The 144179-nt window shown below is 40.2% G+C and overlaps 1 protein-coding gene and 1 long non-coding RNA gene across 3 annotated transcripts; one reads left to right on the top strand and one right to left on the bottom strand.

Annotated features, from left to right (window-relative positions):
* Positions 1 to 41523: 41523 nt before the first annotated feature.
* On the bottom strand, positions 41524 to 59519 carry INHBA (inhibin subunit beta A). Its single transcript, XM_025380774.1, has 3 exons — positions 59442 to 59519; positions 56402 to 56962; positions 41524 to 46973 (listed from the first exon to the last, which is right to left on the bottom strand). The coding sequence occupies exons 2-3, from the start codon at positions 56787 to 56789 to the stop codon at positions 46081 to 46083; spliced, it is 1281 nt and encodes a 426-aa protein (XP_025236559.1). The 5' UTR covers positions 56790 to 56962; positions 59442 to 59519; the 3' UTR covers positions 41524 to 46080.
* On the top strand, positions 50332 to 142689 carry LOC112621374. Of its 2 annotated transcripts, XR_003118715.1 has the most exons (4): positions 50332 to 50504; positions 67062 to 67245; positions 135955 to 136053; positions 140157 to 142689. It is a non-coding gene; the product is annotated as an uncharacterized LOC112621374 (long non-coding RNA). The 2 variants fall into 2 exon arrangements; XR_003118716.1 differs by lacking the exons at positions 135955 to 136053; positions 140157 to 142689 and adding an exon at positions 68128 to 69664 and having other exon boundaries at positions 50335 to 50504.
* Positions 142690 to 144179: the final 1490 nt, after the last annotated feature.

The following is a 144179-nucleotide window of genomic DNA, read 5'->3' as shown; positions in this document are numbered from 1 at the left end:
GTAAGTCACACAGCTTCCCAGTGGCTGACATGTAACCCCATCCCGTGTTCTGGTTGTGTTCTAAGAGCTTGCTATACTTTATCTCATTTAATCCTAATTCTAAAGAATAAGGCGATTATTTTGCATCACCTTTTATGGTCCAGAAAACTAACGTTCTGAGAGGTGAGGTGACTTAGCCATGAGTACCACAGCTGTAGTGCATGAAGCAATGATTTGGAATTTTTTGTGGGATTTTTGTGTGTGTCCCTGTAGTACAGAGATTTGAGCTCTTCTTACCATTTTGTGGTACACTAATTATCATTGCAGCAAGATCCCTCCTGTGTTTAAATTCATTTTTTACTCAGCATTTCCCCATCCACACTGCCATTCATCACTCCCATAAAGCTACTATTCTAGTGTAATTCAAATAGCTCTTCAGCTATGTTTCTGTGAAATTTTTTAAAATGTTTTCTCAATTCTTCTAAATGATATTATATTATAAATACAACTCTGTTTTTTAACCCCACACTGTTTTTGTGATCGATCTACAAGGCTGCAGCTGATTTGTGGCTCCTGATAGCTGTGTAGTATTCCACCATGCAGGTCCACTCCTCTTTACTAAATATTATTATGTTTATCCAAATCACTGCTGCCTCCAGGAAGCAATAAACAACCTCAAATATAACCCTTAATGGACCAAAGGTTTTTATTTTTATATCTTTTGTTTTATATATTTATTTATTTAGAGACAGGCTCTTGCTCTGTTGCCCAGGCTGGAGCGCTATGGCATGATCATGGCTCACTGCAGCCTCCACTTCCTGGGCTCAAGCAAATCCTCCTCCCTCAGTCTCCTAAGTAGCTGGGGCGACAGGCGCACCCTACCATGCCCAGCTAATTGTTTTTATTTTTGTAGAAACGGAGTCCTGCTATGTTGCCCAGGCTGGTCTTGAACTCCTAGCCTCAAGCCATCCTACCCCCTTGGCTTCATGTGTGAGGCCGTGCCCAGCTCTTAACTTTTTATTTGTATTAAACGTCTTCTCTTAGTCTGTTATCCATTGGTTATTTTTGTGTAAAATTCCTTCCTTGAAGAATAATCTTCACCTTTTTTTATTTTTGTTTTTTTGGAGATGGGGGTCTTACAAAGTTGAGTTGCCCAGGTTGGACTCAAATTCCTGAGCTCAAGCAGTCCTCCCATGTTAGCCTCTCAAGTAGCTGGGACTACAGGCACATGCCACCATGCCCAGCTAAGAATAATCATTACTTCAAATGTAGAGAAATGCATCAATTTTTCCTTTTTATGGTTTATGATTTTTGAATCTGAGTTACAAATTTTCATCCAAAAGTCACATTCTTTTGCATTTTCTTCTACTAAATTTTATATTTTGCCTTTCACATTTAGGATTTAATTCACTTCTATATATGATGAGTTTTATTTTTCTCCACATAGTGAGCCAATTTTCGTAAGAGTTTCTACTAAGCAAGTCATTTTTTATTCACTGATTTGTGGTATTACTTTTATACCAGTTCCCATACATGCCAGAATCTCTAGTCTATTGCATGGGTTCTGTTTATTATTATACCAATAGCACATTACTTTTAAAAATAATTTGGGGCCAGGCGCGGTGGCTCAAGCCTGTAATCCCAGCACTTTGGGAGGCCGAGACGGGTGGATCACCAGGTCAGGAGTTTGAGACCAGCCTGGCTAACACGGTGAAACCCCGTCTCTACTAAAAAATACAAAAAACTAGCCGGGCGAGGTGGCGGGCGCCTGTAGTCCCAGCTACTTGGGAGGCTCAGGCAGGAGAATGGCGTGAACCCGGGAGGCGGAGCTTGCAGTGAGCTGAGATCCGGCCACTGCACTCCAGCCTGGGCGACAGAGCGAGACTCCGTCTCAAAAAAAAAAAAAAAAAAAAAAAAAAATTTTGGTAGTTTTTCTAAATAACTTGTAGAACAAGTGTGCTGCTTACCCCGTCTTCAAATCCTGGGGTCATTTTATATTTTTTATTTTCCTTTCAAACTTTGCTTAACATAAGGGGCACATTTATCTTTTCATATCCACTTGGAATCACTTTTGGAAGTTTCAAAAAAAAATCTCTCCTTGAATTTTGCCTGAAATTGCATTTAATGTGTAGATTAATTTGGCAGGAATTGATATAAAAACAAAGTTAAGTTGCCTCATCCATGTACATGCTCTATACTTTCTATTTATTCCGGTCTTCTTTTGGGTCTTTTAATAGAGTTTCATATTTTCGTTTATTCTTAGAAAGTTCTCCTGTGCTTTTTAAATAGGTTTCTACCTACTTTATAGTTGCTGCTGTTTTAGGAAGTGGATCTTACTTTCTTTTTTTTTTTTTTTGAGACAGAATCTCCTCTGTCACCCAAGCTAGAGTGCAGTAGCGCGATCTCAGATCACTGAAACCTCCGCCTCCCGGGTTCAAGCGATTCTCCTGCCGTAGTCTCCCGAGTAGATGGGATTTCAGGCACCTGCCACCATCCCCAGCTCTCTCTCTCTCTCTCTCTCTCTCTTTCTCTCTCTCTCTCTCTCAGTCTCTCTCTCTCTTTCTCTTTCTGTGTGTGTGTGTGTGTGTGTGTGTGTGTGTGTGTGTGTGTGTGTTTGAGACGTAGTCTCACTCTGTCGCCCAGGCTGGAGTGCAGTGTCGCGATCTCGGCTCACTGCAAGCTCCGCCTCCCGGATTCACGCCATTCTCCTGCCTCAGCCTCCAGAGCAGCTGGGACTACAGGCACCCGCCACCGCGCCCCCCTATTTTTTTTTTTTTTTTTTTCAGTAGAGACGGGGTTTCACCGTGTTGGCCAGGATGGTCTCCATCTCCTGACCAGGTAATCCGCCCGCCTCAGCCTCTCAAATTGCTGGGATTACAGGCGTGAGCCACCGCACCCGGCTAGGTCTTACTTTCCAGTAAATTTTTCTGCTCAATTATTGTCAGTGTGAAAAGAGGCTATTGATTCTTATAAGTTGATCTTATTTGCAACTTAATTTATTTTTTACTAATAGCCAATAAATTTGTTAATTCTGCTGGGGTTGCCATATAGATGATTATGTTATCTGCAGATAAAATACTTCTGTCTTTTGCTTCTCAGTTCATAAAACTCCTCTTTTTCATGGGTTATCATTTTAGCCAGGACCTTCAGGGTTTATGCTAAGAACACCAGGGCGGCCCTCCTTGTCTTACTCCTTGTCTAAAAAGAATGTATATAATATTCATTATTAAAACTGGTGTTCACTGTAGCTTTTTAAAATAAATATTAGGTTGGTGCAAAAGTAATTGCAGTTTTTACCATTAAAAGTAATGATTGAATAAAGTTAGGAAAATAACCTTCTAGTCTTTCTAAAAACATTTATGTCATTCATAAACATTGAATTTTAAGTGTTTTTAATAATGATTGAGATAAAAATAAGATATTTTTCCATTAACCTATTTTTCCACCCTGGAGGGTAAATTGATAAATTTTACATTAAACAATATTTAAATTCTTGAATAAACCCTTCGGTCTTTTAAAATTAGTAAACTTTACTTTTTAGAGTAGTTTGAGGTTCAAACAAAATTGAGCAGAAAGTACAGAGAGTTTCCATAGCCTGCCTGTTCCCACAGGTACAGAGCATTCCCTGCTATCAGGCACACAGTGGTCCATTTGCAGTTGATGGACCTACACTGACACATCATTATCGCTCACCCTTCAGAGTTTATATCAGGGTTCACCATTGGTGCTGTGTATTCTGTGGGTTTGGACAAATGCGTAACGACATGCATTCATTACTGCAATGCCATACAGAGTAGTTTCACTGTGGGGGTGTATTTCAAGTGAGAAACCTAGAAAGTTACAGCCTAGGTCCACCTCCCTCCATTTCCCTTATCCCTAAGGGAACTTGCCCTCACATTTGCTTGAGAAAGATCAGCCTTTCTCTGCAGTAAGCACCTGGGGTGGAAGGAAGGCAAGACTGACCTTAATGTTGTCTGCTCACCCCAGTTGCCACAGCTTCTGTTTTGCACCCCTAGAGGTGGAATTCCCACCAATTTTCCTTCCCTCAGGTACTTGATCCACTTCTTCTACTGCCTGCTGTTTCTTTTCCTTTCCATATTTGTCTCTCCATGAATTTTCAGTTTTAAAGATCTGAGAGCAATCAACTCCTGTCCTGCTTTTGTTTCATCTCTAGAGTTGGTTTTGGCATCAAGAGGCAGCATCTTATATTAGTTCTCTTCTGTCAGCCAAAGGAGAGATTTAAACCTTAGTTTTTTGACTCCAAAACCCATGCTGTATGATGTAATAAATAAGGAGAAAACTGAGGGCATTAGAGCAACTAGAATTCCAGATGCTATCTTGAATTAAGAAGCAAGTAAGCAATTGACTTTACTAGAGAAATTCAAGGGCACATACTTTTTTTCTCTGACCCAGATGTAATAAAACTTCATTGCAGAAAATTTCAAAACAAGTTATTGTAAACTATAAATAACCATTATTTAAATTATGGTATATTTCCTTCCAGTTTATTTGAATAAATTTTTCAAGGCATAAGGAAAAGCAATTTACATTTCTCTTCTTAAAAAAAAAAAAAAACAGCATAAAGAAAAAAGAAAAATCCTAGGACAGTTCAAAGGGAATCTACTTCAACCTCAAATACAGAGCCATATCCCACTGAGATCTTGGCAAGGATAACCTCCAGCTCCTTAGAACAGTCCTATTTCATGCCCATGATTGAACAAGTCATTCAAGATCCATGACCTATGTCAGTGCATATAAATTTAAAAGAATCCAAAAAGTTTGGCTACTGTGAGAAGGACCTTCTGTTTTGCTCCAAAGTTCTTGGACTGTAGCAATTTCATATCCATAGTCCATTGCTTTGTATTTTGGTGGATGTCCCCAGGATCTTTCCCAGGATCTCCCCTCCTGAGACCAAATTTCTTAGTACAATTGTACCTCCCAGCGTTGTACTTGGTTGTTAAAAGGATAAACTATCCAAAAAAAAAAAAAATTAAAAGCTCAACAATGGCTTGAGGATCTTTTATCACTTTAGAAAAAACCTGGTTCAATATTTAGCCACTATTCCTTGCTGATCGTGACTTACATGGCAGTAACTAACTTAACAAAAACTCAAAGGAAAACTCAGGCCTTTACTGTATGCTAGAAGGTTCACTGACAACTTTAGTACATTTTAAAGTCCTCTAACTCCACCTTAACCTCCACTGTGGCTATGATCTAATATAAACAGACAACGAGGGAGAGGCATATAAGAAATAGGGCCCACTGATCAATGATTACATGTTAGTCTGACCTGTGTTTTTTGGCAGCTAAAATGACACATAATAAAGTGGCTTGACTGATGTAAAATTTGATGAGTTTTATTCTCATTTTTTCCATGGGAAAATGAGTTTCCAGGGAGCCCAAGGCAGAGGAAACCAACCCCCACTCCTTTCTTCACAGGCTTCAACTAATGGACTTATACATGATTAATGAATCTCTCAAAGTAGCTCCTTTTTTTTCTCTCCTTTTTTTAATGTTACAACTTTATTGAGATATAATTCACATCTCATACAATTCATCCACTCAAAATGTAAAATCCAATGGTTTTTAGTGTATTCACAGAGTTGTACAAGCCATCATTATAGTCCATGCTGAAACATTTTCATCATCCCCAAAAGAAATTCTGTGTCCATTAGCAGTCACTCCCCATTTTTCCCCAGCCTCCTTATCTCAAACTCAGGCAACTACTACTATACTTTGTCTTTATAGATTTGTCTATTATAGACAATTAATATAAAAGGGACTATATAATACATGGTCTTTGTGTCTGGCTTCTTTCATTTAGCGTAGTGTTTTTGAGGTTTATCTGCATTGTAGCATGTATCAATAGTATATTTCTTTTTATTGCCAAATAATATTCTATTGTCTAGAAATACCATATTGTATTTATCCCTTCATTAACTGTATCTACTTTTTAGCTATTATGAATAATACTGCTATGAACTTTCAGGTACAAGATTTTATGCAGGTGTGTGTTTTTATTTTTCTTGGGTACATACATAGGAGTGGAATTGCCAGGTCATATTGTAACTCAAAGTTAAACTTTAAAGGAACTGCCAGAGCTCCCATCTTTGATCTGGTTAATTCCTCTTCCTTCAAAAGACACTTATCCAGAAACGCCCCTACTCTTTATCTGCTCTAATTCCCCTATTTTCCCCTGTCATAACACACAGTACTTCACAGCAATTGGTAAATTTGTGATTCCATAGTTACCTGGATGTGGATTCAATGAACAATAGTTAGGTAGCTCATCACTGAATCTCAAGCCTGTAGCACAGTGTTTGATACCTAGTAGGCACTCAATAAATACCTATTGAAGGAGTAAAATGAGAGTCACTATTTTCTATAAGCCTACAAAGCTGACATACCAAGGTATTTTATGTATGAGTCACACATCTTTATCTTTATTTGAAATTCACCAGTCATGATATTTTTCCATTAAACTTGCTCAATAATTTTGTTTTATCCAGAAATCATCAAATACATTGGCTTAGAAAATCAGGATGCATAAGGAGGGTATCACAGAGGATGAAAGGTTTAGTCCCAGCTTACCCCTGCAATCGCAACCATTGACCCTATCACACTTGTGCCTTTTTCTGGGAAGCAAGAGAATATAAACCACCCCACACCATTAAGCTCTAAAGTGGCAAACCAAGATAACTAGACCCTATTGTCTTACAGGTTGGAGTTGTACATGGTAGATATGTGTTAAATATTGTTTGATGTAAATATAATTTATCCATGTTTCTATTTCTCTCTTTTCAAATATTGGAGTTCACTTCCTACTGGTTGTATAGATTGGTACCATTTTCCTGGAGGGCCATTTGATTAAAGATATACTTTCTTAAGTGTGCATATGTCTTGATTCACAAATCCACTTCTAGGATGTGATTTTGGAGAGATAAACCAAGGTGTGTGTTTGTATGTGTGTATGTAAAATTTAAAGATTTTTAATTAAAAAATCATATTACATTTTACTAAGAAATCTGCAGCCACAACATTCTTTGAGTAAGAGGACTTTAGGAAATGCCTGCCTTCATTAACAAAAGAAGTCACGTGAAAAATAAGCATGAATTTTCAATTATAACTGTATGTTGTTGCACAGACAGAGTGTTTGGTCTCAAAACTTTTCTTTCTGATTATATCAGCAAGATTTTTGAAATTTTGGGAGATGCTTCCCTGGGTGCTTAGAAAATTCATCTTTGATTCTGATGTTTTGTTTCCTGAAAAAAGTATTTTTGAATATTAAAATACAAGAATCAACACAAGTGTTACTGTTAAGAGTAGAATAAGGAATTTGTGTACTTTGATGATTTTTAAGTCTCTGAATCTTGAGCGTAAAGAATCCGAATGTGTTTTATTAAGTATTCAGTTGTGATTTTCTGGCTGGGTTGATAACTATGAGTTATGACAATGGAATAGGAATCAAATACTTCATTATGGCTCCACTTGCCCCACCACCTTCATTTTGCTCTCCAATGAGGTTGAAGTATAAGGATGTGATTAATATTGTCTACAAGAGATTCATGGTCATCTCTGACTCTCTGACTTTCAGACCCGTGGTCAGTTTTAGGAAGCAGAGGGAATATGTACCATCAAATTCTTAATCTTGAAAGCAGAAAATTGGTATGCAATAAGGCAATCCACCTTAAGACTGTTTCGATGAATAGTTAAAAAAAAAATGCATAATTAGGACCAGTCTGAGCTCTCAGCTCTCAGATCTATAGTACCTGGAAACCAAGGAAGCCATCTGAGTACCTCTGAAGTAGATTTGGTTGGAAAATGGAAACATACGCCTCGACAATAGCAAATAGCATTTGGGGACTCACTGATTTGAGATTAAGTTGCCATTTAAGTGGGGCCTTTACCCCTAAACTATCAGAACAGTGCAGCCAACAAATTTGTCTGTGAGGGGGAAGCAGAGGAAATGTATTGGGTCATTTGAAATAAAATCTCTCGCAGCTGACCCATGAGAGGTGCTGATGGCTTCCAGATGGAGCTTTGTCCAGTTCCCATTGGCCAGATGTCTGGGCCTGTCCAGCAGGATTGTTTTGTATGTAGAGTGGGGAACCATGGAAATAGCATCAGGATTGACCAAGGGCTTACCCCTGAAATAAGAAAATTCCAGTCAGAGGTGTGGTCTATAGCTTGAAGCTCATTCAGTGTACTGACTGGCTTTAAACTCCAGCTCCATTCCATCAGAGCTCTGTGCTTGGGCAAGTTATTTAAATTCTCTGAGAATTAGTTACTTCATCTGTAAGATGGGGGGAATAAGAAGGAACACAGGCTTGCAGAATTGTTTTGAGGAATACAAGAGGTGATCCATGTGACATACTGACTCAATAGCCCCTAATAAATGCTAGCCATTTATAATTATTAATTTCATTGTCATCACCTTTCTATTACACAAACAACGACTGAGCACCTGTGCTCTGCCTGGAGCTTTGCTGGGTCCTGCAATGCAAACATGAGTAGAACCAGGTCATGGTTTTCAGGAACATCAGTCAATTATAGGAGACTGAGAAATAAACTACAAATTGCCCAGAGTGGATGAGTGCTGACAGGGATGTGCACACAGTGTTTCAGAAGAGGGGAGAGGAAAGAGACACTTATACCCCCCCTCCCCACCATTGCCACACATTGGTGTCAGGCTTGACAATGCCATCTCAATAAGTTTAAGACAGTCCCATAAAATAGCCCTATTTTCCCACTTAACAGGTGAGAAAACTGAGGCAAAAGTACTTTGCTAAATTCACAAAGCTAGTATATGGCAAAGTTTGGTTTGTCTTGCCTTATCCTCTCTCTACTCAACCAGGCTGTCTTCTGAGCGCCAAGAACGCCTGGATGGCAGGTCAGAAAATGGTCCACAAATGAGGGAAAGTTTCTATTCTTGATAAATAAATAAAAGTTCTGCAAATGGCAAAGGGTAAGAAAACCCCATTCCCACCAGGCAATGGGAATAGTATGTTTAAAAGTATGAAATCATGAAGACAATGTAGACAGACAACTACAGTTGCTGCATTGGGTCTAGAAAATAGGCTCTGGATACGCAGGTGGAGTCTGTGAAGAGCCAGGGGAAATGAGGAATGAGACTAGAAAAGTCAGTGGGGACTAAAGCACAAAAGGACACTGTCGGTGATCAGAAAGTGTGAGTTTATTTGCTATGATATGTGCCTTTCATCTCGTCAGCCTCTCGGCTTAGCATGAGCCATGGGCGGACACTCATGAATTCCACTCCATAGCAGAATAGAGGGATGAGCTGGAATTAATGGGAATTAGGCACAGTTTGAAGATCTCTAACACCTCCAATTGCCTGGAGGCAAAGAAAAGTGCTCCAGTTCATGGATTTTAATGCAGTTCTCCCCTAAATGCAGTGAATTCCACAAATAGAAATTAAGTGCTTACTTTGTAGCATGCACAGCTTTAAGTATCAAAGGTCTACAGTCATGAACAGAAGAAATTCTTGTCTTCCTGGAGTTCACATCTTAGTTGAGAGACACAGAGACTAAATGTCACAACAAGTCAATCATACAGGATGGTGGTGTCACTGAAAATAATAGGGCAGAGGAAGGGGGTGCATAGGGCTAGACAGGAGCAGTGGTCACAATTTCAAATAGGATGGTCAGGGGAGGCCTCACCCACAAAGAGATATTGGAGCAAGATTTAAAGATGTGAGACAAAGAACCAGATCTTGGAAAAGATAATTCCAGCCAAGAGAACAACCTGGGCTAGGCCCGAGGCAGGCTCACACCCGATGCATTTGAGGACCAGAGTGGAGTCGTTCATGTCTGGGACAGAGTGCATGAAGGGGAGAGTGGAGAGCTTCTGGGTCAGAAGTGCCTGGGATTTCAAGGGGGAAGCCATTGGTGGGTTCTGAGCAAATTAGTAAACCTGGACCGACTTAGGTTTGAAAAGGTTCCCCTCTGTCCTTTGTGGTGAGAATAGACATAAATAAAAATTTAAACCAACAGTATCTAGATGCCTCACTAAATCAATGACTCTCAAACTTTCAGATTGTGATTCATGGGAAAGAACACATTCTACATGATGACTAGGATATATGCACACACATATATAACAACTACAGAATTCTGTAATGACACCAGTTGCTTGGTTACTCATGCTACATAGGATGAACTCTGATGTTTTCTATCCTATTCCACTTCCAAAATGTCTGTTTGTCACCCAATAAATTGACTTTATGAGTATATCAGTTATAATCTGCAGTTTTGAAAACATTTTAAAAGGGATCTTTGGCCATAATGCTGCATCATGTGTATATGGTGGTCCATAGCTGTCTTGGTACTGAATACCCTAGATAAGGCTGAGATCCTTTAGTTTGTAACATAATGGAAATAATATTAAGTCTGATATATTATTGTGGTAGAAGCTGATAACAATATTTACCTTCAGGCAAATCAGAGATATAGCTCCTTAAACTATGGATTAAGCTATCAGAGTAAGTAAACTAAGGCCAAATATTAAGTGGGAAGGAGATAAAATAGAATTGTAGTGCATGTTAGAAATCAGTGTGTATAAAATATGTTAAAAGTTGAATTGAAGAATGAAATGTTAAAGCAGGGTGCAGTGGTGTGCACCTGTAATCCCAGGTACACAGGAAGATCAATTGAGCCCCAGGAGTTAAAGACCAGCTTAGGCAACTTAGTAGACCCCAACTTGATAAAAAAGAAAGAAAGAAATGTTAGTTTATTCTATGACCAATATATACCATGACTAGGGATATATTCATACCTAACCGATTTACTGAATGCTGGTTTTTGTTTTCTAAAACGTTTTCTTTCACATAGAAGGAAAATTTTCAATTACAGATAGTATTTTTTGCAGCCATAGAGTATGCCTATTAAACTGGACACTACACCCAGCATAGTGCTACTGGAGACATCCAGGCTATAAGGAAAAGACTGTTAACATGGCTGGACCTGGAATCAGTCACTTTGTAATGTATTCTCAGAGTATGTTATTTATGTAAGGTTGAGTGACCCTTTTTCAGGCTCTTAGCCACCCTTTGAACCTTTGCCCATGTATATTATCAACCTTCAGTTGATATGCTGAAATATTTGGATGCCGAGTTTATAGCAGGGACTAAAGCAGGGGGTGTCAAAACACGACAAGAAAGGCTTTTTCTTGTTTGATTTCTGGCAGGGATCAGAGTGAAAGTGATGGAAGGCTTGGGAAAAAGCCCAATCGTGTCAGTTATTCTAGCCAACTTGGCAGACTCCATAGGTTTAGAGAGTTCAGATGAGCTTTGTGTCCATAAACCTTTGAATACTTATAGAGGAACTAATCTTCCTGTCTGAGATTTTCTGAGGTTCAACACATCTCATTGCTCTGAAGCCAAACTTCCAGCTACAATCAGATCCTTCTCTTTCCCAAAAACAGCAACACGAAAAGGCATTGAGCTCTGATCGCATGTGCCAAACCTAAACTCACAGAAAATGGCAAAAACGTTGATAGAATATGTGCTGTAGCTCACCTGGATAAAGATTCTTATTACTGTCTCAGCCTTGTAGTGTACACTCCCCAAACCATCCGGAGTGTTCCGTTTGTCTGTTTTTGTGTTTTTAAAGCTATGGGAGCTAACACAAACCTTTTAAATGTAAAAATTTCTACTTTGCCCGGAAGTTATAGACTAATTTTTAGTATTCTTTATAAGGGAGAAGATTATTTATTGATTTGTGTTTTATAAGTGAAAAGCGTGTGTGTATGTGTGTATAAAATAATTTATGATTTACATATACTCTAAAGCTACCTAGTAGTTAAAAATTTCGTGATTTGATTTTCTTATGTCTGTCATATAATTTGTTCTAGATAAGCCCTCAATAAAAATCAATATTTTCCAGAGAAACCACACTATCTGGCAGCCTGTAATACCGAGCAAAGAAGGAAAGGCTCTAATAAGGAATCTGAGCTTTTTACTGGATTCACTGTTTTTACGTTATACAGATCTCGGATATTCTTCCTAGGGTTTTGTAGAGGTCTGTGCAAGTCTCCATGTAGATCTAAATTATCTCCAATACACACATTTCCTTGAGAACATTCTTATTGAAACCACATTTTCAACCTTAAGTCCCTAGTGTTACTGTGCCTACGATGCTGGCTCAGAACCAGAAATATGTCTCACATATTACTGCCACATTTCCTGAGTGAATTCAGGGTTCCAGTTGCAGGCTGAATTTTGTCTGAACTATAGATACATTCAAGAAAGGCCATGTCTTATATAATAACCAGAGAATGCTGGCAGACACACTTCCAGGAGGCATGCTTTTTATGCCTAGTGCTGCCATAGAGTCCTCTGGGTGTGTGTATCTTCCAGCTTGGTCGGCAGGTCAGTTGGCATTCATTCTATAACACATCCCAAATGTATATGTAGGTCACCAGAAATGGCCCCTCATAGATAAAAGAACAGAGCATTCGCTGAGGGGAGAAAAGTTGGGAGGGAAGACAACTTATAGGTGTTTCTTCATTTCCTATATCCAGAGTCCCTCTCCCAATGTCTAACATTGATCTTCCCATTGCAAATATTGACAGTGTGAACACTCAGAAAGAATGTAATATGCTTCAAACACCTTACAGAAATCAAACCAAAGAATAAGAAATACACTCTCATGTCATAATTGTGCAAAGCTAGTTTTTACCACTGTATCATAGATTCAACAAAAAGAGAGCTCCATTATGCTTCAACCTCTCAGTATTTGTGTTTGTCTCTTTCTGTGTCAGCTTTGTCTTAGATAGTTTTCTAACATGTTTGTGGGGTTTGACAATACTTGAGACTGTATCAATGGGAATTAACATATTTTAATTTCAATTTAAAATGAAACTCACCATATGAAACAAAATTGCAAAACTGATTTTTCATATTGGAATCACCTCTGTAATTTTTAATGGATGTCAGTGTATTCCACTTGTGGATAATTATTAGAAGGCATTTAAGGGCTTTGCTTTTCAACCCCAGATTTCTGAGAGCCACTTATACAGAATCTCATGAACATTCTTATGATGGCCTCTGTACAAAGAAAAGAAATGAACTAATGCCCTACCTTGTAAGAGATGGTATTTTAAATTTTTTACTCAAATTGATAAAGATAAACTCAGAACTCTTACTAGAAAAAGATAATAAGCATTCTCCACATTTATAATTTAGGACACTTAAATATTTCCATTGTTCTTCGGTCTTACTGAACTGAACAATCCCAAGGGTACCTACATATCTACATTTTATTGTGGGGAGGGGATAATATGGACTGTGTTTAGACCAAAAGGCCTTCCAGACCCAAAGGAATTAATCTCTAATGGTGCCATTCCTGAAACTGGGGCAGGCAGTTGGGAGGAGATGGGGGTAGAGAAAAAGCCACAGTCTTCTCTGCCAGAGAACAGGCACATCTGTCCACTGGAAAGGTCAGCCGTGTCTGTTCTCTGGCAGAGAGGACTGTGGCTTTTTCTCTACCCCCATCCCCATTCTGTGGAACCAAAGCCAGCTCCTAGGAGCATACCAGGCACTTAATGAACAACTTCATTATTCTTTCAGGAGAGCACTAGCCACAAATCTAAGGAGTTTGGAGAAGAATTTTTCTTGGATCTATTTTAGTATTTTTTCTTCCAGGCTTAAATGTGGATAGATGAGATGGTTCCTCATTCAGTCAGAAGAATGCATGTCAGGCCACAGTAGAGCATCAGTGTTGCACATTCTTTCCTACTGGGGAACATAGGTTGGGAAGACAGAGCCGTGAATACGGAGACAGTCCTGCCCAAGGGAGGCTTGGCAAAGCACTCTGCCTTTCCCGCTAAAATCCTAGGGGTGACTAATTTCCCTACTCCTGGTACTTACTCAGCAGATCGCCAAATCATGTTGTATGATGAGGAAAAAGAAGCGCTATGGTAGTATAAATTCCACGGGTATGTCCATGTATAATGAAGGCAAGGCTACCCAGAAGGAAAACAATACAGAGATTGTCTACAAGTGTAAAGGGTGTGTTTTCTCCATCCGCAGAGGCTGCAGCAATAATGAGAGACAGCACCTTAATAACCCAGGGCTCAGTTCCCAATAAGACTTTGATAGTGATCTGGCTCAACGCACATCAGCATTCAATTGTGCTGAGCATAAAGAGCTTAGGTGCACACAGCAGAGTATACTAATGAAACATTCCCAGGCTCGCTGCCCTCGAGAAACACGCTTTCCGTAGAGACATAGTGGGCACACTTCTCTTCTATGATTTACTATTTTTAATTTGTTTTGCTGTTGTAAATAGTGACTGGAAGCAAAAGAGGTAGATGAAGGGGAACATTGAACATGCATATACCCATTATGACTTGCACCTATTTGGGTTTAGAATTCACACTATTACTTACTTTTATTTTATAAGGATTCTGATTTTGAAAAGACTGTGTATTACTTCAAAGTAGTAACACCCACTGGGTTTTCTGCATCAGATTCTATACCAGCTATTAGGAAGAGAGAAAGAGAATGACCAAGGGTGTGAGCAGGAAAACAATGAATTTAGAGGGAGAGGAAAAACTACCTTACGGAAGTGGATTAGAAAGCCTTCACACCATTCTCCTGCCTCAGCCTCCCGAGTAGCTGGGACTACAGGCACCCGCCACCTCGCCCGGCTAGTTTTTTGTATTTTTAGTAGAGACGGGGTTTCACCATGTTAGCCAGGATGGTCTCGATCTCCTGACCTTGTGATCCGCCCGTCTCGGCCTCCCAAAGTGCTGGGATTACAGGCTTGAGCCACCGCGCCCGGCAGGAGAATGGCGTAAACCCGGGAGGCGGAGCTTGCAGTGAGCTGAGATCCGGCCACTGCACTCCAGCCTGGGCAACAGAGCGAGACTCCGTCTCAAAAAAAAAAAAAAAAAAAAAAGAAAAAGAAAGCCTTCACAGTCAAGACCACAGAAATCTAGTTTTCCAGAGGAAAAACGAGACTAAAGAGGTGATAATGGACTATGGGCCAAGCTCTGATGACATGATTGTGGTATACAACACAATATGAAACTCCTTCTCCCAAGGATAAGACTTAGCTAACTTTAAAAGTCGAGTTATTATGATTACGTAATTTTGGGAAAAATGACACACCAAATTTTTAAAACAAAAGTGTAAGAAAGAGAGACAAAAAGAAAAAGGACGACGACATGACAGGAGAATGAAAGAGAAAAATAGGAGATAAAATCATTTCCTAAGCCTAAGGCAGTATTTCCCTTGATCTTCCTGATAGATGAGCAATTTTTCAAATCCAAACAATGTTTCATGGGGAGTTACAATTCTGCCTCTGGGGACCCCAGGGGAGGTGGAGCTGAGGTGAGGGAGAAATGAAATGAGTTTCCAGGTCCAGGCTCCACTGCTTCTCAAATAACAATTTCTACTGTAGATGTAACTGGTTCCCAGAAAATTATTTGGCGTCTGGGGCATAAGACAGTTTGAAAACCACCTTCTAAGTTATCATACCTTATGGTGCTATTTAGCATGATTTTTCAGATGATATTCATGATGGGGCCTCCTTGGCATTCCTTCAAGTCAAGTGAAAAAAATTAGAAGGCTTAATGCCTCAATCAACCTGTCTCTTTTATCCCCCGTTATACCCCATTGCAAGAGTATATTAACCTAGGCAACCGGCATAGTGTCAATTTCTTTGCTTCTCTTGGAGGGCCATAACTGTCAGTGGAAATTATTTTAGTTACGTCAGCTCTGCAGAGGAAAGTACAAAAACAAGGGAATCTAAGTCCTTGGAGTTCTATGTTTGTCTCAGTCTTCAACTTACTTCCTCAAGAGATGATATGTGGATTCTTTTCATATGCCAGGTTCCTAAAGAAACCCTGCCACCACCACTAATTTCCCATCTTTGCAGTTCTTTTGCCCAACCCCACAGAACGGCTACTTGTTGTCTAAATTACAAAAACAAGGAAATCTCATAGGTATCTTTCTTTTATACTTTCATGGTAAATTTCAGGCATTGCCACAGGGATTCAGTTGCTAAATCTAGTTTAAATGGAAACATTTTTCATTGAAACTCAAACTTAAAACCTTAAGACTTAGAGAACTTGTAAATGATAATATTGGCCATAATCAATTCATGTGATGGAGAAGGGAATACTCCAAATTTCCTTGTTATTTTGAACTAGACAGTTTGCTATCCCTTGTAGAACATTCCTAATCCACTATATTTAAGTGTGATTGAGATGTCTCAAAATCCTATGCATTCTGACATTTCTAATTCTTAATAAATTTATAACTCATTTCTGTGCTGTAATTAGAGTTTTATACTTCTAAATCAAAACCATTCATCAATTTTCATATCCTTGCACCAGAACGTCTACATATAATAGAATTGCATAGAAACCCCTAGAACTTTGCTAATCACATTAGTAAATTCTTCCTTGGTACCCTATCTTATTATGGCAACAACATGTGTTTCAAATTTCGGCCACTCACAAGTTATTTCTTACAGAAGAAGGAGTGCATTGCACATGTCTAAATGATGAGCATATGTTAGCACACAGACATACACATGAACATACTTTGAGTCAAAGTCTGCTATTGGGACTATAACCCGTCTGGCCAATGAAAGTTATAGATGTGCATTTGAGGACTGACTCTCCTAATTCACATAATTAATAAAGCTTGCTTAAAATGGAAGACTCATATTGCTATATTTATTTACAGTGTTGCCATCTTAACTAATAGACTCATTTATTATTCCTGAATTCAAGCTGTGGCTTTCTATCTCTTGGAATTTTTCAGTCCAAATCAATTACAGCTTGTGGTCACTATGCCCTTGTCTGTTGTAGTAATAATGTGCCCAGCTGAAATCTTTCTTTGAAGTATTAGAGACATCATACCAGAAAATACTTACCTTCAGTGAAGTTTCATAATTCCTTTGGATACCTGCTAAATCTGACAACCTGCTGTACATTGTTGAAATTTCAAGTGTTTTCTACTCTGAAAAAAATAGGAAATGCAGAAAGACAACTATATAAATCTAATCAAGACTGGGTATGATTCTTAAGTGAACAGTTTCTATTTAACATACTATATGCCCCTGGTTTATAATTTTACAAAAAAGAAGGGACATTTATGTTCAGCCAAGGATGGTTTAAAAGTAGATACTTAATGAAGAGCAGACTTATACCAATAGCTGCTCATCCTGGAACCCAGTGATGCCTGTTACCTCCCGAAATCCACATTGACAACATCACTTTTGATAACCAATAGCTTCTGTAGTAACAAAGATCTGGGAGCAGAGATCATCCACCCAGTAAGTGCTGTGAGTTGAACTGTGGCTTCTAAAAAGATATGTCCATGCCCTAAACCCTATAATCTATAAATGTGACCTCATTTGAAAAAATAATCTAAAAAAATCTAAGTAAGTTAAAAATCTTGAGGTAGGTTTATCTTAGATTATGTAATTGAATCCTACTCTAATGATAAATATCAGGAAAAGACAAAGGGAGATTAAAGGCAGACAGAAGAGAGAGGATGTGGACTACAGTAGAAGTCCCTGTGAAGACTGAGGCAGACTGGAGTGATGGGCCACAAATCAGGGAATGCTTGTAGCCACCGGAGCTGCAGGGGATAAGAAAAGATTCTCCCTTAGAGACTTTGGAGTCAGCATAACCCTGTAGACACCTTGATTTTGGACTTCTGGCCTCTAGAACTGTGAGAGAATTTTGTTTTGTTTTGTTTTAAGCTACCAAATTCATGATAAATTGTTATGGCAGCTGCAGGAAATTAATGTATCATGATTGCAAACCCTTCTGAAATAGATAAAAATATAGAATCATTGTGTGTCAATAAATGTTACCTTTCAGTTTAGAGAGGAAAAGCAAGCCTGAGCTATAGTGAAAGCCTAGAAAATGGAAAATGTTTTATGAATGGTACAGAATTGACAGTGGGGTAGGCTGTTCCATTTCAAGCTAGGAGGAAATGACATATAGACAACCAAAGAAGAAAGCAAAAGGCAGATTAACTGACCTGGAAGAAAGTTTAACATCATAAGTCAGACATACTGAATCATTAGGACAAAATATTTTTATAGATTGATTGAGCTATAACTAAAAACACTGCATAAAGAAAAATCTTATAAAACCTTCATATACAAGATGGAAAAATTAGCACATTTCCAATAACGTGTGAGAAGGAGTGAGGGGGTTCCCAGTGTGTCTTGATTTCGTCCTCTGAATCCATTTCAGGGTTTCCTGAAATGGATACACAGGCTCCTCATGGGCTAATCCAATGCATGCGTCTGCTCACAGACTGTACTCTGGGCGTTCTACAGATACAGGTACAAAACTCCAAAACTCACCATGCATTTTATTGTTTGTATTGTTCCCGTTCGTTTTTTTTAAATAACATTTTTCAGTTCAAACAGTTCTATTTTTGGTTCTGCACCATGGTTTCTCATTAATTGTGAACTAAGGCAAGTGTCTTTTTTTTTTTTTTTTTTTTTTGAGAAGGTGTTTTGCTCTTGTTGCCCAGGTTGGAGTGCAGTGGCACAATCTCGGCTCATTGCAACCTACGCCTCCCAGGATCAAGCGATTCTTCTGCCTCAGCCTCCCGAGTAGCTGGGATTACAGGTGGCCGCCACCAGGCCCGGCTAAGTTTTTGTATTTTTAGTAGAGATGGGGTTTCACCATGTTGGCCAGGATGGTCTCAAACTCCTGGCATCAGGTGATCCACCCGCCTCGGCCTCCCAAAGTGCTGGGATTACAGGCATGAACCACTGCGCCTGGCCACAAGTGTCTTCTTGATGGTATTGTCTATGAGGATTCACTGCCCATGGTACAAGAGTGTCAGCATTCATGCTGTTTGACTGTGGGAAATCCAGGATTGAGCTAGGGCTTCCCTCCCCATAAACGAGCTGCAGTTTCACTCTGTTGTCATTTTCATCTGAGGAGACATCTTGCCTTGAATAGGTTCTGTGGTCTTCTCATCAGAAGGTTGTGGCAGGTCACCCCTTGCCATTTTAGGCATGGTGTCTTTCAAGATGTTATTATTATTATTTTTTTCTACAATGCTTTACCTCAAGTTTGAACACAGGCCCTTGTCCCAATTCCCCAGAGTGATAGTGAAGACTGAGTTCTACCTTTAAGAGATTTTACTTGAATTTGGGTAAAAAAATTGAGAGAGAGAAACAACTTTGACTATGACTAGTTGTGTTTCCGGTCTTCCAAGCCAAGAAGGGTGACACCACAGCTTCACTCCCAGATTTCTATCATTTTGATAGGCTCCTCCTCCAAATAAGTATTTCTCCTGGCTGGGCACAGTGGCTTACGCCTGTAATCCCAGCACTTTGGGAAGCTGAGGCAGGTGGAACACCTGAGGTCAGGGGTTCAAGACTAGCATGGCCAACATGGTGAAACCCTGTCTCTATTAAAAATACAAAAATGAGCTGGGCATGGTGGTGGGTGCCTGTAATCCCAGCTACTCAGGAGGGTGAGGCAGGAGAATCGCTTTAACCCGGGAGGCAGAGGTTGCAGTGAGCCGGGATCACACCACTGACTCCAGCCAGGGTGACAGAGTGAGATTCCATCTCAAAAACAGCAAAAAAGAATTTCTCCTGAACCTCAAAAACCAGGCTTCAAAATAGAAAGCGGACTACCCTAATCAATCCTTACACTCCTCTCTATCCCAGCCTAACCTCCTTTGAACAAAAGAAAAAACATGTTGAAAGCAAAACGTTTAGCTAAAGTTCATCTCATCCTGGGCGACTCCTCCTTCTTTCCAGATAATCAAGCCAGTACTTCTACAGACATCTCTGAATTCTCCCTTTCTCTCATATTAGATGTGGGCTCTGTCAAATCTTGTTACTTCTAATTTCAATATATATCGAGAACCTGAACTCTTCTCAGACTCTCCCATTACCGTTTATTCCAAGCACCCATCACCTTTTGTCTGACTTAATGAAGTAGCCTCCTAATTTGCCACCTTGTCTAGACCTTGCTTTCCCTACCCCTAATGCTATGTTCTCCACCCAAGAGTTAAAAAGACACTTTTACTATTTAGGTCCACTTATTTTACAGCTCTGCTTGGGACCCTCCACTCCTTCCCTATTACCAGCCCTGGCTTGAGCCCCACATTTTTAAGCCTGACTCAGCCCCTCCTCTCACTAACAGTTGTCTTCAAGAGCCAAGAGACAGCGATCATACAGAGCCCCTTTCTCTTCTCTCTCCACCTGCTGCTGCAATATGAGGAGCTTGGACAGGAATTCTCTGACCAAATGATCCCAGATCACTTCTGTGAGAGCCTCTTCTCTGTCTATCCTCTCTAGGACAATCTGCATAAGATCTGTCCACACCTCTAAGCTTAATAAATGGCTAAGGGGCAAGGTCAAGGGTGTGGCTGTGGATCTCTATTTTCCCTCTTGCCCTGGCCCCAGAACTGTTAGAGACCGATCTGTGCTTCCCATGTCACCCAGAGAAAAGTCATAGCTTTTGAAGTCCTCCAAGGCTATATCATATTTGTCCCACCCCCCGTATCTCTCCAACCTCATCTGCTCCAAACTTCTGAGCCTCCTTGCTGTTCCCAGGATACTTAGACAGATTTGCATCTCTGGGCCTTCACACTAGCAATTCCCTCCGCCTGGAATTCTTCCTCCATCTCTTTTCCCTATATTGTTTTGCTTCCTAGCACATTATCATCTTGTAATATGCCATATTATATACTAATATAATATTGTATATAAATAAATATATAAACAGCATAATGCTGATGTGTATCTCATACAAATATAAAATAAAAATAAGTCGAAGATTTTATTTTGTTTATTAACTGAGTGAACAGTAAAATGTTAAAGCTGGTTCTTTGAGATTTATATTCTTTACTTGAGAAAATTAATATTCGTTGCTATGCCCAAGAAGCATTTGCTTTGCTATGGATAGGAAACTATGCATTATTATCAGTTTCTACAATTTAAATTCTGTCCCTACAGAGTTGTAAGATAGCCTAGTCAATCAAAAACAGTTCAATGTGAACACCTTATAGATTCCAATAAACTCTGGAGTAGATGAGGCATTCCCCTGAGAAGACAGCCGGTGATTCCTTTTACTCAGGCTCGTCTTGGACACATTAAGTTTTGTCAATAACTATATGCTCATATCCTATATTAATATACTAACTAGTATATATTACATATTAAAATATGGCTAACTTCCTATATTAGAATGCAAGTTCCTTAAAGGCAAACAATTTTAAACTTCCTTTAATTGCTATATCTCTCATGTCTCGAACACTGGCTAGGACGTCACAAGCATTTAGTAAATTCTTGTTGAATAAATGAATTAAAAACTTCACCAGTACGTGCAGTAGCTGGATAGAAATAAAGGCATCTAAATCTGCATAGAGGAAAACATGGTTATCCCAAAATATAGCATAGTCTTTGGACGTATGTCATATGAAATTTGCCATCACATTATGTTTTAAGTAGAATGCTTAAGTGCATACCTTTAGCTTTCTTCAACGCTCCAGTCAATCACCAAAACAGTAAGTGGATTCTCTTTTTTTTTTTGAGACGGAGTCTCGCTCTGTCGCCCAGGCTGGAGTGCAGTGGCCGGATCTCAGCTCACTGCAAGCTCCGCCTCCCAGGTTTACACCATTCTCCTGCCTCAGCCTCCCAAGTAGCTGGGACTACAGGCACCCGTCACCTCGCCTGGCTATTTTTTTGTATTTTTTTTTTTAAAGTAGAGATGGGATTTCACCGTGTTAGCCAGGATGGTCTCGATCTCCTGACCTTATGATCCACCCGTCTCAGCCTCCCAAAGTGAGTAAGTGGATTCTTACATTACATTACATAATAAACATACCCATAGTATTTTGTTTTTTTTTTTTTGAAAGCCCCCAAGGTAAATTCAATAGGTAGACTATTGATACTGGGGAAAAAAAAAAAAATGCTGGCTTGTTTTCCTCCCCACGTTTTCAAAAATCTTGGGATCTAGAAGGCCATGGGGCCTAATTACAAATGAGCTTTTTATATACTTCAGTGGACATTAAGGGACACAGGAAGTTTTCCATAAAGAAACTTATTATTTTTAATTTTTAGCTGAGCCCAGCTTACAAAATCTTTGTAAGAGAAAATGAAAGAAGAACAAGTCTAGTTTTGATACATTTTATGTATCAAATGTATCAAGGGCTTCGCAGTTCAATTACTTGGTTTCCAGGTCAGAATTTCAGTGGATCTCTTTTTCCTGTTCTTGGGTTGTCTCAGGGGTAGACCAACTGTCTTTACCAATCTCATTAGTAAGTATTTTTAAAAATAAAGCAACAAGCAAATAAGCAAAATCCCCTCTCCAAAAGTTCATCAATGCTCTTGCAACCTCAAAAACAAAATTTAAACACGTTCTTATAGGAAACGGTTACATCAAACTTTTTACTCAGCTAAATTGCTTGTGATTCATTGAATGAAAGAATTAAAGATCTGGCTAGTTAATTAGGGAAGTTGAAACTTTCTAAGCTTCTATCCAAACTGGAATTTGGTATAATAAGCCCCCAAAAAGATACTCTGAAGACAATATGTAGGAGGAAAGAAAACAAATGCATACGTTTATTGAGTGTTTATCATGTTCCTGATCTTGTGTTAGCAATTTTCAAACACTTTTCATTTAATTTTCATAATAATCCTAGGAGGTAGTTATCATCCTCCTCAACCTCATCACCATCTTTGTACAGCTGGTCCTCAAATAGTATCACTTCTTTCAACGTGATCTTGTTATAAGGTCACCACACTTTTTTTTGTTCTAACACTGATTGCGTGGGGTTCGCACATTCTCCCCATGTCTGTTGCAGGTTTTCTCCAGGCCCTCCAGTTTTCTCCCATATCCCAAAGATGTGCACGTTGGGTGAACTTGTATGTCTAAAGTGTCCTGGTGTGAATGTACCCTGAGATCGGAGGACGTCTTGTCCAGGGCTGGTTCCACCTTGTGCCCTGAGCTGTTGAGGTACGCTCCGGCCACCCAAGACCCTGAACTAAAAGAACTGAGTAAATATAATAATTATCTTACTTGTTTTAATTAATCTTTCCTAAATGTATATATTGCTCACATTTATTTCAATGTTTAATGTTTTGGTCTTTATCTAGAAGTTTGGTGATGTTTGTGTGACCAGAAATATGCCATAAGAACCTAAGTTTTGTTTATATCAATTTGCCTATGGGAAAAATTGGTTTTCTCATAGTTGATTCTCTTAAAGCTACAGTGTCCGAGAAATTATCAATGATGTTAAGTGAGGACATATTTTATATGAGGAAATTGACGCTCATGACATCAAATAACTTGGTCAATGTCACAGAGCTGGGGAGGAACCCAGGCAGGGTTCAGAACTAGGGGTCTGAGGCTCCTATCCTTTTGTTCATTACAACTGGAAAACTGCAACCCATATCATTTTATTCTCTTCTGTTTTATTCTGTGCTCTGTAAATTGGCGGTGAGGCTTGAAGTACTGCAGGAAGGAGAAATACAAATGGAAGAGATTTTAATCATATTCATCTTTAAAATATACATTTTCAAGATGTTACAACTGTCCATTGTCAATGTATGGAAACAGTATCCAGTGAACTTTGGATCAGGGCTACAAATACTGATTGATGGGTGCCACAATCAGTCTGACCTGGAAATTCTGACCTGGAAACCAAGTAATTGAACTGAGGAGTCCTTCTGGTCAAACATAAAATGTATCAAAATTAGACTTTTTCTTCTTTCACGTTCTCTTACAAGGATTTTGTAAGCTGGGCTCAACTAAAAATTAAAAATAATAAGTTTCTTTATGGAAAACTTCTTGCATCCCTAAAACCTTTGATGGATACCACCATCAAAGGTGGTATCCATCAGAGGTTTCTTGCCTGGAAATTTCTTAATTCCTCTTATTCGATTGAAAAGGGCTTTGCCAGTAGGATTTGTAATTTTATTGAATTACATAAAGAAGTACATGAAGAAGTTTCTTGACTGACTTCTAAACAAAATAGCAATGTGGCTGTGGACAATTCTTGCATGTATATCTCATTTTTTGCTGTGAGCATAATTCTTTTACCTGCCTTCACTGGACAGTTGAAAGAATACAATGAGGTAGAAGATCAGAAAATGTTTTCCAAAATCTAATTTTAAAAATTGTTGAATGATACCATTGTAAGACATGGTACAACCCAAAAATCCATGTTTTCAACTTGTCCTTCCCTGTCTTCAGTGAGATGTGTGCCACTGTCACCTATGGCTGAAGCTGTTCCTTCCTGCAATGACAGCAGCAGGGAGAAGAGAGCATAGACCTTCCACAGTGAATTCTCACAAAAACACTGAGAACTCAATATTGTTCCCATTTTATAAGTGAGAGAACTAAAGGTCAGAAATTCCAAATCACTGGTTCAAGTTCATTTAAGTGAAACTCAATCTTTTACCACTAAACTCTAGGCTGTATGTTCATTTTCCCATGCCATATCCTGTGATTCTGGAGCTTATACTCCAGAATCCACACATCTATCCATAAAAGTCCCTGCTGAAATGATGCAACTGCCTGATGGGTTCGTCTCCGCCACTTCCCAGATAGAGCTGATTTATTAAGACACGGTAATTGCAATGGACAAAGAGTTTAATATATGTAGAGATGGCTAAACAGGAGACTGCAGTTGTATTACTACTCAGATCAGCCTCTCTAGAAATGTGGAGGCTAGAGGTTTTTAAAGATAGTTTGGTGGGCAGGGGGCTAGAGAATGGGTGCTGCTGATTGGTAGGGGAGGCAATCATAGGGGTGTGAAAAATGGTTCCTGTATGCTGAGTCTGCTCCCAGGTAGGGGGTACAGGACTGGTTGTCATGAGTCATGGGTCTGAGTGGCGCCACCCAGTCATCAGAAATCCACAGTCTGAAAAGGCCAATCTTAGACTCTATTAGATTAGTGCAAAAGTAATCGGGGTTTTAGCCATTATGGCAAAAGTCATGATTACTTTTGCACCAACCTAATACAATAGTGATGTTATTTATAGGAGTACTTGAAGAAGTTAAAAAATCTCATGACCTCCATAACAATGGCTGATAATCCACCAACATCTTAGCAGAATTCAGGCCCCTCTCATCCTCGTCAACTTTTGGTCTTTTATTAGTTTTATAAAAGTAGTTTAGTTTGGGGAAGAACAATTGTCATTTAAACTATAAACTAAATTTCTCCCAAAGTTAGTTTGCCCCACACTCAGAAATGACCAAGGGCAGTTTGCAGGTTAAAGGCAAGATAGAGTTAGTTATGGCAGATCTCTTTCACGGTCATAATTTTCTCACTGTCATAATTTTTACAAAGGTGGTCTCAGTGACAGCGTTTGGACAGTGCTCCAGACTGGGAGACCCCCCAACCTGCAGCCAGGCCTCGGAGGTAGAGACGTCGAGGGTGCCTGGGAAGGCAGTCTCTTTCATTTGGAAGGTATAGCACGCTAAACTTCTGTCAGGCACTAGCTGCTTCACTTAAGTGAGTTTGTCCCATTATCTAGTTGTTTCCCACAGTTTCAAAGGAAAGATAATGTAACCATTAGTTTATAATCAGCAAGGACTTCAGAAAGGCCAGAATTTGGGATAAGCCCTAAACTTCCCCTAAAACTTTCTGTGAATTCAACAGCCTATGTTCACTCCTGAAGCTTATTAGTTTGTGATTGTGGTAGGCAAATTTCAAGGAAGATCTGTGGAGAAGAAAGGTTCTGCATTAGACACATAGCTGGAAATTGCTTAGCTTACACTTTGAAGAAAGTTTAAAAATTTGGTTTGGATGAAATGAATGTGCCTCCTGAGAGTCAAGTGCCTCTTTCTTTCATTTTACCAAATGAATCACATGACTTGACAAGGCAAAGATATCCCTAGTCTTATTGGATATGATGAAGTGTTATAAGACAAAAGAAAAGAGACCATGAGTTTAGAGAAAACCTTTTCCTTTCATTAAAAATATAAAAGAAACAAAGGGAGATGAATGCAAAACAGTTGTGGCCATTTGAAAATCTGGTTTTGTCTATAATGCCCATATGCAGAGATCTGTGTTTTAAAATAAATCTGAACATTTACCCGAGCCTCAATTTAGGTCCACTACTATTTGTTCTGCCTGTTTTTATCATGATTTAAACTTTGTGTTTTATTGTGCAGAAGGATGATGTGGCAGGCTAATGGTCTAAATACCTATGTCTCATTTTATAAATATTTATTGCCAACTGGTACGTTCGTATCTTTGAAGTCACAGGCATGGCCCATTGGGGGCCCACACCTCCCTCCTCTGGCCTGTGGAGAAAGACTTCCCCAGCACTCTTGTTTACATCAGGATAGCTTCAACGTGGAGTGATTTTTTAAAAAATCTACATCTTCTCACATCACTCATCTTTGCTTTGTTATATTTTTTCCCTCCTTCACCTTACATCTCTTGTAGTCAAGGCCAGAAGTAATAAACCAGACAACCTAATCTCTGCTGCCCTTGAATTAAAGCATTGGTTCAGGATGAACTAGCTGATCATTCATAACCTGCCTGGAGTCGCTGCAAAGGGCCGACAGGGTCTGGGGGAGAGAAACGAGCAAAACTCAGAAAAGAAACCCAGCACAAAAGATGTGATCATGGAGGGTCTTCAGCATCAAACTAAAACCCCTGGACATAATTCTACCGGTAATCAAGAGCCACTGGAAGTTTTGAAGCAGGAGAACCTCATTGAAAAACATTGCTTCAAGAAAATGAATCAGTGTACATGAAAGATAGCTGCAGACTGGAGGAGGAAGCATCAATTAGGAGGCAACTGTGATAACACAGATGAGAGGGGATGCAGAGCTGGACATGAGCACAGCTCTGTTAGTATTTAAGATCCAGAGGATGAGAGTGGAAATAGATAGGAAGATCCTGATGGGAGAGATGTCAATCATAGAGTTGATGACATTTGGAACTTTTGGGTATAGGCAAAGGTGAGTAACCATACAGGACAGAAAAAAAAGTGGAGCAATAGTGGATAGAAAAATGGGCCGGGTGCGGTGGCTCACTCCTGTAATCCCAGGACTTTGGGAGGCCGAGGTGGGTGATCACCTGAAGTCAGGAATTTGAAGCCAGCTTGGCCAACATGGTGAAACCCCACCTCTACTAAAAACACAAAACATTGGCTGGACATGGTGGCAAATGCCTGTAATCCCAGCTACTCACTGGGGAGGCTGAGGCAGGAGAATCGCTTGAACCTGAAAGGTGAAGGTTGCAGTGAGTCAAGATCGCACCATTGCACTCCAGTCTGGCAGTCTGGATGACAGAATGAGACTCTCTCTCAAAAAAAAAAAAAAGAAAAGAAAAAGAAATAAAAATGAAGGTCACATTAAGTTTCAAACATGCAAGAGGAGAATGTTTAGAACAGAAGATGATACAAATTACTGGAACTGGAATATGCTGAAACCCACAGAGGTAATGAGTGAGAAAGAAAAGGTGGGCACAGCTTAGTACTTAGCTGGCTAAGACATGGCAGGTGAGGTAAAGAAAGGCAGACAGGAATAGCTCCTGGTTTCCAGCTTGGATGGCCATGTGGTAATAATAACCAGAATAGAGTAAAAAGAGGAGGAGGGCTAAGGTGCTAAGGAGCAAGGAGTGAGCCCATACATTTATGCTTAATTTGAGCGTTTCATGGTCTGTCCAGGTGAAAACATTCGATAAGGCAAACTCACTTGCCAGAGTTCTTTGGACAGATCTAGTTGAGCAATATGGATTTGACAATGGTAACCAGAAATTTAAAATACTGTTCAGAGGAGCAGAATTCTACTTTTGGGTGGATGGAGTAGACTTACCTTTTCCTCTTCCTCCCACTAAGTAGAACTAAAAATCCTGGGCGTTATGTATAAACACAAGAAGACTTTGAAGGATGGAAAAAAGGGATGCAGAACTATTGGAATCTTACTACGAGAGGAACAGCATAATGGTGAGTTCTCTGGGTTTGTTTGTTTTTTTCCTTGATCTCAGACCCGAAGCTGAAGATGTTGGCAATCTGGAAACAAAAACACACACAGACAAAAAAGCCCAACAAAGCCTGTGTTTTCTAATCAAAGGACCAGGAAAGGGGTGGCCTAGCAAGCCACAAACCTTTAGGCAATGACTGTTCTACTCCATCCAGCAAAGCACCACAGGAAAAAACCAAAAAAAAAACTGTAGCTCCACCTTGACTCACACTACCTGAGGCCAAATGGACTCCCGAGCGGGTGCAGCTGGTCTCCACTGTGGGGTGTCCTCTCACTCTCAGGATATCAGAGTGAACCACAGTTAGTGACCAAGTGCAGGGAAAGGAAAATGGTCTTCCCCAAATCCTGTACCACTGACATCAGATACCTCTGCCCAAGTCTTGAGGAGCATTCATCCTATCCAGCTCACCCCAATAGTTCAAATGCACAACTAATTTTTTTTTTTACCACATTTTAGAGGCTGTGTTCCTTAAAATGACCAGTCTCTTGATCCTCAGCTCACAAGACTGAGCACAAGCATTTCTTTTTGGGCCTTCCACATCCTGTCCTCTGTTCTCTTCATTTAGCCTTTAATCTCTCAGTGCTGGAGTCACTGCCTGTTGTCTAAACTTACTTCATTTCTGCCTTCCAGTCAAAATGAGTGCTTCTAACTTCCTACCAAAACCTGTTATCTGTTTTTGGCTCAATTTTAACTTTATATCCCTGACTTGCCTTACTGCAAACCTGGAAGGCTCTGAGACTCTGGTTCAAATTTCCAGGAAGTTTTTGGTTGATCTTTCTACTGATGATAGACATGAAGACCTTTCTCCATATTTCCAATAAAAAGCTAATCCATACCCACACATATGACTCCTCTCCTCTTACCCCCACCATGCCACCAAGCTCCTCTCTTGTTCAAAAGTCTTCTAGCAGGTTATTTCCGCCATTCCTGTCAGAGTTGATATATGCAATATTTATTTTCTTCTCCATCTTGCCTTTTCTGGAAGCATGCAATTCCGCAGTACTCACTCCAGATAATGGACTTAGGATGCAGATAAGTCTGTTCTAGATTCGTATGTCTGCCACATATAAGCTGAGTGACTTTGGCAAGCTTAAGAAATATATTGATAATTAAAACATTTACAATGATAAGGTCAACTATGATTGTGGGTCTATATCTTGAACTTCAAATACTTTATATCTAAACTTTACAATAAGTCACAAGGAAGGTATTATTATCTAAAATTTACAAATAAGAAATGAGATTTAAAGGATTTGGGAGGAGGTTTCAGTTCCTCAGTTCAGGTGCCTCTCCACAAGTCCTCTCATAAGGCAGCATCTGGCTTTCCCCTGAAGGAGCACTTAGGGAGACAGAGAGAGAATGCAGAGAGAGGGAGAAAGAGGGAGACAGAAGCTGTTACAGGAAAGGGTTCCCAATCCAGACCCCAAGAGAGGGTTCTTGGATCTCGTGTAAGAAAGAATTCAGGGCAAGTCTGCAGTGCAAATCAAAAACGAGTTTATTAAGAAAGTAGGGATGAAAGAACAGCTACTCCATAGACAGAGTAGGGCGTTCCTGAAAGTTACAGGAGGAACGCATCTACCCTAGGTACAGTGCTTGTTTAAATGGGGAGATGTGCTCTGCTACAAGAGTTTGTGATAAAGGATCACTTGTTTTAATTACTATACTTTGTAAGATTTAATATTATTATCTTTAAAGCAAAATTAGGAATGTCTTTGTCATCCCGGGATCCGGATATCCGGACACTCCCAAGTCTGGATCTGTTTAGTAAACATTATTAATTTGTTCCCTCAACCATAAACATCTAGTCCAGGAATGCCTAACTTTCTGAGAATGCAGTACAGCAAGTCTCAGCCTCATTGCCCTAGCCCTCACTCAAAATGGAGTCGCTCTGGTTCCAATGCCTCTGACAAAGCCACAGGGTCTTTTCTAATCTAATCTCAGAACTGACTTGCCATCCTTTGTAGCATCTTAGTGGCCACACGTACCAATCTGATATGACATGAGATGTAGGAGGGGAGGACACATGGGTGTGATACAGGAAGCCAGGGTCTGTGGGGGCTGTGTTAGAGGCTGGCTGCCACAGCAAAATCAGGACTGGTAGATGCTCCTGTTTAATATGTTGATATTTATAAAAGTAAAATTTATACATCATTAAAAAACTCAGAAACAATAAGCACATAGTGAAAACAATAGCCTTTATATGTAGCCCCACCCTCCACTATCATAACCCTGCTTTCCAAAGACAAATACTTTTTTAACACTTTTAGCTTTTTTTGAATAGTTATTTTTAAGTGCTAAAGAATGTATATTTATATGATTTTTGATTCATTAACTTTAGACAATGTCTAAAGTCTAAATGACTTAGACATTGGGTAAGGACTTAACATTCTGACTCTTATATCCCAACAACCATCCCTCACCAACAAACAAACATGTAAACACACACACACACACACACACGCACACTTCCTACCTCACCCTTCCAGTATACCGTGAGTCTTCTTGTCTGATGTGAAGTTAGTTAGTTAATAGAAGTTAGTTAAAGAGGGTAATTATACAAAATGATATATACATTTAACATTAGGTTTTAACTTAAAATACATCATTGTATGTTCATTCATCAAGCTTTTGATTCATGACCAAGGCCTTTTCTTCGAGAGTAGATCTATTGATCAGAGTTTGCCATCATCTTTCTTGTATGAATCACATTTATAATGCATATTCTACAATGTCCAGTTTGGGATTCTTTAAGTAGACCACAAACTTAAAGATCCCTGCTAAAACCTATGTATGTAGAACCTTTCTATGTTTAGTGTTTTTTATTTTATATCTGTCTCTTCTATGGCCATTTTTGTTTTGTTTTGTTTTAATGACTTTCCTTGAACTCTTATAGAAAAAAATGTATTTGTTTGTTAACTTGAGTTTTGTTTTGCTTTTCTTAGATTTCTTAAATTTTTATGGGATACAGTCCCAAATACAACTGGCAGAAACAGGTTTGGGAACAAACATGCCTGACCCTTAAGAAGCATACAGTTCAGCTAGTGAGAGCAAAAATGCACAGGCATTGCACAGAGTGACTCACTAGTTACACATATTCAATCTTCTGAGAGCATCAGGCATGTGTTTTATGTGGAAATCAGAATCGTCCATCAATCACAAAGTAAATTAAGTGGGATCGATTAAGAGGTTTCCTACAATATTTACTCCCATAGCAAAGTAAAATTGGGAAGGAGATTGCTGTCTATCACAAGAACTTAAGTTGTTAGCATCACGATGACTGAAGAGACAAAGTATTTAGAAGAGTAGTCATGGAATTCAAAAAATATCCAGAAACTATTTAGTTTAAGAGCAAACAGACCTGCCTAATTAAATAGAAGTGACTGAGATTATACCTGAACAATTTCTGAATCATCATCCAAAAACTAAGGCAAAATTATGTTCGGTGTTGTCTATTTAAGGATGTAGAACATAGAACAGCACAAAGAGTTCCCTCAAGTATATTAAAATAAAATTCTGGCACTTGTGATGTTTGACTCTCTATCATTCACCCTATCCAGTCCCACATTATCTAGTAGCAAAGCAATTTAGGGAATTGACCCTATCTCTGGAAGTTGGTTCTGATTTGTCTTAGTCAATCATGGATTCCTGTCCTTGTGATTGGTCTGTGCCAACTTGGTCCAGAAAGTCACTAGGGAAGACTTACCAGTAACTTTTGTGAAATGTCTTCCTTGCGTTTAAAAGAATACCATGGGAAGTGTTTAAAGAAAAACTTCAGCCAAATTAAATTTAAAGGAGTTTAATTGAGCAATGAACTGTTTGCAAATCAGACAGCCTCCTGAGCCAGAGTAGGCTCTGGGACTCCAGTGCAGCCACGTGATGGACAAAGATTTATGGACAGAAAAAAGAAAGTGATGTACAGAAAACGGAAGTGAGGTACAGAGACAACTGGATTGGTTATGATTTGGCATTTACCTTATTTGAACACAGTTTGAACAATCGGTCACATTTGATTGGCCAAAACATAGTGATTGGCACAAGTGTAGGCTACCACCTGTTTACACATCTCCTTATAATACTTTACGACGTACGGAGAAACCTTTAGACTGAACTTAAAATATGTAAGGAGGCAGCTTTAGGCTAAATTTGATTTAACAGAAGCAATATATTCTGAATACAAGTGAAGATGAATAATGCCCAGGTTTTTCCTAAGGGTCTTTTGTGATCATATGCCTAATGACAAGTCAAAATACTGATGAATGGAGCCATCAGAGGACTATAAGGTCATAGAGCTGGTGCCATGATTAGACCATTCCTGAAAATTTGGTCTTCAACTACATGAACAACAAATGCCCTTATTATTTAAACCTGCTTAGTCAGATTTCTACTTCTTATAGCTGCACATACACTATTATTATTATTATTTTTTGAGACATAGTTTCGTTTTTTGTCACCTAGGCTGGAGTGCAGTGGTGCAATCTTGGCTCACTGCAACCTCTGCCTCCTGAGTTCAAGCAATTCTTCTGCCTCAGCCCCCGGAGTAGCTGGGATTACAGGCCGGCCACCATGCTCCACTAATTTTTGTATTTTCAGTAGAGACAGGGTTTCACCATGTTGGCCCGGCTGGTCTCTAACTCCTGACCTCAATTGATCCACCAACCTCGGCCTCCCAAAGTGCTGGGATTATAGGCATGAGCCACTGTGCCAGCCCACTATTTTTTTCAGTATTTAAAAGACCGTTCTTCAATTATATACAAAATAAGCATTCTTTACAAGAGACACTTCAGTTTCTTTCAATTCAAATAAATTAGCTGCTACTTTAATTTATACGTTAAACTGATAGAATTTGTTACCTCAAGAGGTAACCTAAGCTCAAATGAATATTTATAACAGGATTATTAAAGAAAGATGTTTGGGTCAAAAACAGCTCTATGATTTATTAACAACCACATCTGGGAGAGTAAACAACAGCCACATCTATTCCTAAAACATCCCATGGGGCCACTGTCAAAACTAGTGTCTTGGAATGCCTGGGCCCACGATATGATCGAGGGAGGTATTTCTGAACATTTTTAGAGGTTGGAGCCATAAAAATATAATTAAATATTTCTAGCAGGAATTGATGGTGAACTCACCATGTCAGACACTAAGCTCCACCATTTAGATGTCTTTCCACTTAAAATTTTTCAAATAGCTCTATCAAGAATATACATTTTTATTCCAAATGTAAAAAGAAGGAAAAATGGTTATTAAATTTAAATAACTTGTCCAATGCCCCAGAGCTGCTAAGCGGCTAACCTAAAATTTGTTATTATCTAACTAGGAAGTGATTCTCTTCATTATGTTGTACATTTGATTTTATTTACTTATTTTTAAATTCACTTGCTAAGAAAAAAAAAAATACATGGAAGCCAAACATTACAGCATGTAGAACTATAATGATCAGAAACATCTACCAACACTTTCCTCTCCTGACAGTTAACTCAGCTTCACTTGTTCTAATAGCATGTACTCTCTCAATGGGCCAAAGGGGCCCTTCTACCTTTTCAAGGAGAAAAGTTTTCTGTTGTAGGTCTCTGAGAAGTGACAGGTCTACAATAAGTGCATTTCCAATGACTTTACATTAGAGGGTCATGGTAAATATGTAGCATATGAATCCAAAGAGACTCTGAGATTGGCTCTACTTGAAAACAGTACAGAAAATATAGCACTCAAGGTTTAAAAATGTGCAATCAGAAATACAACTTAACCAAGGTTGTGTCACATGGTCACTATCATTCTTTAAGAACTACATTGAAAATAGTATATTTATCATACTTTGAAAACTATATATCAGACCTGGCATGGTGACCCACACCCGTAATCCCAGCACTTTGGGAGGCCAAGGTAGGTGGATCATTTGAGGTCAGGAGTTCAAGACCAATCTGGACAACATGGTAAAACCCCATCTCTACTAAAAATACAAAAATGAGCCCAGTGGGGGCCGGGCATGGTGGCTCATGCCTGTAATCCCAGCACTTTGGGAGGCCAAGGCAGGCAGATCATGAGGTCAGGAGATCAAAACCATCCTGGCTAACATGGTGAAATCTCATCCCTACTAAAAATATAAAAAAATAGCCAGGCGTGATGGCATGCGCCTATAGTCCCAGCTACTGAGGAGGCTCAGGCAGGAGAATGGTGTGAACCTGGGCGGTGGTGAAGGTTGCAGTGAGCCAAGATCGTACCACTGCACTCCAGCCTAGGTGAAAGAGCAAGACTCCGTCTCAAAAAAAAAAAAAAAAAAAGAAAGAAAAGAAATTACCCCAGTGATAGCGGCACGCACCTGTAATCCCTGCTTCCCTGCTACTTGGGAGGCTAAGGCAGGAGAATCACTTAAGCCTGAGAGGCAGAGGTTGCTGTGAGCTGAGATTGTGCCACTGCACTCCAGTCTGGGTGACAGAGTGAGACCCTGTCTCAAAACAAAAACAAAAACAAACAAACAAACAAAAATTACATATCAAACAGATTATGCTTCTTTATCATAAATTCATCTCTCAGTGGTTCAATGAGGTGATTTGGGTACAATATTCAACTATTGAATTAAAAAAGTAAAGATTAGAACCAAATCAATGGTCTGGAAAATTGTGTTTATGGATTAAAGAAATGAAAGGAGTATACTCATCACTATTCTGATTCTTAAATTGTTAAAGCGGTTTGACATGAGCTCACTCTAACAGCACCTCAGGGACATAAGCGAAATAGGTATAATTGGCTCCACCCTACAGAAGAATAAATCTAGAATCAAAGGATATAGTTCAAGGTTACATCGTTGAGTAAAAAGACAGCCTGGATGAAATACATTTAGTACTCACTCTAGGACTCAACACATCTCCTACTTCTTCATGCATACACAATTTCTAGTAATGTTAATTAATGCTCCATATTAATCATGCATATAAAACCAAGTTCACATTTCTCAAAGATAAAGTTATACAATTAATAAAATTATCTTTATCTTATATCTAAAGAAAAAACAGAGGTGGAAATATATCACTGAGCTCTAAACATACCATTTAAAACCCTATGCATCTCTAATTAGATCACAGCAGTCATTACACTATGTGCTCACACTTCTTATCCATGAACCTGGAAAAGACTATCTGAGCAGAGGAAATACCCAGATGTGAACAAATGTGGCTTTGGCCAGTTCATACTAACATTCCATTTATTTGCTTCCAAAGAAGAATTCAGGGTCACCAATACAGTATGGCATTTTTCAGTTTTTCTAGTTGGTCTACCTTTACCTTTTGGCAAAAACAAAAAACTACAACCTCATCTTCACAGAGGCCTCCTCTTCTATTTACTTGTTGAATAATTTTTAAAATGAAAGCACTAAGTCTGTACTCCAGAACTTCTACAAAAATGTAGATTGTCTGGTCCTATTCCTGATCTATTGTCTCAAAATTTCTGGTGGGTGAAGCATAGAATGTTTATTTTTAATACTTTTAATAAGGTTCCCAGATGACTGTGCACACTAAAGTTGGAGAATTTCTGGATTAAAGAATGAAGTCCCATCTGAAAGTTTCCCTGTCCAAGTAGTTTTACTCTTAATGACCTTCCTTTCTGGCTTTTAGGAGCCAAAGAAAGAATGTTCTCTAGAAACATGAAGAATGATAGAAAAGAAAAACATAGAAGCAGAAACTCTATCAAGAGAATGAAAGAGAAAAGAGATTAAAATCCAATGATGCGCAAAGCAAAACACAGACCCAGAAATATAGAAACGCAAGCAAAAGATAGCTGGACAACACACCCACTCAAAAATAGAAAGCTGTATCTGAACATATCTGTCTAATCATAACTAAGTGTGAAACACATTTCATGTATTCAAACCTCATCTCTTTGTTTTAATCTCTTTTTTAAAAGCAACATGGGTTATTCGGCAGTAATTTTTCTAGTCAACTTGGTTGAATCATCTTGACAATTGTTTTTGTCCTACAGCAAGTATTGAAGTCAAATATTTTACTGTTGTTGCTGTTATGACAAAAAGTACTTATTGGGACATCAAACACACAGTAACAATCCATTTAAAAATATGTCTGAAGATTAGGTAGGTCCTTGTGATAAGATCTGTTGTTACAAAGGGAGATGCAGAAGCTGTGTCCAAGAGATCCATGTCTTATCCATGTCTAGCTACTTTGCATTTTAGTGTCTTAAGGCTGAACCACGCTTGAGAGAGTCTCACTCTGCCTTTTCTATAGATGTGGACATTGAAACGAAAAATGTAAATGTAACAGTGACAGAGTTATTTGGTGACTGAGAAAGGATAAAGCTTGGATTTCCTGACTCGTGGTCCAGCATTCTTTCCTCCTCACTAGTGCCTCCTCTCTGTAGATCACCAGCTGGATAAGTAGTTGGCTGTATCAGCTGTAAATATGCAAATTATATATCGAAGTGGAAGGATGCAGTTGTGATATCAGCAGACTTATGGGGCAGCAGGAATCATGCTCTTGGTGGACTACAGTAGGACAAATGGCTGAAGGTCAATGGTTGGTAAAGGGGTTCCTAGGGTTTGAACCCCAGCTCTGTCACATCATAGGTGTTTGACTTTGAATAAGTTATTGCACTTCTCTTTGCCAAAAGAGTTTGTTTTTCTAACCTATGGAATGGTGGCTAAGATCCACCTTTGAAAAAGCCAGGGCAGAAGCTCTACCTCATAGAGTTTTTATAAGGCTTAAAACATTCAGAACAATGCCCAGCACATAATACCATCATAGGACTTTTTAAAATAAATATGTGGTATACTCATACACATTGTAGATAGTTTCTCTCAGCTACCCTAGTCAGAGAGGCACTGTTTCCAAGTCTGGATGCTAACTTTGTCTAACTCCTTCCTTCAGTAACTCATAGATATTATTTCCTGGGCTTCATTTCTTACACAAAATCTCCCTCAAATTGACTAAGGTTCATCACTCAAATCATCAAAAAATGAGTTGCTTGTAAAGATCTCCATTTATAAGACAAATTCTTTTGTAATTTTTTTTTTTTAATTTGGGTTCAACTAACATTCTTTAAGGACCTACCACACTTTTCTGTGTCACTGTGTGCGATTCTAGTGTAAATGGAGTTCCTTCCACTCTTACAAGTCTGTAAAAGCAGACAAGGTTATACTAAGTGAAATGGACCCAATTTCATTAGCTCTTGCCTCACCGCCTCAACAGACAGACTTTAGTCAGCTCCATACCCCATCTCTAAGCTTATGTCTGGGAACCCTCAGGCATCTCACGTGGGCCCCACTCTCATGGAGATCCATCACACCACCACTACTTCCAGGGGATACCTTGTGAATGCCAAAATCTGGGGAAGATCCATTCTCCCGGATCCCCCAAAGCTGTTTGCCTATTCTTCATGCAGCATCCATGATGCTGTTTTTGAAGCAAAATCAGAGAAAATGTTCCCCTCTCCCAAAGAGTATCACAATTTGTTACCTGGGGACCAATAGTGCCTCCTTTACATTGAGTTCTTGATGTAAAAGGATTCTTCCATTGCTGCCTGCAGCCCATCTCTCTACTAGTCTGGGCGTAAGTCCTTGAAGCCTGACTGGTGGAGGATGTGACTTTCCCTACCCTATTTTCTCCTGGCGCCTACTCCTTCAGGAATACAACAACACAAAACCTCAAGCAATTTGTTTTTTTGTTTGTTTTGTTTTGTTTTGTTTTTAGATGGAATCTTGCTCTGTCTCCAGGATGGAGTGCAGTGGTGCAATGGGCTCATGCAGTCTCCACCTCCCAGGTCCAAGCCATTCTCCTGCCTCAGCCTCCCGAGTAGCTGGGATTACAGGAGCCCGCCACCATGCCTGGCAAATTTTTGTATTTTTAGTAGACGGAGTTTCACCATGTTGGCTGGGCTGGTCTCAAACTCCTGACCTCAAGTGATCCGCCCACCTCAGCCTCCCAAAGTGCTAGGATTACAGGCCTGAGTCACCGCACCTGGCCGAAATCTCAAGCAATTTGATCCCCAAAGGCCAGCCCATGCCTTCATCAGACTATTCTTTGACACATCTAAGTTACAGTAGAGGATAGAGAAAGGCACTTGATCTTGGCCTCATGGCTCCTAGATTGCATCTATTATTTTCCCATATATGATCACCTGAATGGTGTTTATTACAGGGATTTTTTTTCTATAAAATTTACTTTCAGTGCTTAATCCATCTACTATCAATTCTGGGATTATTACTTTGAAAATCAGTCTTCTGGGTGATGGATGAATTGAGTCAGAATCATAAATGTGTGCTTGCTCAATACAATAATGGGTTAAGGTTACATTCCCTGGTTTGTAAAATGTTTAAAGCCCAAAGATAAAAGCTGTTCACCTATCACCTTTTCTCACTCACTGGTGATGCCTAATTGCAGGAGTAAGCTGGGGTGGTCAGGTGGTGGACTGGGAACTTGCTGTCTTAGGAAAAGGAAGGCAAGCTTGTCTTGTTTCTTTGAAGCTGCTGACACTTGGCTTGCTGGGGACATTGGTTGGACCAGCTAACATTTGCTGTCCATTCCTCTTTAAAGCAATCAAAAAGCCACCCTATCTGTTAACCTTGACCGTATTGAGCTTGTAGATCACTCTTAAGTCCTCTACCCTAGAAGGTTTTCATACAGTGGTTAAATTAATGATTCAACCAGCCCAATTAGCTAATTTTTAATTGTAATACATATCTTATTATCCAAAGCCCAAAAGGAAAGGACTATTTTCCTACTCCATGTTTTCAATCTGAGGCCATTAGTAACTTCATGGCAGTATGGGCTAGTCCATGATCTGATGGAGACTGGTTTAAATTCACTCTTTTGAGAACATAGAAGTTAGTTGACTTCAGAAGTGTGAACCCCATAATATTTGGTATATTAATAGTTACTAAATGTATGCCACTGAGAGAACCTAAGCATTTCATCTGGTTGGCAATTAGATCACATTTAGGATATGATTACTTAGATGGAAAATTAGCTTTATCTTTAAAAAATATCCTATGTACTGACAACTTAGAGTCTTTGAGGGATAAGTAGATCTGCCATGAAACACAAACATTTGTTGTCACATCAATGGCAAGAAGCCTTCTTGGTTTCATTTAGGAGGGTTTGATGGTTGTCTTCAAAGTGGTTGGAAGCTGTAACAATAAACACTTTGAAGCACAATGCTTTGTCATTCTCCTGCCTTAGGCCTGCCTGTTTCTGGCATAGATTAGCACGGTTTGTCTTTTTTTCCTTCTTTCTTTTTTCCTTTCTTCCTTTCACAATGGAAGAGTTTCCCCTTAATGACTGCCTTTATCCCATGTAAGCACCAAACTTTTTAAATGGTTTAGGCTGGGGAACTCAACTGTGTTGATAAAAACTTCTTTAATGAAAGGCGTATTCCATGGGAACTTTTGTTGCCACATTATAGTATTTGTGTTAGAACACTGGGTCCGCCACATAACAGTGATGCAGGCACCACCACCACCATGACAGCAAGAATTACAGTAGGAAATTAACTCTAGCCCTAGGTGGCTCATTGCTCTTTTCTGACAATGATGGGACCTTCTCTCAACACTTCCCCTGACGTCTTCCTGAAGAGAAGTTAGCTAAACCAAAAAACATTCTTCATCATTTTTATTCACTCAGTTGGCCTAATATTTCCCAAAACCACCTCCAGATTTCAACTGCCAAGCTTTCTGCAGGAAAAATGCTTCTCTGGTGTCTGTTGAGAGAATTTGAAGTCATGGTGGAACGCCCAGGATTATGGGCTCTTCTTGAAACTGGAGATCATCAAACGCGGCAATTGTTCATTTCTAAGAAGCCTGAAACAGCTCTGTGGTTCTTTGCTTGTGGACAGTTTGCCTTTCCTGTTTTTCTTACTGTAGGCACTAATTACAGAACAATTAACAAAAGCCTAAAAGGGTGTAATGGAGAATTTCTAATGAATCCTGACTTATTATGGCTGAAAGAAGACTTGATGTTGGATTAATGTAGAAACACTGGAATACTATTAAAGGAGCTGGCACTTGATTTGATAGAAAAAAAGAATTATTACACTGTTCTATTCCCTTTTTTCAATTTGTACAACTCCTCAGACAATTGTTTTCTAAGAAAGGATTAAACTCCTATATGGAATGGATTTTGATGTTAAATGATGACACATTCTCTTTCTCAGTCCCACATGTATGTGTACAGATATCATATATACACACACATATTCATATACTTCATGTATACGTATGTGTATATATATACATATATATGCACATTCAAAGTATTTTTCTATACTTCACTTTGTTTTCTTTCAGTAATTTTCACCTTGATTATGATAACATCTATATAAACTTCATTACAAGTTTACTCGTTTATAATTCAGTGAAGTTTTTACTTCGCCCCTAAAATGTATTCATTGTTAAACTTGGCAGGAAATAAAGGCTAATGCAAGTGCTCATGTGTGTACCCGCAGGCACACACACACATACACGCACACACAAATGTCCCACTGCCCACAAAGTAAAATAAAGTACTTTGGAATACCCCTAGCAAAATATGAGAATAGCAAGATAAGGCAAAGTAATAAATATAAAGCAAAACTAACAATTCCCATTTTCTAACTTAAAAATCGAAACTTTCCTGCTAAAGTAAAAAGGGTTTAGTATAAATTTACATGAAGTTGGCATTTCACTTCAAGATAAGTGCCAGTGAACTATCTGGTGGGTATGAAGTGTCTCTGTGTTAAAAAGTTAGAAGTGACTTCTACACTCAGTCCACTCACCCCTTTTTTTTCACTACATAAGAAAATTAACACAAAAATGCAATTATGGAAGAACAAAAAGAAAATTAACTTTAGATTTGAATATAGACCTGGGTTGGAATTTTAATTCCAATTAATGTTACTCAACCATGCCTCAGATTCATCTGTAAAAGCAGCAATAACACCTGTGCAGGGTGGTTAAAATGATGATATGTGAATATTAAATGAGGCGATACATGGGACATTCCTGGTCCAAATGAGCAGTTGTGGAGCTTACTTTCTCCATGTAAACTCTGAGATGGGCACAGATAATAGAGAAAAACTAGAGAAGAAAAAGTCGACCTATCAATTAATGTTTGACCTTACTTTTGTAATTCCAAATTCCAACTCTGTTGGTCCCAGTAATAAGACTAAGTACATTTTTTCCCCATGTATATAGTTCTCTAGCTCTAGTTGCTCCATGCATTTCCAGTTTTCTAACTGGAAAGAAAAGGAGGAAGAAGGAAAGAGGGAGGGAAGGAATTAATATCTCTTTATTTCCTGTGAGTAGTTGCCACTACACTTGAAGAAATGGGAAATCAACAAAAGAATAAAATATAAATATTGCTGATCCAAGCATCTGCAGCCCATTAACAGCCTCTGCCATGGCAATATCTATTCTTTTTCTACTTGAGCTCTCTCACTCCAGCTTTTGTTCTCTCCCACATTCAGTCTGTTTCTCATCCTCTTCTGGATAATTACAGTAAAAACAAAATTATCACCCAGCAAAGGATGTGTCAATATGTGTGCAAAGTTGATCATGGAAAATAAATAAGACATAAAATAAAAATAAAAATAAAAAATACATCCCAAACAGGTCTTTTTATTTAACATAAGGCCAAAGAAGCTATCAGGCGTTGCTGAATACTGTCCACTAACTGTACAAAATATTGACTGCATGCCTCGCAAACACCAAAATATCCGCTGGAATGCCATAGAAATAAATAACTTCTGCTATAAACACATGAAAACATATCAAACTGTTATCTCTTTAAACATATTGTAAATAAAAAAATTACCAGTACTTCTACACAATAAATATTAAGAAACCATTGACATAGTTGAAATGCACTCATATAAATTAACAACTTTAATTACATTAGCCAAACAGACATTGGTTAAAGAACTGCATGTAGTATGCAAAAAAAAACAAAACAAAACAAAAAAATAGAGTAAAAATCCAACAAAATAAAAACAAACAAACAAACAACATCAACCACAGAACATAAAAAGTTTTAAAATAAAACGGGCTTCAGATTATCTTGGCTTTCATAATTATATTTTTCTTTTAAAGAAAAATATCAACCCATTGTCAATGCACTGTTTTTCAAAGCATTTAAATAGAGGGTAAAACCCATTGGAAATTAATACAGAAGAAATGATTCACTTTATGCATAAAAAATAAATAATAATATAGCTGAGACATGTGGTTTGCTTCTGCTCTTGAAGATGTGAACAGCTTCTAAGCATTCGTTTTCTCTGACCCATACAACAGCTTCTCAGTGATACAGGGTTTAATTTAAACACATACGATGTCCACCCCCAAGCCTTCTCCCCACATCTACAAGTTTTATTTATTTTGTGGGTTTTCAGGGTGACTAAGTTTTTCTCCACCTTGAAAAGAGAAGTTGCCAAAAGGTGCACAGGAAATCATTTTTTTAAGTGAATATGATAATATAGGTCCATGCTTAATACAACTGAGACATATTTGTTCTCTGTTTTTTAGAGTCACCTCTTAAAAGTCCAATCCCACAATGGTGGAAAAATAAATAAATAAAAAGCATTTGTTCTACCTTTAAGGAGACTGCAGGGATTCTCCTTGAAAATGGAGTATGGAATCAATCTTAAATAAATATGAAATTGGTTGGTCTTCTGGGATAAGAAATTCCCAACTCAGTGTGCTGAAATTCACCTGATTTTTTTGGAAAAATAAAAATAGAAAATGTCAATTTGGTCCATAAAATACATATTACTATTAAAAGATATTTGAAGACAAATCCTTTTCAGAGCTTCTGAGATTGGTGTGGGCAGATTTTTAAGAGCCTAGAGTTTAGCCTTAGAGAAAGAGTGAGGAGATAGTAAGCTAAGATAGAGCCACCCTGGTTTCAAAAAAAAAACATACTACTAAGAATCCCATATGTTAGAATTTAAAGCCTTTACTTTTGGCCTCATGCTACTAGGTGAAAGGGTGATTGTTCACAGGGTTTGTATTTTCCAAGATTATTAAAGATGGTAAAATACTATCTTTCAATGTTATCAAAAAATGGTAGCAATTTATACTTCTATTTCAAAGCCATATAAATTTAACAAAATTAAAGTTTCTGGGTGTTTGATAACCCAATCATTCAATATCCAATTAAAATATGGAACAAGTTTCAAATAAAATATGGAATTACATTTCTCTGCTTCTGATAACTGTGGTCACTAATCAACCCCTATGTTATCCCCGATATGTCTAGGACTTAGCTTAAAAAGGTAGCAGATGTATTTGAGATGAATGGGAACTATACATGGGTATCAGCTTTCTTTGCAAATTTCTGCTTTTTCCATATCCTTGACCATCTCTGCTCCTGCGCAGTGAACCAGGACTTAATTTCTCACACTGTTTCTGCAGGTACCAGTACCAAAGAAGATGCAGTTCAAAATACTGCCAGTTTTCCATGAAATTTTGTAAAGTTGAACATGGCCATCTACTCTTGCCTTAACACTTTTCTCACCACACCCACCTTCCCACATGCGTGATATCCAAGGTCAATAGACCTTGATTAGAATCCACTCTCAAGCTTCTCATGCAGTGCATATTGTATTTGCTGCATAAGAAAGGGCGGCCTCTAGAACACAGTAAGTGTATTTGCCCTGTAGTGACATTGCCTACATATAGCCAAGTGTTACAGTATACCAACTGAGTATATTTTTCAAGGAGAGCTAAACCACCTTTTGTAATCTTTGGTTTCTCACTGATATCTTCCTTTCCTATAATTAATTTATTGTAATCTACAAATTGACATAGGGCTAAAAGCTTCAATATTTTACAAAATATTAATTAATGTAATTGTTCCCAATTATTAGAAACTTTTTTCCTTTTTTCAAAATATTTGCCAACTTCACACAAGTCTGTAAAAATAAGGCTCTGTATTTTCAAAAGCACATACATGAATAATTTATTAGCTATTCTAGGCAAGCTAAATACTAGAATAAACTAGATAAAAACTTGGCTTTAAGCATGTACTTTGATATTTATAAAACAAAGGTTGGTTGTTTTTTTTTTTCCCCCTCTCTGCATCTGAATCGATACAAATTTACACATGAAGAGTTCTGACTATAAATTAAAAATTTAGAGATTTTTTACTACTGCCCTCATCTCTGCCTCTTCTTAACTGTTCTCTTCCTTACTCTCCCTCTCTTAACACCTTCTCCCAAATTAATTATCTTTTAGTTAGTGGCGACATTATTTTTCCCAGCTGGTACAGGTAATATTTCTCACAACCAAGCCTTAATCATTTTTTAAAAATACACTTAACTCTAATTCTGACCTAAATATTATATTTTTCTGAAAAAGCTTCTGATTTAAGATTGATTCCAGTAGACACTAAGTTGGAAAAACTTCCGCCCAGAGTTTTATCATCCTGTTTTCCCCATAGGGGAAAACTTGTAGAAGTGGGAGGGGGCACAAAAAAGAGGAGGAAATTTGATCCCTGTACAACAAAAGAGGGCCTTGCTGAATATTCACTGGAATTTTCAGGCTTTTTCCCATCCGAATTTTTGAAATGTGCCCACCTAGTTCAGAGTAAAAGCAAAAACTATAGCCTATCCTTCTTAAAAATACTGTGTTTTGCACACAAACATTCATTGCTTTAAGAACATTAAAAAATGACAGCCTGAAGTGCTTAAAATGTGTATGGACATGGTACAATACATGTATATATACATACAGATATGCATATGCACAAGCAATGTATATATACACATACAAGCATGTAGTTCCATGAATTTGATTGAACTTGATATCCAACAGTGTACAACTACTGTACATCCAGTATGAAATGTCCTGTTTCATGGATGTAAAAGGAGTCAAAAACCAAACTTCTCGGGTCTTTTAAGCCTGAACACAATCCACACTACTCAACCTTGAATCCCAACCCCTGACTCATTGATGGTGAATGATACCAACCACAGACAGACTGTTTAAAGGCTCACACAAATGTCTTTGGTGTATGTGTCTATTTTTTAAGGTACAAAATAATAATAATAATTATAATTATAATAATAAAAATAGCTATTTTGTGTGCTGTAGCAGTTCTTTTATAGCTCACATTAAGTGCAGCTCTTAAACCCCACCCCCACCCCCACTCAAAGAAAATACTTGTTAAATAAGGATTAGACAGGTCAAACACCATTGTAGTGCAAATAGTAAACGATTAAAAAAAAACAACAACAACATTTACAAAATATAGAAATGTTTGGATCCAACAGATGGACAAACATATTCCTTTCAAGTATCTCTCCTTGAAGAAAATAAAAATTAATCAGATTACTTCCAATACAAAAAAGTCTCTCTTTTTGTTCTCTCTCAGGTAAACAGTTTCAAACCTATTAGGTTGCATAGTTCTAAGATCATAAGCACCTTAACGAAATGTAACTTGGTATTCTTTTTTCCTTGATCTTTCATTCTTTCCATACTTGTTCTCAATTTTTTAATGTTGTTTGTTTTGTTTTGTTTTGTTGCAAAAGTGGTACAGAAAAAGGAAGTGTGACCACCTGCACACGATTGTTCTTTTACCAGTATGTGTATATATGTAATGTGTGGGAATGCCTCTGTGTGTGTGTGTGTGTGTGTGTGTGTGTGTGTGTGTGTATGCTGATATACACAGAGATAAGTGTCACACAGACATACCTTATGACCTGGGTAATTGGGTAGGAAAGTGCCTGTGATGGGCCCTTTCAAACTCATGGCTTTCTAGATGCTATTTGGGTTGCTCTAGTCCGCACTACTGCAGACTAGATTAGTTGACTCAAGGCTCACAAGGGAACCACAAGGGGGGAAAGGACAATACCCCATTTAAACAACTGATGTCATCAGTGTGATTTCAGAAGAAATAAAGGGTACTCCATTCTCCCTTTGCCTCTCAATTCCTGTCTCTTTCACTGCTTCATCTCTGAGCCCTGGCTAAGGATTTTTTTCCACATCTTCCTTCATCTGTTTCATCAGGTTTTGTTTTTAATTTACTTTTGTTTTTTTTGTTTTTTTGTTTTTTTAATTTATATTTATCTGGTTAACTCAGAAACCTTAAAAATTTCTTCATTTTGCCACTGTCTTCTCTGGACAACTCTTGCTCCCTTTCCCCCTGGACTGGGCAACTCTATGAGCACCCACACTCCTCCACGATCATGTTCTGAATGTCCTTTTTGATGATGTTTTGACCATCATCATAGTACAACATGGACATGGGTCTCAGCTTGGTGGGCACACAGCACGATTTGAGGTTGGCAAAGGGGCTGTGGCCCCGCATGCGGTAGTGGTTGATGACTGTTGAGTGGAAGGACAGTGAGGACCCGGATGTGCCTGCTATATGGCTCGGGCACTCACCCTCGCAGTAGTTGGCATGATAGCCAGAGGGAGCAATGATCCAGTCATTCCAGCCGATGTCCTTGAAACTAACAAAGAACTGTTTCTTACAGCAGATGTTGACCTTGCCATCACACTCCAAGCCCCGCCGACGCCGGCGATGAGGGTGGTCTTCAGACTGCCGGGCCTGCAGCATGAGGAAAGGTCTGTGCGACTGCTCCTTCTCCTCATCTGCTCCTGCCCCACCTTCACCTCCACCCTTCTTTTTCCCATCCCCCTCCTCTTCTTTCTTCTTCTTCTTGCCCAGGAGCACCAGGCTGGCGCCACTCTCCTGGCACTGCTCACAGGCAATCCGAACGTCCAGGGAGCTTTTTCCCTGATCCAGCAACCGCTGGATGCTGCTGGAGACAGGGAAGACATGCCAGGTGCTCTTCCGAGCGTCTACCACTTTTTCAGAGAGCAACAGTTCACTCCTCTCCCCCTTTAAGCCCACTTCCTCGGCCTCTTCCCCTGTGTCCAAGCTGCCCTGCGGGTGCTTCTGCTGCTGGAAGAGGCGGATGGTGACTTTGGTCCTGGTCCTGTTGGCCTTGGGGACTTTTAGAAAGAGCCAGACTTCTGCACGCTCCACCACTGACAGGTCACTGCCTTCCTTGGAAATCTCAAAGTGCAGCGTCTTCCTGGTTGTTCCTGAAGACAAAAGACAGCATAAGAGAAAACAGTGACACCTGTTAATTCCAACATTTACATGCACTCACAAATTTCAGGCAAGCAAGAGTCTTCTGTGATAGATCCTCTCGAACAGGGGTCAGTGAATGACGGCCCATGGGCCGAAACTCTTTCTGTACTGCCTGCAAACTAAGAATGGTTTTTATACTTGTAAGTGGTTAAAGAAAAGTGGTATTTTGTGACATGTGAAAATTGTCTGAAATTTAAACGTTAGTGCCTGTAAATAAAGTTTTGTTGGAGCATGGTTATGCTCATTTCTGTACATGCTGCCTACAGCTGTTTTTGCACTAGAATAACCCAGAGCTGAGTAGCTACAACAGACTCTCTGGCTCACAAAGCGTAAATCATTTTCTCTCTGGCCCTTTATAGAAAAAAGGTTTTGGACCCTTGCTTTAGAATGAAGAGGGCCTGTGATTCTGTGTCTGTTGACTAATTGCTTAACCTCAGTTTCATCTTCTATAAAATAGGAATGACATAAGGACATGTGACCTGTTATCTCACAGGTTTAGGAAGATGAACTGAGATAACATAAACGAAAAGACACTGTAAGCTCTAGAGAGCTAAGGAAATATTATTCTCAGACAAAAATGCAGCCCCTGGCCTCGCCTCACTATGTAGGTCTGTGCAGTTGGGACACACTGAGTCAGCTTCCTCTTCCCCTGTCACAGCCTGATTCCTCCCCCATCACCTCTTTGCTGGGTCACTGCAGCAGCATGTTCTTTACTTTGCCTCTGCAACACTAAGGCAGGCCTCCTCTCCAGTCATTTCTCCATGAAGCAGCCAAAGGCATCTTTCTCACAGGTGGATCTGATCACATCACTTCTTGAAAGTCCTTTACTGAATTCCTATTGCTCTCAATATCCAACAGAAAGTGCCTGGGACTTTGGGCTCTGTACATGCTGTTCCTTCCTTGAATGCCAGCTCTTGCCCAGTCCTGGTCTCTGGGGTGTAAGGCCTTGAGAATTCCACCCCCTGTCTCACCCGCAGGCAGTGACACCTGCTGTTCCTTCTGCCTCAAGTGCTCCTGCCCCAACTCCAACACATCACCCTTAGTGCTGCCTTTAATAATGTTTCAATTTTCAGATTGTTTGGACAACACTTCCTCTAGGAGGCTTCCTTCACATCACTTCCACCGCCACCCTCCTGCCAGCCTGGTTTAGAATGCCCAGGGTCTAAGGTCACTATCATAGTCTAATGTTCAGCAGAAAGTAGGCAATGACTTGATTACTTATTAACAAATGGAGGCGTCCTTAGCATTGAGTTCTATTAAATTAAGAGAGCCACCTTGTACCTCTGAATCCCCAATGTTTGCCTCTGACCCATTAGAGTGCAGCCTAATGGGCACCAGAAACATATGTCAAATAGCAATCGCTGCTAATGGACAGGAAATCCCCACATTGTCAGGGCAGTTGAATTTAGCAACCACTCAGTTCTAGCCTACCTCTAAAATTAGAAAGTCACCTATTTCCTTCTCTTTTCGTAAGCACCTGTATGTTTAATGACGCAGCAACAATTACTATGAAAGCAGGTATCCAAACTAAAATTTTTTGATTAATCAAATATGTTCCCTCACTTCCTTTTTTCCCCCTTTGTGGCATATGGAAACATACCCTCTTTTCCCTGACCATGGACCTCCTTATAACTGTCCGCTGTACACGTATCGCATGCACAAATCTGTGAACAATCTCCAAGAAGTTCATCTTAGAACTCACAACTCCCTGGGAGGATCTCCCTGCCTGAATTTCTATAGTTAACGGAAATCCAGCCATACTTATCACTCGAGGCCCTGAGATGTTTACGGTACTATAAATTTTAGGCACAGTTTCAAGTTCTCTGCAGCAGAAGGCAGGCTTTTCTGTGCATTGCGTACTGTAGATTCTGTTCTTAATTTAACACACTCTGCACACTGTGATTATGATAGTGGTAAATTCACTGAGGCAAGGGCCAAGCAGGGCTGCAGATGGATATGAAAGGTTCTCTGGCATCTTTCTATAAACTTACGAGGATGCTGGCCATGATGATGGTGGTGGTGGTGGTAAGGGGAGTTCCTCTGACTCCGACCTCATGTCTTTGGCAGGAGTTGAAATGAATAATAAAGCTGGGTTTATGATTAGATAGAATACCAGAGCAGAGAGCAGTTAGAGGGAGAAGCTGTCTTATTTTAGGAAGCATGATGACTTATTTTTTCGAAATCTGAATTCTATATTCCCCTTTGCTAAGAATTGGTGGGGGTTTGTTGTTGTTGTTTGTTTCTTAACAAAGTAAAGAGAAGAAGATTCCCAGAAGCAGAGCTTAATCATTTACATCTTAAAAGGCAATCAGCAGTTGATTTTAGGGTGGCAGCGTCCTGCCAAGGCCTTAGGAGAAGACCGAGAGAAACCTCCCAAGCCTCGGATAACTGGCCTGGAGGGTGTGCAGGTTACCTCCAGCATGGGCACATCTGCCTTGCCCCATGGAGAATGTTAACAAGCTACCTGCTGTTTTCCCTTCTGCTTCTATGCGGGACAGCTTCTGAAATCCTAAACTGCACAGGGTGTCACTCCAAAAACAGAGAGATAGTAGCTGCTAAATTAGAGAACCCAGAGGGCACAAGGTTGGGTTTTGTTTTTCCAGGAAAGAGCGTGAAACTGGAGCATCTGACTAGTGCCCCACATAGGGAGGCTCACTGGGTTTTGGGTAACTCATCCCCATAGGATCTACTCTGCTCTCATCCACACCTGCCAGAAGGGGTCAGGGTGAAGGCCGATGGACAGCAGTGCTGACCCGCATGAACCGGACTTTCCATGAATAACATCCAGATGTTTGGGTGGGGGTGCCGAGGGAGGGTTAGTTGGCTGACTAGAATTAGGGACAGCCGCGTGCAAATTGCTTTTGTAGGGTTAGAGAGGCTGAGGCTGCTGGCTTCTAGTCACACAGCCTACAGGACAGCCCCTCATTTCACAAGAGCAGGTTTCTGATGCATGATCTAGCCCCACCCCTTCTTCACAGGCAGCTGTACTTGGAAGCAAATGATTTAGTGTTCCTGAGAGAGGATTGTACAAAGAGAGTACTCATTAGAGGGGGCTCAATCTGTCAGGTGCTGTTATATTAGGATCAGAGAGTCATCATAAAATGACTTTCATGCTGGTCTTGGCTGATAATTAACTGCATGGCATCGCCTGCGTATTATGGAGAGGCACGGGCGCTGATTTATGCATCCGTTTAATTATCTGAATTGAAAGACTCTGTTCCCTGTATTTGCATCCACTGCCTGCGTGCTTTCTCTCTCCCCCATATTTCTGACATTTGGATTTTCCCCCTACTAATTGACATGCCTGTCGCCTCCTTCTCCTGGTGTCCATTTCTGGAACTGCTATTTGTATATTGCATGATATTTTATCAGGAAAAAAAATAAAACAGATCTAATTTCATGAAAATGCTGTTGCCATAATGCTCAGGAGAACAGGGGGAAGAGAGAGATTCAAGTCTTCCTAATGTCTACCTTATATGCAGGTACATTTTACAAGTTCTATTGTATTCTGACTTATTAAGCAGTGCATATTTCTTTCTTTTACATTAGCTTTCATTGCAGAAGGGGGTGGGGAGATGAGACTGCTGGAAACTGACGTGGGATTGATGTTTATCAGGGCTGCAGGCTTCAGAAATATATTACAGCCTCGGAATGTCCTAGGTATGAAAAATATAATAAATAACAGGTCAATTTATTATATTCCCTTTATCTTTATATTACCTGAGAGAGATGGCTATACTGCAGTGACACTTTCAAGATGCCCCAATCCTCCAATCTCCTTGCATAACAATTTGGAAAAGGGAAGGTTGACTAAGGCTGGGATGTTCAGGATCAATTTCTAATCAGTTTTAGTTTTCACTTAAATATCTCATGCTGTAAAATCTTGAAATGAAAGCCTTCCCATAATGCGCCGTGAGCAGGTTCTGCATTAGTTTGTACAGGTGCGACCTAGGTTCCTGCACTATTACCTAGCTAGCCAGATATAGCTGGTCGCTTTGCTAACCTTTCATTACCTACTCTCTGATAATATTCTTTTCATCCTCTGTGCTATTTTTTCCCTCCCGAGGCTTGTGAGCAAGGCTGTATCACAGCCTGCTCTGCCTGAGTAATTCACTAAGAAAGTCCCACGCAAACCCATGTGGGTGATAATATTTCATCACTTAAACCTCTATGAGCTCGGTGGACACATACCAAAGAGAGAGAAAAAGAGGTGCAGAAAAATAGGCAAAGAGAAAATTTGTACCTCACAGGGAATACCTCTGAAATGCTGCCGGGTGGGAAGGATTGGACAGAGGAGAGACTGTGTAAGCTGGAAGGAAAGATACCTGGAAGGGTGTTTGCAGCACATTTTCCTTTGCTTTCAAAATGTTTTGAATAAGTCAATCATGAAGGCATGCCAAGGGTTAAGCAGCTAAGCCCCTTGTTGTTCCCTCCCCCTACACTAAGATGCAAAATGATGGACTCATCCAAAAGTCCAGCATCTCAGATTTGTGGGTGTATGAACATTTTCAGTTAAATAAGCAACACACACATGCAGTGTTTCGATTTGGTTTTGTTTTCCTCACCAGGGTCCTGCCTGAAATATGTTGCTCTTTTACATATGGGCAATAATTATGTCTCTAACGTGAATGTGGAAAGCCTCGTTGTTTACAGAACATATTTAAACTTACCATGGGGTGGGGGTTGGGGGAAGCCTCCCTGTAAAAAGCGTCTGTTCCTTTAATTTTCCATTCTTCATCAAGATTTCACTGTGCCTAGATATGGTATAGTCAACAGTAAGGGTATACACAACTACCATTTACAGGGTGCGTTCTCTGAAGCTCTGACTTTGCATTTGGACTGCTTCCAGGGGTTTCCGCAGAAAGCAGCAAGTGAGGTCTTAAGGTTATTCCTCCTTTGACCTACAGTAGAGGATCTTTCCTGCAGTAGAACTATAGGTTTGGCCATAAATTATCTTGATTAATTTTTTAGCTTTAATGTCCCTCCTTAGGGTCCGTTATTGATTTATAAATGCCCAGCCACAAACATCCATCATCCATGCCTCTTCCATTAAAATGGTGATGAAAAAGGTTAAATATTTCAGGAGAAAGGGGTTTTAGATTCCTACAAGTAGCAAAAATTCTTAAGGTTCAACCCACAAAATTTCAGAGACTTCTTCCAAAGTTCCTGAGAACTTTGGCACTTTTGATTTTGGACCTAGGAACCAGTCGAGTACGAAGAATTCTGAACTACAGCTAGGAGATCATGTGCAAGTATTTTTTAGCAGAAGAGGGGCCAAGACAAATATGTGTTTTCAAGAAAAGTGCCTGGGAAGGTATTACTGCAGTTCTTTAAATATTACAACAGACTTTCCACCCTGGCATCTCTGCCACCCCCAGCCCAGTCCATCCACTGCACAGGCCACAGACCACTATTAATCTCTTTCCCCATCTTTCCCCACCATTTCTCTCCACACCCTCAGTTCGGAAACAAACGCATCCTCTGAAGCTGAACACCATGTTCCCACAAGGCATTAAAGAAAGAACCTTTTTCCTCCCTGTTTGAAGTCACTTGTCATTTGTCGCTGGTGGAAACTGTTGATAAGGCAGGAAAACTAGGCAACAAAATCAGGGGAGACGGAAGATGTTTTTGTTACGATCCGGGAGACCGTATTAGGGAGAGACTTGTGAGCAAATCAGTATCGCTGATGATTCATGGTCACATTTCTCCCTGCTCTGCTTTGTTTGCTTCTGAAATTTATCACTCGTCTGCCTTCCATAGAGCTCCGGAATGTTCACATGTATCACTAGAATTTCCATTTCCTTTCCTTCTGTCTCATTTAATGTATTACAGGTAGTCATGCTTCTCCCATCTCATAAATTCCTAACTTTTTCTGCAGGATGAGAGGGAGCAGGAGGTAACTGATAATCACCAAGATTACTGGGCGCTACAGACGGGGTGCTTCCAGTAGGCGCAACTGCCTTTCCCTGGATAAACTGACAAGGAGCAAAAGTCTTTGGAACGCGCCCTCTTGTGGCCACTCTTCCCCATTATTCACAGAAGAGAACGTGTAACCCCTAAAGGCGTCCCTAAGGGATGGGTGATTCACAGAAAAGTTCGGACGATGGGCATGGAATGGTGGGAGTCAGCTCCATTTTGAGATGGCTTTCTTGGGGTGGGGAAAATGGTCATCCAAGCAAGGCTTCTTGGATCCCTGTCTGGGCGGTGTAAACTTCGAACTCAAATCTTCCACACATAGTATCCTCCAAGGGGTAGACTAAGGTGTTGCACTCAACAACACCTAGGCTACGTGAGCACATCCATTTCTTGGTGTTTCGTTTGTCTTTCTTTTCCTGTTCTTTCTACAACAGGTGCTATCAATTGCTAAGCTAATTACCAGAACCTATATCCAGGTTTGAAAGCATATGGAGACTCAGAGGTACATTATTACTATGCATTGATTGACCAGCTACTGTCATGAGTCAAAATAAAGTAAAAATAAGCTGTATCAGCCAAAAAGGCCACTGAATTTAGCTTCATTGACATTTATAGCGATAGCTTGGTTTTACCCATCCCTTCTGTCTTTCCTTGTGAGGAACTCTGTAGGCCTTAAGGTAAACATTGGGGGTTTTGTGCCAGCCATGCACAGAACACACTAACCTTGGTGAGAAATCTTGGGTGATGTGACATACATAAAAATAAAATCATTTTTGTTGGTTGGGACACATTTCAGAGAGCCTTAGAGTGATTCCCTGCTGTTTAGTCAATAACAACTCGCATCAGCTTTACAGAAATCGGGCACTTTCTACCTAAGCAGGATGGGACAAACTCAGTTAAAAGAGTCCCAGGCACTTCAGCTTTTGCAGGCTCTCTACTTCTGTAGCCATGCCTTGGCTTTATCCAACAATCAAGGAGAGAAAAGGCAAAAAGTAAACGTAGCCTCAAATTGAAGAATCTTAAGGTTGAAAGGGGCCGCGATGGGTCTGCATTTGTGGCATGCTCATGGGTGACAATGTCTGGATTCTATGCTGCACAAAATGGTTATAAGGGAAAGAAAAATACATGGCTTTTTCTATTCTCCAAAAACTCTTGACATTCCACATAGTTGGAATGTCATTAAAGTTGAATTATTCCAAAGGCAGCAAGACATATGTCTTTGCTATTCATGTTCATATATTTGCTACAATCATTCAGATGATAAATATCTTTTCCTTGATTAGCAAAATCAGCAGCAAAATGCTCACGTGGTTTTCTGCTTGAAGAGTAGACTGTCCATATAGCAATTATTAAATATGTGAAATTATATTAAATCAACTTGAAGTTGATGTGTGAAATTCCTCAGAGAAAAATAAGCAATTGTAACAAACGTTTTCTAAGAATTCAAAGTCAAGTTGTAAAGTCAACCAGGAGTTTCCCATTACAAATCTTAAACTTGACTCAACGTGAACGTCCAATGAATCGCTTTTTAAAAAGTCGCTTATTTTCTTTCAAACTAAACACCTAACCGAGAAGTAAAAAATGACAAAATCTCATACAACTGAGAGAAGATTGGCACTGAAAGGAAGACCACACATAAGCAAGAATGTAAATGGTCAAATTTTTTCACTGCCAAATCTCTAAATGCTAAGAGAGTGATGTGCTATACAAGTCCAGTAAGTCAGAAAGAGGGGCATATTGCTACTAACAGTCGTGCGGTTAAAACTGGTCAAAGGCATAGGCATACTTAGCCGTATGACATAGTTAAAGGCAACTGGATAGGAGCTGTCATTGAATCCATCATGTGTGGAGGTTGGTATATAAAGACACGACGCAACCCTCTAGACCACTGAAATCTGTTTCACACGCGCAGCCAAATATCATAAATATTTTCTTTTTTATCTTTTCCCACCTTGAAAAGTTGAGAAAAAATGGGTGTCAACTTGAAAAGTTCTAACCTAGCTTTCTTCCTCAAAAAGCTTCAGAAGATAAAGTCCTAATGATCATGGCTTTTGGGGCTGGGTTAAGAAAGGGCTTTAGGGAAAGAAAGTAGGACCTTCCCCAAGTGAAAGAGGCTTCTGGTGAGAGAGCCAAACTGGGAAGCTTGTAGGACACCAGTGCTTCTCCTGCAAGGGGAAGCCACAGCCAGCAGGCTATCTGCACCCCCAGAAGGATGCCCCGGTCTTTCATGGTTTTCTTGAAAACAGAACATCTGAGTCAACAGGTTTTCAGGATTGAAAATTCTGAGTGTTGCCTTAATTGTTTATACTGCTGCGGCAAACTTTTAAACAAAAATGCTGGGAGTCCCTGCACATACTTTACTGGCCATATGCTCTACCAAACAAAACAATGGCATTCCTTTCAAATGGAGTTGGCAAAGGATACAGTTCTTTAGCCTGGCATTACCATGAAAGTAACACGGTATTAACACATCTGTGTGCCTGACGTGCATGGGCTTGCAGGCATGCAAAGGATCTGTGTCACTTAACTATAAAAATAGCCTGGCTCCAAGTCCATGGGCCCATACTTTTGACAGGTATTGCTATTCAGCAACAGGTTAGTGTGGTCCTGGGCCAACGATTAGAACCTATTTATTAAAGTTCTTCCTCTTAAGGATTGAGTGAGTTCAGCATAGTATCTGAGAGTACTTTGTCAAGGTTGCGTTCCTTGGCAGAGAGCTCTTAGTAACTTTAGAAAGAACAAAACTGGTTGTTTTCTTCTTTTTTTTTTTTTTTTCCTTTCAGAGAGCAAAAGTCAGTGTCCCAAAAGTAACTGCTGGTTCAGTGACAACCGTCCCCCAAAGTAGCTCTTCCCTGTCTTGAATGTGGTGCCTGTGCACTTATAGACAGTTTCTAAAGGTAAAAATGACTGTCACTCATAAATATGCCCTGCTTCTCTAATGTGGCCCCAGATTGGACTTTTAAAGGGGAAGGTTTGTTTTAAGAGAGTGACTTCATCTGTGCCATTCCACTCCAATCCTGGCACACTCACCCCTCTACCCTCAATAAAAACTTGGATGGGGTCCGGAAGCCTCCTCTGCTCCCCAAGCACCCGAAAATGCCACGGCTTTCATCTGGCTGCTCAGATCTGGTTTCACAGGCAGGGCAAGGCAGCCCCTCACAGTCTGCCTTCCAGCTCAACATTGGCCCCGAGCTTCCTCTCTGTGTGACCGGCTGAGTTTAGCAAGTGTAAGCCAGTCATCTCCAGGCAGAGCTCGACCGAGAATTCCTTTTCTGTAAAGTCCTCTCCCCCTCCCCTGCCTGCCCTCCGTCCGCTAGTCCGCTACCATCACCTAATAACTAATAACCTTCCCAGGCAGTTTCCAGCTGGAGGGAAAAGAAGTTCCTCCTGGGACTGTCAAAGAAATATATTTTACCCTCCTACCCCCCACCCCTCCCCACCCCCTGCCAATGCCAGCACCAACCTGACTCGGCAAACGTGATGATCTCCGAGGTCTGCTCCATAAGTTCATTCATTTCTGCTCTCCTTCCAATGTCATCCTCTATCTCCACATACCCGTTCTCCCCGACTTTGCCCACATGAAGCTTTCTGATCGCGTTCAGAAGCGCCGCCTTGGGCACCGGCTGGGTGACATCGGGTCTCTTCTTCAAGTGCAGCATGTTTAAAATGTGCTTCTTGACGGCCTCCACCATCTCTGGCTGAGAGTTGGGTCCATCCTTTGGGAGGGCGGCCAGCGCACAGGACGGACAGTCGGGGGCCGCGCTGTGCCCCTCGGATCCTGGGGTGGGGGAACTCCTCACTATAATCCAGCAACTTGCCAACAGAAATCCTCTCAGCCAAAGCAAGGGCATCCTGGCAGCAAAAGTTGTTGTGATTGCCTTTTTAAAAGGCCCTGCTTTTCCTCCCCCCTCACGCACAGGTTTTTTTTTCTTTTTTTTTTTCTTTTTTTTTTTTTTTTGTTTGTTTTTTTTTTTTTTTTTTTTGGGTTTTTTTTTTTTTTTCCTTCTCCTCTTCAGCAAATTCTCTGGAACAAGAACAAAAAGTTTTCTGTGAAGTTTTGTTTGCAGGTTCCTCTCTGAATGCAGTCAGTGCTGTAGGTTTGTGGCTGTCAGGGAGGAGAGTTCTGACTGTCTCCGAGTAAGAGAGAAGGAAGGAGGGAGGGAGGGAGGGAGACAGGGAGGGAGGGAGGGAGAGACAGGGTGGGGGGGAGACAGACAGAGACAGAGAGAGGATGGGAGGGAGAGAGAGACAGGGAGAGAGGAGAGAGGGGGAGAGAAGAGAGAGAAAGAAGGGGGAGAGAGAGGGAGAGAGGGAGGGAAGGGAGGGGGAGAGGGAGAAAGGGAAAGGAAGAGAGAGAGAGAGAGAGAGAGAGAGAGAGAGAAAACGGATTGGCCCTAAGTAAGTGAGTGAATGGAGAGGGAGGGAGTTTGCTGTGAGTAGGGCTGTGATTAGGGAGGGAGGGACAGCCCGTTTTCTGACAGGCTGCTCTCCTTCTGCTCTTAGCTTCCTCACAGACACCTCTCTTCAAATATCACCAATTTCGGGGGTTCTACTTTCTCTTCTAAAATAAATTCTCCTAATTTTGTTCACTATTTTTTTTTTCTTTCTCTGCCCAGTCTCCTGGTTTCACCTTCTTCCTTTTTTGGAGGGGAGAAAAGAAACCCCAAACAAACACAGTGTCTCAATCAACAGGGATGACTTGATTGAAAAAGTCTGTTCCCACCGCTCCTCCACCCTGCCAAGCCACAGCCCTAGGTGGTAAAATGCCCTCCTGACCAGGGAGGTCCAGTGGACAGGTAGTGGAGGTCAGGGAAGAGTAGCTCAGGGGTAACAGAGGGTGCCCGGGCCAGTGGATTGTTCTGGTCTGATGGGATCCAGGGAGATGGTCGTTTCCCCCCATTCATTCATATTTAAATGTTCAGGTCATCAACACTGGCAGGCGATCTGAGGAGAGCGCAATGGAACTTTTGTTTGGGGTCATCTAATACACTCCACTCTTCCCAACTGTGAAATGCAGCAGGGCACTGAAGGACCAGAGGGCAGGCAGCCTGTCACAAGCCCAAGTCCCAGAAGCGCTCTCCCCATCGCCTTCAGCTGCCCCCTTCTGCTGGGGATCCACTCACTCTCACACATTACAGCCTACCTCCGCTCGCGGGACTTCACAGATAAAATGCAAAATTCTCTTGGCCTTTCCCACATCCTTTTATAAAAAGAGTGCACTCGTATGACTTGAATAACTGATCCTATGGGAAAAGACTCTCTAAAATATATTGGCGAATTATTTTTCTCTGTCATGTGGTAGTTTTTTCAGCTTGCCCCAAGCCTGTCCCGACCAGTGCATTCATAGACAGCCTCCTTGACTGCTTCTTGTTCCCTCAAAGGAACAGTGCAGATAAAATCATCATGGATTTTAGTGTGCACAGAAAAAGAAAAATGTGAATTTTTTAACAATGCCTTTCTAAGGCTTAAAAAAAATTCTTCCCCCTCCCCTTTTTTCATTTTCTGTCTTATTGCTTTTATCTTGCAGAAGAATCTTTAAGGGGTCCATCTGTTAAAGCGTTCCTTCCCTCTCGGTTTCTTTCCCACACATAAGCCCTCTTGGTTTCTGAAGATACACTCAGCTTATATCTGACACCTAGTGTGTTCATAGCATTATAGTCAAGCAATGCAGTTTAGGTGGAAAGAGTTAATAAATATCATTACTACAAGCATAAGATCTGAGTGCAAGGGGAAGAGGGCAAGAAAATTGTGACACTAAGTTAAAATTACAGTTTGCACAGGTTAACAATGCTCTCTGAATTGTATATACTGTCTCCTTTTCCAAAACAACTATTTGTAAGACTTTTTCTGTTACAAGTAACCTAACACCTTTGGGGTTTCAGCTCCAGAAACATCAATTACTCCACCATTATTGTTGAAACTTTGTCAACATTGCCTAAAAAGCCTCATATTTTTTACGGGGATGGTGAAAGAGAATGGGGGAGGCAGGGGACATTTGTGTTATAATGGTTTTATAAAACATCTTTGTACTATAATACTTAACATCATCCACCTATTTGGAGTCACATATACAGTATCCAAAACATTTTGTAGTCCAATTAAGTTTTACAAGAAAGTCTGAAATACAACCAAAAGTTTAATGACTCTAAACAACTCAAGAGTCCTAATAGCAGCATTTAGATAACTGCAAGTTATCAATATTTGGATTCTCTCTGCATCTGAGTACGTGTGTGTTCCCTGAATTTACTGTTTGCGAATGTAACTCTTAAAAATAGCTTTCTCTTTGGCATATGTACTTGTATATATGTGCTGAGTGGGTTGTATAAACATATAATCTATTTGCATGCTCTAGGACTATTAAAAGCTATATTAACCTGCCTGAATAATATAAAAAGTACACATCACAATGCACATTGGAAATGCCAATTAGTTGTAAAATTCCTCCTAGCTATCCTATCTTTGAATGTGTAAAGAGCTCAGAAGTAAGAGTTAAAAAGCATTACCTTTCTGGTCCCCACTCTTCCACCAGCCGGCTCTTGTATCATGTGGTAAGAGCTGTCTGAGCTCCTCTTCATGGTATTGGCACTGTGAAGTTTTATACTGTACTACTTATTTGTACACCACACATTGGTACCACTGAAACAGAGGAGGGCTGGGGCTTTGTTTGGGATTGGTTGGAATCAGCATGACATCAGCAGATGACTGGTTTTTCCAGTGTGAGACATTTCATAATTCATTATCTAATGGAAAGCCCTTCCTGGCTTCTGAGACACTACTGGGTGATGCACTGAGCCAGTGAAACCTCTGGCTAGGATTACTCTACCTTTTAGAAAAATATTGGAATCAAATAGATATGTCTCAATGAGTGTGTCCAACTTTCAACTTTTCTTTTACTACTCGCACACACGTCTCGTTATATTCAGGTTCAGTTTTATGTCTTTACATAAAACATCTGTTACTTCATGAAGTTGCTTCTATTTACAAAGTATTTTATTGTTTCTTTCAGGAAAGAAAATTGGTAGTGTTCTTTATATGGATTCTAATTTTATTTTTTTTAAATAAGCTATTTCATTGAGGAAAAAATTGGGAAAATCTGTATAATCATATGATGATGGTCTCCCCCCACCGCAACCAACTTACACTATTATTTTACATCTTGAAATTGAATGCCTGCTTCATAAATCAAGAACTTTGGAAATAGTCATTCTCTTTAAGTGAACTTCATAAGTATCCTTCCCAGGTCTTTAGAATCCATCCTAACTAACCAAACACACACACACACACACACACACAACAACAACAACAACAACAACAATCCTCATGCATCATTCTTTTTTACCAGAACTTCAACTCCTATAATTTCTAAATTGTTACAAATATAACAGGAGATTAATGAAAAGAAGTGAACACTCCTTGAAACAGGGGTAAAGCCCGTCAGGCTTTTTGGGGGCGGGGAGAGGTGTTGGCAAGTCTGGTAAATAACACAGGAGGAAGAAGTCCTCTGACAAGAATGGTGAAGGGTTGTTTGAAGGAGTATAGTTGAAGCATAAGCCCAGTTCTCATGACAAGTTGGATAAAATGTGCAAAATTGGGAGCTAATGAGAGCCATATGACCAGATATGTTGTTTTGTATGCAGGATTTAACATGCATAAAATAAACTTTTCACTGCGCCCACAAGCAAAATATAGAGGCTCTGGCCTCCTGATGTGTGGCTTAAGCAGGTTCCATTAGGACACCAGAAGTTTTCTGTGTAAGAGGGTCTCTCTTGGCTAGATACAGAGAAAGTGTGGGTGCTGAGCTGCATGGGGGTGGGGGGAAGGAGTATTCTAAGAACTGCATATGCAGAAATGAAGTAGGAAAAAAATCATTAAGTTGTAGAGGAAGAGAGTGAATCTGAGTGGCAAAGACAGAAATAGGATTAATGATGGTGAACTCCAAACCTGCCCCTCAGTTTAGCACTAGGTGAACAGAAACCCTTTATAAGAAAGGAACTTCTCCACCCTTCATGCTGAGAATTAGTGGAGTCAATGACCTTCAGGGCATCTAAACTCACCTCTGCCCCACACATGAACCCTAGTGTCCTGATAACATCCCCTCCCCACACACACAAAGTTGTGTGTGTGTGTGTGTGTGTGTGTGTGTGTGTAGGTGATGGGGGCAGTGGTGCACAAAACAAACCCAGATCAGATCCCAGTTCCTCTGCTCACTCACCGTGTAAACTCAGGCCTCAGTGTTCCCATCTATAAAATGGGATCCATAATATGAACCTGTGGGGGTCAAGGGCAGCCGTCAGATAAGAATAAGTGATACTATTTCTGAGAAGCCTGGTGGCTCTTCTTAAACACGGGTGTCACAGAAATCTGCAGCACTCTGACCAGAGGAGCCAAAACACAAGTGTGACTCTGAAACTCCGCTGGCCATCTGATGCCACCGAGTGCCCACCTGCCAGACCAGCCTACCAGCCGCGCTGCAACCCCTCTGCAACCACCTGCACCACAGTGGCAATGCCTCCTCGCTCGGTGCAAATCAAGGTGGGGGTGGTGGAGGAAGCAGGCAGGTTAAAATAGCTTCTGTGGAATATTCTAGACTGGGAATCAGCTTTTCCCTGCGGAACTCAAGGGCCCGGGGCACAAGCTGGTCAGCCCAGTCCTGACCAGAATCTCCTTCTCCTTCCTTGGTTTGGTTTCTCTTTCACTTCCCCCTCCCCCGGAGCTTCCCCGCACCCCAGGCCCTTCGGGTCCCGGCTTCTCGGCCCTGCTACTGTACCTTGAGCAGCACCTGCTGGCAGCTTCCAGGGATCACGCCGGAACGCGGCCGCTGCTCGAGCCCAGCTCGCGGGATGCCTGGAGCCAGGGCCAAGCCGGTCTAAGCGGCAGCCTCTATTTTTACCCTGAGCACCAGCAAGGGCAACTTCTTTTAAGAGCAGCTCTTGATTTTTCCCCCCTTTTGGCAGCTAAAGAATTCAGGGAGGGGAAAAAAAAATCACTGTTCAGTGAGTGCAGCTGGGAATCTCTGAACCCAGCCCTCACTGCCAGGGACTGAAACCACAGCAAATGTCAGGGAGCGGGACCTGCGGAGGGGCCGACTGGCTCCCCGCGGACAGAGGCGAGCAGGGAGCGCTCGCGCACCAGCTAACTGCCCCCTTCTGAGTGCAGAGCGCGGTCCTCCAGCGACTGCACTAGCAAAGTGGCCCGCTGCCACCGCGTTATTCACCTAGTGGAGGCGGCCTGATTTACTGGCGACTTCACAAACCCAACTCCACGCTGGAGCATTTGCATGGCTCTGTTCTCGCCTCGAGGAGCAGCCACTAGCGAACCCGGTGGAGCAGCTTGCTGCGAGAAGGAGCCGGGAGGGAAACTGTGGTACCTTATTTTACTGTAATTGCAAAAGGAACGATGTGCCAGAGATTTATATTTAGAAGTTGTATGTTTCTACTTTTATGTAAATGGAGCAATTAGGGCCTGTCTTGCTGCTGCTAACTCCAATGCGTGTGCATTGCTGGGGAGCTGGTGTTTTCAATCACAATTAGTGAGCTGGTCAAAAAACAAAGTTCGTTTAAGGATAAGAGCTCAATTGTGCGAATGGGGGAGAGGCCAGCGTTCGTGTGCCGGCCTGTGGCTTGCGGTGACACCTAGCTTAGGGCCATGGCCAACCCTATAGTGGTGTTTACCTGTGGCAGCAGCTGTCTCTGTTCAAAGTTGGCATAGATGAGGAAGCAAGAATGTTCACTTTTCTTCTCAAGCAAACCGTCTGTCCTTCAGCTTTCATCCACGCTATTAATTGGTGTCTTTCCTCACTACTCCTTGAGCAAGGAGACAGGCCCAGAAAAGCCGAGCGGGGGGGGGGGGGGGGGGGGGGACATTTTTCAGGGCTCTATTATTTTAGCAGCTGCTCACGGATTGCTGTTATTCAGTCAAAAATATAAGCCAGGAGACGTGAACACCCCAAGCAGGTGACTGGGATGTTGTTCTCTGATTCAACTGAAATGACACAAGGCTGGGGGTTCAGAGGCATGGACAAGAGTGCTGACGAGTCCGGGTGTTTTCGTTCCTTCCTATGAAAAAATCTGTTTCCAAAAACGCATGATTTCTGGTTCATCCCGTCTGGGAAACCAAACATAAAACGTGACTATGGAGAGAAATCAAAAGGTGTTCCCAGCAGCTAATGTGTTATTCTGGGGCTCAGGCCAGAAAACCTGGCCTTGTTGGTGAGGGGTGACTCCCTCAAGAGGCAGCTCAGAATCCAGAGAATGTGGGCAGGATCCAGAGTACTATCTGCTGCAGGGAGACTGCGAGAGTCTGTGATGAAGAAGGGTCTCATCAAATGGTTGACATTGAACATGGGATTGGCAAACACGGCCTGTTTCCTGGACAGCCACAGCCTGTACATAACTTGGGCTGAATGTTAGGTAGAAAGAGTTGGGACAAAGGAGAAGCAGTGTTTCACATTCAAAATTGAACTGGGAAGCTGTTTTGCTTTCAAGTTAAGTCAATGAATGAATAGCTCTAAACAGAGAGAGAGAGGGAAACATTAAAAAGTCCCCTGAAATTCATTGAGAACAACAGGGTCAGAAATGGTTAATCTGAAACTTGACTCCTAAGCTTCACATTTCTTTCAGAACCACTGGAATATCCCACAAGGCCTTCTGCTTCGTGGGATATTCCACAAAAACAGTGGGATACTCTGTTTTTAGAGTATTTGGAAATGCTGTTTTCTGAAGCAAGGGAACCGGGATACTAGAACTAAAACAACTGCGGAAAAGAGAAGAAGGAAAAAAACCCAGTAAGTAACCTATTACTCTTCATTCTACAGCAGTGGTTCTCAACTGGGGCGATTTTGCTCCCTGGGGGACATCTGGCCATGTTTGAAGACATTTTGGTTGTTACAGCTGGGAGGGAGGTTCTACTGATCATTAGTGGGTAGGGGCCAGGGATGCTGCTGAATATCCTACCATGCACAGGACAGCCCCCAACAACAAGAAATTATCTGGCCTACAGTGTTAATTGTTCTGCAGTTGAGATACCCTGATTTCATGTTATAATTGTAAAGTTCACCCAACCTTCTCCCTATCCATCTCCAAGAGGCCTTGGGAACCAAGAAAGCATTGCAACTCTACAAAATACTAATCAAGTGATTCTGCTGCCTCTTGCATCTTATGTTCTCTGATTACTGGAGACTACAGATACAATGCTCCTCTTGGGCAACATTGTTGCTCCAACCAACTTTCATGTATGGCCTCAATATATTTTCCTGCTGGCTTTTTGTTCTAAACCAAAGCAGAATCTTGGTGGCCAGCAACAAAATGAGATGGGCTGGCCTACACCCAAGTTGTTAGGAGACAAGAGACTCATGCAAAAGAATAAATGAATAAAGGATTGAGTTGTTCATTTTAGCAATTCAGTATCAGATAAATCCATGCAAGAGAGAATTCCCTGAAGTAAAATTCACAAAAGTAAGATTACCCTGCCTTTCTCCTAGAGCAAATGAATATGTTGTAGCTTGATTTTATTTGTTTAATACCTTAGGGGAATGACATACAATCAATATCCAAAGAGATAAAACAGTGTTTTGCTAAATCCTAATGGCTGTTGCAAGCAACATTATATTCTCCAAACTTCCTTTGTAAAAGGAAGTGGTGTGGCTGTTGAAGGAAGGCCATGCCCTTCCAGCCCTTCCAGGTGTTGCTCTCCTGTGAGGACTGGGGAAACTATTGTGAAGGATTCCACCTCATGGAAAATCATAAGAGTAATCAACAAGTATTGGTGAAATGCACAAAAAGGAAGTTGCCTGGATGAAACTAGCTTAGAACTGAAATCCTGTTGTCCAGACAGTGAGGGCTTACTTCCCCGGTTCATTACTTACCTCCTGAGTGACTTGGGTCCTCCAGAAAGGAAAGGGTAGGTCAGAGATCATTTTAAGATGAAGGGAGCTATGAGGGGAATGTCTTAGACACTCTGACGCCATGTCATCTCTTCCAACTTGTGAATCACCGTCTCCTCAGGTAAATGGTCATTTTGGAACCAAAGGCCTCAATCAACTTTCAAATGATTCAGAAATGCCTGGAGTTCTTCCCAAGAAGTAACCAAGTGGTACATGTAAAAAAATTCAATATTGAGAGAAATACTCGTTTACAACCACTATAGAAAAACATACATTGAAGAAAACCCAGACTAACTCAACCTGAAGAAATATGCCCTCAACATTCTTCCTGACCAATATATATTTCAAAATTGTTTATCATGACTCAGTTCTAACCCAATCAGGAAACATCTGCTTCAACAATTTATCTTCCTATTGCCCCAGAAGATTGTTGAAAAATACTCCCCAAGGAACACGGAACAGATTGTTGTAATCATTTTTCTCACCTGGATCCCCTTGGGTAATAAGTTCCATTGCTGACTTGAAGACATGGTGGTTTAGCATGTAGATTCCATTGGACTGATAAGAGGGCAGCAATCTTGCTTTGCATCCAGTTTTGCCTGTCCACAAAGATCCCCCCACAGCCTGTTCCCAAATCGCTGCTTGGAGGGAAAAAGCCCCACAGAAAAGCCTGGGGGCAGTCCTGTGTGAATTTTTTTTTAAATCAGTGAATTGCTGCCTCCCTCGTGTCCTAATAGAGTCCAAAGGTTCTGCCCTCTGTGGGAGCAGCTCCAAGGCATGGTCTGAGTGCCGCTGTTCACGAGTCCTGCGGGATCGCGTGGACACTGGCAGCAGCTCAGCTAGGTGGGCAAATATTTCCAGGTGGCCCACTCTAATTTTAGGAAGGTCAAGTTTGCAAAGGTGAAATAGTAAGTAGGACTTCTGTCACTTTATCAGATTGGAAAAGCAAACTGTAATTAAGCACAATATTCTTAGAGTTTAAAATGGAATCACTGAATTCTACAACCAGCTTTAAACTCTCAAAAAATAACTTATGGCTACAATCCCTCTTCTACTCATTGAGTTCCTCTTAAAAGATGGAAGAGTGTAATGAATGAGGGAGGAGCCTCTATAGTAGAAGGAAAAAAACACTCCAGAAAACCTCTCTCCCAAAGGCCAGGGGTTCATTTGTGATCCCTTAATGAAACAGGGGCAGAAAGCCAACAAGGTAATTTTGGCCAACTCCAACATCACTTAACTATGAGCTGAGAATAATTAAAATGGTGCTCCCTGTAGAAAAGAGTTCACCCAATAAGTTTCCCAAATTTCAAGGAGCTTTTGTTTTATTAGATGCTGTTAGCTTCATGTTAGTCACAGGAAAAAAAAAAAATGCCCACATACACACGCACAACTAAATGTAGTCAGTTTGCTCAGCTGCTGCTGACGTCACTGCTGCCCACTAGGAGTGAGTTACTGTCATAACCCCTCTTTTATTAATCATAGGCTGGAGGAAGCACAAAGTGGGTGACATCATTAGGCAAAGGACCGGCTAACTCATGCTCCAATTTACTCAGCTTTATTATAACATTTCTCGAGTGTCATATGAAAGTGATTACCATTTCACACTTTCCCCATCTGAGCAATCATCCCTAACCTTCAATTCGAATTCCCAGAGAGAAGCTTAGCTTTTCAGATGGAGGTGCATAAAGGCCAAATCTCACCAAGGGTCCTTGTCCCAAGAAGAAATGTCCTCCTCAGAACGCCTTCTTCCTGGGCTTGAAACAGAGGTAGTTTCTAGAACTGTAGGAAACTAAATAATTCTCCATTGTCTCTGGCCCTGGCAGTGGCCTCTGACTGGGGAAGACCCTGATGGTCCAGACGGGTGCAGCAAGTATGGCCTCCCGGTGACCAAGGGCACAGGCACCTCAGAGCTCTGAAGTATGAAAAATACCATTTGAAGATGAGGTAAAAGGTAGTGGTTGAATGTATGGGTCCTACAGTCAGACTGCCTGGGTTCAAATTTAGGATTCACCATTTTCAAACTGCTGGGCAAATGACTTGGTTCCCCGATTAGTATAATAAATATGGATAAGAATAGCACCCCCTTCGTAGATAGGATTGTTGTCAGGGATAGCTCAGTTAATTTTGTGAGCCACATAGAATGTGCTGGTACGTAGTCACCATTGCTTACTGGTATTATTTCTCTTCCTTTTTTAAAAAAGCTTTATTGGCTGACCTGAACTCCCTGCATTCTACTTTGTAGAGCCTTGGAAAGATGGGCAAATGCTCTGTGACAAGCCACCAGGGCAGACTGGTACTGGGAAGACCCTACTATACATTTGGCTCTGTCCCTGGCTGGAAAGTTACAAGTCAGTCTACCTCTCTGTGGTCCAGTTTCCACACCTACTACTCTTTATCCCATGAGGAACTTCTGGAAACTAAAAAAGGTACGTAATCAAAACCGAAAGAAGACATTGGTTCAAGGATCCTCAAGAGCTCAGCATTGTGTTTCTGTTGTTTCTTTTTGAACAGACAAAATTCTCAGAGTGTTCAGTAGCTACACACACACACACACACACACACACACACCCCACACACACAAAAGTAGCATCTCCACAATGTTGCATGCATCAGGAAAAGCAAATGTTTTTACCACAGGCTGGGCTATGCTTCATCCTCTTAAATTAGCATCTTGAGGTCTTTGCAGAAGCCATTTTATAGATGCCTACACTCATCCCCTTACTTGCATTCTCATCCTGAGGGTATTTTAAGGAGTCAAAATAAAGTTTACTTAAGCGTGTGTGAGAGACAGAATGATAGACCAAAAGAGAAGGCTGGGGCTTTGTAATATTTAGATAATGATGAAACTGAAACGGCTGATGCAGAGTGCAGTAATTATATAGGATACTTTATTATTTGGGTTCACCTTTGCTCAGTAGTGAATTATAAGCACTCTACTAGGTGAGAGGTTTGGCTTCCAAAATGAACAGCTGGTGCAGGATGGAACTACCAGACCATGTCACATGGCAAATAAAATAATAATACATAGAAACTTCAGGATCTCCTAATTGGAAGCTTCCTTTAGACAACAAAAGATGCCAGGATATCTGCTGCCCCCTAACTGGTACCATGACGAAGAGCACATAACTTTTTAAGAAGCAAACTCTGATTCAGATACAGTTAGTTGGCGGCTGAGTCAACCTCCTAAGTTATAGTTGTGAATTTGGCCATTTCCGTAAACCTGTTTGTTGCGATTAAGGCAAAGCTATTGGGTAGAGTCCTGCTCTGTTTCTGTCTTTTCCTGATGGAGAGGCACCCCTGATTTGCAGCAGCTGCCCAGGTAGAACAGGTTGACCAAAGCACACATCACCAACACAGACTGTTAATCACGTGACTAGATAAAACTCTCACAGTGTCATTCAAATTTCCATATCCTTCTTCTATGGAAATTTCTGAGAGACCCAGAAAAGGAGTGTAACCATGAGGGAAAGTGAATCCTGCACACTTGAATATTCCAGACTTACCAGGTGATCCAGCTGTCCATCAGTGGGAAGAGGCTGAGGCGCCCCCTTCTGGTACATCTGAATAGGAATAAACTCTGGGTAGAAAGAAATCCTGTAGCAACTGGGTACCTTCTCTGTGATTTGTCCACTTCCAATATGAAAATTGTTGCTTTTTAAATGACATCCATCCTAAGTTAAAAAAAAAAACATACTATTTGTATAAAATGTGGAAGACACAGAACAAAAAATGTAAATCACATATCATCATCCCTCCCAGAAATAATCATTATTAAAATTTCTGTGCGTGTGTAAAACAAAATTGCAATCCTACTGTAATATTGTCCTGTATACTGATATTTTTCACCTATCAATGTATGTTGAGCAGTTTCAATGGTCAAATTATTTCTTGAAAATATTAATGACTGGGGAGTAACCTTTCAAATAGGTGTGTCTTTATTTTTAAACCAGTCCACAATTATTGCATATTGAAGTCATTTCCCAAATTTTGTAAGTGTAAGTATTGCATCCATCCTTTTATGTGTTTAAATGCATCTCTTATTATTTCCTTGAGATGAGTTCCTAGAAGTCGAATCACTGGATCTAAAAATGTGGACATATTTGTGCTGGACGCTGTGGGTCACGCCTGTAATCCCAGCACTTTGGGAGACCAAAGCAGGTGGATCACGTGAGGTCAGGAATTCGAGACCAGCCTAGCCAACATAGTGAAACCCCATCTCTACCAAAATTACAAAAATTAGCCAGGTGTGGTGGCACACGCCTGTAATCCCAGCTGCTCAGGAGGCTGAGGCATGAGAATCACTTGAACCCAGGAGTCAGAGGTTGAAGTGAGCCGAGATGGCACCCCTGCACTCCAGTCTGGGCGACAGAGTAAGACTTCCTCTCAAAATAAATAAATAAATAAATAAATAAAATTAAATAAGATAAATAAAAAATAAAAATGTGGACATATTTAAGATCTTTATATATATAACCAGCTGCCCTCCTGAAAGTTTTTGCCTATTACATTCCAACCAATAGTGTAAGGGCATGACTCTTTCCCTGTGTTTTGGGATGGATGTTATTATCAAAGTTCTCTCCCACCCAGGCCAAATACGGTATATGCTTTGTTTTAATTTGAATTTTTAAATTATTATTTTAAATGGACATTTTGTTGTCCATTTGAACAACTTTCTTTTGAGTCACTGTTCATGTTCTTTGCCCATTGTTTCTTTTATTAATAAGAACCCTATTCTCATTCTTATATTTTAAATAAAATTTCATTGTATATATGTTTATATTATCTATAGTAAAGTATATTTTATTATTAATGAGAACTCTTTTTATATTAAGATTCCTACCCTACTGTCTGCTACATATTATTGTAATTTTTCCCCTGTGAGTTCCTGGCTCTTTAATTTTGTTTGTATTAATAGTGTTTCAGGCCAAAAGAGAGTTTACATTTTTATATGAACTCATCTAGGAATTGCTATCTTTTTGCTAAGGCTTCTCCATCAGGAAATCAAATTGATACTCACATATATTTTTCACTAAACATTTTTGGAAACTTTATTCTTTAATCCAACATATCTGGAATATATTTTGGCATACAGAACAAGGAAGAGCTATGACATTTTAGAAATTTTTCCAAAGATTGAATAAGCACCGTTTACGAACTTTTCACTTTGGAACGCCATTTTCATCACCTGTTGAATGTGTATAAATATGAACACTAATTTCATTCGATTGATCTGTAGTGTGTTGCTAAGCTTGTGATCCCGTTCCATTCATATTGTTTCCCAGTTTTAATGTTGTTCTTTTAACTCTAGTTCTGTCCTATCCCAGGTCTTTTTATGTATGTGACTCAAGTCCACAACCCAACAGTTATCTTGATTAAAATATAATTTCTTAATGCCTGGGCTTTATAACAACTGTAGATAATTCTAGGTTTTTCTCTACCTGTAGTTACTCAAAGTTTGTCATTTAATGGTAGCATATTATCGAACAGTGTGTTTGTTTGTTTGTTGAGACTGTGTCTCACTCTGTCGCCCAGGCTGGAGTGAAGTGGCGCGATCTCGGCTCACTGCAACCTCCGTCTCCTGGGTTCAAGAATTTCTCGTGCCTCAGCCTCCTGAGTAGCTGGGACTATAGGTATGCACCACCACACCTGGCTAACTTTTTGTATTTTTAGTAGAGACGGATTTTCACCATTTTGCCTGGGCTGGTCTCGAACTCAGGCAATCCGCCTGCCTTTGTTTCCTGAAGTGCTAGGATTACAGGCATGAGCCACCGTGCCTGGCCTTAAACAGTGTTTTTAATTTAAAAAGCTTCTTCCTAATTCTAAAAATAATAGGTATTCATTTTTAAAATACAAACACCATTGAGGAAAAAAGAAAGGAAGGAAGAAAGAGAAAGAGGAGGGAGGTAAAGAGGAAACAAAGAAAGGGAGAGAAGGAGGAAGGAAAAAGAGGGAGGAGGGACAGAGGGCTCCTACAATTTAATCATCCAAAGAAAACCAGAAACAAAATTATGGTTTATGTCTTTCCAGAAATGGAAAGATCTTTCCTCATTTCAGGAACATTTTCTTCTATTGCATTTTTGACAAGTGTTTTTGTTTGTTTCTAAAATTTTCTTGAATGTGTAAATTGTTGATTTAAAGATTTAGTTTTTGAGCGTGCTCTTTAGCTTTCTTTGCTCTTTGTTTCGTTTCTTCTTGTTAGTTGAGGAATTTATGCATAAGCCCTATGTTGCTGTTTATTCTTTTTCTGTTAACTCATTTTTGAATGGAATAAGACAGCAGGTCTACTGTTTGCCCTAAAATAGCATAGATGTGTTCTCATCTATCCTCCTTTCTACTTCTCTCAACACCATCTACATCTTATCTAACGGTTGGGTGCTGATGGCCTCTGGGGCCTAGGACAAGAGCTGAGGTCATGGGTTGGAACTTTCTGTTGACCCTGCAGCCAGGTCCTGTCTTGCCAAGTTAGGGGCGTGTCCCTTCTGTTGGAGGAATATGCTTCAGGTGTCAACCTTTTCCCTAGTTTTGGAATGGACTGGGTTAGAAAGATGTTGGAGTTTGCAGCCTTTTTCTTCTGTACTGATGCATGCGTTTAATTCTTCATCATGTCTCAAGCTTACAGCTCTCGCTCCTCATTTCCTTTTCTTACCTGTGACAAAGCCTCTGTTCCTCCATCCTTAGATGTAAGCTTATGCCACCATTAACAAAACTTAGGGAGAGAAAACTAAAATCACCCATGCACTCCAGGCTTGGTAGATGCTCACACCTGACTCATTCTTTTGTTTTCGGGTCCTTCCCCCAACGACTGCCATAGCTGTGTGTTGGCTGGCTGCTTCCTGGTCCCTAGTTGGACCCTGCTTCTCTGCAGTCCCTTGCATACAGACTCTCTCTGTGAGACACATTCTCCTCTTCTTGGGCAGGACCTAAAACAGCCTCAGGCCTGCCTTCCTTCCCATGCAGACCCTATTAGGTCCACAGGAAACTCATGCATTTCTAGCCCACTATTGATAGGAATGTGGTTTCTTAATAAACATAGCCCCTTCCTCTTTTTATCCTTTACCTTGTCTTAGACCAATTTACACATTTATTCAGGCATGAGTTAGGCATCAGTGTGCAGGGTCCCTCAACTGCAGAAGGTGCTGTTGAAGCCTATGTTAGTTATCTTCCCTGGAGTTGAGGAAGATTAATTAACCCTGCCCTGTTGGGAGAGCTGGGACTCACACACAACTGGCAGGTGCTTCTTCTGAAGGCGTCTCCCAAAATTCACCCTCCCTCCACCAACCTGCCTTGCTCTCCACTCTCTTAAACTTTTATATTCTCAACATCTCTCCAGAGTCTTAAAATAATGGAACCTGTTCTCAGATATCTACTTTAAAGATTCCTTTGCAGTGGTCTCTATCCCCTTCACTCTGGTATCTGATAGCTATCTGGTATTTTGGCCCCTGGGTTAGAATTTCAATTTTAAAACATTATACTAGTTTTAAAACACTAAATGTTCGTCTTCTATTGTTGCTTGAGTGAGAAATAAGCCTCTATTGATTTTGAGGCATCGTCATTTTGGGATCTATTTCTTCTAGCAACCATTACCTTCAAGATAGAGAAGAGTAGAAGATGAGAAATTTAAAGGCAGAGGCTTGGGAACCTTCATATTTACGAGGTGAGTGGAGGAAGAGGAGTCTGTGAGGAGCTTTGAGGAGTCAGATGTGTAGGAGAAAAACACATAGGGAACATTGTCAAGGAAGTCAAGAAAAGTGAGAGTTTGAAAATGTCAGATGACACGATGTGGTCAAGTAAGACACCGACAGAAAGGCCCAATAGATCTGGCAATATTCTAATCAGTGACAGTGCTAGCCTGAGCAGATCAGCTTTGTTACTTGGGGACAGATTTTAGTGGGAAGAGGAGGGGATGAGAAGACTAAGGAGATGTACTCTGTCAAACGTTGTGAAGAAGAAATTGAGTAATGACTAGAGAAGGAGACACTGAGGATTGAGAGAAAGCCCTTTCAAATTTTAAGATAGAGATTTAAGCTTCTCTTCTGAGAGAAGTGAGCTGCTAAAGGTAAATAACTTTACAATATGAGAGAAGACAGAGAAACAAATTTCCTCCTGAAGTAAGAAATGATGGATTGATTTCAAAATAGACACATGTTCACACCACTCCTTACCACCTCCATCACTGTCCCTCGGGCCAACCTGCCATTCTTATTGACCTAAATATACCACCACACCTGAAAAAATGCAACAGCCTCCTAGCAAATCTCCCTATTCCCATCCTTGCCCCCGTAGACTATTGGGAATCCAACACTCAAAATGACCCTTTCAAAAATGCAAGGCAGATGAGGTCTCTCCTTTGCTCCTACCCTCCCATGGCTTCTCCACTCACTCACTGTTGTGGCCAGAGAGAAGCTACGTGACCTGGCCACATCCCCGATCATGTCTTCTCTGTTTCTCCTTGGTCTCTGTCTTCTTCACATGTGATCCCCCTTGCTTTCCTTCCAACAGAATGAGCTTGTGCATGTCCCAAGCCTTTGTGCTTGACATCTTCTCTGCCAGGAATTTCGTCATTTTCCATCAGACACCCTCGCAGCTCACTCCCTGACTTTCTTGTTATTTGTTTCCAGATCACTGAAGCCTTTTTGGACCACTCAATATAAAATAGCAACGGACTCCACCCTGGTACACCCTAACACCCAGCCTGTTTCATTTTTCTCTGTTATATTTATCACCATCTGAGGTATTTGTTTATTGTCTATGTGACAAAACTAGAATGAGGGTAGAAACATTGTTTTGTTAACAGCTAAATCTTGGCACCTAAAACTGTGTCTGGCATGTAGTACTTGCTCAGTAAATATTTTTTGGTTGATGAATTAATCCTAAGCATAGGTGGTAGGATTAGCCTTAAATTAAACAAGAAGAAAAAAATAAAGGATGGGCATAGAGAGACATGATAATAACTGACAGAGAAGGGAATTAAGAGAATTTTCATCTCATTGATTTTACAGTAAAAAAAAAAAGGTAAGCTCATCTGCTGAGAGAGATGTCAAAGCTGGTGGAGGTGGTGGAGTGGAAGTTTGAAAAGATAGGTGAGGCCGGGCGCGGTGGCTCGAGCCTGTAATCCCAGCACTTTGGGAGGCCGAGACGGGCGGATCACGAGGTCAGGAGATCGAGACCATCCTGGCTAATACGGTGAAACCTCGTCTCTACTAAAAAAAAAAAAAAGTACAAAAAACTAGCCGGGCGAGGCGGCGGGCGCCTGTAGTCCCAGCTACTCGGGAGGCTGAGGCATGAGAATGGCGTAAACCCGGGAGGCGGAGCTTGCAGTGAGCTGAGATCCGGCCACTGCACTCCAGCCTGGGCGACAGAGCGAGACTCCGTCTCAAAAAAAAAGAAAAGAAAAGATAGGTGAAATGTTATAACAGTGGCAGAACCAGATAGGAGATGAGGGGGATTCTGAACACCTCCCGGCATTCTGGAAGACATTGAGACTGAATGCACTGAAGTTTCAGGAACAACAAACCACAGTTGTTCTGCCTTACCCAGAAGTGTTCTTCACTGTAAGGTGTAGAAGAGAGAAGGTCAATTGTCTAGATATAGCACTGCTGTCCAGTAGAACTTTCTGCAATCATGAAAAGGTTCTACAATCTGTACCGTGCAATCGAGTAGCCACTGGCCACGTGTGCTTATTGAACATTTGGAATGTAGCTATTGTGACAGGCTGCACACTACACAGCACACGTCGGGCGATCCAGACTCAGGTTCTGGCAGAGCAGGAGCTGAGAAAGGACAACAAAGAATGGGAGTAAGAGGAAATGTCAGTAAAGAAACTGTGTGGTGCCCTCAGGAATCTGAACCAGGTGAAGAAAGATGTGAAGCCAAAAAGCTACTGATGGTTTGTGAAAAATAGCATCATTCAGGAATCAGAGATATGGATGATGTGAAATGCAGGTATGTTGAGAGAGAGTGAGAGCTGATGGGCATTGGGTCTCAGAAAATGAAATGCTGAAGATTAAGATTTCAAAGGACAAACCATTGTGAATAGTAAAACAGCCCAGGGCATGGGCATGGGATATGTTTCTTATGTGGAGTGGTTGTGAAAGTCTTTGGTGTTAAGGGATTCAAAGGTCTGTAAGAGAGAGTTGGCTGAATAAAAAACCTGGGGTAGATGTCTGGCACAGAGATGTATAATGTGACAGCCACAGCCGCAAGGCTGTTTTTATATGAAGGTGGAAATACGATGAAGATGATGTTCTGTTAGTTATCATTGATCAAGCACTCATTTCTGCTAGGCATGGAGCAAAGTGCTTGATATATATGTAATACCCTTTCACCCTTCAAATAACATTTTGAAATAGATTTTCTTATTATTGCCAATTCCAGATGAAGCCACTGGGGCTTGGAAAGACCAGATAACTTGTCCAAGGATATACCCTGAAGGTGTGATGGAGCTAGGATTTCAATCCAGGCAGCTTGGCATGAAAGCTCATGCTGACCGGGCGCAGTGGTTCATGCCCGTAATCCCAGCACTTTGGGATGCCCAAGACAGGTGGATCACTTGAAGTCAGGAGTTCAAAACCAGTCTGGTCTACATGGTGAAACCCCATCTCTACTAAAAATACAAAAAATTAGCTGGGCTTAGTGGTGCTACTGGGTAGTCCCAGCTACTCTGGAGGCTGAGGTAGGAGAATCACTTGAACCTGGGAGGCAGAGGTTGCAGTGAGCCGAGATTGCACCACTGCACCCCAGCCTCGGCAACAGAGTGAGACTCTGTAACAAAAAAAAATTTAAAAAGACAAGAAAGCTCATGCTGTCCAGCACTAAGCTCCATTACTTTCTTCTTTTTTCTTTATGTCTTTCATGTTCTCATCTGAGCCTTCATACTTGCAGCAGCAGTGGTCAGCACTAAGAGTCCTTAGTGGCTAGCACCCACCCCCATCCTCATCCATGTCTCCCAGATCAAGGAGCTGCAGGAAAACATGCGTGCTTGATAGGAGGTGGAATGTCCGTGGAAGACTCCATGTCAGAGAAGTTAGCTGGTGGGCAAGGTTAGAGTGGAAACTGAGAGTTATGGCAGCGTATTACAATGGAACAAGTGGGAATGTAGGAAGGGGTGCAGTGGGAGGAAGAAGGCGGGGATACGGAACCCACTGGATGAGATTCCTGGAAAGGAGAGTCCTTGGAAGGCCTTCATTTGGGATGGTGCAAAAGGCTGACAAGCTAATATTAATTGACCTTAAACTTTCATACTTAAAATATAATATGTATGGCATGCACAATACTCATATCCCATGCCAGGAGAAACATTTAAGTGTAACGCTTACCTATATTAACAGATATTAGAATGGCACTAAACAGGAAACATTTTTAAATGTAGGAGTGCCTGGTTAGCATAGTAGCGTTCAACCGGTTCTTGCTACACCTGCTTCCGTGAGAGTATCACACAAGATAAAAACTTCCAGAAGCACTGAGATAAGAGCGGGGATGAGCCTTAGTCTACATACACAGGTGTTCAGGATAGGTAATTTACTTTATTTTTCTGTGATTGCATTAAATTCCTACCCTGAGCCTTCAATTTGCCATATGCTAGTAAATAAGCCTCATGCTATTTGAAGTCCTCACATTTTTTTTCTGTACCTAAATTCAGGAATCGGGGAGGGTGGGTGGAGTAGAGCAGAGGGATGAGAGAGCTTGTCTAGTTTTTTCAGTCTTGGGCTAGAGAGGGTAACATGTGACTTAGCATCTATCTTACCTGTGTCCGTGCAGAACCCTTCTTCCTTCCTGTTCTAGGCAGATCAGAGCTAACTTGTTCCTCATTGTTAATTGTGAGGCCCTTTATTATAATGTTTTTCAAGTTCTGGTCAGTATAATAAGGCAAAAAATAAAAATAATGAGCAAAACACAACAAAGCGGTGACAAAATTATCTTTATTTCTGAGTAGATGGTGTGAGTGTGCTACAGGTATAATTTTTCAGTGCACAAATTCATATGCAAAACACATGACATTTCTTTAGTTCTGAAATCAACACAAATCAGTGGGAAGTCAAATCTCTCTTAAGGTTTTTTACCCTCCCCTCATTCTAAAGTTTCCTGGTCTTGACAAAGGGAAGTTCCTCTGTTCATAGGTCCCTACTGGCTAATGCTGGGGTGCCAGTGCTCTCCAAGAGGCCCCACAAGGACTGAGACCTTGCTGCTCTCCTAGGTACCGCCCAGCTGCCTGCAAAGCTCCACTGCTCCTGTGAGGGTTTTGCCAGCCTCCCACCCACCTCTTCCTCTCCTCCCTTGGCCATGTCCAGTCCATTTTCCTTTCTGCACTGCATGTGCCAGGTACCCACCACAGCCTGTTCCAAATTTAGTAAAAGTCTGCCCTGCAGAAGCATCCGAGGCAAAGATACACAAAGCCCTGGCTTTCTACCTTTCATACAGGAAAAAGGACAATACAAAAGATAAACACAAACCAATATTAAAACAAATTGTATTCACCATTGTGTGACCACAACAAACCCTAACTACGTTAATTTGCAAGCTTACATAAGAGTTCAGCCAGATAACAGAACACAAATATTTTAAAAATAACAACATTTTATAGGACAAAATAATATACAATACCTAGAAGTTATTTTAGAAGATAGTTGTTTCTCTACTCTCCATTTTACAGATGAAAGAAAAAGTGCATAAACAGAGTGACTGGTCCAATTTTACACACCTATACAGTGGCAGAGCTAGACTACAAACCCAAGTCTATTCAGTTCCAAACTCCATGCACTCAATCACTATAGCATACTGTCATAATAAAGCGATATATTCCAGTATTATGTTATAGTGATTGGGTGATATATGGAGTTATGGAGTGCTATGTATCTATCTCTCTCCTGCATTTGTTGAGCATGTACTACTTGCCAGGCACTTTGCTAAAAACTCTTCAAACATGGTATCTTTTAATCCTACAGTATCCACTCACGTAGGTGTTATTAATCCATTTGGCACCTGAGGCAGATGAAGAATGTGATGAACTAATTCTTCATTCATTCTTCAACTGTGATCTGGCGTGTGCCATGAATACCATTAAAATTGTTCTGACAAATATTACCAATAATCCTCTCTACAGAACACTTCAGTGTTCTCTTTTTGAGTGATTGCATCTACTTCCTGGTTTTAACTGATAATATTGGTGATTCCTAATCTCTCTCTGGCAATACCTTTTATCTGAGTTTCAGACTCATACAAACAACCGTATATTGATTTTATCCATTCAGGAGTCTTTTAGGCACCTTTAACTCAACATGTTAAAATTTAACCAACTTCTTTCTCCCTAAACAAGCTCCTACTTTTGAATTTTGATCTCAGTTACTGGTGTCCAATCACCCAAGAGTTCTTTCCTGACTACTCTCTTTTCAGTCTGCACAACTAAATACAATGAATAACCACATCATAACCATTTACCTTATATGTAGTTTTAAAGGATGATAAAACAGGACATTGTAGGTTAGGACCTTAACCTAGGTTCTAGCACAATGAAAACTCTTAAGAAATGTTGGCTATTGTTTTTACTAATATATAAGCAATGACAATAGCCACTACCACAACAGAGACACACTGACTGTGCCACTGCAGACCATGGCTATTAATTAGATGCTGGATCTTTTTAATTAATGTCCCTATTGTGTCCTTTTTTCTTTTTTCTTTCATATTTCCATATCTTTGCTCTGTATTTAGTGAGACTTCTTCAACTTAACCGTCTATCCTTCCTTTTACTTTTGTTTTAACTAATATTTTTAATTTGTAAAAGCATTTGAATTACTGTTTCCTTTCTGTCTTTGGGTTTAATTTCTTTTAAAATATTTCAAGAACATTTTGTGAAGGTGCCCTTAGAAAAGACACTTTCTGTTCTGTGCTCTGAATAATTTCTGTTTTCCACATCATCTATTTTTTTGTTTGTTCACCTTTCATAACTTTGGTTTCCCTCATGCCTAGTTATCCTAGGTTGTTCCTTTGTATTCAAGATGGAATATACTAATTATTATAGTGGGCATGTTAATTACCAGAGCTAGACTGAGTGCCTTTTGCTGTTGTCTAAGTATGTTTGTTTCCTGACCTCTAATTCTTGATAGGAAACATGAGTAGGTGATTTTGTTTGGTTTATTTCTCTTTATCTTGAACCCTATGCCTAGAAGAGTATCTGGCACATAATAAGGACTCCCAAAATAAAAGCACATTGTTATTGAAGGGCTTTTCCTATTGTAGTTGGCAAGATTGTTAGTGGAATCTAAAGAGACTTCTAATGAAACAAAGACACTAACCTAGTCCTGGGAAAGAAAGAGAAATATAGTTTTAGTTAACCCTTCAAGCCAGTGTTCTTTTATTTTCTTCTATTTTTATTATAGAAACTCCCCAAAATCAAATTAAAACAGAAATGGGCAATGCTGATCTGATAGCTCACACCCTCTGCATTAAGAATTAGATATGAATCCTGAATCCTGATTCCATTTCTATTAGTGAGATCCTGAGATACATCCCTTAACTCTCTAAATCTTAGTTTGTCTACATACAGAGGTCATAAATCTTATCTGCTTGCTTCCCAGGGTTTTGTGGGAATTTAAGTAAATATCTTATATTTCAGTCACCTTAGAAACAATTCATTTTACAAATACACTTTACCAGGCTTCATTTTTAAACTCATGGTTGTACCATAGCCTATGTTTACAAGTGTTCCTCCAAAAAAAGCCTGTGGTAACACATTGCGTTAACTGGCACATATCAGAGAATGTGTTCCTGGGTTGTCAGACATGAATCAAGACTTGATTGAATCAAATTCTCAGGTACTAATCTTTTAATCTTAGCACTCTGTTGATGTCACCCCTCTAGGGCCTTCTGTTTGCTTCTGGAGAATTCTAAAGTAAGCCTGATTTTTTTGCTTCTCTCAAAGTTAGCTTGTTACTGTCTTTTTAAATTTTCTTCATGGATACTTCTCAGCTCTGCTTTATTTTGTTTTTATTTCTCTTCATAATTCAAAAACTTACCATGGTGGAATGATATGTGATATTTTCTATTAACATTTCCTGAAACATGTTTAGCCCTTTTCAGTCTGCACACTTTGGTGGTTTCTTTTAGTTCAAAAAAGTTTTCTTACAATTACTCTGGTTTCCTTTCCAATTCCTAGGTTGGCTTTCCATTTTATGAACCCCGTATCTTTTCTCTGTGAGTATTCGTCTCTTGGTATATTTCTTCTTTTTACTGGAAGAGCTGCTGAAGTGTATCACTCTCATCTGTGTGGAATTTTATTCAATACCCATCTTGTCCTTTATAATCTCTAGTACAGATTTTAATTCTGCAATTGCAAATTTTTTATCCTTTTTATCTCACTTGGCCCTTTTTTATCCTGGATTTCTTTCTAAATTATTCTACTGCTTTTATCTTATCATTCTGTCTTTTTCAGGCCACTTTTTCTTGGACTGCTTCAGGGTATCAGATTTCTAAAATGTCCTTCTGTTAGTAAATAACTTTAAGAAGAATGCTTTTCCATGGAATGCTAAATATCCTGGACACTTCTCTTTTTCAAACATATAGTTCTTTCATTGTTTTGTTTTGTTTTTTTTCTTTTTTCCTTTTCATCTGGAAAGAGAGCCATTCATACTTGATGTTTACAATTAGATAACACAGATTCTTTGGCTTTGTTCTCTGACTTTTGTAACCTGTTAAATACCCTGGAAGGAAGGTAATTAGTAACTCCTAGAATCGGTTAAGCATTCTTCTTAGGATCATTGATTCTGTGATATTCTACATCAGTGGTATACATGAAAACCTACAATTCCTAAGACACACTTCTATAGAGGTGCTTCCATTTCTTACACTAAAGGAAGGCTTTACTAAGGGGGTGGTGTTTTCAAGATTTAATGTGTCAGTATTCCCTTGTTTTCTGGAAGTGGCAGTCCCAAGACTGATGCAGAAAGTAACAGGGGTAGGAAAGAGGGGAGAGAGGGAAAAAGGCAATGTTATAGTCCATGTGGAAAGTCCTCTCTGTGCAGTGAAAATGGAGAGAAGATGACTAGTTTTAGTTAAGAGTCAAAAATTAGGAGGAAGGATATAGTGTTTTCCTTTCTTTAATATTTAAAACTTTTAACTTCAATTCTTTTTCTTTCTTAGAAATGGGGTCTCACTCTGTCACCCAGGCTGGAGTGCAGAGGGGTGATCATAGTTCATTGTAGCCTTAAAATCCTGGGCTCACATGATCCTCCCACCTCAGCCTTCTGAGTAGCTGGGACTACAAATATGAACCACCCCACCTGGCTAATTTTTTAAAAATTTTTTTGTAGAGAGGGGGTCTTGCCATGTTGCCCAGGCTGGTCTCGAACCCCTGGCCTCAAGTGATCCTCCCGCCTTCGCGTCCCAAAATTCTGGGATTACAGGAATGAGCTACCACACCCAACCCCGTCTTCTTTCTGATGAAAAGTGCTGTTTTATTTCATGAGTCAATGCATAAGTTAGCCAGTCAGGCCCCAGGAAATCAGAGTTAATGAAAATATCTCCCAAATTATCGGTTTGGTTGTTGGTTATTTAAAGTAACCAAAAAGGGGAACTAGGAGGGTAGCTTTTCTATGAAATAATGAGACAATTCTATGTTTCTGTCTTTTACCCCTGCTGTAGTTCTAAGGAAAAGCAGGTCATGAGGAAGGTTTTTCTGGAGCATTTTGACCAACTACTTTTCTTCCTTCTACTACATGATAAGATTCTGGACAAGAACAAAGGCCTAGACTTTTCCTACCTTTTTCTGTCTCACATGCAACTTTCCAGCCTATTCCCCTTTATTCATACCATTCTCTGTTCGCCTTCCTGTTTCAATTCAAAATGAGGCAGAATACATCAATGCTTAGTGGTTATTCCCAATCGCAGTGTTCTATATCAAATAAGAAAAATGATATGTCTGATTAATAATGTTTTAAAACACAACAGCAAAAATCTCACATAGAATTCTAACTAAACTGTTAGAGTTACCATTAATGATCACAGCAATTATTAATGTTTTCATGTTCATAACCAGCCTGAGACTCGGTTTTCTGAGCAGAAGGCGTCTCAGAGTTTGTAAACTTGCCACGAAGTCACAGACTCTGACCGCCAGCAGGGTCCTCGTGAGTCATGAGTTCCGCCATGGCCCAGAGTGCCAAAATGTAGTTCTTCTCCACACTTTTCCACAGGAACTGGGGGTGCCTCAGCCGTTGGAAAGCTATCTTGTACTCTGTCCACACTCAATAAATGCTGCTTAATAATGACAATGAGAATATGTGTTCCATCTCACTTTTCTCCTGAACACCTCTATTTAGGGAGCCACAAATATTTCCCCAAGTCATTTATTCCATTGCCCGATTGGCTGCAGAGTCAAAAAAATTTTCCTACTGTCTCCCTTGAATGTTTCCATTTTCTTTTTGCAGCTCAGCCCGTTCCCCCTTGTCTTGTGTGTGGATACTACCCTAAACTATGTTGGTGGTTAGGAAGTCATGCTGGGAGGACATTGCCTCAAATTTCTCGTTTCCAGGTAGTCAAATCCAAGAATATGTTCCTGGATTCTAGGTATAAGCTGAGCTTGATTTGCAACCATTCATTATGAGAAAAAGAAAATTCTCTACTTATTTACTTTTAAATGTTGGAAACTCTGCCAAGGCAGAGGACTGAGGAGCTGCAGAGTTGTGTGGAGCGGCCAGGGGCAGAGGCCGCCCGACTGTGGTTGCAGGATGGCCGCTGTCCCTGCTAATAACTGAGGGATCTGCAGGAATGATTAGCTGAGTTTCCAAAGCCCCTTCTTCCCAGGGTGTGCTCCTCAGAGTCCAACTACAGTGTCATGTGTCTGTGCACATGATCCCACAGAGATGGGTGTAAGTGTATATAGCCTTGTGTGTGTAAGTACAACACACCAGCAATTTCTGTTTTAGAGAGGCACTAAAATGTCAGTTAGGATCTGTTTTATCTAGTTGCTCCTGTGCTTACTTCTCCAGCATGAGTCCTTCCTCTTGGAGCTGTGAGTGGGATCAGCCTTATGAGATGTCTGAGTTACAAACTATTCACCTTTTTTTTTTTGTCTCACTCTGTCGCCCAGGCTGGAGTGCAGTGGCCGGATCTCAGCTCACTGCAAGCTCCGCCCCCCGGGTTTACGCCATTCTCTTGCCTCAGCCTCCCGAGTAGCTGGGACTACAGGTGCCCTCCACCTCGCCCGGCTAGTTTTTTTGTATTTTTTAGTAGAGACGGGGTTTCACCATGTTAGCCAGGATGGTCTCGATCTCCTGACCTCGTGATCCACCCGTCTCGGCCTCCCAAAGTGCTGGGATTACAGGCTTGAGCCACCGCGCCCAGCCACTATTCACCTTTGACACGACCCCAAAAGCCCTCCCTTCCCAAAGCAACTACCTCACTGCAAGAAATATCTGCTAAAAAAATTTTAGTCTTCTAGTTTTAAGGAGTGATCTCTCAACCTGACGGTCAACCTGACATTAAAATTCAGAGATATTCCTATTGATTGGTATTAACTCCTGTGGTAGAGGCTAGAAAGACAGCCCTGAATAAAACAATCAACCTCCCCTTTTCTGCAGGAAGAAGGCAAACATTAACAGAATAGGGAGCTCATGGAGTCAGCAGTCCCGGAGACAAGACAGCCAGATTTTCCTTAAAAAGTGACCCAAGGGCTGAAAACCAAAGGAGAAGTAGGATTTTTCTCAACAACAACATCTTGAGGTCATAATAATAAGTAAAAAACAATGCATTGAATGTGATTAAAGCTTATTTTTTTCCATAGCGATTACAACAAATACAATCTAGTCTGAGTTTGACACCGACCCCTCCCTCCCACTGCCACTACCATGGAGCCAGTGGGGTTGTAATCATAGTTGCCACTGCACAGGCTTTGAGAAGGCTTCAGTGAAATACCCATGGTCACACAGCTACTCAGTAAAAGAATACAAAATAATAAATGAGCCTTCCAATTCCAACTCCAGGAAACTTCTGAGCACAGCCTTCAGAGAAATTGGCTGGGGAGTAGAGGTAAGAGGAGAGATTAGCCTAACCTCAGATGCCCAACTTCAGCAGTAGAACTCGGTTTTATAAATAAATGCAGGGTTTAAAAAAAAAAAAGTGGTATAATGGAAAGACTTCAGAGACATATCCAAGCTCAAATCCCAGCTCTGCCAGTGATTAGCTCTAACCTTGGGCAAATAATTCAACCCAACTATAATATGTGACTCCTTCCAAGCTAGCAGGAAGATTAAATGAGCTACTAGAAGACATACAACTAGTACCTGATACCTTACATGTTCTAATAAATTTGTCTTCTTTTTCCTGTAACCCAAGAAAAGAAGTAAAGCAAAAATGTCGCTTCACAAGAGAGGCACTAGAAAAAATACTCCAAATGGCCAACCGGCTGTGGAGCCCTCACGACCAAGAGGGAGGTGCAAATATTAATAATACTGGGAGGCAGGAGGGCACCCATGGATGATGCCTGCTCTCCCCCTGATTCAGCTCCAAGACATAGGGAGAGTCATTCACACTACAGCAGAAGGAAACCTAGATAGGATGTGTTCTAGAGGAAACAGGAGCCAAAAAATAAGGAAGAGAAATTGGGCAACTAGATGAAATACTTGGATGTAGGACCCTCTTCTGTGCTCTTCCTTGATACCTTGGCTCTGTTTGCACCTCATATACCCTGTGACCTATGTATGTGACTGCCATGATTGTTCTTTTTGACAGATAAAAAGATTAAAGGCAGATTTAGGTCCCTCCCAGAGTACACGTTTATCTCAACATGAAGTGCATTTCTGGTCCAATTTCTGCTTCCAGGTTGCTCTGCTCCATACACTTTTTTGCTCCAACTTTAACTTGTGCTAGTTTGTAATAATTTATGTTCCTTTATAAGACTCCTGAAATCTCTTTATGAAAAGATAGGTATAAGTGAAGAAATGCAAGGCAAATAAGTAAACATTAGATTTAAAAAGTTGTTTTTAACATTCCCACTCTCGCCAGCCCTCAGGCTGTTTCTAAATTCAGCTTCTGAAGCTCTAAACATCTACTATTGTTCAGGGCTGTTAAGGCATTCCAAGCAAAGTTTCCTTTAAATAAGAAAACCCTATAAAAATGCCCAAGTTAAAACCAACAAACAACATCTTGTCCTTAGATTGTCACCGCTGCCCTGTGTTGGGTCTTCACTGCAGCGAGGCGTGGGTCATTCTTAGCTGCTTTACTTCAGAATCACCCCCAGCCCCATTCTTCTGGGGCCACCTCTTCCATGAAGGCTGGAAAAACAAAAAGCACCTTTTCCCAGCTTTCACTGTAGGTAGCAAGCCCATGAGACCCATCGTTTCCTGATAAAAGTACAGAAAGTGCCAGCAATTTTCTTTTTCTCCTGACTTGGACACAGATGAGATGGCTAGAGCGGGAGCAGTCACCTTTTGACACTGAGGCAATAAGCCATCATGCTGAGAATGGCAGAGCAAAAAGATGAAAACAGTAGCTTTTGGACTGTCTGGCTCCAAGTGTATTGTTAACTGAGACATATAAGCCTCTGCATGACTAAGTTAGTGTTAGTCAAGTTTCTATTCCTCGAAGCTAAAAGGCTTCTCAACTAAGACATATGTAAATACAGATAGAGATTAGGTATAGATATAGATGTAGACATAGATATAGATATAGATATAGTTATCAATAGATAGATTTCTCCCTAGAAAATCATTCTTTTTCAATGCAGGCATGTTTAAGAAAATACAGCTTAATTGCTCTACACAGAATGAATCTATCGACTAAATTGTCGTCTGAACCCAAATGTACATGCATAGTGTCTCCAGGTTATTTTATTTAACATGCTGTACAAAATAACACATCTAAATCCACAGCAATAATAGGGAGACAGACACAACAAACTCCATGCCAACTCATTTTCCCTGAAGATACAATGTAACTGCATGTGAATAATGATCCCTAAATCTAGAAAGAATCTTGAGTAAGATGAGGTTAAAGTATGAGAACAAGGGAGAACCTCAGATTAGTATAAGAATAAATAGCTTTCAATCCCAAAGCAACTCTATTTCAAACAAGAAATTTAGAAATGTGTTCTTATTTTTATCACTGCCATTCTCAAAGCCCAATAGATTGATGATGCAAACAACTTGGAAGACTTTTTTTATCCAAACGACTCCTGGTTAAGCCAGACTGGCTGACCCACATGTCCATCAGTTGCTCCGTCCCCTTCTCTCTATTTGTTCCCTTGATGCGGGGGGAGGTGCTTTCTCCTGCTCACACTGTCCTGGCACTGAATTTCTGGATCCATTTCCCAACTGACATCTGCCTCTGCCCTGCTCCTCTGACTGTTGAGAACATCCTGATTCACCTTCTGGTATTTTGGACCTCAGCTCTCTTCTAATTTATGAGCTCAGTTACTCTTCCAGTGTGACAGTTTCCTAGAACAAATTGCAGTCCCAGCTCAGCTGGACTGAGATAAGGAGGAACTCCAGCCCAACTCCAAAAGAAAAGCTCCGTTTCCCCTCCATCCCCAGTAATAGGATTTCAGACAAAGACAATGAAGCCAGAGGTGAAAGGGTAAAGAATAGAAGCCACATCACTTTGCCCCGGTCATAAATTACCTGTTTTCATCTGTGGAGCCATCCTCGTGGAGGGAAGGGAAGACAGTGTACCATGCTGAACACAGGCGAGACCATCGTGAATTGAAGAGGTTTCCTGAAATGGAAAGATGAGGACATATATGGTAAATGGAGGCTTCTGGGTCTTTTCTGAAGGAAATTATCGAACCACAGGGACAGAAAAAAACTGGTTATATGAAGTTGACCTTTTGATCATGATGAGTTTTAGAAGCAACCCTATGTTCCTCTCCTCTTCTATGCCATCGCCACTTAGTGAGGCTCTAGCAGTGATGAGAGATCAACTCTCCCCATAATTGATATCATGGAATGTCATTAGTTACAGGGATTGGGATTCAATAAAGTTAAAGCAGGCTTAGGAGATCCTGTTTGAGGAATTTAATATGTGGGGCCTTGTATGCGCTCCTAAGTACTTTGACCAAACTGAAAATATGTTCTAAAGAGGACAGTTTCCAAACTGTGCAGCAAAGAGGGCAGAGTCTACCTGATGGAACTGTGTTAGTTAGATAGAAATGCTGGTCATTAGGGGTATGGATGAGTAAATCTGTGTATACGTTTCCATGCAAATAGAGATTGGGAAGGAGCCATAGTCACCTGCCACCACCCTTTCCTCACTGAACCCTGATTTTGTTCATGTTCACCTTGTATGGCAGGGCAGTCTGGAACTCTTTGCTGCCACAGGGGGAGAATGTTGATCGATCCAGGCTAACTATGGTAATTCTGTATCCTAGACCAGTGGTTCACCCAGGAATGGACACTTTTCACAATTTTGGTCAGTGAGGTGAAGTCTGGAACTTCTGGAGTAGTGTTTTCAGCCCTTAAGAAAATGGAAATAAGAAAAATACCAGTTTTTCTGTCTCTAAATGTCACCGTGTGAGGATATGATACTGGGAACAGCCATCTTGTGATCTTGAAGCAAAGGCCAAGATGATTGCAGAGATGGTTGACATCATTGAGCTCCTGACTGAACTTCCCTGGAATTTCCTGGTGCCTAGACTTCCTGTCGGGTAATACCAGATGCACCTTTATTTATTAAGCCACTTTTAGCTAGGTTTTTTGTTATTGTTGTTGCTTGCAGCAGAATGCATCCTAGGTGATACAAAAATCATACCTACAGGCAAAGAGTCTACAGATTATTTGCTTTGGGTGAAGAAGGAGTAACTGAGACTCAGAGGGAAGAAACACTTGCCCAAATTATAGAAGGCAGACCTTCTGGCTGCACTACTGTGTGTTTGCCGCTCTACCACACTTGTAAAGGGAACTGCTTGTTCATGTTAAGGCCATCAGCATTCACTCTCATTTGAATGATTTTCTTATAATGATTAAGGATGCCATTTTAAGTAAAATATTTAGCTTGCCTAACCAGGTAATGGGAGATCTTTAGCCACAAGGTTAGAAACTAGACTCAACCTTGTAATTTATTGCCTACAACTATAAGCCAAGCCGCTGTCAGAGAACTGAGAAAAAGAATAAACAATGAGACAGCGGCAGCCTGGTCTTTCAACGATAGATGGCAAGGCTAGATATGGCCAACGATGACACCAACCCATAAATATTCTATATTTAACCTACAGTTTTAAAGTACTTTGATTGTCATTATTGATGTGTGGACACCCTCAGGGTCTTAAATTCTAAATCCCTTATCTTGTACTGCCATGTTATTAGGAAAAAGGGAAAGTGCTTTAAAAAAACAAAACAAAACAAAACAAAAACCTCCATTTTGCATAGCTCTTAGACTTTGGCCTCACTGGTATTTGCATTCTGAGTGTAACAGAGTTGATGCATCTCTAATATGACAGGAGAATCCCAGCACTGAGCCATTCCTGGGGAAAAGAGACTCAGTTTCTGAGTGCAAGGAGGACTGTGTGTCTAGTCAGGGTGAGGTGCAGATAAAGGGAGTTCTTAAATCAAAATGTTTCAAAGTCTTGCAACTAGTTATTTTAAAAATCCGTTATCAATAAGTCATAACATACTCTTTATAATGCCAGGGCTACCATCCTTGCCAAAAAGACTTTTCTGGAGACAGTTTTCTCTCCCCTGTAGCATCCTGAACTCTACTGAAGAGGCGAATTCATGTTGATGGATCACCATTATTGAAGGATGCTGGCAAGATTCCCATGTGCTCCCCACAAAGAATCATTACTCCAACGTAAAAAATAAATTCAAACTGAAATGTTCTCTGTGTCTGGAAAAGCTGCCATGTTTGGATCATAGCAGCCCCACCATGGCAAAGACGTCAGCAGTAGAATCATTTGATCCCAGGGCCTAGTTCCTCTAGGAGGACAGCAATGTTACCACTGTTTATATCTTCCACCGTCACTCTGTCACATGGAACCAAAGTCACACAGAGTTAATCTTGTGCTTGGAAGATAGTCTTCCCTCAAGCAGTGATAATACTTGCATTTTCTTAACTCTCTAAAACATAAGATCTTCTTGAAACTTTCCTGAGAACTTCTTATGGACTGTGCAGTGGCAACAACCTCAGTATTAACCATCTCATTCATTGGTTGTACATATTTCAGAGGGTGGTCTCTCTAGTTCCAATGTCATTTCTGTCTTATTAACTCTTTCTTAGATGTTTTCCATTGAAAGATATTTGTCCAGTAGCCCACAGGATTATTTTCCAGTGTATTGAAAACCCTTATCGAAGAAGTCCAGATGGGAATGAAAATAGAACTTGAGGATCAGGTGTCTGTGGCAGACTTGGTGTTTTGAAAGCCCAACTCACATCTTAGACAAGAGAATTTCCTTTCCGCTTTTAGTTGTGCGCTGAGTGAAAATGAAAGAAGTGTGTCTGGGGAGGCATGTCCTCATTTAGACACTTATAAGATCTCATCTCATTTTAGTAAAATTTACATGCATGACTAGTAATTAAGTTTTATTAAATTAGATGTTCTCTTTTTCATTTAAAGATGAGTTTTAATTATATAAAACAACAATTGCTGTAAAAATGATTGCATGCATTTATTTGAGCTTTGAGTGCCCTCTACTGGAACAAGAGAAAAAGTAAAAAATCAATACTACCTTGATCCTGCACGGTTCTGTCGTAAGTACTAAGATATTATTATTAGGAAAACAAAAATAACAGTAAGAACTCAACGTATCTCACTCACAGTGATTTAATAGTAATAAAATATTTTTCTAAAAATTACTTTAAAGTAGACCTAACGTGCGCATTTTGTGGGTTTTACATTTATGGAAAGTCCTGGGTGATACTGACAAGAAGCATCTCTTTAGCTGGTTGGGCTGCTCTCTTATTTCCAATGGCTGCTTGTCTCCATGAGTTTTGGGTTTATAGCCATAGCTTCTGGAACAAGGCTGGACTCTGGATTCGTATTTTTTTTCCTAAGCCTTTTCCTTCCAAAACCACGGGTGATTTCAACTTTGATTTGGATGAGGCACTTCACTTCCCAACTTCAGTCATTTGATCCCCTTTGCTCTGACCACTTTCCCCCCTCTCTGCTGTAACTTCATTTGCAGCCATCCCTTGGCCTTTCCGCTCCACCTCCGACTTCCCGTATTCTGCTGTGACCTTCCCTGTGTGGACCGCCAGGTTCCCTCTTTCCATTGTCACCGCCATGTCTTCATAGCTGCTCTGCTCACTGTCAATGTGCCCAAGCCTAATCGCCTTCCCTTGTCTCTATTGAATCAGACTCTCAGTCCCTTCTTATTTCGATGTATTTCCTAACTTGTCTGGACTTCATGGTTTATTATTTCCACCACACTGTCATCAACACACTCATTTCCACCAACCCTTTGATCTTCTGCTGTATAAGCCTTGCAAATAGTCTGTTCTACAACAGCCTAGTGATTCATTCTGACCGACTCTGATTTCTAAGCTGTGAAGCACTGCTGAAGGAAGTCATTTTGCTTTGCTCACTGGGAAATGACAAATATTCTATGGCCTTCAGGTGCTTCAGGTGAGACCTCGGGAACACTCAAGAATTTTTTTTTTTTTCTTTTCTTTTCTGCTGTTTGCTTGTCTTTCAAATCCCTCAAGGATTATTCAAACCTTGACTACTTTCTTCATTCTTTTTTTTTTTTTTTTTTTTTTTTTTTTTTTTTTTTTTAGAGACGGAGTCTCGCTCTGTCACCCAGGCTGGAGTACAGTGGCGCGATCTCCGCTCACTGCAAGCTCCGCCTCCCGGGTTCACGCCATTCTCCTGCCTCAGCCTCCCGAGTAGCTGGGACTACAGGCGCCGCCACCTCGCCCGGCCAATTTTTTTGTATTTTAAGTAGAGACGGGGTTTCACCGTGTTAGCCAGGATGGTCTCGATCTCCTGACCTCGTGATCCGCCCGTCTCAGCCTCCCAAAGTGCTGGGATTACAGGCTTGAGCCACCGCGCCCGGCTACTTTCTTCATTCTTAAGACTTGTTTTGCTTCTCAAGTTTTGGGGAAAAAATGGAGACTACTGCATCCTTAACTTACTTACCCTGAACTTTCAAATGTGTCCTTTTTTTCTTCAACTTTTATTTTAAGTTCTGGGGTACATGTGCAGGATGTGCAGGTTTGTTACCTAGGTAAATGTGTGTCATGGTGGTTTGCTGCACAGACCAACCCAATCACCTAGGTATCAGCCAAATATGTCTTTATCTCTATTTATTCTTCCTTTCTGCCACAGGAGATTAGTCTCTTCCCCATTTGCTTTTGATTCTATTCCTTCCTAGTCCTTCTTAGATTTTGTTGCAACAGTTTGTTCAATTTTTCTCTCTCTTCCCAGGTAATTCTCTCTTGAATTCAGAGTATAAACATTCCAGATTCTCCTGGAATGCCCCAGAAAAGGTTATCTCTCTCCCAGTCTTGATCTCCCACAAACTACCGCTCCACATTTTCCTTGTTTCACTGTGAAGCTTTTAGAAAGAGTAGCCTGCACTCCTTGCTGTTGCTTCTTGTCAACCACTTCAGCTTCCACACAACCCCGTTAGGGTTTATTTTTCTATCACTAACCAGAAACGGCTCCCAATAAAGGTATCTAGAGAAGTCTTGGTACCATCAGATTCCCAGGATTATCTGCTGTGCTACTCAGCCATCCTTAGCTGATGCTCCAGAACCCAGGACAGCTACTTATGCTCCAATTCATTGTTGTGGCAGCAGGCAAAAGAAAATGACAAGGAAAGGGATATCCCTTCTCTTGAAGGACATGTACCAGAAGGTACATGTTGCATCTCATTGGCTTGAATGTAGTCACATGTCTAACCTAGGTGCAAGGGAAGTCCTTATTCTAGTTGGCCATCTGTGTAGCCAAAAATTGGAGGTTCCATTTCTAAGAAAACTGAGAGTTGGGTATTTGAAATTTTATATACTAAATGCTAACCAAAGATCCAAAGAAACTAATGAGACTGAAGTTTTAAAAATGCATATTTTGGTATAACTTTAAGGAATTTTGATGTGATATTTTGTGCAATAACAGTTGTTAGAAAATTATTGATGTTTTGTACACTAATATATGCTAAATATTTTATGAACATGTAAAGAGAAGATATACTTTTAAGTCAAAAGTAAATAAACATATACTAATTTATCATTATATTAATATTTAATGTGCCTACATTTAAAAAAGTAATTTTCTTTAACAGACACAGTGTTAATAACTACAACACTGTTACATTTCCCTAAATGTTTTCCTATATTTGCAAATAATTTTTGTATAAAACAAAAGTGATTTTTCCTTCAGTTCACAATGACTCTTGAGAATATCAATATTAAGGCTTTTCTTTAATATTTTATAGTGATTGCAAGTTACGTATATTTTTTATTCCACTTGAATCTCTTTCAGAGTATCAAGCCACACATCTAAATCTACATGTCTCTAATTTTCAAGAACTTTTAAGTCTGACAATATTTGTAGTAAAGAATTTGGTACGTTTTTACTTCATCTATTCTCTACTTGTTTTACTTCTTTCTTGCCATTAATTGACCTGGGATATTAGATCCATTTTTAAATTACATGACTAATTGTGTAATATGCCATTGTTTTTTAAAGAACCATAGTGACTTGTGCATTTATGTTTCTAATTAATATTTATAAGCAGCGTACCTCACTCTATATAGTTAATGGTTTTAATATTTACTGTAGATCTTTTTTATTCTTAAGTAGTTTTGTTTTACGTTTTCATCTCCATCAGTTGAAGTACACCTTTACTTTGTTTTATTTTAGTAAATATATTCAAGAATTCCATTTTTTTGACTACTTGTATTGTGAGAATTGTTTTTATTGCTTAACACATAATACTACTTAATTGGGGTATAAGATTCTTATAATACGTCCCAGATACATTACTTAGAAAACTAAAAGGAGTCAACTGGAATATTATTAGAACCAAGGCGGAAGTTTCACCATGTGGTTGGTTCTGATATAAGTGTGCATCTGTGGCCTTTCCTAAACCACAGAAACTGTTTGTTGAGAAATGTTAAATGGCGACACTATAGATATGATGTATTTTTTATTCTTTTTTTCTTAATTTTTCCCCCAAACTTTGCCCTCAACCATGGTATAGTGAATTTCCCATCTGTATCTTTCAATAACATCTTAGGCAAATTCTACAATGTTTTCTGTATTAACATGTATCTAGATTAAAGATTCAATCATAAACTTGATTTAAATGACTTCTTTCTTCCCAACACAGGTCTGATCCATGGCGCTAAGGATCTGAAGTGTGAAGTAAGACCTGGTTAGCTCTTTTAATTACACTCTTCCTTCTGCTCTATGTATAGCTTTTTAGGCTTGGAGCCAGCTATGCTAAAACTGCAGAAGGTGGTTCCAGGCTTAGGGGACTAGTAAACAAAAATGTTCTGATGAGGTGAAAAGTTTGGTGTGGTTCTAGAAACTGTTAAAAGCCAAATAAACTTGAGGTTAGTTTTATAAGAGTCCAAAGGCATGAGATGCGTTTGAAAAGTTAGGTGGGAACCAGATCATGAAGAGTTTTGAAAGCCATAAAGAGACTTGAGATTTTATTCCAACCACAATGGAAAGCCACTGGAAACTTTTGAACAACGGAGTCACTTGTAATCTAATTTATATCTTTAAAAGGTATCTCTGGCCATTGTGAGGAGAATGGTCTGTGAGGGGTAAGAGTATGAAGGAAGACTAGTTAGAGAAGGATAGCGAAGGTCCAGGCAGGAGATGTCAGTGGCCTGGATGAGAGTGCTGTCAAAAAAGATGATGATGCGTAAAATTTGAAGATCCAGACAACAGAATTTGCTGATAGATTAGACACTGCGTGGGAGAGAGAGAGAACTGAATGACTCCAGATATTTGACCTGAGCAACTTGGTGAACAGTGGTTCCTTTAACAGAGAGGGGATGTATTAGAGGAAGAAGAGCCAATATGATTAAAACAAAGACTCCAGGGTTTGGTTTTAGACATGCTTGCCTGAGATTTTTGCTACATCAAAGTGGAAATGTTAGGTAACTAGTTATGCATGTGAATCTGGAGCTCTGGCTAGAGACATAAATGCAGAGCCATCAGCGTATACATGTGGGGATATGTGGCCTATAAAGCCGTGGGAACAAAAGCAATCACCAAGCAAGTGAGTGAATACATAGAAAAAAAGGGATCCAAAGGCTAAGCCTAGTGAGACGTCAATCTTTGGAGGTTGAGAAGATGAGGGGGAAGGAGCAACGGAGACTGACAGGGAAAGACCAGTACAATTGAAGCAGAACTAGTGTGGTGCCCTGGGAGCCAGATTTAGAAACACTTTATAAAGTGTTTAGAAAGTTTAGAAATACTCTAAAAAGTGTTTCAAGAATTGTGTCAATCTTTTCTTTAGCTCCTGTAATTTTTTGGCTTTATCTCAGTTGGACAGATTATTGGCAAGAGCAAAAAAAATTTTTTTTTTTTGTTTCAATACCAAGACTAGTTTTAGAGGTAGGCTTTTCTTTTGTATTTCTGACAGACACTGCCTTTCCCTTGTGTGATTAGTTTTTTCAAGATGCCACATAGACATGTTTCCCCTTCCCACATACAATGCAGCCGCATCATATGCACATGTGACTCACGTGATTCCAACTCTATGCACTTGAGAAAAAGAACATGACAATGTTGTAGGTGATACCACCTGCCACTCAATGCATATGCATATAGATGAGAACCTGATGTTCTTCTGGGGTTATGCCCACAAAGCAATACTTTCTGAACCTATGGATGGATTGTGAGATTTTTAAAGATATTTTAATTGTACATAACATTTGCCTTATATGCTGAATCTAGTCTTATGTTAGATATTGTTCCACCCTACCTAAGCTGGAATGTGGTGCAAGCTGCCCAGTTTTAAGTTTGTCCACACAAAGGATGTGTGGGATGTTCTTAACTCTGGTCCACTTGGGTCCTGGCAGGTCACTCTCATATCTGTTTCCTCATTATCCAGCACTTGGGCATCTTCTGGGATCTGTATGACTGAGGTGGGGTTTTCTTCCTCCAACCCTCAATTTCCTTGCCACATTAGATTTCGTGAGCTTTCTCTTGGTCCTTTACATATTCAGAACATCTATGTTGGTGGCTACTGTTTCATACACAAAACTATTTTATCAGAGTTCTGTCTTCTTCCTCAACAACAGTGTTTGTATTGAAATGACCACTTAGTCCAAGACAGTACTGTTAGTGGATCTTTTTGATTAGTTTGTTGTATTTTTATTTTTATTTTTTTGAAAACTGACATCAAACAGCTCTAGTTATTTCTAGTTTTAGCAGCAAAATAAATAATGCTTTTTGGGGAAAAAATACATAGCCATTTAAATATGTGATATGAGATGAGCACACCATGATCTTCTTGTGAACATAGCCAGTTGCTGAGGCACAATTTTCCCAGGTGGATAAAGCTGGGCACTGCCCCTCTCCTCTGCATCTATTTGTAGCAACAGATTTCTATTAAGGGCCAAATAGCCATCTAGAAGGAAAGAAATGAAAACTTTGAGGTTCTGGGTTATTAGAGGATATCTGATATCATGGCATTGTTCTGGATGAGGCCAACAGATGAGACAAGGGGCTCCCAGGCGAGTTGGATTTAGGCTTAACGCCAGGGTCTTATTGTTGGTAGGGTGAGCTCTTTCTGGCAAAGTGGGTTCTGTAACCTCCCCCATCCCCCGAACCAGTGTCCAGGCACCATCATAAGCCCTGGAGAAAATGTCTGTGTCTGAGTATAAAGTGATAGAATTATATCTTGGAATTTGGGCTGGGTGTGGTGTGAAGTACCCATAGATGAGAATAAACCTGAGTGGAAAAGCAGTTTCTTCCTCACCCTGGATTCAGAAGTAAGGCCAGGTGCTCTTCAGTGCCTTGGGGCTTGCAGCCTTGCCCTAGAATATTCACCTGCTGACCAAACCAGGCAGTGGCAAAGGCAGTAGAGAAAGCACTCCCTCAGGGGAAGTGGCCAGACTTCCCAGTTTCCTCCTCTGCAAAGGGTTATTAATCACTATGGGTCCCCTTCCACTTAGAATGCATTTGAAGCACCTGCAGAGGGAGAGCCTTCTCGCGATCAGTGGAACAAAGGCTTTGAGTCAATAGGATTTGGACACCAGAAGAAAGGAGACATTATTTTGCACCACATGCTGGTGAAGTGGGTCTTATCTTCACTGGAATTTTTTTTGTAAAATTTGGAGACTGCCCATCAAGAAAGCTTCCTTGTGAACCCAAAGGTAGTGATATTTTCCTTAACAATGAGGGGGTAGAACTTATGGGAAGCAGAATGCAATTAAAACTCATATCCGATATTCTACTGCTCAACTGATGTCTTATTAAAAATGTGTGCTTGTGGCCAAGGAAGTAGGAGGTGCGCTCTCAGCTGTCAGGCAGAGAAGAGAGAGCCGTGCCCTGGATCCATGTTTAAAGGCCTGCACACTCAGATCCCCAGTCCATGAGGAGGGAGCCGTTTACATCCTCTTCCCACATGACAATCAAAATCACACCACAGACTTCATTTTTCTCACTTCTCCTACACAAGGGCTCATGGTTGGGCATAAGATAATGAGGACAGGCTCTGTCACCCACAGTGTGGCAAGATAAGATGTAGCATAGTCAGAAGAAATTATTTTAGGGCCCCCTCCCCCAGAATTTTCACTGGTGACTCAATTCATCCTCTATGTGGCTAAATGGGTGATATCAGATATAGGATCCTCAGATGCCCTGAGTTTTAATTCTGGCTCTACCACTGACTTCATTTCTGTAATAGGTATACTATCAAATGTCTCCATGCCTCTGTCTCCTTGAAGGGAAAACTCACTTCACCAAACTATAAGGAACGCCAAATTATTGTGAAATCCTCTGTCAAGTCTAGTTGAGATTTGTATCATTCTTCAACCTGTCCAGCATCAGCCCCTCTGGTGTTTTATGAACTGTGGCTCTCCATCAGTTAAGAATTACCAAGACATAATTGCAGGAATGTTTTAAAATATTACTCATTTTTAGTAGCATTTCAGTAGCATTTATAATTACGACTGCTAAATCTTTCTTGGCATTCATTGTGTTAAACCTCGACGGCTCTACCAAGTAATGGGTTTTGGAGTTGGCCAGTAAAACTCATCCAATATCTCATAAGTTCTCACTGTACTTAATTCTGTCCTCAGGAAGACAGAATGATTAATCTTGAAGACATCAATTGTATGTTTCACATAGGAACTGAAAAATGCTTAGTGACAATGAAGATAATAGAAAATCTAAGTCACAAAAGAATGAACAGTGGGCTAATGGCATTCAACTACAGGAGAAGAAGAAGGAGAGAACAAGAAGAGGAGGAGGAGAAAAAGGAGGGGAAAGAGGAGGAGGGGGAGGAGGGAAGGGGGAGGGAGAGAAAGAACTATGGAACACACAGGAACTAAGCAGTTACTCTGTGGACCAACAGTAAACTCAAAGGTCGAATACAGAATATTTTCCTTCTCCTTGTGCCTCTATTTGCTTATCTGGTAAACAGGGATAATAGCTCAAATCACCTGCACTTAGCAGAGATTTATATCTTTGCAGAATTTATAACTATTGTTAGTATTCACTCACTAACTACAATGCTGTAAGTGCTCATTAGGCGTGTATATATATACATAGCTTTCCAGAAAAATAAAATGCCTTCATTTCTTCCTAAATGATTCAACCTATAGAATACATCTTTTTTTGGGTTATATTTTGTTTGTCTACAGTGAAGTTAGAAATGTTTATGAATTGCAGTAATGTCAGAATTTTTAAAAACAGAAACCTCTTTATGTAGTATTTACATATAGGATTATTAACTCCAATAAATTCATGAAGAATTGGTAGATAAAGATTTATGAGTTAAATATTAAAATTCCATGCAGTCACTAAATATTCCCAAAGAAATGGAAATATCTGGGAAGTATATAACCATGTTTTTTGGCCTTTTTTTGAATATAAAAAAGGTGGTTTAAATGACCATTAAATTACATTCCCAGAGAGTTTGTGTACAAATCAAATGATAACAGATTATACATTGACTGGTGCAAATTGCTTCCTAAAGTGAATATTAATATAGGGTCACAATTCTTGAACCATAACCCATGTGGGCCATACTTTGGGATTTGTTGTACTTTTTTGAATGGTAATGTGAGCACAAACTCTGTATTGTGTAACACCCCCATCGGGAGTTGGGGGAAGCATTCAAACACATTAAATTTTCTTCAGTAAAATGTGAAAATATTCACATTAAGTGAGATAAACACTATTAAATTATTTCACATAATTTGATTACTTAAATCAAATAATTTTTTAAAAAGTTTGCAGACTTGTATTTTCTTTCTCAGATTTGTGGATAATTGTGCACCTGTATTCTTTAAAGTGTTTGGGATGCTCTGCAGTCACCTGTGGGGAAGTCTTTGAAAATGTAATGGATACCTGTGGGAGGATATAATATGAAATATAAATAATAGCTGTGGGCTCACATTTTCAGGAATTCACCAAATATGTAAGTCAATGATATTTTTGTCTTGGTTCCCAGGTTTGAAAGTAATTAAATTTCCAATACTACCTAGATAGTGTAGTAGGTAAGGAGAAAAGAAAGTTGAGGATGGTACTTCAGGCACAGGGACAAGGAATCCACAACAGAGAGTGAAAAGAACCTGCCAGAAAGATGGGGGGATAAATCACCTGAGTATGTATCAGTCTGAGCAAATAATCTTTTTTTTGGTAGTATAAGAAATTCCATAATGGCCAGGTTTACAAAGATATGACACATGCTGAGAACTCAAGCATCCATCCAAACTGACGATGTTTGGTAGTCCAGTCTGCAGCAGGGCCAGCTGCAGAGCTCATGCCTCGGCCCTTGGAAAGGACTCTGTGCTGAGAAGGACCCACTTTTGGTTTAATGCTCTGTGGTCACTGACTTTATGTTCATAATCATAGCTAAAGAAGGGCCCTCACATTTGCATTTTGCACTGGGCCCTGCCAATTATGTAGTGGGTTGTGTCCACAGGCAAGTCTGTGTGTGCTAGAAGTGAGAAGACAACCTGCTGCCTAAGCATGGGAGGAGCTCACTGACCACATGGCCAGGGAGGCCTTCACTGTGGCTCCTCTCAGGTCTGCTCCAGGCATATGAACACTTGCAGAGAGAGGAATGATGTGAAACCAGCTCAGTTGTCTCATAGAACTGATATTTACAGGTTTTTTTGAATAAACATAGAAGTTGACCCTCCCTGGTCTTAAAACTTGAAACTTACATTTGTCTCATCTGAGTTTCTTCCTCAGAAAACTGACCCTAAAGTAAGGGTACTGAAACTCACCAGATCACTGCATCCAGGCCTCTTATTTTTTATGATTGCTCTCTTGCCCTTCTCTAACTCCTGTTTTCCTGCCTTGCCCATCATATAAAGCCCACCAATTTTTGTCAGTCAAGGAGATGGATTTGACACTTTTCTGCTGCAGCACCCAATTAAAGCCTTTTTCCCTGGCAATACTTGTTGTCTCAGTGATTGGCTTTTTGTGTGTGGGCATCAGGACCTAGACTGAACCCCAGGTTTTTCAGTAACAGATGCACGATGCACTTTCTCTCCTTAAGAGGAGGAAGAATTTCCTTCACATAACCTCCCTCTGAACAACAGCATTGGGCAGAATGCACAGTTCCCTTTGACAGGAGGAGTGATGAGGATCTTTGCCACAGCCATAACCTTCTGCTTATGTAGCATAAGGTGGGAAGTCTGAAGGCATCATCTCCTCAAAGTTAACCTAAGCAGAAAGTAATAAGTCTTCACATTTGTTTTGCATTCTGCAATGTACAAAGGAGGTTTACAACCATTATTAGATTTTATTGATTCACTCATGAAACACACACATGCAAACATACATACACCCCACCTACACACACCCACACATACATACACATCCCCCACATATGCACACAATTTTATTCTGCAGCAAGCACAAGCCACAGAACTGGATCCTCTCCCATTGTAATAAGGGAACCTTTCATCACCTCTTTCTTACTTGTCACTGTCTGTTTTCCTCTTTTCTCTCATCGGTGACTCATGGACACTATTGACCCCCAGGTCTCCACTCCCTTCCCTTCAGTTCTTACCCCAGGCCAACTCTGTCACTGCCATCCCACTGACAAAGTTCTCCAGCACTCATTAGTGCTCTGAGAAAAACTTGGCTTCTCACTCCTCAAGGCCAAAGTTCTGCCACAGAGATCCCTGATTTCCAGAGCACATCTTCCCTAAAACCTAAGTTGAGTGTGACACTGACTACTAGCCCTTCATTCAGGACAGGCTCTCCCTCTTTGGTTTATAGAACACAGTTCCTTTCCTGGCTTCCTCTTATGCCCCTGACACTGCCCTTCAGTCTCCTTTGGAGATTCTTCTTTCTCCCACAGTGATTGGGGCTCCCCTAGGATTTCCTCTTTGACCTTTTTTCACTCTTTGCATTCTTTCTAGGAAACCAGTTCAATACTTCCCTGTGATTTCAAAGGTCATTTATCCAAATATAGATCTGAAGATCTGTATTTGTTCTGACTAGCCATGTGATGTGGGACACGAGATGTAATCTGTTAAGCCTCAGTTTTCACATCCATCAAATGGGCAAAATAATCATCCCTACCTGATACAGTTATCACAAAGCTTCCCTTATTTATTCACCAAAAGTTTTGAATACTTCATATATGCCATTCAGGGATAACAAGACATATTAAAAATCCTCGTCATTGTAGCACTTCTATTAATGGTGTGGGGCAGACACTGAACTAATGAGCCAATTGATTATTTAATACATAACAGTGATAGGAGCTATGAAGAATAAAGCAGGGCAAGAATGAATGACCTGATAAATGCAAAGCAATTAGCACAGAAGCTGACATAAATTAAATGCTCAGTAAATCCTATCATAGTCCTCCTCATCACCTGCTGTGAGGGTCTTTAGTCTGTTTCTAGCCTAGATGTCTCTCTTGATGTCCATAGAAACTCAAGTTTAGTACATCTAAAGCTATTTTTTTATTCCCCACTTTGATCAATAGCACCAAAGTCTCAGTTGACCGTCAGTTTTACCACCCTAATATCCATTTTAGATCTGCTCCTCCCCTCCAACCCTGTTACCCTGACCTGATTCAGGTCTTCAACTTTTTTGACCTGATCTACTGTGAGAATTATTTGTGTTCCCCTTCTTTAGGCTGTTCTCCACTCAATCCTCCACCCAACTGCTGGGATGGCATATTGGTCCCCTGCTTAAAAGTATACGATGACTTGCTATCATCCTCCATGGGCGTAGCTCAAATTTTTTAGCCCAACCCCACTACTCCCCACCCCTCCCATTTTGACCCTCTAGACTGGGACACTGAAGCGTATGAAGCTCTTCCTGCTCATTCAGCTGTTTTGTCTCTTCACCTGTGTCCCTCTGCAACACACTGCCTTTCACCCTTTTCTCTCCCTGCAATGCCTTCCACATACCTTTTGACCTGGCTAACTATTGCTCACCACCCAAGACTCAGGGCCAACATCACCTCCTTTAAGCATTTCCCTGGTTTCCCCCTTACCCCTACCTTATTCCAACTGTTACTGAGTTGTGTATCTCCCATAAGTGTCCCACATACTCTGCTCAAATCTCTGTCTCATTCACTAAAATCACCAATTTCTTTGGATTTTACTTTTGTGTCTGTTTTTACCAGATTCTTATGGAAAGAAAGGATGAGTTTTACTTGTTTTCTTTGGGTTCTTTCAGGAGGACTCCCACCCTCATTTTTCCCACAGGCTGTGTGCTCGTGTGTCCTCCACAGCCCATAATTGTCTATCGTGAATTTGCCAAAGTCTGGATTTGTCAGTCTTAAAAAATACCATGTGGGAAATACCAAACGGCCAGTCTAAGTTGGAATGTATGAAAAACTTGCCTCTAACCCTTCAAGGCCATAGTTCAGCCATGGAGATACCCAATTTACATGATTAAACAGACCACTTAGCATCTCATGTTACAGCATCTGCATTTGTATTTATAATGCCTTTACATTTTTATCTAAGAATCATGGAGTAATTTTTGCATTACTTTTATGTAACTAGAGGGCCCAATGTGAATTTTTAAAATCAAGAGAAATCTCCAGTACAGGAAACTACCAGAATCCAGAATGTTAATACCTTCACTAAATCATTAAAATCCCTTTCCACTGGGCGCCTACAGCAACCTAAGCAACTAGAACAAGGCTTAGCATCTAGAATAAAAAATGAATTATCTCTTCCCTTTTCCTTTCCAGCAATGTCTTCTCTCTTAAGTTCAGTCCTCACTCTAATGACCATTAGGAAACTCACATTCTATTATGTTGAAAACTGAACCAAGTTCCCACCTCACCACCACCCATCCTTTTCTTTCTTCTGAATTCACATCTTGGTTAATGCACCAGAATTTACACAGGGGCCCCAAGTCAAAATTTTGTCAAAGAACTTTAACTCTTTTCTGTCCCTCCCTCCACAAATTTCATCAGCACCCATGCTCTGCCATTTTGCGTTCCTTAATTGTAGTGTCTGGCTGATGGATGTCAACAAGGCTTTGTTGAATGCCTGTTCTTAAAAATTTGCACTCTCAGTTTCATTGCCGTGGCCTTTAATCTCTCACCTAAACTGCTGAAATAATTTTCCTATCCTGGGACTCTCATTTCTCCAATATCCTGTCAAATTGATTCCTCACTTCAAGCCCATTCAGTCTTCAAAGTCTTCAATATCCTATCATCATCTGCAGAGTAAATGGAAATCCAGTAGCATCGGAAAGAGTATAGGGAACATCATCCCAAAATATGGCTCCTTGTTATAAAGATTATTTTAGTTAAAGACCCTTAGAAAGCAACAGACTGTAACAGCCCAACAGGTTCTTCTTGCCCACTGCCCAGAAAAGTCAGTGCACTGAGAGCAGCAGGTTTTGCAGCAAATAAGGAGTTTAATAATTGCAAGTCCAGCTAAGCAAAAGGACAGGAGACATTTCTCAAGTCTGCCTCCTAGGAAACTCAGAGGCTAGGGTTTTAAAGATTATTTGGCAGGTAGAGGGCTAGCAAATTAATGCTGCTGATAAGACAAGATGAAATAATATAAGTATCTAAATTGTCTTTGTGCTAAGTCAGTTTGTGGATGAAAGTTCCTGGGTGGGAGTCAGTTTCTTGGTCTGACTCACAGGTCTGACTAGAATCATTTGGTTGCCATAATGCAAAAGTTTGAAAAATATCTCAAAGACCAGTCTTAGGTTTTGACAATACTGGTGTTACTGGAAAGGGGTCCTGATCCAGACACCAAGAGAGGATCTTGGATCTCATGCAAGGAAGAATTCAGGGTGAGTCCATAAAGTTAATGCAAGTATATTAAGAAAGTAAAGGAATACAAGAATGGCTACTCCATTGGCAGAGCAGCTGCTTGGGTTGCTCGATCAAGGATACTTATTATCACTTCTCAATTATATGACAAACAAGGGTGAATTATTCACGAGTTTTCTGTGACAGAGGTAGGCAATTCCTAGAACTGGGGCTTTCTCCCCTTTTTAGACCATATTTGGTAACTTCCTGATGTTGCCATGGCTTTTGTAGACTGTCATGGCACTGGTAGGAGTGTCTTTTAGCATGCTAATACATTATAGTTATCATACAATGAGCAGTGAGGATGACCAGAGGTCACTCTTGTCTTCTCCAAATTCTGGAGAGATTTGGTAGAGAGAAACAAGTATACTCCAAATTTTGTTCACAGGAGTATACTTTACTCGATTACTACAAGCTGTAAATAGCTCAAAAGAAAAGTTTCCTTGACTTTGAAAAACAAAACAAAAGATCATCAAATAAAGTGTTTTTTCTTTTCTATTTTTGCAAAAAAAAAAACAGCAAAAAAAGTCAACAGCAAAACAGGATTTTGAGTTAAAGACCCTTAGTTTTAAGCAAAAAAAGTCAAAAACATTACTTCAGTCTTCTATTAGTTCAGTTCATGCAGTTAACTCCTGTTCTGCTTGATATTCATGAACATTCCAGCTCTCCATGAGAGTCCTGAAAGTTTTTTTCCTCTATTCTAATGTACAATCTACAAAGTTATTAGAAACCTGTATTCAACAGCACCTGTCAAAGCCCTATAGCTGATTATAAGTGACCTTTTGAAGAGGATTAAAACAAAACTACAATTTTCTGCAGATGACAAAAGTTTTAGGACAGCTACTATTAAAGCCATAATTGACTAGCAATTTTGATTACTTCCATGGAATACAACAATTTTAACATAACAATTATAACTATTAATAACATACAGTAAGTCATATCATGATCATAAGAATTTCCCATAATTTTGGAACATATACCATACCACTAACATATTTACACAAATAAAGCCCAAAGAAAGCCAAATACCATTTCATATTTGACAATGTTTCCCATATGATTTTTATACCAAATAAGCTAATTTGGACTTTAGGGGACCTGATATCTGAAAGATTAATCATGTCAGAAAAAGTCATAATTTATCATTTGATTTTGGAAAGTTTGTCAAATATCAAATCCCAGATAAGTTACTAATTTAGCCAAAATGATAAATCAAAAATTTTAAAAAGGCAAAAACTTCTCCTCATTAAGAGGGAAGACTTAGCTTTCCAAATAATGTGTCTCTTTTCCTTCCCTTATTTTTCCTACAGTTTATTCAAAAGGGAAGACAAAAATCTTTCATTTTAAAAAATATTATGTGAAAATCTTGTTCAAGAGAGAAGGTCAATCTTACCCTTGCATTAGTGCACTATTGATGTCAAACCTAATTCTTAACAAAACCTTATAGATAAATCTATCCAATATTAATCAGTATGACCATAGGTAAGATTCTTATAAACCTTTTATAACCCTTTACAACTTGCTGTTGTTGTTAAAGAGTAGAGCAATGTTCTAAGAAAACTCTGTTGTGCTTTTATTCCAATGTTCAGTTTATGGAATGACTGAATAATACCCATTTAACTTTGCCAATATAGTTACACACAATTAATTTTTCATAAATCTTAAACAACTTGTTCAAAGCTTTAGATTTTTCCTATCTCACTTAAAACAATCCTTTAACCCTCTAAACTTAGGCAAGAAATCCACATTCCCATGCCTTCTTTTGGTAAAATTGCATTCTACTTTCCTTACATGCCTGTGTCTAGAACTGTTTCTTCAGTAGTCTCAAATACATGTTATACTGTTAACTCTTAGCAACTTTTATTTTTGGTGAAAAACCTAGATAGTAAGCTATTTTAATTATGTACCAGGGGTGGAGCCTAGGGCACCAGACAGAAGTGCAGATACAGTCTGACTCTTTCCAGCATAACTAGAAGGTATAGCTAACCCCACATGTCCTCAGGCCTTAACGAGCTGTTAAGCAGACAAGTTGAACTGTTTTCAAAAGCTAAAGAAGGTCAAAAGGTTATGATCGTAAAGCATATAGCAAACCTAATATCTGACTTGAATAATTTAGACTGAATGTCTTAATTTTGATGATATTTTTATTTTACCAATAATCCTTAAAACTGTCTTTATTTCCCAAAGCTTACCAAAGGCATGTGAACTAAAAGGCATTATTTTTATTTTTCTGACAAATATTTTATTTAACCACTTATGATTATTATTTTTATTTTTGAGATGGAGTCTCACTCTGTTGCCCAGGCTAGAGTTTACTGGTGCAATCTTGGCTCACTGCAACCTCTGTCTCTTCAGCTCAGGTGATTTTCCTGCCTCAGACTCCTGAGTAGATGAAATTACAGGTATGGGTTAATTTTGTATTTTCAGTAAAGATGGGGATTCATCATATTGGCCAGGTTGGTCTTGAACTCCTGACCTCAGATGATCCACCTGCCTCAGCCTCCCAAAGTGTTGGGATTATAGGCATGAGCCACTACACCTTACCTAAGAACTTAGTATTTTTAAGCCAATTAATTGGAGATTTTTCATATATGAACATCACATACACAACACACATAAATACAAAGACAGACAGAAGAAGATTCAATAGTTCTAAGATTTTTCATTTGCCAGTTTCTTAATTGGATTATTGGCTTCAGGATGGAGCTTTTGAAGGAACAAGGCTAGGAAAGCATGCAGTTTCTACAGCCCAATAAGCAGGCACAACTGGAAGACAAAACAGATTCCAAAAATTAATGGTCCAATTTTTATATAAGATCCTAGATCCCCAAAAGAGAAAAGCTACAGAAAAAAACAGTGCCATGATTTTACCATGCATTTCATTGCAAAATAACCTGAAGCCTATTCTGTGATTAGCTGATCCCCCATGAGAGTCTCGTCTCTCAGTGAGAGGGTGGGAACATCTCCATACCTTCCAAGTGGCCAAGAGCATGTTTCTCTGATCCAAACTTGCAAAAAGCCATGTATTTCCCCATAATTGCCATTAGCTATCCCCCAAAGTATATTTCCTACATAGTTATTACACACCAAAGCTCTTTCATAATGCGGATTTCTGATATCCCCAAAAGTCAAAAACATCAGACAATGCATGCAAAACAGAACAGAGCCTTAGATTTAGAGAGAGATGTATCCACTTTTAATTCTTGAGGTTTCATGAGGAAAACAGATGTTTTTCCCAAAACAGGGTCTATGCCACCTCCTCTGTCTTTTCCAAGGAGTTACAGGTTGTTAGAGCTTGAATAGCTGCTTTTAATTAAGCTGACTTTTAACCATAGTGCTCTTAAAAAAAAAAAAGTTCTTTTAAATTTCTTTTTTTTTTTTTTTAATTCTTTTTTTTTTTTTTAAATTTATTTATTATTATTATACTGTAAGTTGTAGGGTACATGTGCATAACGTGCAGGTTTGTTACATATGTATACTTGTGCCTTGTTGGTGTGCTGCACCCATCAACTCGTCATTTACATCAGGTATAACTCCCAATGCAATCCCTCCCCCCGCCCCCCTCCCCATGATAGGCCCCGGTGTGTGATGTTCCCCTTCCCGAGTCCAAGTGATCTCATTGTTCAGTTCCCACCTATGAGTGAGAACATGCGGTGTTTGGTTTTCTGTTCTTGTGATAGTTTGCTAAGAATGATGGATTCCAGCTGCATCCATGTCCCTACAAAGGACACAAACTCATCCTTTTTTATGGCTGCATAGTATTCCATGGTGTATATATGCCACATTTTCTTAATCCAATCTGTCACTGATGGACATTTGGGTTGATTCCAAGTCTTTGCTATTGTGAATAGTGCTGCAATAAACATACGTGTGCATGTGTCTTTATAGCAGCACAATTTATAATCCTTTGGGTATATACCCAGTAATGGGATGGCTGGGTCATATGGTACATCTAGTTCTAGATCCTTGAGGAATCGCCATACTGTTTTCCATAATGGTTGAACTAGTTTACAATCCCACCAACAGTGTAAAAGTGTTCCTATTTCTCCACATCCTCTCCAGCACCTGTTGTTTCCTGACTTTTTAATGATTGCCATTCTAACTGGTGTGAGATGGTATCTCATTGTGGTTTTGATTTGCATTTCTCTGATGGCCAGTGATGATGAGCATTTTTTCATGTGTCTGTTGGCTGTATGAATGTCTTCTTTTGAGAAATGTCTGTTCATATCCTTTGCCCACTTTTTGATGGGGTTGTTTGTTTTTTTCTTGTAAATTTGTTTGAGTTCTTTGTAGGTTCTGGATATTAGCCCTTTGTCAGATGAGTAGATTGCAAAAATTTTCTCCCATTCTGTAGGTTGCCTGTTCACTCTGATGGTAGTTTCTTTTGCTGTGCAGAAGCTCTTTAGTTTAATTAGATCCCATTTGTCAATTTTAGCTTTTGCTGCCGTTGCTTTTGGTGTTTTAGACATGAAGTCTTTGCCCATGCCTATGTCCTGAATGGTACTACCTAGGTTTTCCTCTAGGATTTTTATGGTATTAGGTCTAACATTTAAGTCTCTAATCCATCTTGAATTAATTTTCGTATAAGGAGTAAGGAAAGGATCCAGTTTCAGCTTTCTACTTATGGCTAGCCAATTTTCCCAGCACCATTTATTAAATAGGGAATCCTTTCCCCATTTCTTGTTTCTCTCAGGTTTGTCAAAGATCAGATGGCTGTAGATGTGTGGTATTATTTCTGAGGACTCTGTTCTGTTCCATTGGTCTATATCTCTGTTTTGGTACCAGTACCATGCTGTTTTGGTTACTGTAGCCTTGTAGTATAGTTTGAAGTCAGGTAGCGTGATGCCTCCAGCTTTGTTCTTTTGACTTAGGATTGTCTTGGAGATGCGGGCTCTTTTTTGGTTCCATATGAACTTTAAAGCAGTTTTTTCCAATTCTGTGAAGAAACTCATTGGTAGCTTGATGGGGATGGCATTGAATCTATAAATTACCTTGGGCAGTATGGCCATTTTCACGATATTGATTCTTCCTATCCATGAGCATGGTATGTTCTTCCATTTGTTTGTGTCCTCTTTTATTTCACTGAGCAGTGGTTTGTAGTTCTCCTTGAAGAGGTCCTTTACATCCCTTGTAAGTTGGATTCCTAGGTATTTGATTCTCTTTGAAGCAATTGTGAATGGAAGTTCATTCATGATTTGGCTCTCTGTTTGTCTGTTACTAGTGTATAAGAATGCTTGTGATTTTTGCACATTAATTTTGTATCCTGAGACTTTGCTGAAGTTGCTTATCAGCTTAAGGAGATTTTGGGCTGAGACAATGGGGTTTTCTAAATATACAATCATGTCATCTGCAAAAAGGGACAATTTGACTTCTTCTTTTCCTAACTGAATACCCTTGATTTCTTTCTCTTGCCTGATTGCCCTAGCCAGAACTTCCAACACTATGTTGAATAGGAGTGGTGAGAGAGGGCATCCCTGTCTTGTGCCAGTTTTCAAAGGGAATTTTTCCAGTTTTTGCCCATTCAGTATGATATTGGCTGTGGGTTTGTCATAAATAGCTCTTATTATTTTGAGGTACGTTCCATCAATACCGAATTTATTGAGCGTTTTTAGCATGAAGGGCTGTTGAATTTTGTCAAAAGCCTTTTCTGCATCTATTGAAATAATCATGTGGTTCTTGTCTTTGGTTCTGTTTATATGCTGGATTATGTTTATTGATTTGCGAATGTTGAACCAGCCTTGCATCCCAGGGATGAAGCCCACTTGATCATGGTGGATAAGCTTTTTGATGTGTTGCTGAATCCGGTTTGCCAGTATTTTATTGAGGATTTTTGCATCGATGTTCATCAGGGATATTGGTCTAAAATTCTCTTTTTTTGTTGTATCTCTGCCAGGCTTTGGTATCAGGATGATGTTGGCCTCATAAAATGAGTTAGGGAGGATTCCCTCTTTTTCTATTGATTGGAATAGTTTCAGAAGGAATGGTACCAACTCCTCCTTGTACCTCTGGTAGAATTCAGCTGTGAATCCATCTGGTCCTGGACTTTTTTTGGTTGGTAGGCTATTAATTGTTGCCTCAATTTCAGAGCCTGCTATTGGTCTATTCAGGGATTCAACTTCTTCCTGGTTTAGTCTTGGAAGAGTGTAAGTGTCCAGGAAATTATCCATTTCTTCTAGATTTTCCAGTTTATTTGCGTAGAGGTGTTTATAGTATTCTCTGATGGTAGTTTGTATTTCTGTGGGGTCGGTGGTGATATCCCCTTTTTCATTTTTAATTGCGTCGATTTGATTCTTCTCTCTTTTCTTCTTTATTAGTCTTGCTAGTGGTCTGTCAATTTTGTTGATCTTTTCAAAAAACCAACTCCTGGATTCATTGATTTTTTGGAGGGTTTTTTGTGTCTCTATCTCCTTCAGTTCTGCTCTGATCTTAGTTATTTCTAGCCTTCTGCTAGCTTTCGAATGTGTTTGCTCTTGCTTCTCTAGTTCTTTTAATTGCGATGTTAGAGTGTCAATTTTAGATCTTTCCTGCTTTCTCTTGTGGGCATTTAGTGCTATAAATTTCCCTCTACACACTGCTTTAAATGTATCCCAGAGATTCTGGTATGTTGTATCTTTGTTCTCATTGGTTTCAAAGAACATCTTTATTTCTGCCTTCATTTCGTTATGTACCCAGTAGTCATTCAGGAGCAGGTTGTTCAGTTTCCATGTAGTTGAGTGGTTTTGATTGAGTTTCTTAGTCCTGAGTTCTAGTTTGATTGCACTGTGGTCTGAGAGACAGTTTGTTATAATTTCTGTTCTTGTACATTTGCTGAGGAGTGCTTTACTTCCAATTACGTGGTCAATTTTGGAATAAGTACGATGTGGTGCTGAGAAGAATGTATATTCTGTTGATTTGGGGTGGAGAGTTCTATAGATGTCTATTAGGTCTGCTTGCTGCAGAGATGAGTTCAATTCCTGGATATCCTTGTTAACTTTCTGTCTCGTTGATCTGTCTAATGTTGACAATGGAGTGTTGAAGTCTCCCATTATTATTGTATGGGAGTCTAAGTCTCTTTGTAAGTCTCTAAGGACTTGCTTTATGAATCTGGGTGCTCCTGTATTGGGTGCATATATATTTAGGATAGTTAGCTCTTCCTGTTGAATTGATCCCTTTACCATTATGTAATGGCCTTCTTTGTCTCTTTTGATCTTTGATGGTTTAAAGTCTGTTTTATCAGAGACTAGTATTGCAACCCCCGCTTTTTTTTGTTCTCCATTTGCTTGGTAAATCTTCCTCCATCCCTTTATTTTGAGCCTATGTATGTCTCTGCATGTGAGATGGGTCTCCTGAATACAGCAGACTGATGGGTCTTGACTCTTTATCCAGTTTGCCAGTCTGTGTCTCTTAATTGGAGCATTTAGTCCATTTACATTTAAGGTTAAGATTGTTATGTGTGAACTTGATCCTGCCATTATGATATTAACTGGTTATTTTGCTCATTAGTTGATGCAGTTTCTTCCTAGCCTCGATGGTCTTTACATTTTGGCATGTTTTTGAGATGGCTGGTACCGGTTGTTCCTTTCCATGTTGAGTGCTTCCTTCAGGGTCTCTTGTAAGGCAGGCCTAGTGGTGACAAAATCTCTAAGCATTTGCTTATCTGTAAAGGATTTTATTTCTCCTTCACTTATGAAACTTAGTTTGGCTGGATATGAAATTCTGGGTTTAAAATTCTTTTCTTTAAGAATGTTGAATATTGGCCCCCACTCTCTTCTGGCTTGGAGAGTTTCTGCCGAGAGATCTGCTGTGAGTCTGATGGGCTTCCCTTTGTGGGTAACCCGACCTTTCTCTCTGGCTGCCCTTAAGATTTTTTCCTTCATTTCAACTTTGGTGAATCTGGCAATTATGTGTCTTGGAGTTGCTCTTCTCGAGGAGTATCTTTGTGGCGTTCTCTGTATTTCCTGGATTTGAATGTTGGCCTGCCCTACTAGGTTGGGGAAGTTCTCCTGGATGATATCCTGAAGAGTGTTTTCCAACTTGGTTCCATTTTCCCCCTCACTTTCAGGCACCCCAATCAGACGTAGATTTGGTCTTTTTACATAATCCCATACTTCTTGCAGGCTTTGTTCATTTCTTTTTCTTCTTTTTTCTTTTGGTTTCTCTTCTCGCTTCATTTCATTCATTTGATCCTCAATTGCTGATACTCTTTCTTCCAGTTGATCGAGTCGGTTACTGAAGCTTGTGCATTTGTCACGTATTTCTCGTGTCATGGTTTTCATCTCTTTCATTTCGTTTATGACCTTCTCTGCATTAATTACTCTAGCCGTCAATTCTTCCACTTTTTTTTCAAGATTTTTAGTTTCTTTGCGCTGAGTACGTAATTCCTCCTTTAGCTCTGAGAAATTTGATGGACTGAAGCCTTCTTCTCTCATCTCGTCAAAGTCATTCTCCATCCAGCTTTGATCCGTTGCTGGCGATGAGCTGCGCTCCTTTGCCGGGGGAGATGCGCTCTTGTTTTTTGAATTTCCAGCTTTTCTGCCCTGCTTTTTCCCCATCTTTGTGGTTTTATCTGCCTCTGGTCTTTGATGATGGTGATGTACTGATGGGGTTTTGGTGTAGGTGTCCTTCCTGTTTGATAGTTTTCCTTCTAACAGTCAGGACCCTCAGCTGTAGGTCTGTTGGAGATTGCTTGAGGTCCACTCCAGACCCTGTTTGCCTGGGTATCAGCAGCAGAGGCTGCAGAAGATAGAATATTTCTGAACAGCAAGTGTACCTGTCTGATTCTTGCTTTGGAAGCTTCCTCTCAGGGGTGTACTCCACCCTGTGAGGTGTGGGGTGTCAGACTGCCCCTAGTGGGGGATGTCTCCCAGTTAGGCTACTCAGGGGTCAGGGACCCGCTTGAGCAGGGAGTCTGTCCCTTCTCAGATCTCAACCTCCGTGTTGGGAGATCCACTGCTCTCTTCAAAGCTGTCAGACAGAGTCGTTTGCGTCTGCAGAGGTGTCTGCTGCTTTGTTATTGTTTTCTGTGCCCTGCCCCCAGAGGTGGAGTCTACAGAGACAGGCAGGTTTCCTTGAGCTGCTGTGAGCTCCACCCAGTTCGAGCTTCCCAGCAGCTTTGTTTACCTACTTAAGCCTCAGCAATGGCGGGCGCCCCTCCCCCAGCCTCGCTGCTGCCTTGCCGGTAGATCACAGACTGCTGTGATAGCAATGAGGGAGGCTCCGTGGGTGTGGGACCCTCCCGGCCAGGTGTGGGATATGATCTCCTGGTGTGCCTGTTTGCTCAAAGCGCAGTATTGGGGTGGGAGTTACCCGATTCTCCAGGTGTTGTGTGTCTCAGTTCCCCTGGCTAGGAAAAGGGATTCCCTTCCCCCTTGCGCTTCTCAGGTGAGGCAATGCCTCGCCCTGCTTCAGCTCTCGCTGGTCGGGCTGCAGCAGCTGACCAGTACCGATCGTCCGGCACTCCCCAGTGAGATGAACCCAGTACCTCAGTTGAAAATGCCGAAATCACCGGTCTTCTGTGTCGCTGGCGCTGGGAGTTGAAGACTGGAGCTGCTCCTATTCGGCCATCTTGCTCCGCCCCCTAAATTTCTTATTACTCAACTTTAGCCAGGCCAAAAGGCCAATATTTCTGGCTTTTAAATTTTACCAGAAGTAACCACTCAGGTGCTCAGAGAAAGAAAAATTCAAGATGGTTTATGGATGAGAAGAGAATTAACAGGTGGTGAAGGTCACATATATAGCAACCAGAAAGGACTCATTCCCTAAGTCAGGAACTGAACCCTGAACCCAGGCCACCACAGTGAAAAGACAAAGCCTTAGCTACTGAGCTACAGCCATCAGACAGTTTCCATTGCCCTTCCCAGAAGGAGTCTAGAGCAGTCAATTTAGAGCTTGCAAAGGCTTTTAGTTGCTCAAGATAATTTTTAGGACTATCACATGAACCCCCAAATTTCTGTCCTCCAGGTGGCAGAGACCAAGAGAAGGTACTGCCACACGGTTAAAAGGTCAAACTTTCAAGGACATTCTTCAACGTGTGGTCTCTGGGCAAGATGGTCACCCTGAGTAGCAGAAAACATAACAAAGGCAAAGAAGAGTAAAGGGAAAAAAGCATTCTCAGAGAGACCAGAGAAAGATCCACCCATTGCAGCAACACTGTAAGGTTCAGGTGGCCGCTCACAGGGGATCTTTTCCAGCAGTCTCCTCAGTTCTCAGGTTTTCCCTTTTGGGAAGGCAAAAGCTCCCCATGCCCTACGTTCCTGTACATGCCTAATCCTATCACTCATAGTCATCAGCAAGGAGTACAAGACAGATTAATCCAAAGACAATACTAGTTAACATGCCATAGTGCCAAATCCTTTCTTAGCTGAGAGGGATTTTACTGAGGGGGCCTCTAATCCCCTAAATTTTAGAAGGGAGTCTAATCTTCCTAAGTTGGGCCGCAAACCCAAGTTTGGTCAAATGTCCTTGCCTTTTATTGAAAGGGGCCTTTAACTCTCTTCGTTTTAGGAGAGACTCTAACTCTCATAAGTTGGGCCTCTAACCCAATCCCATCCTCTACCCAAGTAAATGCACCCCACTTACCCAAAGCTGGCCAATATGGGCATTCAGACAATTTTCCTTTGGGTCAGGGGTCTCTTCAGTATCATCCCTTTATGATCACCAGAAAGATGTTACTGGAAAGGGGTTCCAATCCAGACCCTAAGTGAGGGTTCTTTGATCTCACACAAGAAAGAATTCTGGGTGAGTTCATAAAGTGAAAGCAAGTTTATTAAGAATGGCTACTCCATAAGTAGAGCAGCAGCTTGGGCTGCTTGACCAAAGATACTTATTTTTACTTTTAGATTATATGCCAAACAAGGGGGGGATTATTCATGAGTTTCCCCAGAAAAGGATGGGCAAGTCCCAGAACTGAGAGCTCCATTTTAGACCATAAAGGGTAACTGTTTGATGTTGCCTTGGCATCTGTAAACTGTCATGACGCTGGTGAGAATGTCTTTTAGCATGCTAATACATTATAAATAGCATGCAATGACCAATGAGGATGACCAGAGGTCACTCTCATTGCCATCTTGGTTTTGGTGGGTTTTGGCCAGCTTCTTTACTACAACCTGTTTTATCAGCAAGATGTTTATGACCTATATATTGTACTGACCTCCTATCTCATCCTGTGACTTAGAATATCTCACCTCCTGAGAATGCAGCCCAGAAGGTCTCAGCCTTGTTTTACCCAGCCCCTGTTCAAGGTGGAGTTGCTCTGGTTCAAACATCTTTGACAGTGATGTCATCTAGAGAAGCAATTGGGGAAGTTACAAATCTTGTGATCTCCAACTGCATGGCAATTAAACAGTAAGAGATTCTAGGAACAATGACTGGTTATCTTTAAACTACACCTACATCTTGGCAGAATTCAGGCCACTCCCAAATCCTAAACTTGTGAACTTTCATTAGTCTTACAAGGACAGTTTTGGTTCCCATTAAGGAGAGGGTTTGTTTTGGGAAGGGACTGTTATCATCTATGTTTTAAAGTTAACAAAGGTAGTGAGCTTGTGAGGTTGGAAACAAGATGGAGTTAGCTATGTCATATTTCATCTGAGGTCATATATATATATATATATATATATTTTTTTTTACAAAGGTGGTTTCAAGAATTTTCCCCTACCTACATGAAGACCTAAGGTGCCCTTCAAAGAAAATAATAATTTTTCTTTCTCCTCCCTGTTATCTCATTTGGCCAAGAATGTAACCACCCCTGAACAGTCCCTTTCACAAGATAATGTCTGGCTGTCAGGCTCATTTGTTTTCCAAAGCGAACTATTTACAAGTTGATATTCATTCTCCGATCCATTTATTCTCCCTAGTAATCATTTATTGCCCCTCAATAGGATTACCTATATTTCCCAACCTCCTAAATTAGCCTCAGTGGAATATTGGGTAATCATTCTGTGATTTTCCCCTCCGCAGACTAATACATTCATATGCCTTTCCCCTTATTAATCTGCCTTTTATCAGATGATTTTTAAGCAAACTTTCAACAGGCAAAAGGGAAGCTCAAACACATCATCTGTTAAGTTTTGTTCTCTGACCGTTGAGTACCTTTCCATCCTCGTCTCCTCTTATGCCCCCATACAGAGTCTCTATTACAGCCAACTACGGCTTTCTCAGAACTCTAGGGTTCTCCAGGTATCCTTACCTTCCCACTTGCTGCTTTTTCTTCCTTGTATGCCCCACCCCTAGCTGTGGGCCCTGCCTGGAGAGCTCCTATTCTTTTCTCAAAACTTTGTTCAAACATTTTGTGGGATTATTATGACATTCTTTTCCCTTCTGTGTACTCTTTCATCTCCAGTCTCTCAACAGAAGGCATTTATGGTGTTGTCAGAGGATTTTTCTCTAACTCTATTAGTAATATTCTTACAGGAAAGGGGTCCTGATCCAGACCCCAAGAGAGGGTTCTTGGGTCTCACACAAGAAAGAATTCAGGGCGAGTCTGCAGTGCAAAGTAAAAGCAAGTTTATTAAGAAAGTAAAGTGGTGAAAGGACAGCTACTCCATAGACAGAGTAGGATGTTCCCTAAAGTAAGAGGAGGAAGGCATCCACCCTAAATACAATGCTTGTATATATGGGGAGATGTGCTCTGCCTCAAGGGTTTGTGATAAAGGATTACTTGTCTTAATTATATTTTGCAAGAATTGATATTATTATCTTTAAAGCAAAATTAGGGATGCCTTTGTTGTCCAGATATCAGAATATCTGGACACTCTCAAGTCTGGGTCTGTTTAGTAAACATTATTAATTTGTTCCCTTAACTATAAACATCTAGAGACCAGGAATGCCTAACTTTCAGAGAATGCAGCCCAGCAAGTCTCAACCTCATTTCTCTAGCTCTCACTCAAAATGAAGTCACTGTGTTTCAGCAACCTCTGGCAATCTCACTATCTTACATTTGCTTATGTATTTGCTGCAGCTACTAGACTAGGAGCTCCTAGCAGCCAGAGCTAGTAAATCCCCCATTTTCTATTCTAAGTATTGATGCCAGTACCTGACACATAGTCAGCACTTGATAAATATTTTCCAATAAATAACCAAATGGTAAGAGCAAAGCAAAGCATCCAGTCATCTAATATCCCAGAAACATTTTTTTCTTTTTTGAAAGATGTAGTTTAGAAGATAGTGAGAAGTTATAGTTGCTTATTGCTGAAATGATCAGGAGTTTATAAGGATGCCCATAGAATTTATGCCTTATACAATGCAAGGCAGTGACATTGATTACCAGATAATAACCTCAAAAAGAGAGATTCTCAAGAGCTCTTTTGAGAGCTGATAGAACTGCCAAAGTTAAGAAAAGATTAACTACAGAGAACATAAAGAAGGTCTCTAGGGGGCTAAGGACAGAGAAGTTATTTGGCGTAAACGATGAAGGGCTCCCTTCATTGGAGGGCACTGGTGAGAAAATGAAACACTGGCAATGAGAATAAGAGCAATAAAGACGCAGTAGGGGGAAAAAGGCACCAGGAAAAGAAAACAAGTTAGTTGTGATGCTAGAAGAGATATAAATAATCATGTGAATGGGCAATTATCATCCTAAGATTTGCTTCTTCAAAAATATTTTTAAAACAATGAGACAGGCAGTAATGAGATTTTTAAATGGAATCAGGAATTTCCAGTCACATATTTAATTCTTTGATCAAGATAAAGGAAATTAGCTGAGATGTGAACATCACATTTGTCTAAATACTTTATTCTCATGGGGAAAACCAGGCTGAATTGAGAAGAAAGGACACACAAGACTTGTTAAAGGAAAGGGGTCCCAATCCAGACCCCAACAGAGGGTTCTTGGATCTTGCACAAAAAGGAATTCAGGGTGAGTCCACAGTGCAAAGTGAAAGCAAGTTTATTAAGAAAGTAAAGGAATGAAAGAATGGCTACTCCATAGGCAGAGCAGCCCCAAGGGCTGATGGTTGCCTATTTTTATGGTTATTTCTTGATGATATGCTAAACAAGGGGTAGATTATTCAGGCCTCCCCTTTTTAGATAATATAGGGCAAATTCCTGACATTGCCATGGTATTTGTAAACTGTCATGGAGCTAGTGGGGGTGTAGCAGTGTGGATAGCCAGTGGTCACTCTCATCACCATTTTGGTTTTCGTGGGTTTTGGCCAGCTCCTTTGCTGCAAACTGTATTATCAGCAAGGCCTTTATAACCTGTATTTTGTGCTGATCTCCTATCTCTTCCTGTGACTTAGAATGCCTTAACTGTCTGGGAATGCAGCCTTGTAGATTTCAGCCTCATTTTACCCAGCTCCTGTTTAAGATGGATTTGTTCTTGTTCACATGCTCTCACATTTACTCCCTCCCTTTTATAAGAGAACCCTTAATCCTAAGGGTTGCAGAGAGTCAAAGAACCATCTTCTGTAACTTCTTCAGGCTGAATAGAGGCAATGATATTCCTGCCTAACTATGAGTGTCTCTTGCATTCAGGGAAGAGATGAGTTCAATGAGAAAGCATCAGTATGGTAAGGTCCATTCATAACTCTTGAGTTTTGACAACAGGTGATATCTGAAAGATTACTAAGTGTTTAATTTAAGAAAACATTCAGTAAGCTTGTCCTGTCTTCCTACAAAAAGAACTGGTTGGTTGACAGGAATAAACAGCATTAGCCTCAATTGCAGAAACAAACTTAAAAACAACTAATGAGACTAGAATTTAACAACAAGTGTAGCATAGTTCTTGAAATACAGTATTTTTCTCTCCAGTTTCCCATTTTTACTAAAGACAAATCATGGTAAGACTGATTTGCTTTATTATATTTGGCCTGGTTATTTGTATAAAGTGTAGCAAGAATAATTATTTTCACAAAGGATATTTTTAAATGTGCTTTGATGGAACTCTGTTTTATAGAAGGAATCTTACATAAGACTTTTTAAAACCAAGCTCAGCCATGGATTTTTGCCCTCAAATAACCATGTTCTGTAAATTCCTTTCCCCTTGTGGTCTCAAGATAACCTGGGGCCCCTGGACCTGTCAGAAAGTCACATTCTTTACTTACCACAGCTCAGAAATCCTGTACAGGGACTGTTGCAGACAAGGTCTGAGGCCAATTCTCCAAGGGGCTTTTATTGGCTTTAAAAGTCAAGTTGGATTCCTTAAAGGAAAACACACCATTTCCGTTAAAGCCTTGGTAAAATAACCAATTTCTCCAGTTGTGTCCTGTTACAAAAGAAAACAGATTCTTATTGCACTTATGCAAATAACTATATTGCCACAAATTAAGAATACTCAAAAATAGTTTCTAAATTTTGTAGGAATCAGGTAGAGACGAACAAATATGCTCCAAATTTTGTTCACAGGAGTATACTTTCCTCAATTGCTAAAAGCTGTAAATAGCTCAAAAGAAAAGTTTCCTTGACTCTGAGAAACAAAAAAAAGGATCAGCAGCATTTTAAGCAAAGTTAAAAAGATTACTTCAGTTTTTGATTGGCTCAGTTAATTCAGTTAACTCCTGTTTGGTATTCATGACCATTGTATTTGGTATTCATGAACATTCCAGCTCTTCATGAGAGTTCTGAAAGTTGTTTCTTCTATTCTAATGTTACAATTTCCAAAGTTATTAGAAACCTGCATTTAAAAACACCTGCTAGAGTTCTATAGCTGATTATAAACCGCCTTCTAAAGAGAATTAAAGCAAGGCAACAATTGTCTGTGGATGATAAAAAATTTTAGGACAGTCACTATTAAAGTCACAATTGATAAGGAAATTTGGTTACTTCTGTGGTGCACAAAATTTTACATAACAATTATAATTATTAATAGCATACACTAAGTAATTAGAATCATAGAAATTTCCTACAACTTTAAAATATATACCAATAACACATTTATGCAAATATAGCCCATAGAAAGCAAAACACCATTTTACATTTAATAATGCTTCCTGTATGACCTTTATACCAAATAAGCCTAATTTCACTTTTACATTAATGTACTATTAATGTTAAACACAATTTTTAATAAAATCTTATGGACATTATTTACCCAATATTAATGTTTAACCATAAGGTAAAATTCTTATAAAACTTTTATAACCATTTACCTTTTTGTGTGTGTAAAAAAGCAGATCAGTGCTCTAAGAAACACCTATTGTGCTTTTTTTTTTTTTTTTTTTTTTTTTTTTTTGAGATGGAGTCTCACTCTGTTGCCCCAGGCTGAAGTGCAGTGGTGCAATCTCAGCTTACTGCAACCTCCACCTCCCAGGTTCAAGTGATTCTCCTGTCTCAGCCTCCTGAGTAGCTGGGACTACAGGCTCACACCAGCACACCCAGCTAATTTTTGTATTTTTTAGTAGAGATGGGATTTCACCATATTGGTCAGGCTGGCCTTGAACTCCTGACCTTAGATGATCCACCCACCTCAGCCTCCCAAAGTGCTGGGATTACAGGCATGAGCCACTGTGCCTGGCCCTATTGTGCTTTTATTCTAATGTTTAATTCACAGACAAAATGAATAATAACCCTTTAACTTTAGCCAATATGTTCACACACAGAATCTCTTACAATTAATTTTTATAAACCTTCCACAACTTGTTTAAACCTTTAGATATATTTTCTTACTTAAAACAATCCTTTAACACTTTAGGCAGAAAAAAGTCCACATTTCCATGACTTCTGATAATCTTTCACCAAAAACACATTTTACTTTCTTTACACGCCTTCCATGTAAAATTGTGTTTTTAGCAGTATCACTTACATATTATAATGATAACCCTTAGCAACTTTTATTTTTGATAAAAACCTTGGTAAGTTTGAGCTTTTAATTGTGTACTAGGTGTGGAGCCTAGCCTAGGACACACCAGGCAGAAGTGCAGATAAGAGCTGAGTCTCCAGCATAGCTAGGAAACTCCACATGTCCCTAGGCCTTACCTAGCTGTAAAGCAGTCAAGTTGTTCAGTAAGAGTCATAGTGGCTTTTTATGAAGCATTTAGGAGGCCTAACAATCTTTGAATTGTATAACATTTCTTGCGTAAATTCCCTTTCACAAATTCTTTCATGACTTACACAGACCATCTGAGACATTCTTGGACTTTCTGACTTGTTCTAAGCATCTCTCATTTTAAACAACCAGTCATTTTACTTCAGGACAAGAATTTACCATACAACATCCTTTCTTATATAAAATCTCTTTTTTTATAATCTTCTTGGATAGCTAGGGGGCATGGCAAACTCCACATGTCCCCAGGCCTTATCTAGAATCTAATGGCTTTAAAGTAGATAAACTTTTTTAAAAGTTAAAGAGGCAGTTTATGACCTTAAAGCATTTAGCAAACTTAATATCTGATCCACATAATTTAGTCTAAATGCTTTTATCAATACTTTTTGAAGTTATTTTTATTTCCCAAAGATTACTAAAGTTACATGAACTAAAAGGCATTACAGTTTTTATTTTGCTTTCAAGATATTTCAGTGTGTATTTTTGTTTAAGCCAATTAATTAGAGCTCTTTTATAGAAACATTACACACACCACATGTATAGCTACACAGAAAAAGAAGATTACTACAGTAATTGCAAGATTTTTTATTTTTCAGTTTTTAAGTTTCTTAATTGGATTACTGGCTTTAGGGTAGAGCCCTTGGAAAAACAGGGCCAAGAAAAGAGTCCCTGGTGCCTCCTGTTTTTCCCAAGGAGCCCAGGCTCTAAGATCTTGAATATCTGCTTTTAATTAAACTGATTTTAACCATAGCACTCTTGAATAAAGTTCTTTTAGAATTTCTTGTGCCAAACACCCAATATTTCTGGCTTTTGAACTTTACCAAAGGTAACCTCCCAGGTGCTTAGAGAAAGGAAAATTTAAGATAGTCCAAAGAGGAGAAGAGAGACAAGGTCATGCATATATTAAACCAGAAATAAGTTTAACTTAATTTCTGGGGGGGGAATCGAATGCAGACCACCACTGTGAAAGTGCAAAACTTTAGCTACTGAACTACAGTACAGGGCAGTCTCCATTTCCTTTCCTAGAAGGAGTCTAGAGTAGTTAATTTTGAGCTTGCAAAGGCTTTTAACTATTTAATATGATTTTTAGATTTAACTATGACTTGAACCCTAAAATTCCTGTTCCCTGGAAGGCAGGGTTAAAAAGTCAAGCTCCCAAGGACATTAAACAAGGTGGAGACTTCATCCAGTTTTTTGTTTGTTTCAGGGACCTGCAGCCAAGTTTGTTACTGACCAGCTTGCTAGGTCATCTTGAAAAGTGGGCTTATAGGTGTTCTAAGCCTGTGTTTTATCCTAAAGTACCCCTTGACACAGAAAAACAAATTCATAGCACAAAACACACCAGCTTAAGACTAGCCTTAGAATTCTTTTTCCCATTAATCCAAACTTTTACAGAGGTGATAAACACTGATTTTTATTTATTTATTTATTTTTTGTTTACCATTCATTCAACCACACAGAGAGAGAAACCAGAAACTTGACTGGTAAGAAATTTTACCCTTTTGCTGGCATGCCTGTGTGGCCCTAGTGATCCAGCTTGCGAAACCATCACCCTGGGGGCCAAGCCACATCATAAAGGAAATTTTTTTTTTCATTATGGTCAGAGCAAAATATGTGTGATAAAACATAGACATTATCCACTCTACTTAGCACCCAATAAACTGGCAAGCCTTAAATTTGCCCCCATATGGGCCCTGTTATCTTTAATCCAACCTTTGACTTCTAGTTTCAACACATGGCCTCTGAGCAAGATGGTTGCCCTGGGTAACAGAAAATACAGGAAAGGAAAAATAGAGAAGGAAAGTACTTCCTGTGGCAGGGTGGGGAAGGTGAAGAGCTTAGGGAGGCCAGAGAAAAGACACATTCATTGAAGCTGACGATGAAAAGTTCAGGCAGCTGCTTGTCAGTAACAAAGGGATCTTTTCCTGCAGTCCCATCAGCTCTCAAGTTTCCCCTTTTAGGGAGGAAAAAGCTCCCCATGTCCCACAATCCTTTACATGCCTAACCCTGTCACCCACAGCCCTCAGCAAAGAGTGTAAGGAAGATTAATCCAAAGAGAATAGTAGTTAATCCCCCATAGTGCCAAACCTGTTCTTAGCCAAGGGGAATTTTACCCAAGAGGGGCCTCTAACCTCCTAAATCTTAGAAGGGACTCTAACCATTCCAAGTTGGCTTCTAACCCAAGGTAGGTCAAGCGTCCTTGCCTTTTATTAAGAGGAACCTCTAACCCACTCTGTCTTAGGAGAGAACTCTAACTCCCCTAATTTGGGCCTCTAACCCAATCCCATTCTTTACATAGGTACCCCACCACTTATCCAAAGTCATCCAGTCAGTGCTGTAGACTATTTCCTTTGGGTCAGGAGGTCTTCTCAGTATTGTCCCTTTTGTGTTCACGAGAAAGACGTTATTGGACCCCACCACTTACCCAAAGTTAGCCTTTGGGTCAGGGTTTTCCACAGTATAGTCCCTTCTATGGTCACCAGAAAGATGTTACAGGAAAAGGGTCCTGATCCAGACCCCAAGAGAGGGTTCTTGGATCTTGCACAAGAAAGAATTCAGGGCAAGTCCACAGTGCAAAGTGAAAGCAAGTTTATTAAAAAGTAAAGGAATGAAAGAATGGCTACTCCACAGACAGAGTAGCCTCAAGGGCTGACAGTTGCCCATTTTTATGGTTGTTTCTTCATGATATGCTAAACAATGGGTGAATTGTTTATGCCTCCCCTTTTTAAACCATATAGAGTGAATTACTGACATTGCCATGGCATTTGTACTCTGTCATGGCGCTGGTAGGAGTGTAGCAGTGAGAATGACCGGAGATCACTCTCATCACCATTTTGGTTTTAGTGGGTTTTGGCCAGCTCCTTTACTACAACCTGTTTTATCAGCAAGGTCTTTATGACCTGTGTTTTGTGCTGACCTCCCATCTCATCCTGTGACTTAGAATGCCTTAACCGTCTGGGAATGCAGCCGCATAGGTTTCAGCCTCATTTTACCCAGCTCCTGTTTAAGATGGAGTTGCTCTGCTTCACACACCTCTAACAGACTGATCTTGACAAGTCACAGATCTCTAGATGAAATTTCCTAATATGCAGCCAGTAGACTTCCTAGTTTTTAAGTATATCGGTAAGAGGGTATTGTACTGGACATCCAACTAGCTACACTTTCAATATACACAAACAGCCCTTTCCCAGAACACTGACCTTCTTCCAGAGGATCTGCTTAGGAACCTGCTCACGGGCCCTCTGAATGTGGGTTCAGGGAGCCAGAACCCACATTCTCCTTTGACAATTTTTTTTTAGTCCATTTTGCAGGAAATGGAGTTGTCCTGCCTTGAAGAACCACTGTGACCCATTCAAACCCTGATCTGCTGCAGCACTGTGTTTGAAAAACTGTTAACACCAGAAGCCAGGATCTCTTCTTTTCCTTACCCTCACTATATACTGAGCAATTACTACAAGACCAACAGTGGCATCTCAAAGGTAGCAGGAAATTGTATCAGACTGGGCAGGACCAATTATATTCAAGAATGATACTGAGTCATAAAGACAGAAGAAAAGACAACAGAAAATAGGCTAGTAGATTTTTCAGATTCTCCAGTTACCTCTCCAGGAGATACTTAGAAGCAACACTGGATCCTTTGAACTAAGACTTCTGTAGACTGAGTTTTAATGAATTTGAAGAGGGAGTAGGAGAAAGCTCTGAAATATTTAGTGAGCTTCCTGAGATGGCCATATATTTATAGTTCCAAACTGTTTAATTAGAGGATATCACCAAGGAATAGTTTTCAAAGCACTAGAATCATAACTCTCACATAAATATAAAATGAACATGTGTCAAAGACTTTCAGTTAGCCTATAAATTAATAATGGAACCACTAAGATGTTAAAACTGCTTCAAGTGAGAATGTGATTTACAAAGGCTTATAATCTCTACTGGAGAAATTATTTTGAATAGTTATGAACAGGAATCATTTGAATTGCTGTGGACGGGAATTCTTTCCAATATGGTCAACCTTCTAGATGTTAACTTCTCCTGTACAATATTTGCTAATAGTTAAGTGAAAGGTGAACATTATTATAAAATGAGATAATTCCCAGAGGAGGGTTCGCTAGGCAATACTTAGCATTTCACGGAAAGGCACCCAGGAATCCTTTTTTTTCCCCCATTTCCACATCTTTAACATTTTTAATAAGTGTTCTAAAATCAGACATGATAACTATTTTCTCTCCTCAACTGTCCAGCTGCTCCTAAAATATAAGATGCTCATCATTGTTAAGGTAATTTTTAAGTAAGAGAGCTAAAACACTAAAATATACAAAGAAAAAATACAAAGAAAAATTATGAAAGACTTTAAAATGAACCCAGAAACTACTGGAGTTCTGTCTAGTGGACCCATCCAGATTATCTTTACCTTTTTTTTTTTTCTTTTTTTGGTCTTTGGGCTATTTTAAAATTATTTATGTTTGTGGAAAATGAGTAATAATGCAAATTATCTGTGTTCCTAGAAATGTGTATTCTACAGTTGATTACTATTCTGTAGATAGACCTATTTTCCATATATTTGTAAATTCATGTCAGCATTTTGTATTTGCCTATGTGTGTATTGCATTAAAGTGTTTACATGTGTGTATGACATATATAACTGGTAGTAGCTTTGAACTGGTAGGAGAAGGCAAAAATATTGATTTTGATCTTCACGGAATATTTATATGTTGACCAAAAAAAAAAAACAAAAAACAAACAAAAAAAAACTCTGTAAAATACCTAAAGAGGTTTATTCTGATTCAATATGATGGACCATGGCCCTTGAAACAGTCTCAAGAGGTCCTAAGAAAGTGTGCCCAAGGTGGTCGGATGACAGTTTGTTTTTATACATTGTAGGGAGACAGGAATTGTAGGTAAAATCATAAATCAATACATGGAAGGTGTACATTGGTTCAACCTAAAAAGACAAGATATCTTGAAGTGGGGGCTTGCAGGTTGATATGGTTTAGCTCTATGTTCCCACCCATATCTCATGGTGAATTGTAATCCCCACATGTTGAAGAAGGGGCCTGGTGGGAAGTGATTAAATCATGGGAGCGGACTTCCCACTTGTTGTTCTCATGATGGAGTTCTCATGAGACCTGGTTGTTTAAAAGGGTGTAGCACTTTACTCTCTCTCTCCTGTTCCATCATGGTAAGATGTGCTTGCTTCCCCTTCACCTTCCACCATGATTGTAAGTTTCCTGAGGCCTCCCAGCAATGCTTCCTGTACAGCTTGCAGAACTGCGAGTCAATTAAACCTCTTTTCTTAAAAAAATTATCCAATCTCAGGTAGTTCTTTGTAGCAATGTGGGAACAGACTAATACACAGGTCATAGGTAGATTCAAATATTTTATGGTTGGCAATTGATTGAAAGAATTAAGCTTTGTCTGAAGGCTAAAGCCAGTAAAAGGGAGTGTTTGAGTTAAGTTAAGGGGGTTGTGAAGGCCAAAGTTTTAGTTATGTAGATGAAGCCTCCAGTTAGTAACTTTAGAGAAAATAAATAACACCAAATGTTTCTGTTTGAACCTTAAAAGGTGTTAGACTCTTAGTTAATCTCTCCTAAATCCAGGAAAGTCCTGGCTGCATTAATGGAGATTCTCTACAGATGCAAATTTCCTTCATGAAATTTGGCTTTGCAGGGCCATTTAAAAACATATCAAAGAAATATATTTGAGATATAATATTTGTATTTCCTTCAGAGTCTGCTATCTGTCACGTCAATCAGGTTGGAATTTGATACCTTATTGCCACAGAGTCCATTCAGTCAGTCTTATGATCTCCGTTTTAACGTCAATAATGGTCAGTTGTGCCTAAACTCCAAAAGGGAGGGGGTATAACAAGGTATGTTCATTCTCCCTTCCCTTCCCATCACAGCCTGGAATGCAGTTTTTCAGGTTTCTTTGTAGTCCCTTTAGCCAAGAGGGAGTGCATTCAGTCAGTTGGGAGACTTAGGTTTTTATTTTTGGTTTACATTAATAAATGTGTTTTTCTAAATTTTAGCTCTGTCAAGATTAAATGTATAATTTTAAAAATGCATCCCAATTTTTAAAAAATCTTTCAAGAGATTAAGGAACACACACATTCCAGACCATTTTCTGTTTTCTCAACTTGATGCTTAGGAAAGTGTTGTATAGGCATTAGGAGACCAAGAAGAGTGGGAAGCCTAATTGGCACATCCAACTCTGGAAACTTGGGATCCAAAGTCATTTATCGGGAGTAGTTCTGTATGTGGCTCTGATAGGCCTTCTTGGAGAATTGATGAAAAGAAATTAAGGTGGCGTTCTTGGACACTCAAATGTAGACTCCTAAATAAAGTTGACAAAGTCTTCCCCTAACTTGAGAGCAGAGTGCCCAAGTAGATAGGGAAAACACCTCAGAATAGAATAATCCCTAGGTTCGTTTTGTGGGTGCTGTATTTGGATCCTGGTTAGAGGTAAGCATAAAGGAAAGATTTTAGTTAGTTTCTTTTTTTTTTTTTTCCATCCCTTTATTTTGAGTCTATGTGTGTCTGTGCATATGAGATGGGTCTCCTGAATACAACACACTGATGGGCCTTGACTCTTTTTTTTTTTTTAATCATATTTTAATTTAATTTTATTTTATTTTTAGTTTTATTTTTTTATTTATTATTATTATTATACTTTAAGTTCTAGGGTACATGTGCATAACGTGCAGGTTTGTTACATATGTATACTTGTGCCATGTTGGTGTGCTGCACCCATCAACTCGTCAGCACCCATCAACTCGTCATTTATATCAGGTATAACTCCCAATGCAATCCCTCCCCCTTCCCTGCTCCCCATGATAGGCCCCGGTGTGTGATGTTCCCCTTCCCGAGTCCAAGTGATGTCATTGTTCAGTTCCCACCTATGAGTGAGAACATGCGGTGTTTGGTTTTCTGTTCTTGTGATAGTTTGCTAAGAATGATGGTTTCCAGCTGCATCCATGTCCCTACAAAGGACACAAACTCATCCTTTTTTATGGCTGCATAGTATTCCATGGTGTATATGTGCCACATTTTCTTAATCCAGTCTGTCACTGATGGACATTTGGGTTGATTGCAAGTCTTTGCTATTGTGAATAGTGCCGCAATAAACATACGTGTGCATGTGTCTGTATAGCAGCATGATTTATAATCCTTTGGGTATATACCCAGTAATGGGATGGCTGGGTCATATGGTACATCTAGTTCTAGATCTTTGAGGAGTTAGTTTCTTTAAAATGTCCTGTGGTTCTTCTGGAGAGAATTTGACACAATGAGCTCCACAGCAGGGCTATTACAATAGAAGGTGCTACAATTTCTTTTTAAGAGCCTGCATGCATACACCAGGAAAATTTAAAAGATCAACGCTGGTAGCAAAGAGAATTCTTTCATTGATGATCTGTAGACTTGGAACCAATGTGAGTCATTAGGTGAGTGTTGAATGAAGTCATAGCATGCAGGATAACATGACTTAGTTCAGGCAGGGAAGTAAGACAGCCATAAAGGACCATTTCTGTGGGCTGCCGAGGACTCTGCCAGGGAAATGATGTAGACTTGAGGGAAGTCTCAGAGACTCTGCAAAGTGGGGCCTGAAAATACCAGAACAATGAGTTTATTCCCTGGTCTTTGAATTCCTCACGTCTTATGGTCAGAGCCTGGGGGAGCAGAGTAATATTCGTACTACCCCCGTGACTGTTAGTGGATCCTTAACTTCTCACCATTGCTGAAGCTGGTGTGACCAGAGGAAACAAGAGCTGGCCAAAAGATATGGCCAAAAGATTCTAACACAGCTTCAGGAGAGCATTATAGACATGGATCAAAGGGAAACTTTCAGGTGAATGGAAAATTAAAACAAAGAAGAATAGTCACTTTTTTAAAAATTTATTTTTTGAGATAGGGTTTTGCTCTGTCACCCAGGCTGGAGTGCAGTGGTGTGATCATGGTTCACTGCAACCTTCATCTTCTGGGCTCAATCAATCGTTCTTCCTCAGCCTTCTGAGTAGCTGGGACCACAAGAGTGTGACAGCATGCCCAGCTAATTTTTGTGGGTGTTTTGTTTTGTTTTGTTTTGTATAGGTCAGTTCTTGGTAGGTTGCCTAGGCTGGTCTCGAACTCCTGGGCTCAAGCAACCAGCTCAATTCAGCCTCCCATAGTGCTGGGATTATAGGCATGAGCTACCTGCTAGGCCAATAGTCATTTTTCTTTTTATTTGTTTTCTTTCCATTTTTATTTCTTCTTACTTTAAAAGAAAGTAAATTGTGTGTGTGTGAGGTTGTAGACTAAAATGTTTATCTCCCCTTAAATTCATGTTGAAGGTCTAATCCCTAATGTAATTGATGATATTTGCAGGCAGGGCATTTTGGAGGTAATAGGTTTAGATGAGATCTTGAGGATGGAGTCCCCATGTAGAGATTAGCGTTCTTATTAGAAAAGGAAGAAATCGGAGCCCTCTCTCTGCCCATACACATACACCAAGGAAAGACTGATGAGCACATGGCAAGAAGACAGCTACAAGACAGGAAGAGGGCCCTCACCAGATACCACGTCTGCTGGCACTTTGATCTGGGACCTCCCAGTCTCCAGAACTGTGAGAAATATTTGTTGTGTAAGCCACCAATACATATACATATATAGAATACAGCCACCACCGAATCCTATCCAATACCATTTTCTCTCAGGAAGAAAATATTTTGTGTGTTTTTAGTAGAGACGAAGTTTCACCATCTTGGCCAGGCTGGTCTTGAACTCCTGACCTCATGATCCACCCGCCTCAGCCTCCCAACGTGCTTGGATTACGGGTGTGAGCCACAGCACCCAGCCCTGTCTTGGACTCTTTCTATGTATTTTCATGTGCTTACATTATTCCCCTTGGAGGTATGTTACTTAACCTCTGTGCTTTACTTTCTTCATCTCTAATGTGGATAATAATAGTTCACTTTCTAAGAAGCAATTATGGGTTTCCAATGAGATAGCATATATAAAATCATTGCTACAGTGATGGGCACATTGGGAGTTTTCAAACTTTCTTCAGTCTGAATCTTGCTATATAGTTTGGTTTTATTTTCTGTTTTTTACACAAATGGAATCATGCTCTTCATGTCTTTGTGAAACCTGCTTTTTCATTTAGCAATATATCTAAAATATCTTTTATGTCCAAATATGTAGCTCTACCTCCATCATTATTGTGTAATTGTGTGTGTGTGTGTATGTTTGTTTTGAGAGGGAGTCTTACTCTGTCACCCAGGCTGGATTGCAGTGGCACGATCTCAACTCACTGCAACCTCTGCCTCCCGGGTTCAAGCAATTCTGTCTTAGCCTCCTGAGTAACTGGGACTACATGTGCATGCCACCATGCCCAGCTAATTTTTATATTTTTAGTAGAGATGGGGTTTTACCATATTGATCAGGCTGGTCTCAAACTCTTGACCTCAGGTGATCCACCCATCTCGGCCTCCCAGTGTGTTGGGATTACAGGTGTGAGCCACCGCACCCAGTCATTATTGTGTAATATTTTATGGGATGACTATACCACAGAAAATTTACCATTTCATTTTGTTTAGTTTGCTGTCAATTCATCGGACAGATAATAAATACTTCAATAAACCCTGTTGCATAAACATATGGATTCTTCTCCAGGATAAATGCCTAGAAGAGGAATTCCTGCACAGAAGGCTATGGCCATCACTAATTTTGATAGACATTGTGGTTCTTAAAAAAAAATAACTTCAGGGACAAATTATATGTTTCCTAACCATATGAATTTGGGTTTTTCCACTTTTATTTCAGTGAGGTCTGGGGACACAGCTTGTCATACTTAATGTGAGGCATGAGAATCCGATTGGTACCAGTGTGTATGGCCCCTTTGTTACTAACACTTTCATACACATTGTATCTACAACAGGAATGTGGAATCACAGTCCTGTCTCAGAAAGAGGGCACAGTTCACTATAGAATATAAAATTAGAGCTCATGTGGATTACAGATAAGATTCCTAAAAATCCCCAGGTGTAAAGAACATAGTTATAGCAACCAGAATTGTTATTATAAGAAAATAACATAAAATTTTCTGGGGGCAGTTAGGCTGCCTTCTTACTCTCTTCTTCCAGCCCACCAGGCACCCCTTTAGCAGCTGGTAACATTCTTAACAAAATTAGAGGACAGAAAGGAAAGCAAGCAATCTGCTTCATCCATGCCTTCAACAAGCCTGCACCAAGCCATCAGAATGCGACGTCCCTCTGACACTAACCATCTGTTCTCAAACTCTCCAGCCACTGTTAAGAACTCACTCTTATGTTTAGTGATTCTTAGTGTAAAGCAGCCTTTGCTTTTCTAGGAGAAAATTAAATAATGATGACCAAAGAGACAACGACTCTAGTACATTATTCCCTCAGCAAAAGTTCTTCAGATGTTTCAAGGCATTTATTTTATTGCCAATCATACTTTTCTTTCTTGAAATCTTATCTTCCCATGAAGATAAGGGAACTCTTTAGCTCTTCCTTACACTATTTATACGATTTCTTTTCAAGTTTTCTATAGGCCACTTGGTGTGAAACAAAGAATTTTAAAAGCATCCAATCAGATATTAGTTTTATAAAATGTGGGTGTTTTTTCCTTTTGTTTTTGTTTTTTGGTTTGTTTTGAAATATGCTGGTGAATTCCAATAAGAAGTTTTCAACATTAGAAATGTGATACCATATTTACTGATTTATTGGGAACTTATTTTTGTTTGTTTTCCTTTTGTTTTAGCAATTCTCTGTAGAAAAGCAGATAACTTATTTCTCAATTCCAAATGCTATTTTGCCTTCACAGTCCTATATTAACACCCTGAAGTCTTACTTTTCAAATAAGGGTGACACATTGTAAAGAAGGAAAATAGAGAGAGGAATGAAGAAAAACATGGAACGATAAGGAGATTAAAATGTTTTTTTCTGAATGTCTCCCTAGTTTTAACTAGTTTGTAATTAATAAATCACTTGGAGTAGCCTGACATATTTGATTATACAAACCACATTTTGTAAGTTTAGTTTGGACCGCAGGAAGTTTCAGTGCTCAAAGATAGATGTTCTTTCTTTCTTTCTTTCTTTCTTTCTTTCTTTCTTTCTTTCTTTCTTTCTTTCTTTCTTTCTTTCTTTCTTTCTTTCTTTCCTTCTTTCTTTCTTTTTTTTCTGGCTTGATCCTTTTTAAAATGGCCCAGGTGAGGGTTTCCTTGCACATACTTTAAGCAGTTTAGAGGTTAATTGTGGTCGTGCATTATGGTTTAAAACTCGGTGTCTTCTGGGGTTTGAGTGCCAAGGAAGAGTGGTCAGGGGGAGATTTCAGTGAAGAATATTCCTCTTCCCACCCAACTTCGACTTAACATCGGAAAGGTAGACAGGCAGATGAAGAATCCAGATGAGACCAACGTGCTAGCTTTGTTATTAATAAAAACGAGTCTGGGTGACATGGTTTAGATATAGGACAAATGGTCTTGCTGAAACTTCTCCTCGAATGGGGCTAACTCAGCCAGTCACAGGGCATGCTGAGCAGGAGCAGCTCTCTAGTGGAAACTGCCCTGAGAAACACCTTCCTCAGGAAAAGACTGAACCAAACCCGGGAAGCCAGGAGTATAACTCTGAGGAAGTTCTTTGACATGATAGCAGGAGGGGTGAAACATATGTGATAGTTTCACCATAACATTTGACTATATTTTTATTGTGATAAAATACGCCTAACTTGACATTTACCATTTTAATCACAAGGTGCACTTTTAATGCAAACCTTTTAAAGTGCACAATTCGGTGGCAATAAGTACCTTCACAGTGTTGTACAGGCACTACCACTATCACCAGAACATTTTCATCACCTGTCCAAAAAACTCCTTATGCATTAAGTAGTCACTCCCCTGCCCCCCCAGCCTTTGGCAACCACCAGTCTGCATCCAGTCTCTATGGATTTATCTACTCTAGATGTTTCATATACATGAAATCACACAATATTTGGCCTTTTGTATCTGGCTTCTTTCATTTTGCATAGTGTCTCCAAGCTTCATTCATGTTGTAGAATGGATCAGAACTTCACTTTTTATGGCTGAATAATACTCCATTGTATGAATATATCACATTTTGTCTGTTAATCTGTTGATGAACATTTGAATTGTTTCCACCTTTTGGCTTTTGTAAATAATATGCTGTGAACATTTGTGTACAAGCTTTGGCTTGAACTTCTGCTTTCAGTTCTTTTGTGCATATACCCGGGAGTGAAATTGCCTGTGTTTTGTGGTAATTTTATATTTAAATTTTGAGGAATCACTAAGCTTGTCCACCGCAGCTGCACCATTTTATATTTCTACCAGCAAGGTATGAGTGTTCCAGTCTCTCTACATCCTCCCCAATACTTGTTTTCCTTTTTGTACTCATACAGCCATCCTAGTGTGTGTGAAATGGTAGTTCATTGTGGTTTCCATCTGCGTTTCCCTGATGACTAAGGATTTTGAATGCCTTTTCATGTGCTTGTTGGCCATTTGGATAACTTCTTTGGTAAAATGTCTTTTCAAGTTTTTTGACCGTTTCTTAATTGACTTGTTTGACTTTTTGTTATGAGTTGTAAATGCTCTCTGTGTATTCTGAATAATAGACCCCACCATATATATAATTCACAAATATTTTCTTCCTTTCTATGGATTGTCTTTCCCCTCTCTTGATAGAATCCTTCAATGCATAAAATTTTTAGATGAAATCCAACTTATCTGTCCTTCTTTTGTTCCTTATGCTTTTGATGTCATATCTAAGAAAACATTGCCAAAGCTAAGATCATAAAGATTTATCCCATGTTTTCTTCTAAGAGTTTCATAGTTTTAGCTCTGAAATCTCACTAATTTTCCAAAAATAAAACAAAACCAAAACTTTTTCTAAACATCAACTTTACTGAAGTGTAATTTACATATGATAAAATGCACTCATACCATTTGACCCAGCAATCCCATTACTGGGTATATACCCGAAGGATTATAAATCATTCTACTATAAAGACACATGCATACGTATGTTTATCGCAGCACTATCTACAATAGCAAAGACTTGAAACCAACCCAAATCCCCATTAGTGATAGACTGGATAAAGAAGATGTAGCACATATACACCATGGAACACTATGAAGCCATAAAAAAGAATGATCATGTCCTTTGCAGGGACATGGACGAACCAAACACTGCATATTCTCACTCATAAGTGGGAGTTGAACAATGAGAACACATGGATACAAGGAGGGGAACATCACACACCGGGTCCTATTGGGGGATGGGAGGCAAGGGGAGGGAGAGCATTAGAACAAATACCTGATGCATGTAGGACTTAAAACCTAGGTGATGGATTGATAGGTGCAGCAAACCACCATGGCACATGTATACCTATGTAACAAACCTGCACATTCTGCACATGTATACCACAACTTAAAGTAAAATTTAAAAAATGCACTCATTTTAAGTATACAATTTAATGAGTTAGGCAATTGTCTACCCCAATAAAGACATGAACATTTTCATTACCCCAGAAAGCTTCCTTGACCCCCTTGCAGTCAGTCTTCCCGAACCTCCCATCTAGACAATCACTGATCTGATTTCTATCACTATAGATGAGCTTTATCTGGTCTAGAATCTCAAATAAACAAAATCATACAAATGATATACTCCTTTGTGTCAGATTTCTTTTTCTCAGCATAATATTTTTTGATTCATTTATATTGTTGCTTCTATTAGTAAGTTGCTCCATTTTATTACTTAGTAGTATTCGATTGGATGGATATACTACAACTTATTTATCCTTTTACCTTTTGGGATGAATAGTTTTTTTTTTTTTTAATAAAAATAACGTTTATGTATCCCCTTCATTATAAAACCAAAACAGGTTTTGGATAGAAAAATTAAAACATGTAGGCCACAAAGAGACAAAAAATTATAAAACTCTTATTTTACTATGGAAACGTTAACACTTTGATGTATAGCTTCAAAACTCTTTCTGGGACTGTGTATAGGTACATTTGTATTTATAAGATATTTGAAACTTTTTCCAATTTTTTTCCTGAAATTTACCTAAACCTCCAATGCTGAAATTAAAAAAAAAAAAAAAAAAAGCACTAAAGTCCCCTAAAGAGACAAAGAGTCAGTCCCTGAGACTAGACACTTTAACCCAAGACTTAGTAAGAAATGACAGAATCCTCACCCCCATGGCCAGGCACCATCCCAGTGCTCCTTCCTTCAGGGTCTGTATAAGCAGAGGAAGGGGGAAGTATTGAGGTTGTTAGCTTTGTAGGTTATTTAGATTTAGAGTAAGAATAATTTTGTGTGTGTCTTTTTGTCTAGTGAGGTGGTCATGCACTTTCCTCTTCAAAGTCAAGTGAGGCAGCTCCAAGGAAATTACTGAAGCAGCTTGGGAGTATTTGCAACAAGGAATGATTAGCCTATGCTCCCATTGGATGTCTACTCAGGTGGCGGACTGGCTTGCCTGACTCTGCCTAATTGGAAAAGGAAATGAACCAGAGAGCAGGGTACCAAGAGGGGGTGTCAGTGGGGCCGCTTGCATCTGCTCAATGGCACTGGCATGTCCGGAAGGCCTGTGCCTCCTATGTGCTCACGGCGGAACCACAGAACGTACCAGCGGAGAGATCATCTTGCTCCACTTAGAAGGGGATCCAGGAGGAAAGCCCATGTGATTGTGTATGGCGGAAATTGACGGGGCGTGGAAGGGTGGATCTATCACATCAGGGAAGTGTGCAGTTGGCAGGCATAGTGAGGCTCCGCTAGGGGCTCTTGAAGGGTCTGCATTTGGATACCCACTCTGTAGAGGGCAGTGCTGTCAGCGTGTTTTAGCCAGAGCAGCAAAGACTCCAGCAAGGAGATGACTGTGACCATGGCCAAATCATCAAGGAAAAAGACGGTCTCTCTTGTCTCCTCCCCTTAAGAAGAAAAGCAGGCCCACCCTTCACCTTCCAAATGTCTCAAGCTGACAACCAGGGGGCAGGTGATGACATTGGAGTTGGATTGAGATTGGAAATTTAAAATGGAGAATATTTGATAGCTGAAAGTGACTAGAAATATATGGGATCTGATGCTGTTAAAGGAAAAAGGAATGGGACCCAAAAGGCTTTGTGGAAAGCAGTATGTAGAAGGAAAAAAAATCTGATATTAAAAATAACTATTACACAAACATAACAACACACTAGTACTATTATTATACTTGTATTCTTTAGTAAACTGTTTTATACAAAACTTAGCAATGTATAGTGAACACTGACCATGCCTATGTGTATTCATCTAAGACATCATGTTTAATAGTGGAATCGTATTCCATTACATGCGGGTACCACAATTTAGAGGTAGACATTCACAGTGTTTTCATTCTTTCAGGACAAATATCATTATCATTAATATTTGCACACACTCTTAAATAATTCCTTAGGTGACAATCTAGAAATAGAATTGCTAGATCAAAGATATATGTCTAACTATTAACAAAATGCCCAATAATATTATACTAGCTTATGTAACCACCAACACTAAGAAAGCCTTCTTTTTTTTATTTTTTATTTTTTGACCAGTTAGTTAGATTTCTTTTGTGAACTGTCCCTCACCCCAATCCCATTGTATTGTTTGTATGAAGCAGGCTGGCTACGCAGAACATATGGCTCTGCACTTCACTAGCCACATATATCTGTAGTCCACGTTTAGTTAACAGGGATACTTGCAAATTCATTGTTGCCCTATGTCTTTCAGAAGCTTGGCCACATAAACAGGAATTCATGGAGGGCTAATCTTTCCCTCACAGATACTTCGAATTTCATTGTTGCATCAAGCCAGCTGATTTGGGAGCTGAGTTCCTGGATAGGCATACTATCCATAGTGTTTTACCAGAGTGAAATCACAGGTGATATCATCATTCTATTTTAAGAGAAGTTATAAGCATCCACTCTGTGAAATCTGTCACATGTAAAGAAAGAGGATACTGCCTTTTTTTTTTTTTAAGATGGAATCTCACTCTGTCACCCAGGCTAGAGTGCAGTGGCACGATCTTGGCTCACTGCAACCTCTGCCTCCTGGGTTCAAGCAATTCTCCTGCCTCAGCCTTCCAGGTAGCCAGGATTACAGGTGCACACCACTACACCCAGCTAATTTTTGTATATATTTTTTAGTAGTGACAGGGTTTCACCGTGTTGACCAGGCTGAACTCGAACTCCTGACCTCAGGTGATCTGCCTGCCTTGGCCTCCCAAAGTGCTGGGATTACAGGCCGGCGTGAGCCACTGCACCCGGCCTACTTCATTTTTTTATTCAGTCTCCTTTCCATGAGGAGCCCCTGGGGAAATTGCCTTTAGCCTCACTGTAAGAAATGGTTGTTCTTTTCCTGAACTAATTTTATTTAATTATATGGATACTATGACACTTTAAAGACATTTTTAGGAAAATCAGGTTTGGGCCCACATTCAGCAAGAGGAAAATATTTCATGGCATACATTCATGTAACTTTTTCATTCTGGCTGAGGGCTACTTTGCTCAACCTTTCCTTCCTTCCTTCCTTCCTTCCTTCCTTCCTTCCTTCCTTCCTTCCTTCCTTCCTTCCTTCCCTCCTTCCTTCCTTCCTTCCTTCTTTCCTTTCTTTTGACAGGGTCTTTCTTTGTGGCCCAGGCTAAAGTGCAGTGGCACCAGAAGGGCTCACTGCAGCTCTGACCTCCTGGACTCAGGTGATCCTCTCACCTCAGCCTCCTGAGTAGCTGGGACTACAGGCACGTGCCACCACACCCAGCTAATTTTTGTACTTTTTGAACAAGATGATGTCTTTTGCAGGGACATGAGCGGAGCTGGAAGCCGTTACCCTTAGCAAACTAACACAGAAACAGAAAACCTAACACCGCCTGGTCTCACTTATAAGTGGGGGCTAAATGATGAGAACACATGGCCGATAAAGGGGAACAACAGGTACTGGGGCCTATTGAGAGTCACGGGTGGGACGCGGGAGAGGATCAGAAAAATAACTAATGGGTACTAGACTTAATACCTGGGTGATAAAATAATCTGTACAACAAACCCCCAAGACATACATTTACCTATGTAAAAAACATGCACATGTACCCCTGGTCTTAAAAATTCAAAATAAACTTTTTTTTTAACTTTTAGTAGAGATGAGGTCTCCCTATATTGCACAGGCTGGTCTCGAACTCCTAAGCTCAAGTGATCCTCCCACCTCAGACTCCCAAGGTGCTGGGAATATAGGCATTCCTGTGCCAGGCCTCATATATTTCCTTTTTTATCTTGAAATACAAACACATCTTTCTTGTCCTCCTTGAGTCCTCTTTTAAGTAAGTTTGGAATAAATAAATAACATTTATTTTAGGTTGGTAAAAAAGTACATTACTTTTAATGACAAAAACCACAATAACTTTTGCACCAATCTAATAATATAAAGTGATCAAAAGATAAATCCCTTAAAAATAAGAAAACTGTTGCGAGGCCGAGGCGGGCCGATCAGGAGGTCAGGAAATCGAGACCATTCTGGCTAACACGGTGAAATACCGTCTCTACTAAAAAGCACAAAAAAATTCACGAGGCGTGGTGACAGGCGCCTGTAGTCCCAGCTACGTGGGAGGCTGAGGCAAGAGAATGGCATGAACCTGGGAGGCAGAGCTTGCAGAGCTGAAATTGCGCCACTGCATTCCAGCCTGGGCTACAGAGTGAAAGTCTGTCTCAAAAAAAAAAAAAAAGAAAAGAAAAGAAAAAGAAAAGAAAAAGAAAAGAAAACTGGGGCTGAAGTAGCAGGGAACTTCTTTCTAGGCACAGAGGCAGATGGGAGGGCCTGTCAGGAAGAGGGCTAATAATTGGGGATAAAGACATTTAGATGCCGTCACATTTCAGTTTGGGCTTTTTAACTGGAAAGATGCTTTGCTTTCCAGTTCTTTTTTTTTTTTTTTTTTTTTTTTTTGAGACGGAGTCTTGCTGTGTTGCCCAGGCTGGAGTGCAGTGGCGCAATCTCGGCTCACTGCAAGCTCCGCCTCCCGGGTTCACGCCATTCTCCTGCCTCAGCCTCCCGAGTAGCTGGGACTACAGGCGCCCGCCGCTGCGCCCGGCTAATTTTTTCTGTTTTTAGTAGAGACGGGGTTTCACCATGGTCTCGATCTCCTGACCTTGTGATCCACCCGCCTCGGCCTCCCAAAGTGCTGGGATTACAGGCGTGAGCCATGCTTTCCAGTTCTTTAAAGGAATCACAGGCTTTGTGATAGAGGAGGGGGGCTGAAAAATTCCTGTGCGCTGTTCAGCTAGAAAACAACGTGAGGCCCCTGTGAGAAGAGGCAGATGGCTGCGTGCTTGGGACCAGCTAGCTCTCAATTCCACATTCCAAAAACAGAATGACTAAGAGTCCCTCAGGCTTTTCCCTACACTGGTCAGGAGGGTCTGAGAGGGGAAGGGCAGGGCGAGAGGCAGGACGGGATCTCGATGGTTATTGGCCAGGGGAAGCTGCGTCTGTGCCTGGAGCATTTCTTGCTCTGTGTTTCTTAGGAAGTGTGGAGGCAAGCACCGGCAAGCACCGAGCAGAAGGGGAGGGCACAGAGCATCACTTTCTCTTGGCGGTTGTTCATTTTCCGCAGTCCTTGTTTTAAACTATTTCTTCAATTGATGAGTGATTTTGCTTTGGTTTTTTGATTTTAAAATGTTTAACCAACAACTAAAAATCTTATGTATTCAAGGTTACATGATGATTTGCGATACCTATGTATAGTGTAATGATTACCACAATCAAGTTAATTAACAGGTCCATCACCACCCACAGTTACCCTTTCTGTGTGTGTGTCTGTGTGTGTGTGTGTGTCTCGAGGACACTTTAAATCTTTTCAAACTTCACCTAAATATACAGTATTATTAACTATAGCCACCATTAGACTTCCAGAACTTATTCATCTTATAACTGAAACTTTGTACCTGTTGACCAACACCTCTCCATTGTCCTCACCACCGGCCTCTGGCAGCCACTCTTCTACTCTCTATTTCTACTCTCTTTTCCACATATGAGTGAGATCATGCAGTATTTGTCTTTCCATGTCTCACTGACTTCACTCAGTATCATGTTCTCCATGTTTGTCTGTGATGTCAACCAATAGCAGGCTATTTCATTTTAAGGTTGAATAATATTCCATCATATATATATATATATATATGTATGTGTATATATATATGTACACATACACACACACATATACATATCATGTTTTCTTTATCCATTCATCTGCAAATGGACACTTAGGTTGTTTCTATGTCTTGGCTATTATGAATGCTGCAATGAACATGAATTGAAATACTGATTTCATTTCTTTCAGACATATATTTAGAGATGGTTGGATCATATGGTAGTTCTATTTTTTTAATTTTTAAAGGAAACTCCATACTGTTTTCTTTAATGGCCGTACCAATTACATTGCCATCAACAATGCAAAAGGGTTCAATTTTCTGATAAGAGTGATTTTTAAGACTGGGCACAGTAGCTCACACCTATAATCCCAGCACTTTGGGAGGTCTCCCAAAGTGCTGGGATTATAGGTGTGAGGCGAGAAGATCTCTTGAGCTCAGGAATTTGAGACCAGCCTGGGTAACATAGGGAGACCTTGTCTCTACTAAAAATTTTTAAAAATTAGTCAGATACAGTGGTGCACACCTGTAGTCCCGGCTACTTAGGAGGCTGAGGTAGGAGAACCACTTGAGCCCAGAAGTTCATGACTGCGGTAAGCCATGCTTGCACCACTGCACTCCAACCTGGGCAACAGAGTGAGACCCTGTCTCAAAAAAAAAACAAAAACAAAAAAAAAGAGTGATTTGGACTTAGATCTGTTTTCTAAAAGATGAATTTCTCCTTTAATACATATAAAATATTTTAAAAGAGGAACAGTAAATTTTTAAAAAAGGATCAGGGGATCAGGTTGGGTGGAGGCTGTGGTACTTGTTCCTGGTTGCATACACCATGCTTCTTATTCTTCTCTTCACTCAGGATAGGCTCAGCTGTAGCAAACTACATCAAATCTCAGAGGCTTCAAAAGACTAAAGTTTCTTTCTCACTCATGCCACACATCTACTGAGGGTCATGTGGGGTTCTGCTGAGTGATGTTCTCCATCCAGGATCTCAACCAGGTTCCCAGCTGGTAGAGCAGCCTCCACCTGGAACATTGCCTAAGATATTGGAAGGGTACACCAAGGCAATGGTGAAGCTCAAAGTGGCTCCTAATGGCTGGCCAGAATCAGCCTTCATATCTCCTTGGCCAAAGCAAGTCTCTTGGCCACAGCTAATTGCCAGCAGGTGAAGACATGATTTCTTCCATCCAGAAAGAGAGAAAGCCAGAACATCTTGAACAGCTCTGGTGACTATCATATCCTTTTCTTTTAAGCTAAATATGAGATTCTTTTATAGCAACTATGGCATTCAAGATGTCCCCAGTACTGTCACAGTGGAGTTTACCTTACAGAATTGGGCCACTCTAAGTGACCACCTGTTGCCTCAAAGGGTAACAGGTCTAATAGAAAGAAGTGTACTCCAGAATTGTAAGTCTTCTAGATTCTGCAACTGGAAGAGTAAGTGGATAAGAATAGCCAAGAACGTGTAAAAGAAGAATTTGTGAAAGTTAATTTGTAATGAGGACAATCATAAATTCTTCCTGAGTTAGGTCTCCTTATCTGCAAGATTTCCATCTGCCAACGGGGACAAGATACAACATGGGAATCCCAATGGATGTGGACGCGAAGTAGAGGTAAATTTGCCTCTTCTAGACACACAATATCTGATAGAATAAATGGAGAAAAAGGCAAGGGCAGACAACCAGAGGGAAGGGTAGTGATTCTGGCGAAAACAGAAGGTAGAGTATATTCATTCTAATTTAATGAAACTATGGAAGGTGACCCTCTTGAAGGCTGCCTCCACACCCACCAATCAAGGCTCCACCAGTGTAAACTGACAATCCATCATGGTAGTGCCCAGAGAGCCATGATTATTTATCAGGTTATGGACAGATTGGCATAGGCCCTGAGGGATACTCAAAGGCCAGTGGAACTGCTGTGAGGCCCTTGTGTTGGGGTGGTATCTAGCATAGCAGACTCCTCTAGGTTGATACCCTGGGCCAGAGGGAACAGCTGGACAATGTCACATTGCTTCTGAGAGTTACATGGCACTTGCACGAGCCAGACTGGAGCTAAGTCAGCCAGGGAGGCTGTCAGGCCCTAACCACATCAAGGATGGCCATATCATTTTCCACTAGGGACCAGCTTGAGCTGCAAATGACCAATAGGACAAATGGTGTCATCAAGAGGACCCAACCACCCAGATCTGAGACATAGTAAGCCTCCTTCATCCACCCAGACATACATTAGGAAACTGAAAGAGGAAGAGAGGAGCCCCCAGAGACTGGGTTTTTGTGTAGAAGGAACTGAATAATTTAAAGAATGTACAGTTTCTGAAGTCAGACTGAGATGAATGAATGGAGATGAGGGGTCACAAGGAAGATCAGCTCACTGAGAGCAGTAGTTCTCAACCCCAGCTGTACATTGCACTTGAGAAATGCCCAGAGCTTTCAGAAAACACTTTCCCCCACCCCTAACCACAACTATTATGTTGGAATTGCTGGTGGTGGGCTTAGATATGGGTGTAGGTGCATATGTATGCAACAACACATATGTATATAATTTCTCCAATGTTGATAATGTACAAATATGAATTATCTGATCGAAATAAACAGTGTCACTAAAGGGCATGCCCTGGCAGATGCTCAGGGCTGGTGGAATTGGCTCCAGAACTTTTGCTGTTGACTCCCATTCCCCACTGGGAAAAGCCTAATACCTGACTCCCTGAACCTGGCCTTTAGCTTCAGGCTCTAAAGTCAGATCCCTTCCTTCTCCCTCTGGCTCAGTCTCCATCGACTCAACTAGTCCTGCCACCACTTTCCTGCTTAACCCAGCCCTAGCACCATACTCACTGGGGTGGCCATTATAGGCAGCTCAATGTAGACCAGTCAGTGTTTTGGCTGGAAAACAGACAGATGTCGCTGAAAGAAGCTGATGGATCTTTCTCAGGACTGGCAGTTATCCACCATAAGGATGAAGGCCACATGGGGTATGGTCAAGGAGTGAGTGCACATCCAGTGAACTGGCTGATTCCTGCTGTGGCATGTGCAACCTGCAGGCCCATGGATGTCAGATCCTCTACAGAAGGGAAGCCAGAATTCTAGATTTTTATCTGAAATTTATCAACATTTAAATACCAGTAAGGCATTCATTTTTTCTTAGATTGTATGTGCCAAATGAAAAATAAACCTATTTGTGAGTTAGTCCCAGCCCCAGACTCTGGCCCTGGCCCCTGGAAAGCCTCTGGAACAGTAGGGATTGCTGGAAGAAGGGTGTGTGGAGGCCAAGGATCTGCTGCGCCTTTCCAGTCAGGTGGGTCACAATGAGACAGTTAAGTGTTTGAGCAGACTATGACCACACTAAAAGTGATGCTTCCCCTGGGGCAGTTTTACAAGAAAGATAATAAAAACCAACAACAAAAACAAGGATGGTTATAATTTGGTTTTGCATAACTGCTTTAAGGAGGCCCTCAAAGCTTTACAGAATTCTTTAACCCTTTCAACATCTCTATGGGGGAGGAATATGGAAAGTGAAACCTTCATTTTATAGCTAGAGAAACAAATGTGGGGAAAAAAGCCACTAAACCACCAAAAATCTCACATTTTTTTCAGAGGTGGATACAAATCCAGGCTTAAGGACAATATTTTGTTGGTTATTTTGAATCCGCTTAAGAAAAGAAAAATTTCAACATGACTTATTTGCTCACATCATCCCTCATAATTCTCACATCCCCTCCAGCCATCCACTCACATCCCCTTGTGCCCATTTTTCTGGGCTAAGTTCAGGTCAGTTGCTTTCCATGAAACCTTGCTGGGCTGTCCCAGGTCTCAGCTGACTCTCCCTCCATCCTCTGCGCCCTGGTATTTAGCATGAGGACAATTCATATCACAATTAGTCATGCCTGGTCTCCAGACCAGTTGATCTACCTACTGCTTGACACTGTGTTATTGCTCTGCGTTTTTATTGTGCTTTTTAAATGCTGCTCAACTCCTGTAACTCCTTCAAGGTTGGGATAGAATTTCATACAATGGCTTCTAGGTCCCTCTCAGGGCCTTGGACAGAGCAGGTCTCAGAACATATTTCTCCCATTGCTTCCTTTATCTTAGCATCTGCTTTCAGTTCTCTAAAACAATAGAGTTAAGAAAACAACTGGGTGTGAATCAGCTCCTTGCCAGTTTTATGAATTGCACAAGTCTCCAACTTCTCTGAACTTCAGTTTCCTCAAATGTAAGTTGGCGATAATAGTCCCTGCTTCCTAAGGCTATGGTGAGGATGGAATAATTTAGGGTATATAAAAATGCTAGAACACCATTCTAAACACAGTTAGCATTTTCTACATGTTAGCTGGCTTTTTTGTTTGCTTGTTTTTTGTTTTGTTTTGTTTTGTAAGACAACTTTTTAAAAGCAGTTGTACATTCACAGCAAAATTCGGAGGAAAGTAAAGAGTTTCCCATGTGGCTCTTGCCCCTACATATGCATATCCTGCACTATTATCAATATCCCCTATCACAGGGGTCCCCAACCCTCAGGCCACAGAAGACCAGTACCAATCTGTGGCCTGTTAGGAATTGGACTGCACAGTAGGAGGTGAGCAGTGGACCAGCCAGCATTACTGCCTGAGCTCCATGGCCTGCCAGATCAGCTGTGGCATTAGATTCTCATAGGAGCTAACCCTACCGTGAATTGCTCATGTGAGGGATCTAGGTTGCACACTCCTTATGAGAATCTAATGTCTGATGATCTGAGATGGAAGAGTTTCACCCCAAAACCATCCCCCAAACCACCCCTGTCTGTGGAAAAATTGTCCCCCCCAAACTGGTCCCTGGTGCCAAAAAAGTTGGGGACAGCTGCCCTACCAGAATGGTACACTTGTTACAACCAGTCTACCTGCTGCATTGACACA

This window comes from Theropithecus gelada, chromosome 3 (assembly GCF_003255815.1).
Source record: "Theropithecus gelada isolate Dixy chromosome 3, Tgel_1.0, whole genome shotgun sequence".
NCBI classification, from domain to species: Eukaryota; Metazoa; Chordata; class Mammalia; order Primates; family Cercopithecidae; genus Theropithecus; species Theropithecus gelada.
The sequence above is the reverse complement of the archived record's forward strand: the minus strand, read 5'-3'. Positions and strand labels throughout refer to the sequence as shown.

What these genes read in the sequence shown, in the direction of transcription:
- INHBA (XM_025380774.1), bottom strand. Translation starts at nt 56,789, where the DNA reads ATGCCCTTGCTTTGGCTGAGAGGATTTCTGTTGGCAAGTTGCTGGATT. An exon ending in CATCACGTTTGCCGAGTCAG is followed by an intron (nt 46,974 to 56,401) that starts GTTGGTGCTGGC and finishes TTTTGTCTTCAG; the next exon opens with GAACAACCAGGAAGACGCTG.